General features: G+C 41.1%; 1 protein-coding gene across 1 annotated transcript; it reads left to right on the forward strand.

Moving 5' to 3' along the window:
- Positions 1-4115: 4115 nt before the first annotated feature.
- On the forward strand, positions 4116-75709 carry mtnr1aa (melatonin receptor 1A a). Its single transcript, XM_061718993.1, has 2 exons — positions 4116-4532; positions 73689-75709. Exons 1-2 carry the CDS (start codon positions 4364-4366, stop codon positions 74555-74557), a joined length of 1038 nt encoding a protein of 345 aa, XP_061574977.1. The 5' UTR covers positions 4116-4363; the 3' UTR covers positions 74558-75709.
- Positions 75710-144179: the final 68470 nt, after the last annotated feature.

The following is a 144179-nucleotide window of genomic DNA, read 5'->3' on the forward strand; positions in this document are numbered from 1 at the left end:
CTCGCTTATAAGTTTTACGTGAGCACGTAAAGTTTTAAGCACACGCCTGAAACATCCACTTCAGCTTCCACACCTGTTCCGTCAGGTGGCAGACATGCAGCAGTGGTGGATTTATTCACTTTCCTAGTTGGCCAGATGTTTGTAATTGTTCATGAATGAAAGTAATTATCAGATCATAACTGGCGTAGTTCCTCCGCCGAAACAGGCCATACGCCTTCAGCAGTCGTTTTAAATGTCGTTCGGAGACGATATAATGGTGGCGACTTGCAAGCAAAGTGGTAATTTCCTTATAATGAAGTCCAAGGTTAAAATATAGCTCAGCTAAATCCTGTAATGTAATTTCCATTCATAAACAGAGCAGGGCGCAACTGGATGGTCTCTTGTTTTTACGCGCTCGCGTAAAACTTCTAGTGAGTAAAAGTTTCACGCGCGCACGTATTACCTTTACGTGCTCACGTAGAACAACTTTTAGGCGCTCACTTATAAGTTCTGAGAGAGCACGTGAAACTTTTTAGTGAGTGCATAAACGTTTTACATGCTCACCTAAACAACTTTACGTGCTCACTTAAAGGTTTTACGCGCGCGTAAAGGTTTCATGTGCGGGCGTAAAACTCATTATATATATAAAAAAAATCAGTGTCCTTTTAGGGGCTCCGTATGAAGAAACTTCTTTTTTTGATTAAATGATAAAGACACAAATGTCCTACCCATAATATAGCCCAAACACAAAACAACACTACTTCAATCAAAAAGGTTGCTTCAAACAAAAAAACTCAAAGAAAAACTGTGTTCAAATGCATTTTTTTGAGTCTCAAATATTTTTTTGCATTCAAACACTTTTTTTCTTTGATTAAAATTTTTTTTTTTGATTGAAGTGAAATTTTTATTGAAAATATATTTTTTGATTAAAGCAATCTTTTTTTTGATTGAATAATTAAGACACAAATCTACCTCTATAACTATATACCATTTATCTTGCTCATCTAAAAAAATTATAAACACATTTCAAAGTATTTTATCTCATTTTTCATGTTTTTCTCGTGGTGAGTGGTGGGGCGGCGCCCTAGCGCCCTCTATTGGCCAGCCGCCACTGATTGGTACAAAGATGTAGTGAAATATCAGAGGTGTAGTTTTTTTCCCTCTTCTTTTGGATTACCTGGTACAAACCGTACATCGATATAGTAATGACTGAATGACTAGGAGGGACTTCCAATCAGTAAATTCATAGAAAAGGCAAATCATCTTCACAATTAAGAAAGTTTTGCTTCGTCTTTGTCTCGAATAAATGATATCTGTCGATTGTTAATTGGTAGATTTATGGCCTATTCACAGTGAAAAACCCTTTTTCAGCCAACGTCACATAATGTTGCGCGCGCATCTTGGCAACAGAAGTGGCGTTGTTCTCCAGCAGTTCTGACTGAAAGCAAGCATTTAACTAACTGTTCCCAGCATCAACATGTCTGGTTGTTGCGTATACGGTTGTACGAATCGCTATTCCACCGGCGGACTAAAGGTTTATAGGATTCCGACAGGATCACGACCATTTCAGAGCAACCGGTGCTCCTGCGGCGGCTCGTACCTCCAGGGACATCGTAGTCTCTGGCCCGCAGGAACTTGAGGAGGAAGTGGTCGGAGACCCCTGCGGCCCCGGGACCCCGCACACCCGCTCCGCCCGCTGCCGCAGGCTCTCCAGGGCCGGCCGGAGCCGCTCCGGAACCTCCGGGGGCCGGCCCGGATCCTCCGGGAGACGCTTCGGATCCTCCGGGAGCCGCGCCGGATCCTCCGGGGGCCGCTCCGGGAGCTCGGGGATCTGCTGGCCGCTCATGACACTCTCAGACCCCGTCCACACGTAGCTGGATATCTGCGGATATCTGCTAAACCGGAGATATTTTCCTACGTTTTGACCTGTCATCCACATGAAAACGCAAATAAACGAAGGTTTAAAAAAACTCCGGGCAAGTGAAGATTTTGGAAAACTCTGTTTATGCAGATGCGTGTAGACACACACAACCGGAGTTTTGCGTTTTCGAAGTCACATTATGCGCCAAAACAACAACAAATCTGCTCTGACGTGCGCCTTTTGTTTACTACAGAACTACAGATGATCCAGCATCTGTTCTCCAAGCTATTTATTAAATAAATGGTCTCTGGTCTTGACCACCGCTTACTGTGTTACACCGACACAGAGCCTACGCCGTAGGGTACGCGGCGACGCGCACCGTACGACGGACCTTACGGCGCAGGGTGTGGCGTAGGGCTGCGTTGATAACGCGGCAGCTCCGTGAGACGCGCCTGCCGGGGAATCGGAGCCGCGGAGGTGCAGCTTCCCCGGGAGCCGCAGATTATCTACAGGTTTGAAATAGCTTATGAATGTGGTCGAAAACGCAGATCTTCGGTTACGTGTGGAAGGGTTTTTTTTTTTAAAACGATGTAATGTGGATGCAAATTTTTTTATAAACGGAGGGGGGAAATATTCGGTTTTAAAAATACCCGGCTACGTGTGGACGGGGTCTCAGTCCGGGTTGGAGGCTCCGCAGCTCCGCGGTGACGGGGGAGGGACCCCCCCGGGACGACAACCCATTTGGCCACTTGCTAACGTCTTCAACCCACTCATTAATAGAACACGGATCTGGAAGTCGGACAACATTTGTCAAAGTCAACTTGTTAAGGTAAAATTCGCGATCTTTAGTTGATAATCCCCTTGTATAGCTTGACAAGCATCTCCGCCATACTTCCGTTGCCAAAATGCGCGTGCATACGTTCTACGTCATCATTGTTTACAAACAGAAAAAGGGTCTATAATACCAACAATAGTGGTTGGGTATAGTGACAGTTTGTTTTTACATGCTTTGTTTTTTGTATCATTAAAACAATCTTTTAGATGTCACATTTTTATTGTGGCAGGCTTTCATTTTCTTAGACAGTACATGAACTCATTGCTGAAGCTGCTTGAGTGTGTGTATGGGGGAGGTTGACCCATTTATTTTGAACATCATTAACTAACATAAGCACAGTGACTATTCTTTCTATAGAAACTCCCTGCATTCTCAAATTATAAGGTGCCAGTATTGTGTCACTCAGAGTAAGTTTTTCTAAAGACAAAATTGTGAAGGACTGCTACATGTCATTCACCAGTGAGTAATGGGTGGATTTTTTTAAAGATAAATTATGAATCTTGTCTTCAAGATAATTAGAAAAGGGTGTACAGTACACTGATACAAATATTGTGCTTGATCTACTTAAAAAAAATAAGTCAACTTTTTGCATGAGATTATTATGTAGATCAAGAAAGACTAGTCTTTGTATGAACTACTTCCTTTTTTGTATGCAAATAATACATTTTGCAAGTACAGTTAACTTAATTGTGTAAGGTTGACTTTATTTACCATAATTAAGTTGACTTTACTTGCAAATGAATTTTGTACATACTAAAAATTAAGTAGTTTATACAAAGTCTTTCTTGATCTACATAAAAATCTCATGCTGCCTTAATTTTTTTTTAAAGTAGATCAAGCAAGATATTTTTTACTGTGGTGTTGTTCTTAAACAAATAAAGCATGTTTCATCTAAACGTTGGTCAATCTGCCCAATAGATTAAAATTGTTAAAGGAAAGATAAATACAACAAGATCATTGCTTGTTGTTTGTGTGTAAATGAAAAGATTGCCTGGGATTACATAAATACTGCTTGTTAAGGAAAAAATGTCTTGTTTTTTGATCAAATGCAGATTGAGTTCAAAACTAGATGTATTCATGTAAAGCAACAAACTTCATTTTTAATTGTTAATATCACAGATTTAAATATGTTATATTTACATGCGCTTTGATTTATTTTTTTCAGTGTATAGGCTGCAACTGTCTCTCTGTAAGCTGAGGGCTTTTATTCCTAAAAAGAGGTCTAACGTGAATGATTCTTCAAAATAATAATGAATGGGCTTTTGGTCTCGTGCGAGCCGCGTGAAAGCGCAATGCCATGAATGAGCGCATCCAGGTAGTGGAGGGAAGTAGGACGCTCAGCTTGCTGTTTCAACCTGCGGCCACCAAGCGACAGCATTTCTCCCTGTGAATAAAAGCGCTCGTCTCTGGGCTGTTTTCATCACATGCTGGGCAGGTTTGGAGCGGGGGCTTCCTCATGGCACACATGCGGACCGACAAAAAGTGAATGGCACTCGCACGCATAAGTGACACCGAGGCGAGCAGAGAGAGAAGCCGGGCCGAAGCCCACGAAGAGTGGACAGCATGAACATGAAACCCGCGGGAGGTTGTTATAGTTTCCACCCACCGGCGGCTCCGAAAGCCAGTCTTTAGGACTCACCGCAGGTTGAATTCGCCTCCGTCGGGGAAAGTTCAGCCGTGGCTGTACGATGGTTGAAAATGGGTCTCACCTGAACAGCTCCTCGCAGGACCCGAGCCGCCCGCCCTGGGTCACCACAACTTTGGGCTGCTTCCTCATCTTCACCATTGTCGTCGACATCCTGGGCAACCTGCTGGTCATCTTCTCCGTGTATCGGAACAAGAAGCTGAGGAACGCAGGTGAGCGGAGCAGGTGGTGGAGAGCGCGCGCGAGGGCGCGCGGCGGAGATCAAAACAAACCCCAAACTCTTACACAACAACAAAGTGAACATCACTCAAACACGAACACTTACATCCATTGAAACGCGTGTCTGGGAAGATACATTTTAATACGTAAGCTTTACGTAAGTCTTTATTCATGTCGATTTTAAATGTTGTTTATCTAATTTAGGCTACAAATTTGAAATAATTGATGCGCATTCACACGCGCTGCAGCCACTTAATAATAGGCTATGATTATGTGCATTGTTATCACCATTATTGTTATATAAACCATAGAAACTGATTATATGCGTTATATCAGTGTTATTCTTCCTCATAAATCTGAAGTCTGGCGATTTTATAAATCTATATCAGCGTTCACAATCCAGCTTTCTGAATCTGATGTTTGCTTGACCTACGAATAATCGCCTACATCGCAGTTAAATCAGGCTCAAAGGAGAGCGAAGTGAAGAGCAGTTATCGCGATTATTGCCAGTGTGAAGCCGCGGGGAAATCCCTTAAACTAACGCCTCTCAGGCTGCAGCATCCATGTACTTCCACCAGCTGGGATACTTCATTTAGTAGCCTTAGGATCTAAAATAAATGCCAGACCACACAAGGAACTTTTGCCACTTTTCTTTTTTTTTTTTAATGTACCATTTCATTGTAAACACATTTTTATAACGACATGGGACTGTGGATTATATTTTGAGCCCTCGAATGGTCAAACAGACAGAGGTGGTCAAAACAATGCTCACAAATTCATGATCAGAGAATTGAGAACCCCCTAGAGGATCTTTCCGTGCTCAGGTCTGCTTAGATTAACTGGCAGCAGTGCATATCATGGTTGTCATCATTTGGAGGCTGTAGTAGGGTGATTTACTAAATGCACTCCTGATATTACAGCAGAAATGTGAGGGTCAGAACAGATTTTCATCATGTGGTTGTAGAGAGATAGAGAGCCCCTGCCAGTAATATTAAATGTTATAGGTTACGTAAGAAGACACACTTCTTTTGTGATCATATGCACACATGAAATTGCTGTTTGACATTGATTTAAGCTGCTCACATCTCAGCTGCTTTAGAAAGTGTCTTTGTAAAAGTCAAAATTTAGGTGATCTTTTTAAAGTCATGCTTTAAAAAATGCATTTTAATTTTTGGAACAAAGTACAAGAAAAAAAAAGATAAATATAGAAAAACTCTATCTTTGAAGTTTTCCATTCATTATGGCTAATTACAGTACATGGAAGGAGGCCGTAATGCAGCGGCAGGATTTTAAACACATTTACTTATTTTGTTTTTCCACAGTCAAAACTCCAGTGAAGCATGTGTTTAAACATCGAACGATTATTTTTTTTACTTTGAAATTTCAATCCTGAAATAAAGTCTGAAGTGTTAGGATCACTGTTAGGATTTTGTATTTTGCAAAAGCTGGTGACGCACACCTTCAAGTTCATGGCTTTGGAGCCCGCTGGCTGCTTTGAATTCAAAGTTCGGAAGGCATGCGTGCCTAATTTAAGGCTCTTGCAATTTCTTGTTCAGAGAGCCACTGGCAAATTGTGTGCAGATCGGTAGACATATTGATTGATATAAAAAAATTTCCAGCCATTTATTTTAACAGTTATATTGGGAATGTGGTGCTGAAGATGATTGTTTGAACAGATATTTCACATCCCCAACTGGGAAAATCTCAGGAGTGGATGCCAAGTCTCATATTCCATCTGAAAGAAATTCAATTTCTTTTTGTTAAATACTTTGAGTCTCCTGTAAAGATATACAGGAAGTCTTACATTTTCTTGGCATGAGTTACATGTTTTTAGGAACTGCACAGCAGTCTGACAAAAAGGGGATAAATTAAATAATGAGTAATGAAATATACTCAGTGGAGAACCTGGTGGGCACAGTGGTCACATATTTCTGGCAACAGCAGCGCTGCTTTCTCTCGATGGCCAAACTCTCTGCTGCTGTTTGAAATGGCCAGTGAGTGAGTGAGGATCTGGCCGACAACACATAGGCAGCGCCACGAGCAGCACAGCTGGATACAGAAACAGAATTGTGAGCTCAGCTCAGTGCCAATAAATCATTTTAAATGCACTTCTGTGACAGATGAAGCAATTTTTATTTTCAAGCTGAAGATAATTTAAATCTCTTCATTAGAGCATTGTCTTAGTTGATATTTTGGAGAGCTGTGAAGCTAATGTGAGACATCACATGATGGAATATATTCTGAGATGGTTTCAGGCACCTTTTCTTTTTTTCTTTTTTGAGGAAACACAAATCTGGCTGTTGCGTGTGATCGGTTAGGCACCACCTTACCTGCCTTTTTTTGTCGCATTGCATTTGGGAATGTTGAGATATACGATATTGGGTGGCTGGATTATCTTGTATTTTAAAGGTAACCACAAACTGGACATCCTGTGATAAGGGGTAAATGTTGGAAATTTAAGCATTGTAGCAAAGTGACCCTGTGAAGTTGGCTGTCAGCAGTCTCAGAAAATCCCATTAATGTTTTTTCACACGCGCCACTCACATGTTGGCAGCCTGAGTCAGTGGATGGGAGATTAAGACAGGAGTCAGGGTTTTAGGGATGTGACTGTAAGGAATTTGAAAGGTGTCATTTATAGCCACTTGGTGTGTTACACCTTGACAGAACTGGCTTTGACAGCATTTTTCCTTCACAACGGCCTTAAATAATAAGCCTGGATCCAGTGCAGCTGTGGAGACATGGCTTAAAGTTATTTTGACAAATAGGATCATGCAATTACTGCAGATATGTGGAAAACACCATTATAAAGGGTGTCTCCTGTTATGCCACATCTGAAAGTTGCTCCATTGGCCTGAGCTACGATGTCTCTGCTGGCCATGTACCAAAGAAATTCTTGGCCGACTGCGTGAAACCCTCAAATTATGACTAAAATTTGACTATTGGGCTTTTATTTTTGTTGCTATATATGAAATATTTTTTTATCTAATGATTTGCATTGAAATTAATTACACACAACAGACTGTCAAAATTAATAGGAGGAATATTATTTATATAAAACAATTGTTTTGTCATGTTTTAAAAATTGACCGACACTATCATTTTGCACCGTACACAGTGGCAGTATTTCTTTTCTGGTTCAACTACAGTGGGGCTAACCCATATTTTGGTAGGGCTCAAATAAATGCCAGAATTTCAATGTGAATATATCTTTAATAAAAAACACTCTCCCAACACAGCTAGAAACAGACAGGGGCACAGAGAGAGAGAGAGAGAGAGAGAGAGAGAGAGAGAGAGAGAGAGAGAGAGAGAGAGAGAGAGAGAGAGAGAGAGAGAGAGAGAGAGAGAGAGAGAGAGAGAGAGAGAGAGAGAGAGAGAGAGAGAGAGAGAGAGAGAGAGAGAGAGAGAGAGAGAGACGCTAGTTATGTTAACAGCACACAGGTGGATCGGAGTGAGAGACTTAATAACCAGGGAGGTTTGGGTGTATCTAGGGGATGCCGCCGTTTTTGTGGGCGGGTTTGCCTTCAGTTACAATACAATTATTAGACTAAGACATTGAAATATGTCAATTCTGATATGTTCATATTGTCAGAATGGACGAGGCAAGTTTGCTTACTGTTTTCAGGTGATACGCATGTTTTATGTGGAGCTGTGATTGCATTCAACTTTTTTTTCCATTGTCTATTTTTATGAAATTCTGCCACACTTCAGATGTCTTTGACATGATAGAGTTCAACAAATCACCGGACCTTGTTCTTCTACTTTGCTGTGCTTTGAAAACATCCCCTTTAGAACTTGGTACTTTCATCCTGATGAAATTAAATTAAATTAAATTAAATTAAAGAATCGACCAATCAGAATTTTGATCCAGCCATGCAGCATCGACTAATAAATCGACCAGTCGACTGGGAGATTACAGCCATTAACAGCAGAAACATCAGAAAAGACAAGGTAGATGCACTTTGTTCATGTGGAGACAGCCATGCCCAGAAACAATACTTGGGTTGCCTGGGCTTTTATATTACTATCTATGTGGTCAGTTCATATTTACTGGGTCAGAATGTGCAAAAACAATCAACACCCACAAAAATACATCGTCTACAGCAGCATCGGTTGTTGATACAAAGCAGAACTCATTATGCTTTGATGTTTTTTATGCCAGATTCTGAAACCAACAGCTGAATTTTGCAACAGAAATTGAGACTCATCAAAGCAGGCAGTGTTTTTCTAATCCTCCATCATCTGATACTTGTGAGCCAGTGCCGATTATAACCTCGATTTGCTGCTAGAAGTGGCGCAGGCAGTAGTCTGCTGCTGCTGCTGCTGCTGCAGCCCTGTTTGCCTCAAGGTTTGATGTCCTGCACAGTCTGCATACCTTGGTTGGAATGAGAATTTGACCAGCATTTTTATCTGTGAGGGGAAGTATTCCACTTTCTGACTGGAGTGACTTTTTTTTCAGATATAAAAATTGTAATAAATAAAGAAAATGACCTAAGGTAATCAGAAGAATTGTTTAACAGGAGCCACACTAATGAGGCTGCCAGCTCTGCAGATGTGTCCGCATTCATATTTTGTTTACTGGCCTGTATAGTATCGTCATGGGTCAAAAGTTTCTACCTTTTCTTTCAAAGCAATATTCATTTGTGTTGAAAAATGATAAAAACAAATCATCTGACTGTAGTGGCTCTTAGTATTTGGCAAATAAAACTTCAGACCACAAACAATGTATAACCATTTTCACTCTGCCATTATTTGTCAAGCAAAAATTAAACCAAATATGAGGAATCATGTGGCAATACTAAGGACGTCCAAACGTCTTACATGGGATTTAAGGGGGTAAACTGTCTATATTTAACGATTCAGCGATCCTTTATGAACTGATTATCAGGGGATGTGAAGACCTCTGTTAAAGTTAATGTTTCAGGCAGTTTGCTGGTCTGGAGCATTGTGGAGTTTATTAACAAAATCCCAAGAGGGAAAGACATAAGCAATGGTGTTAGAAGTGTAATTGTTGCCACAAATTGGTCAGGGAAGGGTTATAAAACCATTTCCAAACAAGTTGAATAACGACATTCTACATTGAGAAAGATTATTCACTAATGCAAACCATTCAAGACAGTCACAGATCTTATCAGGAGTGGATTTCCTAGAAAATATACGCTAAGGTCATACCATACAATGCTTCAAAGAAATACAAAACCAAAATAAGAGCTACATTTCAGATCCTAGAGGCCTCATTGAGCATGTAAAAGGTTTAAAGTGCATGATAGACCAAATATAACTGAACAAGAACAGTTTGTTTTGAAGGGGTTTTCTGGAGAAAATCTCTTCATACTAAGAACATGGAAGCATGACTGATGTTTGCAAAATTGGATTTGACTTGTGGAACAAAGCTTTTGGAGTTGTTTGGCCTCATTGCCCATTCCCATGTGTGGTGAAAACCAAACACAGCGTTTAAATAGAAACATCTATACCAATTTTCAAGCGCAGTGTGTTTTGGGGGGGTTGTTTTGCAGCCACAGGATTTGGGCACCTTGCAGTCATTGAGTCAGTGGGCTCTGGGGCTGGGCGATATATAGAGATTTTAATATATATCGATATATTTTCAAACGCGATATGGTATGAGACAATATCGTTTATATCGATTTAAAAAAAAAAAGAAAAGAAAATTAATGATTTTGATATACTGTAGCTTATTCTGTGACAAATTGACTTGAATGTTTTATTTGAGATTTGCACAAATGTTTTGTTATTTGCACAACTGTCAACCTCAGTGGAAAAGTCTGCCTGTTACTGTCTACATTGTATTAATTGCACAGTGTATTTGAATTTAATTGTTATGCAGGAAAGGGATATTTGTTTTATTTTATTCAAGAAGCACTTTTATTCTATATATGCAGTCAGTTCATTTTATTTCATTTGTTTTATACATTTTGATATTGTGCAGACCTCTGTTAATAAAAGGTACCTGTGTGAGGCTTTGTATTAAAACTGACTGTTTTTTTAAGGGTTTGCCTCAGAAAAAAATGAAGCTAACAGAGATGCTATGCTATAATGCTTTGGGGGAAACCCCAATTATGGCACATAAAAAATATCGATATATATAGAGTATCACCATTCAGCTAAAAAATATCGAGATATGACTTTTGGTCCATATCGCCCAGCCCTAGTGGGCTCCTTTTATATAACGAAGCATTTAAGAGAGAAATGTAAGGGCCTCGTTAGACAGCATGTCCATGGTTGAAATTGGGTCATGTGACTGGACAATGATTAAAAAAACAACAGCAAATCAACATCAGAAATAGGGCTGGGTATCGATTCAAATGTCAAGGATCGATTCGATTCCGATTCTTAATATTCAGACACGTTTATCATGATTCGATTCGATCCGATTCGATATTGATTTGGCTTAGTGTTATTTAAAATGTTTTTTGAGCTGTTGCCTGAATTATATGACTGTAAAATAACTAGTGAAATAATAATTTCACAATAATTATTGTGAAATAAATAACTCAAACAGGCCTTTCAATATCCATTTAAAGTGCAAAAAAGAAAGAAATTGCAACAGTTCATGCAGTAAACAAATCATTTTAGCTTATCTAATTTATTCTGTCACCACGCACACATATTGCCATGAAGCACCTGGCATTTTTCAGAAGTGTCATGACAAACTGTGTGTCCGACTACTGGGATTAAAGTTCACCTGGCGAAAATGATTAAAAAAAATAAATAAATTAAAAAAAATCGATCTTTAGACATAAGAATCGATTTTTAGGAATTAATATGAGAATCGATTTAGAATCGGAAAATCGATTTTTTTCAACACAGGCCTAATCAGAAAGGCAAAAAAAATAAAATTTCTTTGGCTTTGGAACCTGTTGATTACCAGAGTCCCCTGTACAGAGGGCACATGCGATTTGAAGGCAGAAGCCTAAGAACAGGCTGGTAAGTAAAAGAATCCCAATCTACAGTATAGTGCCACCCGAGCAAAATACTGACTGCGTTTACATGCAGTCAATAACCCTTTTAAAACCCGAATATTGGCAATAACCCGAATTTGCACGGCCATGTAAACACCAATAACCCCTTTGAATAACCCGAATTTGCTCATATTCGGGTTTTTAAAAACCCAAATATGACCCCTGGGTTACTCTTTTTAAAACCCGAATATTCGGTCATGTAAACGCCTAATGGAATATCCAGATCAAACGGAACACAAATTTGTTTTCTGCGCATGCTCTGTTCGCAAGGAATCCAGGGGCCTCATGTACTAAGAGTGCGTGGATTTCAACGTGAATCCGTGCGTGGAATTAACAAAACCGCAAAAATTCATATGTACAAAGCTGTGCGTTCGCCTAAATCCACGCAGGTTTCTCTGAACATCCCAATCAGCGTGGATTTGAGCGCACATGCGGGAGCACAACACTCTGCCTTGTCTCCTCCCTCAAATATATGTTTGAATATGATATGAAGATAATTATCCATTAAAAACCGCTCATCCTAACAAGAAAATGCTCTGAGCTGGAATAAATAATTCATTTTGGGGCATTTAGGGGTGTCGGACTCCGGTCCTCGAGGGCCGGTGTCCCTGCAGGTTTTAGATGTTTCCCTGCTTCATTGCACCATGATACAAGTGACTGTGTCATCAACAGAACTATCCAGACTTTGATGACAAGTTGGTGACGATGATTAATTAGAATCAGGTGTGTTAAAGCAGGGAAACATCTAAAACATGCAGGACACCGGCCCTTCTGGGATTCAGTTTGACACCTACATTATGGTGTTCTTTGCTTTGCGTTGCGTTCGGTGAAGAGTTGTGGTTTTATTATGATCGTACGGGTTTATGAATGTTTATGGGCAGCTTTAGTGAATCATTACACTCTGCTTTTCTTGTTTGTATTTTAAGAGCCGACACCAGAATTTTTGGTGGATGAAAAACGGCTCCTCGTTCTGCTTTATTGTCATGCATATTATATACTAACGGATTAAGACCAATGTACACGTTTATTGAGTCTTACACATTATGGATGTCCGCGATCACCACTCTCATAAGTATAACAATGTGAACAAAATACATTTAGCCTATATTTAAAACATGAAGCATTACGATCTGATTCCTCTGCTGCAGAAATAAAGACAATTTGTGCCAACGGGATTATCGAGGTGCAAACGTGAGAAATAAAGAGCAAAGTTGCTGTAACTCGGAGTGTTTCATCCTCAGGAGGAGAGACAGGTGTCGTGCCAAAAAGTGATTGAAGGCCAAATACAGTTAATGAAAAGTTGTTTCTGCCTAAATATGACTTGATCTCATTCTTGAGTTTCATAATCTGAAATCTGACGGTTTAGCGCTCTCGCTCAACGGGCTGCTGTGCGCGCTCCCGCGGCCACAAATCAGAAGAAATCAGATTCTGGCAGGCAATCACTTTTTGGCACAACACCGGTTTTTGCTTCAAAATTAATTTTAATGTATTTCTGTCCAGACACAGTTATGGGATGTTTAGGGTCTGGCTTTTATCTCCAGTACTCCTCCCATACGGTCGTCATGGTGACAGACAGATGTCCGACCTGCAGCTCCAGCTGAAGCATCATGTTGGTCTGAACCGGAGCAGCTGGTCCAGTTCAGGGCAGAGATCCAGGAGGATCCTCTTGGTACCTAAACCAGCTGATGGTCCAGTCTTAGTCCTGGACCAGCAGATCAGTTTGGTGCCTGAGGACTCGCTCCTGATCCTGCCATCAGCAGGTTCCTCTAACGGAGCCAAAGCTCCATCAGGGTTTGCAGGTTCCATCGTTGAGCTCCTGCCTCTAGTTGTTTGTTCAGATCATGTGGTTGATTGTGAGATTGTTGCAGCTCCACTCTTGTGTAATTTATCTGGTGATGTGGGGACTGTCATGTCCTTCACGTGGTCGTGAACTTATTGTTGACGTCAAGTTTCCTCATATTCTGCACTTCACTGCATCACCAGTGAGTGTCGCCAACGGACAGAACCTCAGAAAAGTGCGTACAAAAGCCTTAATGTGTGAGTGCCGGACCGCAGCTTTCTACGTTCACGTCATTCTTTGTACATCCGACCGTGAGCGTTGAAAGTGGCGTACGCACGTTTTTTGTGCGCCGCACTCTTAGTACATAAGGCCCCTGGTCTTTTGAGTCCAGGAAGTTCTTATAAACACGGAGAAACGCAAGACCACGCCACACTTTTGGAGTGAGGAGGAGACTAATCACTTCATAAATGTAATGAAGGATGTGAACATTTGTAGACGGTAGAAAGTACGAGGATAGCGAAATTTAAAAGAAGGTGCGCGAAGCAGCATTTGTTTTGAATTTGGATACAGGAAGAAGAAGCGGAAATGACGGTAATTGCGTCGTGATGTTCTCAGCGCGTCGCTGGTTTGATCGAGATATCCCGAATGATTAATCACCATGTATACAGGGATAATCCTGTTTGCTCACGCATGTAAACGGAATATTCCGAATATTTCAGTAACCGGAATATTAGCAATAACCCGAATTTTGACTGCATGTAAACGTAGTCATTGTGGTGGAACTTTAAGAGAGCTGTGGATAAGTGAATGTCAAAAACCTCAATAAACTGCATGAATGATGGAGAGAACCATGGACCAACATTTCTCAGACGGCAAATGATGACGTGTACAAGAAATTTGTACTTTAAGTTATTGCTCCTAAAGATGGATCTCAAAGATCATACATAATGGGGGTATTTAATATTGATTTTTAAGTTGTAGATTGTTTTTGGTCTGAGATTGTATACTCGTTCTCAGATTATTTTTTATGTTTTTACACAATAAAACACGTTATGCCCATGACCATTATCATATGTTTTTGCCATGAAATAATTACTCATATATGACTTTTCTGAATATTTTTTATATATTTTTCTGAATATAACAGATAATTCTCCCAGCTAGTCATACAACCATGGAATCTCAGTCATACTGAGTGTTTATTTCAGTAATTCTAATTTATCTGGTCCTTTTTCAGTGTTTCCAACAAGATATTTTTTGCCAATAACTGCTGTATAACATTTTTTTTTCATTTTCCTGACCATTCCCTGTATTCCACAATATGAACAGTCCCTGAAATATTCAAATAATCTATCTGCTTTATGCTAAGTCTCAGAAATCAGCCCCCTCTAAGAACTCATCCTCTGATTTACGTTCACATGCCTGAACACTTGCCAGTAGGACAGGTGTTTATATTAGTTTGTTGTCAAACTGCTGAATTTTCTTTCGCACTCAAGTTGACAAATTAAACGACACAGACAAGTTCTCTGACTTATTGACCGTACCGCTGACAATCTGAAAAAATATAGAGAAAAGCCTCAGTGTGGTGATACTTTTGTGTGTTGAGCTCAGCTGCAGTAAAATAAACCAAGAGCTCCACGTCATATTGGGACTGTTTGTTTTGGAACGTGAGGAGGTATTTATCCTTCAGCATTGCGTGACTTGGCTGTGATATCTTACCTCGAGTATCAGTTACAGTTATAATCAGCCTCAGTGTAATGAATATTTTGCAGAATTAATGTGGCATTAAGTGATTTCTTGCATGTGTCTCTAATTAAAATGAATGTTTTTGGACTCCATTGGGTTTCATGGGAGATTGTAAACGGAAATTGTCTCAGCATGGTGGAGCTCAATGAAAAGAAGACTATAAAATCCTAATCTGTAGATGTTATGTTGTAGATGTTGATTTTGAAGCCTCCTGTTTTGTTTTCAGAAGTTTGTTGTGTGCGAAAGTGTAAGCCTTTGAGCCAAGCTTTTTCAGGATGTCACGCATCTCTATGAGAATTCCAGTAACAGCTGGTATTCAATTGAGAAACAAGAAGTTTCTTTTGCGTGGAATTTGTTGCTGAAGTTTATTTGGGTGAAAGCTCTTTTTGTCACCTGCATCTGAATTACAGGGCAGTGTCTGACATGTATTTTTATTTTTTGTTTGTTTATTTTCAAAGCATGGCTTTATGGTGAAGTATTTTTCTCAGTTTATGCTTTTTTGAACCACCAGCACCACCGCCTGCTTGAATGGCTGTGTTTACTACTTGGTGTTTCCTCTAAAGCAACAAGCAGTCCCCGCATGGATAAAAAAAAAAACAACCAAAACAATTGAGGGGAGGTGTGTTGAGGTGAACTCTGGTGTCACTGAGAATGTGTGTTTGAAAACGTGTCATGCTCTGTAAAGCTACACTGCTTAATGTATGCTCTGCAAGCAGTGGTGATGTCATGTGCCTGTATCATGTGTTCCTTTCTTTGACAACAGGGAAGTCTCTTTGTGAACCCTGCTGAGCCCCTCTGGCTTGCACGGCTACAGTTTCACCCACAATTACTGAGGGACATTAGCTGTGAATGCATAGCATACAACTGTGGAAACTTGGAAGTTGAGTTGTTCATACATTGATTGATGTAAAAAATAACTTTTTTGCAGTTGCAGCTCAGTTGCAGCTCATATTGTGATCAAAGCCCAAACTGTGATTTGTGAATTGTTATATTGCCTCATTCTTTCTGCAAACACAGCTGGAGGTGTGTAATAGCACTGGAATAATGTTGCTTTTTTTTTTTTTACATTTTAAAATTCTCCACACAGCCCCTGTTGGGGACAGCTGAGAACTGCAGTCTGGCCTGTCAAATATCCTTTTCCTCTTCAATCATGTCATATGTTGTGAATGCAATTATACCTTGTGTTGGCAAATCATTTTTTTTTACATCTCTTGAAAGGCAGCATATGTTTTTTATAAAATGTTATTATACTATTCTGTGTCACTGCTACCTTCACAGAAGTGTTAATGACCTTTACCAAGGGCACTGACACTACCCAGTACCATCATAAACCCTGACATTTGGACTTAAATCCTAATTATTTATTTCATTCATCCATTATTTATACCAGTTTCTTCATACTCAGGGTCACTGGGATCTGTTGGAGCCTGTCCCAGCTGTTTTCAGGCAAAAGACACTGAACAAGTGTCCGGGTACAACCTGGACACTTGTTCCAGTTGGAGTTGTAATGTATCCACAGTCTGCCCATATCCCCCCCCAATCCACAGCACATCTGACTAAAACAGAGAAAAATAAAGTTTAATGCAACATGTGGATTGTGAGTGCTTATGTTGAACATGTGGCACAGGAGGACGTTTACAAACTTCCTCCATCTTTAAAATCACATGTGTGAGAGCACTTCAGCTTCCTTGTCGGTGATGATGTGCATAAACAAATGCATATTTACATTTCTTGGGAAAGTGATTGTCAGGATGCAGCGAAAGCATAAATTACCTTATATGCATTTTATGCATTATTGGGCAGTTGACAAAGCAGTCAAGGTATGTCAGCATTGCCACACAAGTCATACTAACATGATAGAAAACTGAGCACGGTGACACATATGAAACGTCATCCCACTGTTTCCCTGACATTAGAAAAGTCTTAAGAAATTCCCTGAAAATGGTTGAAATATTTTTTTTATGTATGCTGGTTTCTGAGTTATATTTTTTTGGGAAGCCTTGAGTTTTATTAAGTAGGCCTAATAGTTAGCCTTGTCGGTGTCATGCATATTCATTTCAGTCTGTTTTGTTTTATTGCAGGTTTTGTGTAGCCTGATTCTGTTTTTCCAAATGAATGTTTTAAGCTCTTTTTGCTCTTAATTGGGAGGAAATCGTAGTACGTGGAGAAATTCCCCACAAGAAAGTCCCCAAAACAATGGGCCCCAATACAATTTGTTTCATTTCAATTCAATTCGGTTCAATTCAATTCAATTCAGTTCAGTTCAGTTCAGTTCAGTCCAGTTAATCTCCAAAGGGAAATTACACAACAGTCTGGATGGCTCTTTTCATTTGTGAATGTAGCTACACACTCTACAGCTTGACAAAGGTTTCCCGTAGTAATCCCTTCTCCATGTATTTATACTGTATGAGCTCATGGACCATGGATTGATGAGTGATGTTTTTTGATGCTGTGGCGTGGCTGTCCAGTTTAGGCTTGCACCCATGCCCTGTTGGCACAGATTCCTTAAATGGTAATGCCATTTTGAACAACTGAAGTAAAAATATGCAAATCCTTTCCAATCTTTATTTGGGGAAGATTGCTTTTAAACAGTTCAACGATTATTCTCATGCATTTTTGGGGGATGTCGAAATTCACTGCTCACCTTTGGCTCTCAAAGCCTCAACCTGTCATAGAAACTGCTACAGTCGTTGATGGCATTTTATTGCGCCTTCTTATTAGTACTCATTTCCCCATGCCAACATTTGGGAAAAATGTTGGCATGGCAGGTCTGAAATGCAAAAAAGATATCAAAGAAATGAAGCTGGCAAGAGAAAAAATAATTAAATAATTTGGTCCATTCTGTTTTGAGAAATAAAAGGCAAAGTACAGGTAATAATGGATGCACCTTGTTTTTCTTTTTTTCGTTTTTCCTTATAATCAAACTTTTTCCACGATTTGAGGTTGTAAAAATGAAAAGACAGTTATCCTTCTGTATAGTGTGTTTGTTCTGATTATAGAAAACAGCTTCGGTCTCACACTGTTCAAGTTCAAGGAGGGAAGTTGAAGAATCTGAAATGGGCCACCATACAGCACAGGGGACCACTGAATGATGATAACCCTGCTGCAAGGAACAATGTCCGCCTCTTCTTTATTGTCCCCGCTAACGCTGAAATTACATTTCCACCCTTGCTTAGAGGGTCCATTGTTGAAAAAGCCAAAAAAATGAAAACATTACAAGCTAGAAATAACATGTGCATGTCCTAAAATTCATATAAAGATTTTGTTTTTTGTCTTTTACCAATAAAATTTCAGTATATTTGTAATTATATGAACACAATTTCTCATGAGTTACACATTTCATGAAGATCATGATGAAATATTACTTTTGAATTTAATATCCTGAGAAGCCTTTGCTAGAATGTGGGATATTATTTTTTCAATAAAAGTAAACAGTAAGACAAACAATATTCACTCTCTGTATTTGACTGGCAGTTGGCTCACAGTGTCCTTTCATACTTTCAGTTGTAATAGGACACGTACAGAAGTCATTGCTGCTCACTGGGCTTGTCAGTTTCTGTGGTGATGGCTGTGATAAACATCAGAGCGGCGCAGTGTGGCAGAGCAGCTAAGCATTACGAGAACAGCAGTGAAAAAATTCAGCCGGTGAAAAATTACATTGATTAATGACACCCAGCTTCTAGATTCTACAGATTTGTCGACTCTGTGGCTGTCATCAGGATCAAAACCCGAACACTAGATAACATCAAGCATGGAAGTGATTAGTTAGCACGTACATGCGGGCCTACTGGGAATGCTTAGATGGTGATTTTTTTGTTGTCAGCCTTGTCCGTCTTGTTTGCAGCTGCCTTAAGTTCTCAGACAACATGGGAGGAGGTGAGAGGGAAATGCTCACAACAGTGCATGATAGTAGAGATAAATACACAGCCAGCCTGTGTATTTATCAGGCTGCTGTGTCAAATGCAAATCACGTAAAAGAGAAAAAGACTGAGGCTCATTGTTTTTCCATTTAAAGATGTTCAATTACCATTTTTGTCATGTTAGTTTGCTACTATTAGGGTCAGTATTTCTGTTCATAGCTGCAGTCTATGGTAAACCCGCCTTACAAAAAGTCTGCTTTTCTTGACGTGACTTGATTATTGAAGTCTCGGCAGGTGTCGTGCCGTCCTGCTGCGTTTACTCCTCCGCTCTGTGTCATCTGAGGATGAAAAATCAGCAAGCGCTCATTTGACTCAGTGCGCTGTGCATTAGTGTCTGACCAGTTTAGGCTTTTCAGCAGCCAGTGCTGATTAATTAATGAACAGAGAAGCATTTGGTAAAAAGTAAATTAATGTTACTCATAAATGAAATAGTAAATGTATGAGCATTTTGTTTACTTTTATGACTACATTGTCTGTTTCCATGAGGGAACAGATCTTGGAAATTGTACCGGAATTACCTTTTACTTTTCTGCTTGGTTTTACAATATTGATGACCACTAAAATCCTCAATTGACCCTTTGTCAACCCCGTCCTCATTGCTAGGTCGGACAAAACTGTCATCTCTCCCGTCCACTTCCATTATAAAAACAGGGTTTTACATCACTTTATCTCTAATTATTGGACCAAAGAAAATCAACAGCAACTAGATATAAATAAAAAGGAACACTTCACCGTGTAATGAGTTTAAAAAACAGAGGTTTCCAGCGAAAAAGATATCTTTTGAATAGTTTAGCTGATTGCATGGTGGAAGGGTTGAACTGCGAGTGTGGCCGTCCACTTTGTTTTGGAAATACAGATCGGATTTCTGCCAGTTTGGGGATAAAAATACACTGCACCCTCACTACACTGTGTGCAGTGTGCTCCGAAGTGTTCCTTTTACTAATAGGCCTGGAAAGTTTAAAAAAATGTAATCCAATGATTTAAATTTCGATACAAGGCAAGTAAAAACTGCTTTTTCCATTGATGTGAACGAGAGAGACGGCTGTTTTTTCCAATCCGGATATTCTGCCCAGAAGTAGCAACAGAGAATGATTTTTTTCTGATTGTTCAGTCAGGGAGAATGACTTTTCTTATTGGTCAGACAGGGACCAATCAGAAGGCTAACAAAGGGTCAATTGTGTTCCTTATTGAGTGAGAACACTATGACTGGCGACCACTAAACAGCTGCAAAGTAATATCACGAGGCACCATGTTCATGAAAGTAAAAGTACTGTATTTGCAGCAGGGCTGGGGGATATGACCTCAAATCAATATCACGATAAATTGGGCAGTTCCTCGATAACGATAAATGCACATGTTGTGTGTTACAACTTAGGTTAAGTCTGCTACGCATTCATGGAATGTTTGAAGCTGAAACTCAGACCTTACCTGGCAACAAAAGATTCTATTTTCTGATTGGCTGATTTGTCGGTAACTCCAGACAGCTGCTCAGTGCTGAGAGCTCAGCACGCAGTAGCTTACCGTGACTCGTTTGTAAGATGTGCTGTTGGAATTACTGTGTGGCGTGAGAGCATGTGAACTTGTTGAAATGCGTGAGACTTTAAAGCCCTGTTATTTCGTCTACGGCTATATCAGCCACTTCTTCGTGTGAACCATCAGCCATTTTCTTGGGTTCCTTTTCTTGTTCGGACTGGATGGGAGGAGACACGTGATTACACACACGCTGTGTACCGTGTTAAAGGGGAATGAAAATACAGTCAAAAGAAACAAAAGGACACTTATTTTCTTTTTTGTATCAAAACACAGAATTTACAGACATGAGAAAATTGATGTCGGTCATCGCAGTGAATGTCGGTAACGGTAAATTTCCGCTTTATCGCCCAGGCCTAATTTGCAGGCTAAAATTGTCTCAAATGTGTAATCCCTCAAAGTTATTCTGTTATTTGTACAGAGATACATGCTATGGTGTCTACAAAAGGAGAAATCACACCATTTGTAATCAGACCTGACCAAATGAAACCAGGGATCACCAAATTAAACCACGGATCGCCTTTTGAGGAACACAGAGGAACTTCTAGCATTTATTTATGTCCAGATAATTCCTAATTTCCATATTCATAATAATGTATCAATTTTCTACACAATAGATTCCTGTAGCTCTGGTCTTTTTTGTCTTTTTTTGGTACCATCTTTTCTCCATCTACCATCAGATTCTCTGCGGAGCTTTTTCTGTTAAAAACTCAGATTGTCCCCCCCCCACACACACACACACACACACACACACACACACACACACACACACACACACACACACACACACGCACACACATATACAGAGCTTGTTGCACTGAAGGAGACAAAGCTGGACTGTCACAAATGATGTACTGCGTGTCTCACCAAGTTATGGCTGTTTAGTAAAATATTGCCTCTATCACCTCTCTACGCACTTTAGAGACTGTTTGTGCAGACAGAGAGACTGTAGGTAGTGCAGCAAGAGTAAAGGACGAAGTGTTCTAGTGCTTTTTTTAATATGGTGCAAGCTTGAACTTGTGGATGTTAAGGAGCTTCTTTGCATCCTGAGCGTTGCACTGTTGGGCACACAGCTGGGCAGTATATCAGTATATTAATTTATACTGATGTACTTTTGCACACAGTGCAAGATTATATAATGCTTGCCGTGCTTGCAGTTTGATTGGCAGATTTGTTCTTCGTTTTCTATTTTCCTGCTGCTTTTTCTTCTTCATTGGTTTCAAGTCGGACAGAACGATTGTTTACGGCAATGTCTGTAAAAACAACTGATACTTAATATTTACCAGCTCCAACTCATGTAAAGCATACTTTATTCGCTCTATGTCTGAGTTTTATGCAGGAAGTAAACAAAAGGAAATTCAATGCTGCAGAGAAATAATTTACACTGCCACCTTGCAGCTGTTGGTATAATTACGTATCGAGAAGTGTTAACGCCAGAGATGGCATGGTAACTTTGCAAAGCCTCCATACAAAGCTGCTATACGCAGAAGTATAAATCAGGCTTGAAGTCTAATATAACAGCAGACCTCCTGTGAGTATTGTTATTTAAGAAGAGACATCCCTTTTAAAAATGTATCTCTTTTAAAGAGGTACTTTATTTTGTACATATTTTATTTCTTTACATCCTATTGGTTGTTGTTCTTCATGTTTATTTTCCAAATTATTTGTAATTAATATTGCACAGCAGGACACTACTGTTAAGGGAGCTGGTAAGCTATTTATTTATATAATAGTTACTTCTGAATTCACTTATTGTTTTAAAACAAGAAAAACATTTCTCAGTTCTAAATTTGTCACTTCTAAATATTTATCGATAGATATTCTTATCATATCATTTCTGCCTTTGACTTTGAATCAAATTGAATATGGTGCACAGGAAAACATCGGGATATAAAAGGTATCTCGTGACTGAGCCAAAACATACTGGCATATTAATTTTTGTCCATAGAGCCCTAGGCTTGGCTGAAAGTTTAAAGCCAAGCTGTTTACTGAGAGAGTTCATCCGCGTTCCCATTAGATGAGAACCACAGATCCAGGTATTTTGACTCTGAACATTCACCTCGCACCTTTTATGGGTTGAAACAACCTGTTGAATTTGACTGGCAGTAAATACAACTTTTGAGGTGTTTTCTGACATAAAAACCCAACAAAGAAAAGAAAAGCAAACTGGTATTTCTCTTATTATTTATTATTTCATGAGAAAAATGCAGATGAACTTTTAGGCAAGATGCATTTTTTTTAGATTAGATGGATTTAAAAAAAATACAAAAAAAATGTTTTTCCCATCTTGGTGCTTAGTTTTGCATCATTTATTTTTACTCAAACAGAAGTGTGGTCAGGATAGGGACATGACATATTACTGTTTCTTTCCTATGCTGCATGGTATATCATCAGCTCAGCTGTTGCCAATTTACAAACAGAACACCCCTATGAATTTATGGTGGTCCCTGGAGATTTCAAATATGCCTCTCTGTCTGCTACACTTCCCACTTTTCAGCAGCATGTTGACAGTTTTGCACTTCTTTTAATTTATTGTAATTTATACAGCAAGATTGATGAAGTATGATTCATTTAATGTTATTGATTTTGCAATTTGTTGCAACAGTTTGGAAGAGATTGTTTTTTGGCATGAGACACCACTGGAGGTCCTTTCCCTCACGTTCTCACAGCCTTGCATTTACAGTCCACCAGTTATACTTATCTATTTTTTTGGTAGTTTGTTTTTGGAGGCTGATGTGAAATATCTCAGTAGTCAATACCAGTTATCTCAAAATACTAAGCATTTGAATGGGCAGGCCAATAAATTATCAAATCATGAGTCGAATGAGAGTTTTATTGATGCCTCGGTTATTTGAATACCTAACATTGCTATCTTTTTCCCCAAATGTTCTATGCTAACCCCAAAGATGGTTTTGAGTGAAAAGAAGAAAACATTTCTAAAAACTGTCAAACTAGTTTAACTTGTACCAACAGCCAACAACCAACATCTTCAGTCACTTTAATCACCTTTTTCCACCAAGTAGTTAAGACCTGGTCATTGTATATGAGCTTAATTTGCTGTAGAGAAACTATGCTGTTTAACAAGACTGTTTTCTGAAGAACCATTTATGTATTTATTTAGTGCAAATAATACCCTCCCTTCATATTGTGCAACTTGTATAAGTCTCCAATCTTTGTTCCACCCTTCCTCCCTAGAGATACTCTAGCTCATATGGGCCCACTTATTTTTTTTGTCTTTTTCTTTTTACTTAAATTTGACCTTCCAGGCTTCATATTCCATGACACCCTGTCTGTTTGCATCACTTTGATCCAACTCCCCCACTTTTCTCTAAGGACGTTATGTCATGTCATGTCAGACTGCATACCTTCTGCCAATAGCGTTCTACATCAAGCCAGTCAGGCAATATGATGGTTTTCACACAAACCCTGCGGATTTCACATTACATAATGGTCGAGTGAACAAAGTGAATTAGCACTCTATAAATGGGAAATGATGACCAATACGGGCTGAGTCTAACACGAACAAGAACAGGTGTTAAGAATTTTGTCTATGTTTCAGGTCCCACAGTGTAACACACTCATGGAGAATAGTGTGTTCAAAAGAATTAAACAATGAGTCACTTAATACAACAAAAGATCATGTTTGCAGTCATTTACAAGTCCTCCCTAACCAGCACCACACTAGATAAACACCCCCACCCTTCATGTTTCCCTGTGCTATTTTTAATCATTTACAATATAGTACAGTGAAAATTTCTTTCTGCTCAATGGGAGCTTGAAATGACGCACGTGGAGAGCTTAGGGCAGTGAGATCAACTAAAGCTGAATGCTCATCCAAGAGGAAATAGGCATAACACATATGTACTGTAGAGTTCTTGGAGTTTTAACTAGCAATATTTGACGGAAGGAAAAAAAACAACATGCAGCACCTTGGAGGTTAGAGATGCTAGCTGGTAATGGGAAGGGAACCAGACTGAATACAATTTGAGAGAATCTGCTTTCAAGGTGCCCTTGAATGAAGCACTTGCTCCATCAGTGCCGGTCCATGGTTGGACCAGGCTGTGGTTGGACTCAGCAGCTTCCAGCTGTGAATGTGTCAGACTTTATGAGCGTTAAAATAGGGCAGGAGCAAAAACATATTTAAAAAAAAATACAGGCTTTTCTTCGGATAACATTTAAAAAGATGAAAAGGCTGACATTGTAATTCAATAACATGTCTCTTTCCTTTCTTACTGTACTTTTTTTCATCTTATCAATGATCCTTATGTATGATTACAGTTCTGAACTAACAAGCAAACAGCTCAATCAGAAACCCCCAGTATTTTCCTTGAGCTAATGAAGTTATTTCCTTGAATGGCATGTAATGATGATTATCATGGGAGACATATGAATGCCATTTGATGTAGCCTTGTGAATGCAGCATCACGCAATCTTATCCGACTTCTTCTCTCTGGGTTCAGGACTATACACACTCCAGATGAGTGCACCATTAAAAAATTACTATTTTACAAAGTGCACAGCTAAGACATCAGCCCATTACATTTTACAGCACTAGAGAAAGCATGCTGTCCATCTAAATCAGTTTGACAGTTCGGAAAAAGCCATGCCGCCTATAGAAGTTTTTGAGTTGCATTCTGTCACCTAATTTTCAAACAGAAGTATCACTATTAAACGACACTAAAGGTTCTGTCAAGACTTGAGTCATTCAGAGGACGGTTCAAGAAAAAATGTGTTTTTAAAAGACAGAAAATCAAGATATTCTGGCCAATATTGTATTCTGCCAAAAATATTCATATGCATTTGTTCCCTTCTTCTGCATAACACATGATTCATTCTGGTTGTTCTCAGGACCCTGCTTGAACTCTCCATCAGCTGATCTATTTTCAGGATAGAATAGAACTTATTCCAGCTATCATTGCTCAAATGTGGAGGTAGACCGAGGACCCATCACCAGTCAAACACAGGGCTACTCTACACACATATAAGACACATACACTTGCACCTACCAATTTAGAATAATCAATCAAATTAAAATGCATGTAGCCGGGGTACCTGGAGACGATCCACACAGGCAGGGGGAAGAAATGCAAACATGGTGTTGAAAGAGCCCAATCTAGATTCACACTGCGGGCCTTCTTGCTGTGAGGCAACAGTGGTAACAATCACACCACAGTGCTGCATGCATGCTATAACTAGTTACAAAAGTGTTTTCCATGCACAGAAACACTGTGAAACTAATTTAAAAATAGTTAACGCTGTTGCTTAAAGGAATTTGTTTTCATTCCACTAAGAGAAAAAAACAAGATGCCTCTCATTTTGAAGTCAGCTGACGCTCAAGCAATCGTCACTAAAATACTGGATACAGCAAGTGAAAATCTGAATGAAAGAACTGTGAAAATTAATGAAAATTGGACTCGTCATTTGTTACATGATCAAATACACAACAATTTGGAAATGCATCTGGAAAATTGTATCTGAAAGTTCTTTTCCATTGTTCTTGTCTCTTTTTATTCTCTTCCATGCTCACATTCTGACCAAAACAATGGAACAAGTTGTGATGTTAAGACAAACGGCAATAGCAAGACTGTAAGACGGCGTGCGCTGAAAACTAGTCGATGATGACAAAGACATTAGATTTGCCATTTTCTGATCCCAATGAAGCAGCGTAAAGCCAGAAGCAGCGTCTGTACAATTGTGAGGTTGTCCATAGCTTTTGCTTCAATTTTTGCGCCAATGCAAATGCTGCGACAAAACTGATGTTTGCAGCGATGTACTGATATTTACAGTAATGACGTGGCTCCCCTTATCACCACGAGCTATGGAAAAGCAAACCGGTTCTCAGCTGGTTCGTAAGTTGAACGAGTTATGAACCAGCAGCAACACTGTCTCCGAACCAGCCCTGGAACCGGTTTGGTGGAAAAGGGGTATTAGTGACTCAATACTGCCCCAATGGCTTCCAGTGGTATTACTCCCTTTTGTCAATATTTGTAACCACCTAGACAACGTGCAAAAGAAGGTAATGCAGAGAAAAGACAGATGGCTTGATCTGTCTCTGCATAAATACTAAAAGTAACAGTGTTTGTCTTTGATCAGTCCCAAACCAACACCAGTATGGCACTGGTTGTATACTCCTGAAACTCTGTCCCTATGAAGGACAGATTTCATCCTCTTTATGGAGTTTGCAACCATTCTTAGGCACCTCTTATGCGTTTCCACAATCCCATTTCACAGAACTCATTTTGACCATATTATGTCCGTGTTACTACCTCTCAGAGTGGTATAGAGGTGCTGAAAGTAGGTATGAAGGTATGAAAAACACATTTTTTCTTGCTTTAACATATATGAAGTGTTCTCCCCTCAGCCTGCCAACTCAGAGAAGGAGGAAAGCAACCAAATTCTGCAGTGTCTGTACAGCCGCCCGGATGAGCCATCCAGTGTCATGTGGCTTCTACGAGCCGTTCAGATTCTGCTCCCGTTGTTATGTAACGAAAATGTGATTTACATAGGTTGGCCTCCGATGCCCACACGCCCACGCCCACAACTTCGCCGGCCGGAGCTTCCGCCATTTTTTCGTAGCGGTGTATCGCGTCATTCAGGCAGCCAATCAGCACAGTGCCTCATTATCATAGCCTCCCCGTCCACTCAGAATCCTGCATAGATAATGAGGTTAGAGACTGGGAAGCTGCAGACATGCCTCAGAGGCTGAATTTCTAATTTATTTAGCAAAAACAATCAAAAGCTTGTTTTTAAGACATTCAAGGCCTGTTTAAAATAGATATTAGATGCCATAATAGGTCCCCTTTAACCTTTATAACAGACTGTATTATGCTAGGCTTTCCCCCCATGGCATTCACACAGTACAGCAAGGTGGAATAAAAGCGCTACAGAGGCACATTGAATTAGAGCCTCTGAAACAGCAGAAACAGCTGTTTGATTTGATATGTATTTTTGCCTGGTTCGGACATTCTCTGCTGAAGATATGAATAGTAAATACTACATTGTGACTCTTGAAACCCACGCAAGGAAGCACAATATGTTGAAAGTAAGCTGTGGAAATCCATTGTGGAAGAGTCTCATTTAGGAGGATTTTCATGTTAGGGGGAGATTCTTATCAGGAGCCAGTACGCTGGCTTGGTGCTAGCACGTATGCCTCACAGCAAGAAGGTCACTGGTTTGAATCCTAGCAGAGGACTTTCTGTGTGGTGCTCCAGCTTCCTCCTGCAGTTTAAAAACACCGATGTCATGTTAATTGGAGACTAAATTGTATATGTGTATATGTGCCCCTGTGATGTGACTAGCTGTGACTGTGACTAGCTACATGTAAAAAACTGCCTTTTGTCTGATGCGAGCTAAAATACATTCTTGTAGATCCCTGTGACCCTGTTGAGAAATAAGTGGGTATAGATGGTGGATAGATTCCTAACAGCATGCATCCTTGTTTGTTGTTGTTGACAGATCTGACTGTGCATGTCAGTTGCTCCTGCACTTTACCTACAGACTTATGTGAAATCTCTTATCTGTAAACAACCATTTTTTGATAAGTCATATTTAGCAGTGCAGAGGTGTTTCTAATTTTCAAGTGGGAGATTATGACACATTTTTTGTGTCCTGTCAACTATCTGAGTCTACCACTTTCCTCTAATGAGCAAGAGCTTAGTGAGTAAGATTTTTTCAGCACAGCATGCTTCCCTTTAATGACCCAAAACCTGGTGATAATTGTCTAAATTAGCGTGTTTTGTCACACTTTAAGACATAGTCACACATAGCGTGGGTTCATTCCAGCACATTCTGGGTGTCGTCCAAAAGCAATCAGGAATTTGGCAGTTGGAAGGTGGACGCTCAGGTCTAAGTCTCTCTCTGTCTGAGAATATAAAAAACTAACTCATGTGACATGCAGTATCATGAAAACTAATCGGAAAACACTTAATGGAAAATATTACACTGTGCTAACATTAATGAGTAGATGCATACGATATCATTGTTTTGGAATGTTTATTTAATTGTCTTAGCTGACTTATTGTAATTGTTATGGTCAATTACAGACTTTTTGTCCAGTTTTTGTTGCTCTTTACTGACTACAGCATAAACATACAGGCAGGTTGAGGAGGCATGGTTAAGTAGTCTCACAAACAACATTCAGTTGCTATAAATCACAGGTATTAAGCACAGCAGTGTGACAGTTTTTCTTTCTTGTTTTTACCGTAGGTGATAATAAGGAATGACATTTGGACAGTAGTGGAGATTAACCTGTTACTCTGGCATAAAACCCCACAGACAGGATCATGCAGTATTTCTGGCATTAGCATTAATGAGAGGATGTTTTTTGCGGGGGGTTTTGGCTGATAGCAGTAAGCATACTGATGATAAGGTCATTAAGGACGTGACTTAAGAATTAGATTCCATTTAGAGCTGGCTCTTAAATTGTCTTGTTCCAGGGATTTGTTAAGTTTCACCCAATCAGACCACTTTTTAACACTTGTTCATCGTAGAAAATTGTTATTTTTTGTATCATTACTTTGAATAGACACAGGCCACGTTCAAGGAGAGATCACAGTATAGGGACGCACAGGAAATCACCTCCTTTATTCCTCTTTCACTCTCCGGCTATTCATTCAGAGTGATCCCATCAAGGCACAATATTTGGTCCCTAGCTTGTGCTTTCACCAAGCCCTGCAGCCTTCCACAGTTTGGAGATGGTCCCTTCTTTTACCTCACAGTCCAGCAACAAGTCAGCAACAGGTCTCTAATATCTCTGGTCCCTGGCTGCTTCATTCAATTGCTAATGAATAAAATATGGTGCTGAATAAACGGCAAGAAAAATAGTAACCTTCTGACTGGTTGTTCCCTTGGGTAACAGATAGTAGGCATGGCCTCAGGTTCCCATCACTGGCAGCGTTTGGGGCGCTACTGTGATTGCAAGAAGGGAACGTCAGGTCGCTCCAGGAGAAGGAATACGGTGACTTGGCTTCAGCTGATGGATGATGCTCTTCCAGGTTACGAAGCACAGCAGTAGGGTTTCTCTGGTAGTTAGTGTCCCAAACCGAGTGACAAAGTTTGTTCTGCTTCTCCTTGTGCCTCTGACCACTGTGGTTGAAATCTTGGTGATATTCTTTTTTTTCCACCGCACCTTTAGCTTGCTGGCTAATTGGCTGGGTAGCTAGCCTGAACGCTTCTGTCAGACGGCCCACTTGGCTATCACTGATCGTCTTAGTGATGGATGGATTTCATCCTCTAATTGGAGTTTGTAGCCATCTCTGTGTCCCTAATACGCAATGCCATTTCACACAGAACTAATTTTGATCTCATTATCCCTCAGTTACTATCTCCCAAGGCGGTACAGAGGTGCAACAGCTACGTAACAAAATATTAACACCATTCCACCCCTGTGCTATTCACACAACACCACAGAGCAGAACAAAGATACCACAGAGGACAAATATGCACTGGCTGTGTGAATTGGGGCCTCTAAAATAGCAGAAGCAGTAGATGGTGGCACATTTATGTGAAATAATTATCCAGGCAAGTAATTCCCTGCACAGAGATCTACCATCAGCAAAGCAACATGTCTTGTCTCTTGCTTCTCAATGTCCATATGTCTTTTTTGCCTGGTTTGGAGATCCACTGCTGAAGATATGAATAATAAATAATCTCAAGTGGCTCCTGAAAACACACACGAGGAAGTACAATATGCTAAAAGTAAGCTGTTCAAATCACAGTGTGGAAAAGTCTCATTGAGGATTCTTTTTATGTTGGTATCAAAACCACAATATGAAAAGTGACTAGGTCTCAACGGGTTGAATATGAGAAAGGGATTCCTAACAGCATACATACTTGCTGTTGTTGGAAGATCTGACTGTTCGTGTCAGTGACTCTTGCACCTTACCTGCAGAGTCTGATCTGTAAACAACCATTTTTTGATGATATGTCATATTTAGCAGTGCAGAGGTGTTCCTAATTTTCAAGAGGGAGATTATGACACATTTTTGTGTCCTGTCAACTATATGAGTCTACCACTTTCCTCTAATGAGCAAGAGCTTAGTGAGTGAGATTTCTTCAGCACAGCTTGCTTCCCTATAATGACCTAAAACCTGGTGATAATTGTCTAAATTAGCGTGTTTTGTCACACTTTGAGACACAGTCACACGTAGCGTGGGTTCATTCCAGCACATTCTGGGTGTCGTCCAAAAGCAATCAGGAATTTGGCAGTTAGAAGGTGGACGCTCAGGTCTAAGTCTCTCTCTCTCTGAGAATATAAAAAACTGATTCATGTGACATGCAGTATCATGAAGACTAATCGGAAAACACTTAATGGAAAATATTGCACTGTGCTAACTGTGATGAGTTGAGATGTATAAGATATCCTTGTTTTGTAATGTTTATTAAAGTATCTTTGCTTACTTATAATAATTGTTTTTTGTCCACTTTTTGTTCAGTTGTTGTTGCTCTTTACTGACTACAGCATAAACATACAGGCAGGTTGAGGAGGCATGGTTAAGTAGTCACAAAAACAACATTCAGTTGCTATAAATCACAGGTATTAAGCACAGCAGTGTGACAGTTTTTCTTCCTTGTTTTTACCGTAGGTGATAACAAGAAAGGACATTTGGACACTAGTGGAGATTAACCTGTTACTCTGGCATGAAACCCCGCAGACAGGATCATGCAGTATTTCTGGAATTAGCATTAATGAGAAGATGGTGTTTTTTGCTGATAGCAGTAAGCATGTTAATGATAAGGTCATTAAGGACGTGACTTAAGAATTTGTTTCCGTTTAGAGCTGGCTATAAATTGTCTCGTTTTGGGGATTTTTTAAATTTGACCCATTCAAGACCTGATAATTGTATAAAATGAGTAGTTTTGGATGATTACTTTGTAGAGATGCGACCCCCTTGTATGTATGTATGTATATTTGTTTCCTGTTAATTCTCCAAAGATTAACCTTCCATATTTACATGTTTGCTGACCTGGGGCCTCATGTACGAAACGTGTGGTGCACAAAAAACATGCGTACGCTACTTTCTACGCTCACGGCCGTATGTTCGAAAAGTGATTTGAACGTAGAAAGTTGCGGTCCTCCACGCACAAATCATGTCTTGCGTACTCACTTTTCTGAGGTTTTGTCCGTTGGCGACACTCACTGGTGATGCAGTGAAGTGCAAAATATGAGGAAACGTGACGTCAACAATAAGTTCACGGCCACAGGTGAAGGACAGGACAGTCCCAACATCACCAGATAAGTTACACAAGAGTGGAACTGCAACAATCTCACAATCAACCACATGATCTGAACATACAACTAAAGGCAGGAGCTCAACGATGGAACCCACAAACCCGATGGCAGCCTTGGCTCCGTTAGAGGAACCTGCTGATGCAGGATCAGTACCGAGTCTTCAGGCACCACACCGATCTGCTGGTCCAGGACTAAGACTGGACCATCACCTGGTTTAGGTACCTAGAGGATCCTTCTGGATCTCTGCCCTGAACTGGACCAGCTGCTCCGGTTCAGACCAACATGATGCTTTCAGCTGGAGCTGCTGACAGGTCCGACATCACTCAGTCACAACGGTATGGGACGAGTACTGGAGATAAAAGCCAGATCCTAAAACATTCCATAACTGTGTCTGGACAGAAAAACATTAAACATTACATTATGCAGCGAAAAAACGGTTCTTTAAAGTTATCTTTTAAAATAAAACTAAGATGTCACGGAATGGTTGGTTGGTATGAACTGATGTGACTCAGCAATGAATGAATGAAGTTGAATGAATACAGTTTTTATTGAAAGTTTAGGCAACTTTCAGAGTCTGATATCGAGTCGGCTGCAGGACTCCAGAAAGTGTTTCTCAAGTGATGGAGTCCGGGGCCGAGACCTGTCTCTCCTCTTGCGGATGCAACACTGCGAGTTACAGCAACTTTGCTTTTTATTTCTCACGTTTGCACCTCGATAATCCCGTTGGCACAAGTTGTCTTTATGCAGCGGAAGAATTAGATCGTGATGCTTCATGTTTTAAATATAAGTTAATGTTATTCACATTGTAGAGGTGATCGCGGACATCCACAATGTGTAGGACTCAATACACATGTACATTGGTCTTAATCCATCCATCCATCCATCCATCCATCGTCTGCCGCTTATCCGTTCCCGGGTCGCGGGGGCAGCAGCCTCAGCAGGGATGCCCAGACTTCCTTCACCCCAGACACTTCCTCCAGCTCTTCCGAGGGGAGTCCGAGGCGTTCCCAGGCCAGCCGAGAGACATAGTCTCTCCAGTGGGTCCTGGGTCTTCCCCAGGGTCTCCTCCCGGAGGGACATGCCTGGAACACCTCCCTAGGGAGGCGTCCAGGAGGCATCCGGTACAGATGCCCAAGCCACCTCAGCTGACTCCTCTCGATGTGAAGGAGCAGCGGCTCGACTCCGAGCTCCTCCCGGGTGACTGAACTCCTCCCCCTATCTCTAAGGGAGCGTCCAGCCACCCTGCGGAGGAAACTCATCTTGGCCGCTTGTATCCACGATCTCGTCCTTTCGGTCACTACCCAAAGTTTATGACCATAGGTGAGGGTAGGTGCGTAGATTGACCGGTAAATCGAGAGCTTCGCCTTTCGACTCAGGTGATGGATGAGCACGCCCCAGAGTCCTCACCCTCTGCTTCCTCAGTGGAAGGCATGTCAGTCGGGTTGAGGAGATCCTCGAAGTATTCCTTCCACCGTCCGACGATGTCCCCAGTCGAGGTCACCAGCTCCCCACCCACACCATAAACGGTGCCGGCAGAGTACTGCTTCCCCCTTCTGAGGCGCCGAACGGTCCGCCAGAATTTCCTCGAAGCCGACCGAAGGTCTTCTTCCATGGCCTCACCGAACTCCTCCCAGACCCGGGTTTTTGCCTCCAGGACCGCACGAGCCACGGCTCGCTTGGCCTGCCGGTACCCATCGACTGCGTCAGGAGTCCCACAGGCTAACATAGCCCGGTAGGACTCCTTCTTCAGTCTGACGACATCCTGTACTTCCGGTGTCCACCACCGGGTTCTAGGATTGCCGCGACGACAGGCACCCTGACCTTGCGACCACAACTTCGAGCCGCCGCGTTGACAATGGAGGCAGAGAACATGGTCCACTCGGACTCGATGTCCCCCGCCTTCCCCGGGATCTGAGAGAAGCTCTCTTGGAGGTGAGATTTGAAGATGTCCCTGACAGAGGGCTCAGCCAGACGTTCCCAACAGACCCTCATAATCCGTTTGGGTCTGCCCGGTCTGTCCAGCCTCCTCCCCTGCCAGTGCCTCCAACTCACCACCAGTCAGTGGCGCCGGAAGTGGGGGGGCCAGGGGGCCATTGGCCCCCCACTTTTCCCTCCTCTCACATTCTTTTTAAAGCCTGAATTATGGTTCTGCGTTAAATCAACGGCGTACCCTACGGCGTAGGTAACGCGGAACCATAAATCAGCCTTAAGTCGTGAATCACTCCTCAAATACCCCTATATTGCAACACTTACGGTAAAAGGACATTTAAATCATTCCCACCTATTAGGTAAAACAAATAAGGCAAACATACAACAGGAAGAATGTTTACATTTTAATCCAATCAAAGAGCACAAAATCAAATGCATACAGTGTACGTCATAAACAATACAATTGCTTCAATTCTGTGACGTGTGTTGCTGTACTTTGTTTACAGTAAGTCTATTTGAACCGTTAAGCTAGCTTAATAACCTTGACTACCAGTAGGCTATTGCAAATAGACTGCATGCTTCTGCAAACATGTCAAAAGAGCCAGTGCATAAGAGAGGAAAATACAGTCAAACAAAACTGAACTTCAGCGTAACATCCCTGACGTCCACTCGGATCCCGGCCCTTCAGCCCCAGAACCAGCGCAGCGGGAGCCAGAAGAACCCCACAGTAGCAGCTCTGTGCCCCCTGAGACTGTGGAAACCGCCGGTGAACAGAAACAGCCTAGTGCTGGCTCCGACTGCGGGGAAGATTGTTGTCTGAACTTAGAGACGGGTAAAGCTACACCGCCACACACACACAGGCGCGCACGCACACACACGCGCATGCATGCAACGCACGCACACACTTACACACTTTTTGGCCCCCGCACTTCTGAAATGAATCCGGCACCCCTGCCACCAGGTGGTGATCAGTTGACAGCTCAGCCGCTCTCTTCACCCGAGTGTCCAAGACATGCGGCCGAAGGTCAGATGAAATGACAACAAAGTCGATCATTGACCTCTGGCCTAGGGTCTTAATCCGTCAGTATATAATACGCGTGACAATAAAGCAGAATGAGGAGCCGTTTTTCATCCCACCAACTTAAGTTCTAGTGTCGGTTTTTAAAATACAAACAAGAAAAGGAGAGTGTAATGACGCACTAACGCTGCCCATAAACATTCACAAATCCTTACAATCATAATAAAACCACAACTCTTCACAGAACGCAACACAAAGCAAAGAACAACAATACCCATAATGCAATGCAGCTTAAATCATAAGAAATGCCCCCAAATAAATTATTTTTCCAGCCTCAATTTCTGACAGGACTGTCTCCAGCTCACAGCCGATGTTTTTTTAATTTGTCTTACTTGTTTTTGCAAGTTCCTTGTTCCTTGTTTGTTGAGCGGTTTTTAATAAATAATTATCCTCATTATCATATTCAAATATATCTACTTGAGGGAGGAGACAGGGCGGAGTGTTGTGCTCCTGCATGTGCGCTCAAATCCATGTTGATTGTGATGTTCAAAGAAACGTGCGTGGATTTGGGCTTACGCACAGTTTTGAGAATCTGAATTTTTCTTTGCGTACGCAAGAATTCCACATACGGATTCATGTTGAAATCCACGCACACTTTGTACATGAGGCCCCTGGTCATTCTCTGGACTCCCCATAAGGCATCTGGTTAGATAATATCTGAAAGCAGTCCAGAGTCAATTTCTTTCTCACGTGCAGCTCCACTGGAACATGTTTTGTAAAAATTCAGGGCTGCAGTGACTATGTAAAGGCAACTTGAGAGTTTAAGAAAGGCTGCATTTTGGCATTTTGACAAAAACAATAAATTATTCTTAGTTTTTGGGTCAAGGTTATGTAAAATTAGATTTAACCAAAGTGGAGCTTTTTGTTGCGTGAAGTGGTTATGTCAGCTCTAAATTTGGACGAAAAAGTTACGTGACGCGATACGTTGGGGTGCTTAGGTGGTAATACAACCACCAGGGGAGGGTGATGATGTTGCCAAAGATGGAACGCTCCTTTCATGCTGGCGATGAAAATGTTTAGAGAGCTGCTCTTCAAATTGCAGTAAAAGTGGAGTATGGCAATCTGCTCCACTTTTTTACTTCAATTGAATTCAGTTCTGCTTCAGAGAGTGCTGCAACAGTCAGTCTGTGCCTGTAATTAAATTCAGTAATGCCAGGATAAAAAATGAAAAATGTATCGTCCATTCATCACCTGTGTCCATTAATTCCAAATAACTAAATCATCCTGTCAAGAGTCCTAATTACTGCCCTGTGCTGTAATTTCAGACAAGATAAGTGTGTGTGAGAGTGTGTGTGTATCTGTCCAATTTGAGAATCAGAATAAAGACATTTATGCAAAGTGGGTAATTTTGACCATTCCCCCATCCTTTGCAATTTAAGTGTAATAAGATGAAGCGGTGGATGTAGTACAGTATACACTTTTAAATAAACTGTTTCACTGAAGACCTGCTGAGGTTCAATAGTAAGAATGACTAAAGAACCAAGTTAGGTTTGGGTGCATATTTGTCTATTCTACCAAAGGAACGATGCGCAAGAACCAGTAACCTATGAGGATAAGGACCAATGAATGAAAGAAGTTCTTTAGAAATAATTTTATTCCCCCAAATGTCCCAACTGGGAAGCTGGTACCAACTGATTGACCAAGTCCACCACAAAATAATAGTCAACCTCTACCCCGCAGCATTTATTCCTATAAAATAATGAAAGTTATCTTTTTTTTTTTCACTGGCATCCAAGTTACTTCCCATCTAGCACAATTCTGTCCTGATCACTGGTCAGTCTCGCACTCATGTATTACTCATTTGCGTCACGCTCTTCTTGGATATGTGTGCGATACTTTGTGTCACACAAGTGGAGCTCTCTTGCAGGCGTGGGCACCCTAAGGGACTTCATTGCTGTTGCTAGTATGACTAGTATGACTAGGAACACAACAAGGTGATTCAAAGTGCTTTACAGTGACATGAAAACATCACATAGTAGAAATAAAACGGATGATTTAAAATTTGGACAAAATAGAAATAAGTAAGAACAATAGATGAAATCAGTAGTTAAAACCATTGTGTCTGTGTCTCTCCTCTCTCTGTTCTTCATTGTCTCTTTCCTATTTCCCTTTTCCTGCTCTGCCCAGCTAACCTTCAGCAGGAGGGCCCCCCCTTATGAGCCAGGTCCTGCTCAAGGTTTCTTCCCTCCTGAAGGGGAGTTTTTCCTTGCCTCCATATGGCTTAAGGTTGTTTTTTTTTTCTCCCACTAGGGGAGTTTTTCCCTGCCATTGTTTATGTAATAATTGCTCAGGGGTCATGTTCCGGGTATGCCCGAGAGAATACATGTGTTATAATTGATGCTATATAAATAATGGCGCTTTTATACTAGTACCTACTCAGCGCGACTCGACTCGTCACGCCTCGTCTCGCCTCCACTCGCCTCCACTCGCCTTGTCCTCGTTTGTTTTTAGACACCCAGATGAGAAGTGGGCGGGTTGGCGCGAAGCTGCTGTGACGTATTTGATTGTGTGATCTAAACAGAAAAGACAAGAACACTAAAGATGTAGAACCTGGAGGAGATGATATTTGTGCTGCTGGGTCTGTGACTTGTGTTCGATATCAAGTTAAAAAATGAGAGTGAAAGAAGCTTCAAGCGGCTTCGCTTTTTTTTTTTGTTTTTGTTTGTGTCGGCGCTGCTGAAAAGTCAGCTGGATCAAGAAACAGACGTTTGCGCTGCCATTGCCTGTTAAATAAAATGAGGAAGTCGCGAGTCGCTCTTGCGCTGATTCCCGCTTCCAGACTTAAAGGTCTGACGGCCCGACCCCCGACCAATCGGTGGCTGTTGTATGATGACGTCAGATCCAGGGCCGACTCAGCCCGCTTGGAACCTCGGCAGAATAGATACAAAAAATGTATCTACTCGGCACGCCTCCACCCACCTCGACCCGTAGTGTAAAAGCGCAAAACGGGGGCGTGGCGAGTAGAGTCGCGCTAAGTAGGTACTAGTGTAAAAGTGCCATAAAACTGAATTGAGCTGAATGGAATTCAAATGCAACTGAAAATAGGTGTGTTAACACAATCTTAATAAATGAATAATACTACTACTACTTCTACTAGGAATAATAAAAACAACAACCCAAACAACAATAGTGACAGAAAAGACAGCAACAACAACCATAAGGCTATTAATAACAATATTAACAATCCTAGTATCATTATTGCTAGTATTACAATTAGTAGTAGTACAACAAATAGTAACAAGGGTAGTTATTATCATCATCACTGCCAACACCGCCATCTTCCTCCCCCGGGGCACATGATCACCGGCCGGGAGACCAGCCAAGAGGCAGTCTATGGCCCTGGGAAAGTCATTCCCAACAAGGGAATCGCAGCCCCAACCGGCAGGGGCCCGGGACTAGACTCAGAGGGCCTAGAGCCACGACCAGGGAGTCTGTCCTGGGCCTTCCCAGACCGCCAGGCCCCCAGTCCATGGCACTGGGAGCAACTGACCCAATAAACCACTGTCCCCCGGCTGCAGTAACACCACTTCCGCCACCAGCCAAACACCAGCAGATGAAAGGAGAAGATCCCCATGTTAAAATCTCCAACTTCACCATGTATTTATTTTGTTCCACATGAAGGTGCTTCCTGTCAACCAATCAATCAAACTTTATTTGTTATAGCACTTTTCATACAACTTGTGTGACACAAAGTGCTCGTCTTCCTGTGTTTTTATCAGCTCATTATTGACCTATTTGTCCATCTACAAAGACGTTTGGACTTCACAAAGTCCCGAAGAAAATACTGCTCTTGTTTTCCCAGGTTTTTCTGTGTTAATTGCTATTTACTTTGTCTGTTTACTGGTATTTGTCAGGAAGGGGGACGCAGCTGCTGTGGTTGCCTCTAAGGATCGTTAGCTCTGTGAATGTGTGGGTATTAGAGTGAAAAAGAACCGAAAAACTCTAAAGACTCTTTGTAGACTTATAATTATAACTTATTCCTTTCACTGTGCAGTATAGCAATACCGATTAATCATTAAGTTGTTTAGTAGACATCCCATATCCTCAAATATAAGGTTTTTTCCCTGTTTTGTATGCTTTAAATGATCATGAATGGTTGTTGACATGACTTCACAAAAAATCTCCCTCTAAAAGGCATATCTTTCTTTTTCCTAACACTGTATATAACAGTGATAGTATATTATCATATCATACGTTGTAATAAAAAAAAGATAAGTTATAATTAAATTATTGATTTCCCATACTGTTTATTTGCTATATTTTATTTGCTTGTTTATACTAAAAGAAATGTTTTAAACAAAAAACAAGCATGCCGAAAAAGGTGTCAGTGTTGTGGTGCATTTTTTTCAGAGGGTGAACCAGACTACATTGACGTCTCTCTCGCAGCGGTGATGTTTGTGTGTGTGTGTGTGTGTGTGTGTGTGTGTGTGTGTGTGTGTGTGTGTGTGTGTGTGTGTGTGTGTGTGTGTGTGTGTGTGTGTGTGTGTGTGTGTGTGTGTGTGTGTGTGTGTGTAAACTATCAGTTTATGACATCACAAACAGCATTTGAGAAATTCTCGTTTATGTCAGAAATATAATGGCAATGGCTGCACAGAAGAACGACCCATAAGAGATCCATAAGTGTGGAAAAATCTATGATAAAAAAGATGTTTGCTTTTTTTTAAATATCAGGATTAGAGTGAATATGATGTGCTGGCTGCTCTTTAAGGGATTTCAAAGCAAAGCTCTCAGAGCCAATAGATATGAATTTAGATTCCGTGTCCATCTTATTCACTTAGAATGAAATAAAGAAAACAAATGTTAACCATAGCAATAACATGGGTCTCATGTTTTCAAAATCACGAGATTGGTGGTGTGTAAGTGTAAAAACATGGCTAAAAGATGACATAAATGAAGAAAGAATCCCAACTTTAAATTTAAGGGGATTATATTGAGTTCATACAAGTCAATTGGGGTCAGATATAAATGACTATAGACACTAATCTTTGTAATTGAGCCCAGAGGCTGCTGAAGTTACAGTCTAACCCTATTTTGCCATGGAAAAAACAAAAATACATCAAGTAATACGGAGAACTCCTAGTTTTGTGATTTTTAAATTATGAGATTTATAGCACTCATATTCTTGATAAAGAAGTGTTTGTGTGAATGGAATAATGTAAAAACACCATGGAGTGTGGACCATTTACTGTACTTTTAATTACCAGTCTCTCACCCAAAACTGTCATTTATGACTCCGGCATGTCACACTGGTCAACAGCACAACAGTAGATCTTTGTTGTATTATGTACCATGATTTTCAGTTTAAAAACACTGTAATTTCTTGGGACAGCCAATGGGTGGAGGGGCTCTGGTTTGAAGGCCTCATGATTCTGTCTGTGATTTGTAAGGATGATGTGATCCTGCTGGCTTCATCAAGCCATGGTCTTTGGCAATTTGCAGGGGAGTGTGAAGCAGTGAATGAGAATCAACACCTCCATATCTGAGACCGTGGTTCTCAGTCTCAGAGAAATGCCCTCTTTGGGATGTTTGAGATACGGTGTTGCCTGAAATGGAGGAGTTGAGGTATTTCTGGGTCTTGTTCAGGAGTGAAGGAAGAATAGAGCAGGAGATCAACAGAGGGATCAGTGTGGCGTCTCTAGTAATGCAGACTCTGTACCGTTTTGATGTGGTGAAGAGAAACCTGAGCCAAATAGCTGATCCTCCACATTAAAAGAAGTCAGTTAAGGTGGTTTGGGCATTAAGGATGTCCCCTGAAGGTTTCACTAGGGAGATGTTTTTTGAGAGGTGTCCAACCAGGCCAAGGGGCTGGGGGCAGGCTCACCGCATGCTGGAGAGATTACATCCTTCAGCTGCCTTGGGAACATTTCAGTATTGTCCTGAAAGAGCTGGAGAAGTAGGTCTGGGCCTCTTTGTTCCTAACCCCCCACAATCTGAACTTGATAAGCAGAAATAAATGTATAGATGGATTGTTTCACTGTAAACACGATCAACGCTTTAGTGCATGTCAACAGTACAGCGTAGAGGTTACTGAAACTGAGATGCCATGAAAAGCTTAACATTGTATTTTCCACTTTTATGCAAAACAGAAGGCAAACTGTCCACTAAGAAAGTGTCAGTCAAAATATTGCAGACACAGGACCTGTTTTGCTCTTTACCAATTCTTGAGAATATTCACGTTGAACCAAATGTCCATTTAGTTTTTTATTTTATTTTGTCTGCACACATATTAATGGTTAATACCATGCTGGTAAGAACCTAAGGCATATATATGTGCATTTTTTATATAAAATACATATGATATATATTTTTTTTAATATACACATACATACGCATACACATACATATATATACATATACATACACATACAAACCCATTTTAATTTATTTTTTTTGGGGGGGGTAGTGGGGTGACATCCGCTGCTAATCCAGGATGCGAGACCACACATGGAGGCGCACATCGAGCACTGGGAATCTGCAAGAAGGAAAAAAAGCAAAAAAAAAAAAACCCAAAAAACAGACTTGTCCATTTAGTTGCGATATGTGCTGTGTTTACTGGTGAATATCAGTGGCAGTAAAGAGCCAGCAGAGGAGACGGGTTCTTTGTAGATATTTATGAAAACACTGGTATCTTTGATACCAAGCTCTGAATGTTTCTTATGAAATGAGATGAACCCCAAAGTTGTATAACATCATACTGAGAAAGTGGAGAAAACTTTACTCACTGTACACTCACAGATAGACACCCAGCGTCAGCTGTGCGGGATGATAAGCTCACTTCCACTGTGTATGAACTGCCTCCACAACCACAGCAAAGTACATTGATAAGACATACTGTATGGCAACTTCAAGTTAGGGAGTAAATATTTTCCGTATACCAATTTCACTCTTGCTATTTCACTTCCTGTTTTTGTTTAAGACATCAGATTTTACAGATTACTTAAATGTATTTATTCTGTATTTCATGGAAACTGTGGTTTTTGTTGTATAATCACCCCAATAACCTCAGCATGATAAGTGTGCTCATTTAATAATGAGAAGCAGGAACTCCTCATTAACTACTAACTTTCTAGGGACATAAATGACATAAATGACATCAATCCAATCTTCTGATGGGATCAAGCTGCTTCATAATTGCAAATGGGAATCCAAGCCCCCCAGTAATTGGCTGCTGTTAGTCTGCATCTGTGTGTGACTAGCTGATAAGTGATCAGAAGAGATTTTAAAGGCAGTGTGAAGTCTGGAAGAATAGTCCCTATTCAATGTTTGTTTTTTATTGATTTTTTTTTTTTCTAATAGAGGTTACAAGTGTTGTCATTCATTTTTAATTTTTTTTATTTGGAAAGATTGTAAAGGTTGTGATGGATTGTTGTAAATGTCGATCAAACTAAAAACTGCATTTTTTTATATTCATGAATTTACCAGTTTTGCTGTAATATACTGTTATTTAAATGTTAAACCAATCAAGAGGACAAAAAAATCAAGCACATGGTCTGTGTATTGTTATCTTAATGCAGCACAAAGGGGTTGTTCATGATAAAACATCGGTTTTATTTTCATTTGAATAATATTTGTTTACATTAAAACACATTATTGTCTAGTGTCAAATCCCTACCATCAGTAACTTTAGACCCTCGTAAGTTGTCTCTTGCGGCAACTGCTCTCACTTTAAGCACAACGATGAACCTGTCTCCCAAAGGTACAATAGACATCATAGCGGAGTAGACTATGTCTACATTCATACTGCAGGGTTCAGGTGACCCATTTTGAGCAATTTTGTTTAGTTTGTGTGGCACAAATTGGAAACAAGGGGACATCTAAGTGGTAAATAAATGCATTGGTGTGAATATTGTCATATCAGTTTCAGGCCTCATTCCTATGTGGAAATAAATCCGATTTGAATCAGGTAGGTGCTTCCACGCCTAAAAAACAGATAGATGTAATATTCCCTGTAAATGAGACTCAGGTATCTTTAAAATTGAGGCAGTGGAGAGTGAAATGAACACTGGTGGACAGACACTCTTTTTATCTGCTTTAAAATATGCCTATCCTTTGCTAACTTCCAAGAATGATTCGTAAAACAAAGACTTGTCTTTCACAATAAGTACAATAAGGCAGACTGGAAGCTTCTGTTGTAGCCATTAACTTTTACTGAACCAATTGACAGCAGTATACTTACCCATATTATGAAAAACTGAGGATGTGTATAACTTTTCTGATGGAAATGGGTCCATCAACTAGATCTTTCATTATATCTGAATTTATTTCACCTGCTGGTGTTTGTTCTCTCTTGGAAACTTACTTTTTCCAGGTCTTTTCTAGCCAAGGACTTCAATCTTATATGTTGATTCCCCAACTGGTAACCATCACGAAAGCATGTAACCGATATGGATCACTTTAAAAAGAGCATGTAAGCAGCTCATTTAAAAAAAAAGTAAATAAGAAAAAAAAATCAGATATTGGCATTAAATCCAAATTGGCTGTTAGGACCTAGAATGTAAATAGGAGAATGAAGACGGTAGTAAAGAGAGTAGTAAAGAGTAAATCTTGGAGAAATTACTTTGAAATAAAATTGCTGAAAATTATTTTGGGTCAGTTAAAGTGAACTGTCACAGACAAAGAAGCTGAGTTATGTAGTGTTGGTAATGCTGCGTTGATAAAGTTATCCTTTTTTCCGGGGGTGGAACAATAACTCCGTTGCTCGATTAATCAGGCAACTGTTGCCGTTTTTGGCCAAAATGTTAGAATCTCTGTCTAATTAACAGTCAGAAACATCGACAAACACTGGAGGCTGCCCTTTGTTTTGTTAACTAATTATTTTGTTTAGCAATTGGAAAAAAAAAAAAAAATTAAATCATTTATCAGTTGTTTAAGTAAATGTTTGTATAATTTATCTCTCATTTTATAGTAAGGAGAAGATAAAAAGCATACAATGCATCCGTCAAAGAAAGTGGGCATCATAAATCATCCCTTCCTTATTTACTGAAATTTGGTATTGACCACAGAAAAGCCTGCATAGGTCATCTCTGCTTTGAGATAAGATGAGGACCTGATAAGCTGTTGCACCATGTCTTTCCTCCATCCCCTTTTCTGCAGCTTTACCCCGTGTTTTTAGGCCGTTATCTGGAACCCTCATGATTTATAGTTTACATCATCCATTGTATCTAGAAGCTCTGTCATGCTGGCTATAAAGTTAATTAAGCAAGAAATTTGTAAAACTATAGCAATAAAAGTGACTGCACAACAACAATGAGCAACAGTGTTACCACTGGTTATGTGTTTATAGCACAGTAGTCACCGTTGCATACAGTAAATAACTAAATATAAAGGTGATTTATGGTAGGTTTCTCAGGAATTTAGGGTTGTTTAACTCTAAATAAATTATGCCATTATCCAACAGTGGACTTTTTGGTGCTAAGTTCAAACCGCTTGCTACAGGCAATGAAAGAAATGATTTTTTCTGACCTGCACAAACACTGTCATGAGCACTGTACAGTGACTGTAATCAGCCAACACAAAGCATGCTTTGATTGCAACAAGTCAGCTACAGATGGTCCACAATGTCATTCTACTAGAAATACATTTGAATAAACAGTGTTCTTTTATAACCACATGCTTGTTTTTTTTATTTGTTTTGACTGTTTAACTGTGTTTGTGTAAAATGCAGATAACTGATAAGGTTATCCTTTGATACTGTTGGAAAGAAACAAAGGAGTTGTTTTGACTGCAGACTGATTTTTAAAGGCTCAAATTGCATGAAAAATGAAGCAAACCTATGACAAAGTGAAAGTTGATATTTTGAATGTCCAGCGGAGGACAACTCTTCGGGTAACCTCAAAAATATGTCAGATTATAGTTAATGTCAAAATAACGAATTATTTTCCCTTCCAAAAACATATTAGCTATAAAGTTATACCATTTGAAACAGTTTCTGGAAACTATGCTACTATTGAGAGTAAAACAGAAGACACATTATTGTATGTGCAGCTGCTGCATGATTTTCTTGTTGCTACTGTATGAGTATAACCAGTTTCTGCTGGTGGTCTAAGATTAAAACTAAGATGGCAACATGCTTAGTCCAGAAGTTCACAAATTAATGGGTGAAATAGCTGCCACCATTTCCACTTTTTTCATCTATTCTGTGGTTCGAAGAAAGTTTCACCTATGAGTTACAACAACACGTGAATGTCTTGTTGCAGCTGCAGTACTTCATGCTTCTCTTTTGCGCTGGTATTCTCTGTAAACATTGAGCTGGTGCAGACAAGTTAAGTGTTACAATAAATTGGTACCTTTGTGTCTTATTAACCCACAGGGGAAGACTATCGTGTTAGCTTCTGTGTGTGAGGCTGTATTTGTATTCTCATTCATAGCGCTCGTTTCTATGTCTCACTATTGGATACGCCCCCTTGAATATTCCTCAGAACCATTTATCTGGCGTTCACAGCTGGACTTCCTCCACCCATGGAAGACGTGCTGGATTTGGATTATGAGGACGACAACAAGGAAACCTCTGAGCTCCTCGCACCGAAAGACGATGAGGATGAATACAAAGTCTCCGTGTATACTGTAACAGTGACATCTGGGTCTCATTATGAGGGGAAGAAATTGCCACAGGCTGCAAGGATGGTAAAACAGCTTCTCCCTGTTTTTCCCAAGCTACTGGAAGACATTTCAGTCTCATGGAAAAACCTTCTGTTTAGCTTTAAAAGTCAGATACAGGGGGCCTCCTCTCTGGACTTGGAGGACATGGAGAAGCAGGGTATGCCCTACATGCCACTCATAGAACCGCTGTTAGCTGCCCACCTGCACCTGCGCCTCTCAGCTTCGCCTTCCACGAGCCCCACACTGTCATCTAAAGCTGATCACTTCCAGCCAGCTTTGACAGAGAGAACCTACAAAGCAGCGACTTTGGCTGGCAGGGCACTGACCGTGTCGTTCATGCTCTCTGTTTACCAAAAAGAACCGTGCGAGGACATGACTCCACAGCCCCTAACTGGCAGTGTGGGAAGATATTACTGTGATTATGGACATCTGCCTCCATGTGCAATGCTGCGCTGCCCAAGCCACAGGTAAATCTATGGGGGTGATTGTGTTGCAGGAGTGAGCATAATGGCTCAACCTAGCTAACCTGTCAGAAAGACGCCCTGGACATGCCAATTGTTCCTGATGGCATTTTTGGCATGGCTCCGGCTTCAACACAGCAGCGATGTGGAGCAAAGAAGGAGGATGATGCTTACCAACTATACCTCCCCCAGAGAACAGACCCTCCACCGGGCCCAAGTTACACCTTTGCTCATAGTGCCTCACAAGCCCCTCCCAAAGGTCTGTGGGTGTGTCGCTTCATGGTACGACCAGTTCCCCTCACAGAGTTCACTCAGCCAAGGGTGTTGCAAATGTGGAAACACTTGGAACTTGCTTATGTGCAGTGGTGGGCAGTTGCAAATGCTCGGCCGGGCCATTAAAGGGTCCCAAAACACAAGCCCTTGTGTCAGAGGGCATAAAACCCAAAGCTGTTACCTCATTGTCCCTGTGGAAAGAGAGGTGGGCTGCACTCACAATTTCAGGCTCACACTGGATTGTTGGATCCATACCCTTGGCCTACAGGAGTCAGGGTGTGCTGGCACCTGCAGGTTTGCGCAACAACTCTACTTGGGGCATGGCTGAGTCCTAGGCTCTGTAATGGCGCTTCTTTCCAGGACATTTGTGCAGCTGCAAGTTGGTCTTCACCGCTCAGCTTTGTTTGAAATGCTACTCCTTGAATGCTGGTGGTTGCTCAAGATAAGCTGTCTGGTAATACGAGGGTCTCCATATCCCATAGTAAGACATCGAAACAAGTACTATAAATGAGAACTTGGTACTAGGTTACTCACGTAACCCTGGTTCTCAGACTACCATGAGAGAGATGTCTCACTGGCCAGCCCTTCTTAACAGTGCAAAGCGAAAAGAGGTACTACTTTTGAATTACGTTGCATCGTAACACAGGCTACTTATGGGATAGTCTCACGTCATTGTGATCACCCGCCAATCTGGATTGGAGTAATGCAATAAATAAATGCTTCTGAGGGATAGGCAAAAGTGCGCATCCCATAGTGAGACATGTCACTCATGCTACTCTAAGGACTGCGGTTACATGAATAAAGAAAATCTACCAGATTCAGAACTGTCTTAATTTGTCCAAAATATCGCAAATTGGAATCAGTCAAGTCTATGTATCAAAACCATGCAAAGTTATTGTAATTTTTCTTTAAATTGAACATTCAATTGCCATACTAATGTAGATCTACTGTATTTTCCTCAGTCATGCAGATTATGATAATCCTGCTTAGGTCCATCAAGTCTTCTTTTTTTCAATCTTGAAATTGTTTCTTTTGCTTTTTGTTGCTTTTGATCTGGTTTTGGTCCAATAAATTCCCACTTACACTTCCTATTATTCATAAGGGTTGTTGTCTTCAACACAGCTCATTTTATGTTTGGGTGTTTGCCCCTTGGGGTTATCCAGTTGTCATTGAAGGGTGTTGTTACGTTTATGTCTGGGGAAAATCCTCTGAAGTTTTTCAGACAAGGTGTTTGGGCTGTGTTTTTGTGTGAGGAGTCACAGAAAAATGCTGCAGCGAGCAGTGCCCAGACCTACATACAGGGAAGGATAAACAACAACTCCAGACATAACATGACACGACACAGGAGAGCAATCTCGACAGGTCTGGGCTCAGCAGTCCATCTGCCTCTCATAGACAGTAATGTCCACATTCTGGACAAAGAAAAAACACAGATGGTCTGAGACAGAAGTGAAAAAAGCAATGGGTTCTTTCACATTGACGACACAACTCTGATTTTAAGTTGACTGAAACAATACACTGGATAAGAAATATGTAAAGGATGACCTTGATTCGAAAACAGTCACTTAAATTAAACAAGTATCAATTGATGGTGAGTATTACATCTGCATTGTGTTTATTAGAATGTTTAGCACTTTAGATAATAAGCTGTGCTTATTTTTCAAAATCTTGAACATAGCGTGTTATGGTGTGATAACACAAGCTCTTGTTTAGTGTTGATACATTCATTCTCCAAGGCAAATAGATGTAAGGGGTAGTCCATTAATGAAACCATTCTCTTTAACTTGTAAAAACCTAATGCAATGAATAACCTAAAATTAAAAAAAAAAGTTCATTCAAACAAACTAAAAATTGCCTGTTTAATAAGAGGGTCAGTATTTACATTATATTAGTCCAGGTAAAAATAATCAGCATTAAAAGCTTCCTAACAACCAACCCTGTTACCAGTGGTAGATGACAGAAGCCCTATTCACACAGCCACCTCTCGCTAGTAGAGCCTTTATAATGCCCCGCTGTGCTGTGTGAAAAACACAGAGAGGCAGAACAGCGTAACACTTTGTTCCACCACTGTTATGACCCTGTGGTAGTAACAGTGGCATAATGTGGGCAAATCAGTGCTGTGTGATCGGGCAATTTGGAAAGGCAAGGGTGGCTTTAAACTTGTAGAGGATGAAACTGGTCCAGTGAAATCTTGTGGCTAGAGATCGTTTAAGCCATTTTTAAACAACATTCTGATAAACTGGTAAAGTGTAACTCCCTCCTCTCTGAACTTTTTTCTCAAATCCATCAACATACTTCAACTAGTCCTAAACTCAGCTGACTACATCATCACCAGAATACCATTAATCATTCATATCACTCCTGTTTATCTGCAGCTTCTCTGGCTTCAGATCAAATTGCGCATTCATGCTTAATACAGTATTGACACATTTATTTGATAAAATAAGCTATATTTTTTCAGTACGTGAAAAAACCTCAGATACACCTAAATGTGCCAAAATAGCCAATGAGGAAATTCCATATGACATTTGTCTTCAAAAATATGTCTTGAAATATTAAATGGTGAAATGTTATAGAATTAACTTCTAGAGGGTTTAGGTTTTCACTGGATAAAATTTAAAGAGATACACACTCTAAAAGTAAAAGTAAAAGTTGCTGTTACACTTATGCTGCATCTCACGTCTTGCATTTATTAATGACTCTAATGCCGGTAGTTACTGTGGTATATTAAATTAGGAATGTCATTTTGGAGCAGGAACCTCAAAAAATGGCTGTTTTAGGAGGGGATTAAAAAGGGAAAGCAACATTAAACAGAGGAGGTGGCCTCAAGTTTCATTCACCCAACACCTCCAAATCCATCCTTGACACTCCTCTCCAGGCAGCTTCACAGCCATTCCCACCTTGATTCATGTGACCAAAATCATCTCACGTTTTGATCAGGTTGTGGTTGACAAAGACCCACAGTTGGTTCAGTGATTCACATGTCTTCAATGATTTATTTCAGGGGGACATTCAACAACAGCCTGACACTCCCCACCCACTAAGATAGAACTAAAGAAGTGTTTTCAAAGAGGGCCAAAATGTCTGCAATCAAGAAAAAAAAATTCTATCACCTTTTAGGTCATCACTTGGGATGAAACTAAAAAAACGTGGGTCATATGTCACCATTTTCTCCAAACTGCAGTTATGGTGTCATATCCCTGTGTCACTGGAACCCTCCCCGCCCAAAAAGTCCTAATGGCTCCAGGATGGACATTTTCATTCCACAGCAAAGCAATTACGGGCTGTCACTACGGGCTGCCAGGTCTGCTAGTCTATCCTCAGTCCTCGTACTGCTTGACCTGTCTGCTACCTTTGACACGGTCAACCACCACATCCTCCTCTCCACAATCTCAAAGCTTGGCATTTCAGGATCTGTCCTCTTGTGGTTCATGTCTTACCTCACAGGAAGATCCTTCAGAGTATCATGGCAAGGACGAGTGTCTAGATTGCATGAGTTGGCAACAGGGGTGCCACAGGGATCGGTGCGTGGCCCTCTTCTCTTTTCATTATACACCACTTCATCAGCTTTCATGGCTTCTCCTACCACTGCTATGCCGATGACACCCAGCTCTTCCTTTCCTTCCCAACGGGCGACACTGCCATCTCAATGCGAATATTGGCCTGTCTTTCTGATATCTCTGCGTGGATGAAGGACTGTCACCTTTAGCTAAATCTGTCCAAGACTGAGCTTATTGTCTGTCCAGCCAGTCAATCCTTACCTCCTCAGCTAAGTCTGCAGCTGGATTCCACCACGCTTGTGTCCAACTTCTGCTAGGAATCTTGGTGTCATATTAGACAGCCAGCCGACCTTTAAGGACTATGTTGCCTCGGTTTCTCGGTCTTGCTTATTCGCTCTTTACAACATCAGGAAAATCAGACCCTATCTGAACATACAACACAGCTCTTGGTTCAGGCTCTGGTCCTGTCACACATTGACTACTGTAATTCCTTGTTGGTCAGCCTTCCTGCGTGCTCAGTTAAACCTCTGCAGATGATCCAGAATGCAGCAACACGTCTGGTCTTCAACCAACCCAAGAGAGCTCATGTCACTCTGCTGCTAATCTCTCTGCACTGGCTTCCAGTTGCAGCACGCATCATGTTCAAAGCTCTGCTTTTGGCTTACAAAACAATTACCCAAACGGCTCCTGCCTACCTTCACTCCTTCATCCAGAGCTACACTCCCTCTCGACAGCTCCGCTCAGCCAGTGTAAGCCGCCTGGTGCTTCTACCACAACGTGGTGTGAAATCAGTAACTAGACTCTTCTCCTCCATTGTTCCCAGATGGTGGAACGACCTACAAACTCTGTCCAATCTGCAGGGTCTTTATCTACTTTTAAGAGCAAGCTAAAGATTCAGCTCTTTAAGTACCACTTCTGCATTTAGTAAACTTCTCTGATCATCAGAATTAGTTAGGAGATTTGTCCAGCTCTTTGCAGGACTCAGCACTGAGTAAGCTGCATGCATTTATGACAAGATGATCGTATGATGGTGTCTTTTTAGACTTGCTTCTTGTATGTTGTATGTTGGGTTGGGTGGGAAAAAAAAATAGCATTAGCATGGCAGCACCTGTGGCCAACTGGACTCACAGCAGTCTGACCAGCACTTATCCATGCTTTACCCTCTTATGTGATTTTTTGCTTGTGTTCTCTCAGATTTAAGTCGCTTTAGATAAAGGCATCTGCTAAATGACAGTAGAAGTAGTAGTAATTAGTGTATTACCATCCATGCATTGGAAAGTCCTCAGCCCTTTCTCTTTTTTTTTAACTAATTTTAAAATCTAAAAGTTCATTTGAGAAAAAGAGATTTTTCTTTCATAAACCCTTGAGCATAATGTAAAGTGCATTTGTTGTACTTTATTCAAAAGAAAACAGGAGCACCAGGTTTTGAAAATGGAGCATTCAGACTAAACATGGACATCGAGCTGACATCAGACGTCCAAATGTCTGCTGGAATGCTGACTGCTGCACCTTGACTGGCTTTCAGCAGCTTATGTGCGTGAAATGGTACAATATTAAAACATTATTCTCTGTCAGCCATATGCATTGCATAGTTTTGTGTATTTTGTACTCAGATATATTAAATTTCTTAAACGTCTTTGCTCAACTGCAGAAACTATCGTGTCACTCAGACCCAAGAATTCCATGAATTTCCTCATAATAGTTTTGCTTTTCTTCATTGCTGATCCCAGTGAAAGTTAGATGGGGCTGCTGGCTGTATTATTCCATTTGAACAAGTTCATCATGCTGATGCTGTTTTTAGTCTTGGATTCAATTTATTGTCTCAAGCATTTTGGTTTGTGTTTCTTGACTGCTTATTTTTACCTTTTATAGTTATAACATAGTTCCCTCCAAGTACTCGGGCTTCCAACCGCTGTTCAAAAACATGCATGCTAGGTTGATTAATCATTCTAAATTGCCTGTAGGTGTGAGTGCGAGCAATAGTTGGATGGATGGATGGATGGATGGATGGATGGATGGATGGATGGATGGATGGATGGATGGATGGATGGATGGATGGATGGATGGATGGATGGATGGATGGATGGATGGATGGATGGATGACATCTGGGTAACTCTGTGCTTGCTCTGTTATCAGTGAAAAGTCTCAGCAAAGACGTATTTAAGAGAGGTTGTGTGTTACCGCATTATTATTGTCTCTGTCCAATTATCTATTCACTGACTGAAGAGAAGAGTAATTTCAGGACTTATTGCTATACATATGATGCAAATGGATTTTTTTTATGCTTTCGTAATCTGAAAACCTCCCCAGGCCTTATCATCCAACCCCCACTTTGTCTCCTGCTCCAATATCATTAGCCAATATTATGTCAGTGTCATCATTTACCTCCAGGGAGTCCTGTTCACCATGAGCTTATAAGGTTGCGCTTTTTAAGTTCTGGCCGGGGATTTTTGTTTTTCCTGTAGACAAAGTTTACTTTTGTTAAATTCACATTCGCGTATGTATGAGCCCAGAGATTCTCAGATTATGGAACAGCACTCCTTTTCATACCTGGAGCAGTGAAAACTGAGAGGCTGAAATGGGGAAACAGCAGTCTTTGTGTGGAACAAACACATCAGCTGCAGTGTGGTTGAGTACTTGCATGCTATGCGCAGATATGAAGTACATCTGTGGTTATTTATGGGTAAGTATATATTCCTCCTTTGTACTGATCATCGTTACTCTCGATGTTGGTGGAAGATGTCAGGTTCCACGAGCACAAACCCTGAGACTGTTAACAGAAGTGGCTTCATGTACTTTGAGCTTTGAGATTTTTAATAATCTAGCCTGCTGTAGTTTAGGCACAACTAGGAGTTTCAACCGTATGTCTAAACGCAAACAATAGCTCTGTTGAACTGTCCTGTAGTCCTTTTGTCTAGAAAGCTGGATGTAGCACACTCTCTCATAAATTACATCACTTTAGATGTTCACCTTGTCTTAAGGAAATGAAGAAATATTCACAATTGGTTTAGATTTCTGGTTGAGTTGCTGATTACACTTTTTGAACTTGAAGCTGGATAAAACACATGTTTGCCCTGTTGCTAGAAAACATTTCATAAAACTGGAAAAGCACTAAAATGAATGCTTTTTTTGTTTGGAAAGGAGCTCTTAACTGATTTTGACTCTGTAAATTGGGTTGGTATGAAGACGGACAGACACAGAACAGCAGCGTTTACCAATATATTGTATTGTTGAGCAATCCTGTGTGTTCTGGCTGAACTTGAAGTCAGTTTTGCTCTATCTGGGTCAACCCATTAGCCCCCTGCTACGCTTTGCACTGGTCTGCCGTTCAGACAGATCCTTCACCAGAGTAGTATCACCTTTGGAATACATAATTGACGTCATAGTGACAGAGATTAAAGTTTTTATTTTCTTTTGTAGAGTTACAGGGGTAAGGACCAGTTTTAAAAATCAATTTTCAGCAGGTAATTTGTTTGTCATTGCGTGTGTTCTTTGTGTATTTGAATAGATTTTCACCCATGAAAAAAAGTAATTTAAGCAAAACTGCTAGACATTATTGCGATGATTGTGATGATGTTTGTCTGTTGGTGTTTGTTTTTAGATGTAAAGGCTATTTTGTTACCGTTTTCTTGTAATTGAAATAATTAGGAAATGTACTTTAAATAAAAAAAATAAAAAAAAAACATTGCCATTATCAGGGATATTTCCATCCATTCAGAAAGCATCCCAATTTTTATGTCACGCTTATCTTTTGAGCAAAATCAAACACTCCCTTTTATACCTGCAAACAGAAAATTTGCAGAGTACTACTATTAAACTGAGCACTCAGTAGAGTACGACTGTTAGAAATAACCTCTTGCACATTTTCACCGTATGCAGGTAATGATAAATTACATATTTTTCATACACCTCTTAAAATTAAAGCCAAAAGTATATACTTGTATCACATCAGTCGTGGCTGTATATTAATGCAAAATCACTACATCTCTGTCATTTTCCAAACACTTGTGGACCTGTCTGTATCTACGACAATAAGAGTATATAAGAACTATAGTCACACGCGTTACTTCTATCCTACTTTATGTTATTCTTTGAATATGTCATGGTAAAAATGATGACAGAGGATGTCACTTTGCAGCTCTCTGGGAGCAGCTGGGTTACTGTAAATCTTCGCAGCACCAGCAGCTGGGAGAGTTGCAGCCACATGGTCCACCCAGCCCACAGTTCCTCAGGGGGTCTGGAGTACAGTATCCTGCACTCAGCGGCCTGATGTTCATCGCGATCGGAATGATGAAAATTTAAATGCTCGGACATCTACGGCCATCGATGACAGTTTGTTGTTTGATGTGGCTATTATTTGCAATAAACAAATAAATAGATTATCTCTCATCTTGTGCTAAAACACAGGTTAATCTTCATATCGTGTCTTGCCACTAGTTCGTGACACATGAAAAGTGTGTAATCAGATTGACAACATGACATTGGACAAGTTGTCCACAGGATTTTATCTGGAAGACGTGATTGGAGCTGTCAGGCTGTGTCATGCCACCAGCTGTGGGGGCCACGCTGACATCCAGTGTGACACCACCCGTGGTGTTTTGTCATCTCTGCTCTCTGAACACAGAAAGAGAGTGTGGCGGACAGGTATTTTCACAAAACATGAGCCTCAAAATTGCAGTGGATGCTTTCGACAAAGAGACCCGGCAATTTGAGATTGACACAGCGTAGCTAGGCATTTGAGTTTTTACAGTGGTTGGTCAGTTCATTGGTAAACCTCACTGAAAGCAAGAGGGGTTATTTAATAGAAACGCAGCAGCAAGAAGCTATTTGTTTTATGAAGACATAGTGGTGATGAGCTTACCAAAGTGTGCAGCCTGTCTCTTTCTGTTATGGAGCTGCACAGGCCAGCAGGTTTTGGCTCTGTTGGCTTTAGTGCGAGCTGCTTGTGCTCAAGCACCTTGCTTATATATATATATATATATATATATATATATATATATATATATATATATATATATATTACATATATTACTCCTTTAAGTCTTTCTTCCTACAGAAATTATAGTAAAAGCAAAACATGTGCGACAGCTCTGAAATACTGTAGGTAGCTGTAGGAAATTTACTCTGTAAATGTTCCATTGTGAAGAATTTTACTAGATTTTGAGCTAACTTGAGAGCATCTCGAAGGAATCTCCAACCCAGTGGGAAATCGCTCTTGGCCTGATAGGATAATTGTGCAGAAGAACATGAGTCTGGAAATAACCTTGGATTAAAACTGTGTTGTCATGGTCATTCGCAGGATTTTTCTGATTGTGTGTCATGTTAACTGTGATGACTGACATTTTATTTTAACATTTACAATCATGTTCTGGATACTTTAGTCAGACTGCTGTATTAATCAGAAATAAGGTTGGCAATGCATAATGCTGCTTTCTGCTGCCCTGTCACTGGCTGCCAGTTTTCTAGAGGCTACCTCAGGTCATTTTGTAAATCCACTTCCTCCTTTTAGCCACATCAGGGTAGAAATAAACCTAACCAAGTGCTTTCTGGTTTGTTATTCAGGACACATCTGAAAACAAATCCTGTATATGGTAAAGGAGATGTATATTGGCAGATTATGTTTTACATGTATTATTATCCATGTACCATGTGTTGTGTATTTTGCATCCATCCTGCAGTCTTTAAATAGCTCCTGAAAGAGTCATGAGTAGATTATACGTGCCGAGAGTCATCATCCACGGCTGTCACTGCCTTCATTCATAAACACAATACCAGCAAATCCAAAAGTGACCCGGGAAAATAATCACTCTTCTGTGGAAGGCAGGCTTCATCACTCTCACTCTCACTCTGTTTCTCTCTCTCTCTCTCTCTCTCTCTCTCTCTCTCTCTCCCTCTCTCTCTCTCTCCCCCTCTCTCTCTCTCTCCCTCTCTCTCTCTCTCCCCATTTCTTTTTGGGTTATTTTTGATTATTTATTTAAGCTAATATCATAGATAAGTTGATTTGTGTGCCAACATAGTTCCACCAGGTACAAAAATGAACTCTTGTAATAGATTTCTATTTATAATTACAACTATTGTGGGGCAAAATAAACACATTCCACAAGACCTTTGCAAATGCCCCCCAGTACACAATCACATCAAGCAATGCAGCGACAGCAATATATGATTTATTTACACATATAAACAACGGTTTACTCAACATCTTCAAAAGAATTAAAGTTCTTCGTCAACCCAGATTTCCTTCAGCTCGCCTCCATAAAGGCCATATTTGAGATCAATACAGAGCCGATGAGTGATTATATTATTATTACTTCATGTCACATTTGTGCATCCAGCTGCCACTCTGGCGCTTCGGGTTAGCCAAAAGTAAAATGAACTTTGCACTGAAAAACTGTTTCATTACTTATAAGCCATAGATAAAATGGAAATGTCGTGCTAAGGCTATCAGCTTTTCTTTTTTTAATATATTTGAAAAGAATAATGTAAAATCAACAGGAAAATCAATAGAAGAGCTTTTTGGCCTGCAGTATTTAAATAGAGTGCAAGTTGAAACCTCTCTAAAATATGATAGCTGCATTGGAAAATTGTGACAATGGTGGTTGGGCATTGTGGTACAAATATATATATATATAATATTGCTCAGCAGGAGAAGAGTAAATTCCCAATATCCCTTTTGTCATCTATTTTCACCTTGTTTTACATTAAAGCCTGTAGAAAGTGAACCCAAAAAGGGCTCTATGAAAGGTTAAATGGATGTTTTTTTCACTCTAATCCCTGTTTTCATACTACCCCAACTCAGATAATCTAGATAAATTGAAAAGCAGATATTTCGGATTATTAATTCAACATCACAGGTACTTTCAGAATAACTGTAGGTTCTTACAGCAGATGTTTTTCCTGACTTGGGACTGACAGAAGGCGTGTTTCCATTACCTATAGATTTGCGCAAAACCAAATATCAAAAAAGAATCCTGTAATGTAAATAGAAATAATTCAAAATAAAAATCCCAAATATTGAATTAACTTTTTTATGCTTCCAGGAGGTGGTTTTCAGGTGATTCAATAATCCACTTACTCGCAAAAGTGTAATGGAAACGCTTTTTTGTGAATTTCCACGTCTCTGGATGTGATGTAGCCAGTCAGTCTAATGTAATCAAAATCTAATTTCCAGCTGTTTTTAGCCTCATTAATGTCATGTAGCTGTGCTAAAACACTACTTAATCATCATACATTACTGTATTACAAGGGCTCTGCCTCTGAAGAATACCATTCAATGGAAACAGCGACACCCCTGCAGCACTACCTTATTCCCAAATTCAGAGATTAGATTTTCTTTTGAGCAAAAGTGTAATGGAAATTCAGAACACTTGCTTGTGACCTCATAGCGTGGGGTTTTTGCACTCTGGGGGGTAATAGGGGTTCAGTGTCACTGTGAAACATGACAGGCCTAGTGCTTCATCTGCCAACCTTCCAGCTGGAGGACAACCAATTCTGGATATTTCATGATTTAAAAAAAAAAACTTTATTTAGGTTACTAATATATATCAATTATTTTCATTTCAGGCCTGCAAAACACACTTACACATACAATTTGTAGTGCAGTTTTTCAGATTTTCTTAGTTTGAATTCTGACTTTAGGGGCTGTTCCAGTTAAAACTTCCAAATAGGCTTCTGGAATTATGCCTGCCAAGTACAAATGGTATGTATCATCGACCCAAGTAAGAAGGGAAATGGCCAAAAATGATGTTTTTTCGAACAGGTCAACAGGTGAATATAATGGAGATTTGGTATCAACACGAAACAGAGATGAGAAGGACAAACAAATGCATGAGAAAAACATGAAACATTTTGATGTGTTCCTCAAAGATAGATTGGAATGGGGTGGTATATTTCTCCTTCTACAGTGAATAATCTTTTTAAAGCATCTTGAGGTGATGACAAAAAAACGCCCAATAAACATGAAATATCTCCTTTTCAGCAGCAAGACCACAAAAGCAACTAAAGTCAAAGTAAATCTAAGAACTGCATTTTCATTAGTTTTATTTACATTTTCATATTGTGTTTTTTTCTAATTTGGGGTTGTCTTTGTTGTCATAGTTACCGATCACTGAATCATGTATGAACAAAAAATAGCTCAATAGTAAAATATGAAAACAAAAAAGTAGATAAAAGAAATACAGGTCCCACAGGCTAAATAAACGTGTTCTCAGCTAATTGGTGATTCTAAATTGCTTCTGGGAATAAGTGTGAGTATGTCATTTATGAGCATGACCATACCCTGATGAAGCAGTGACTTGTCTGGGGTGTACCATTCCCTTTCGACTGAAGAGAGCTGCGAAACGCTCCAGCATGGCCTGTGTGGCCCATGTGCCAAAGCACATGCTCAGCCAGGTGAGTTGCAGAGGTCCTCCACAATGGAGGTCCTGACTAATATTGACGAAACATAGAATTTTTAACCACTAGTAATTTTTCCCTGACACTTTTGCTCAAAAGAAAATCAAATCTCTGAATTTGACTGTTTATGGTTGTGTGGTTTGTGGTTGTGATTGATAAAAACAAACAAACACAAACATGTTTTTTTTTTTCCTTTAATTCCTTTTATTGCTTTTGTAATTTATTCATTTTTCTATGAAGTGACCTTGGGTGAAGAAAGGTACCAATAAGTAAAATGTATCATTATTGTTTTTAATTAAACAATATAACAAGTAATACAACAGATACAACAATAATGAAAACGAAATTAGTTTATGTTTGTGATGATGTCTGTGCTGCCGCGCACAAACATCAACTGAGTGAGTAATAAAGAACTGCCCCACTGTTAATAACTATGTATGACCTGTTTTGTCTGTGAGAATTTGACATGAGATTACACTGGAGAGCAGTTTTTTTTGAATATTTTAAATACAGCACCTCTTGCTGGCTCGTGTGCATGGAACAACCATACATTTATTATGCTTTTTCTCGGTTGATCAGTACATCTTTTCGTAGAGCTTTAACTTAACTTCTCCCTGGCATGAAACTCGATGCTTGTAATTGAAATTCAGTGTATGAGATATTTAACCGTAGACATACTGACATTCTAATCCAATGTGACATCCTTGAGTTGAAATGTATTCTTATTCCTCCAGTGCTTTTTCATGCATTAACATACATTAAAATAATCTGCTGTATGTTCTGCCACAGGTGGTCAATTTAAAGGGTTATTTCTGCATATACATACGGGCTGACCTCAGTACCTTGGTTTCACAAGGACTGCCATTAGATTCAACCTTAGACCTTGAATAATAACGTGCCCAGTTCATTAGTTCATTTGAGGTGCAAGGGCACACAGTGTCCACAGCAACTTATTCAGGCTGGCTCCACCTGCTGATGTCCTTCCGCACTTGCACATCATTTTCCAAGTCTCAGAATTCTGTTGGCTTAAGGGTGTATCGGAAGAACATGTGCTTTGCTGATAAATGTGAAATGAAACATAATAGTAACATTGTACTGTTAGTGCAAATTCTCAGGAGCTTTTTAAAGCATGACCAATGTTACAGTCGGGAACAGTGTTGCAAGGTGCCTTAAAGTGAAATGAGGAATGTTTTAAAGGGGAAAACATGATAACAGCTGGTCAAATGTTCTGTTTGTTCTTTTTATTAATCGACTGAAACCAATACATCAGTCACATCACTCACTGAGGGAATGAAGGCAGCGATGGATGCAGTAGAAAATACTGCACAATCAGTGTGACCACTGCTTTAATTCTAAGAAGGATTAGTCCATTTCTTAGAAAAGGCCTTGCTGTCCTTTATTTAGATTAGCACATAAAAAAACCTTCTTAGTTTGTATAACTTTGGTAGTGCTTTACAGCGGTTTGTCATTCATGAGCGCTCATGGCTCTCACCAACAACATTTATTTAATTTTATTAGATTTATCTTGTATGTTAGGTAGGAAGTTTTTTTTAACTATTATTTTTTTAAACTCAACAAAAAAGTTAATTCATGCATTGGAAGTTTGCCTTACTTGACAATGCCCATTCAGGAATAGAATAACAATAAGTCCCACGGTACAGCTAGGCTGCAGCAATGATACCATGGTGCAAAAATGTCTTGCTGGAACTTATCTCATTTGACACATTGAGCCAAGAAGAATGTCTTCACAATAATATATGTCTATTCTGCCATATTGCACCACACAAATATTCACAAGAACATCTCAGTTTATTTCTTCAGGGTGAGGTGAGACTGAGGTATGAGTTTGATGAGGAGATAGAATAAAGGTGGAACAATAGGTGGTTGAAGGAAGTACAGTAGAGGAAATAGTATAGCATGAGTAAAGGGATGACACAAAACTTCTTAAAGTGACTAACCTGGATATGTGTAAACAAAATAAAATTAAAATTAAAGCTGCAAGCAGCGATGAACGGGCCCTCGCACCCTTGTGCATGTTCAGTCATGCTGCAGTGGAAGCGCTCGTATGACTTGAATGTAGATGTCTTCAGGCCTGGACATTTAGCGGATGACACCAAGGAAATTGGAATAAATTGCGGCAAAATTACACGATTAATTCAAAATGGCCGACTTCCTGTGCGGTTTCGGCCATGGCGCCAAGAGACTTTTCTTTAAATTGCGACATGATACAGGTGTGTACCGATTTTCGTGCATGTACGTCAAACCGTATTGTGGGGCTTGAGGCACAAAGTCTTCTAGGGGGCGCTGTTGAGCCATTAGGCCACGCCCATTAATGCAAACCATTAAATATGAAATTTTTTGCCAGGCCTGGCTTGCGTGCAAAATCTGGTGACTTTTGGGGCACATTTAGGGGGGCAAAAAGGCCCTCATTTCATCGGAAAAATAAAAACGAGGGAAAAAAAAATAAAAAAATTCCTACAGATACAATAGGGCTTTCGTACTGTTAGTGCTCGGGCCATAATAATGATAATAATAACAATGTTTCTGTGGAGGTTTTTTAGTTTTTCTCCCAAAGCTGTTGAAGTATAACTCATGGATTTAAAGATATATTAATGTATAAAATCCAAATACCTCCCATCAGTCAAACGCTCTACCTGTAATTGAAAAAAACAACATTGGTACCATAGAGGGCAAAGCTCTAAGATAAAAACTGTTTTGCTAATTTTCTCCAAATTTGAATTGTATTATGAAAGACAGGATTATGGCCTTAGTTTTTTCAAGCGTCTTTCCAACAGCTCTGAGAGCGAGTGCTGAACGTTCCCTAACTAACTTTCCGAAGTCCATCACAGCAGCTTCAAAGCAATGAACTAGCCTGTGTCATGTTACTAACCAAAGCAGAAATACATACTTTGTAATAGCTGATTTTATTAGACAACACCGCATTTTTAAAACCTGTCCCCGCTGGTGAACGTGTTGTATCAATCGGATGTTTTTTACGTAGAATTTCTAACTCATTTTGCTTTAAAGAATTAGTTTCCCTTTGGGGGTTAATTTAGTTTTTTTTTAATTGAATTGAAAATAATTTATAGAAGTCAAATGCAGAAGAGATCTAATCAGATGTGTACTAGTATGGATGTGGAATACAAAAAGTATAAAAGTTACCACATGTCATCCATATTCAAAGCTTCTGTTTGATATCCATCCATCCATCCATCCATTATCTATACCCGCTATATCCTTTGCAGGGTCACGGGGGTCTGCTGGAGCCTATCCCAGCTAATTTTCAGGCGAGAGGCCGGGGTTCACCCTGGACAGTTTGCCAGTCCATAGCAGAGCCACACATATACACACAACCAGACACACTCACACCTACGGGCAATTTAGAATAATCAATTAACCTACTACGCATGTTTTTTGGACTGTGGGAGGAAGCACCCGGAGGGAACCCCCGCAAGCACGGGGAGAACATGCAAACTCCATACAGAAAGACCCCCGTGGGGCCTGGGAGTCAAACTGGGAACGGTTTTGCTGTGAGGCAACAGTGCTAACCACCAAGCCATCGTGCTGCCTGTTTGATATTTATACATCAATTATATATACATACATATAAATGTATACATTTTATTTTATTATTCAGAGAAACAAAGAAACTTGCCATTAATATATATTTATAAAAGCATTCATATCTTATTTCTCCGAAAGTTTTTTATCAAATTCTATCAATTTTTTATCAAATTTCACACTACTCCATTAATTTTTCATACTCATACTAAGTTGAACAGCTAAACAATAAAAGCTTCAGTCAGAGAGATGACAAACACCTACAGTTTGACAAGGCAGCACATTTTAGATGGCAGTCAGTGACAGAGCCTGTGACTGGAAAATCAAACAAACATACAAAAAAAAATTGCATAACTTCCAAAGCGCTACTATTTAATTTTTTTTTTTTTTACTTTAGTTTTAATACAGAGAAGTATGGAGAAAAAATAGGATTAAAGTCTAATCATGTTGGAGAAAAAAAAAATGCAGTTAAATGTGAGAGCCAGTCCTGTCTAATGAGACTGTGACTATAAATTTAAATTTCACCCCTGATTAATCATGGATCAGTTATTAGCTCATTAATTTAGGGCCAATGCCTCATTAAAGATAACTTGGCCATTCTTTGTATTGCTGTTTGTTTTTCAGAGCTTATCATTGTGAAACGGGTGACAAAAGGTTCAAGAGGCCAGTCAAGGCTAAGAATATTGACACTAATTAGAACATGGAGATAATGAATGGAAAGCTCAAAGCTTTTCACTGGTTAATGTGAACTGAAAGAAAAAGAAACAGACAAACAGGTCCTCCATAGTACAGCTGAACATAGTCAGTGAACAAATACAAAATAAAAAATGTATTTTTTTCTGACTGCACCTATGCTGAACCCCATATTAAATCCCTACCCTCTTGTAAGACTGCATTGGCTTCAGGAAAAGAAGGTGGCAAACCTTTTATGAAGCAGTAAAAGCCACGTCTTGAATCCCTCTGGTTAGGAACTGATCGTTGCTGCTCACGGACACTTCACATTCAGCTTGACTGAACTGACTATCTGGAAAATCCTTATTCCACTGTTCCATAATAAATGTGTCATTACTGCCAAAAGCTGTAACATGAAAGGTTAAAAAAGTCAATTCTATTCCCATAATTAATTTCCAATATCTATAATAATCAGTTCAAAAACTAATCCCCCATAGGGGGATTAAAATCAGTATCAAATTTTAGATCACGCTGTCATAAGATATAAAATATGGATATAAAGTCAGAACTGACATTTAATGAATTGTATATCTTTGGATCATGGGGTTGTCTCAATTCATTGCGAGCTGCAGAGGCAAAAAAATTCAGATGGGTTTCAGCTGTTCCCAAGTCCTGACATCGGTTAAAAGTGTGGGATTGCAGAAATGGAAAAAGGGACACAGTACCGAGCCATATCTGTCCCCAAGCCAAATAAAAGCTTGGAATGATGCGTCACTCACAGGACTAGTCGAAGTGACAGAGACTGTGAGTGAAAGAGTCCAACAGCCTAAAGAGCCAGCTGCACATAGCCATTTCACCTTGTCAAGGTCAGCACTGTTAATACTGTGTGAGAGTTTCAAAGCCTCTAACAGTGTGGCTATACTACAAAACAGGCGAGGAAAGGAGGGGGAGCTCTCTCTGAATCTGGGAATGTGTTTTTATTTTTGCAGTGCGTACAAAGCTTCACTTACTTCCCTCTCTTTCACTGCACACACACAGTATTTGACAGTCACAGTCATTCCTTGGATATCTAGTCTAAAACTGTTTACCAATAATCACAACTTTAATTTTACTTTAGCTGCAAATCTAGCTGCAAATTGATAATTAATCAATAATGATGGTGGAGCATTCCATAGTGGAGCTACTGTAAAGCACCAGGGGCCTCATGTACAAAGGGTGCGTACGCACAAAAACATTGCGTACGCCCTTTTCCACGCAAACGTTCAGATGTATCAAGAGTGAAATGACCGTGGAAATGTGCGGTGCCCGACGCCAACTTCATGGCTGGCGTACGCACGTTTCCACAGCTATTGGTCCGTTGGCGACACTTAGAGGTGATGCTGGGAAACTGTTAATAATGTGAAAACAATTACCTCTCAGAGTGATGTGCACATCAGAGACACACTGATGAACAATTAACACATTCACCTGTCTGCAATTACACGAGTGGATATAAAAGCATGCGCAAAGATATCGCAAATGGCGCAGTAAGAAGAGAAAGAATATGTAGAGAGCGAGAGGATTTACTTGCAAACGATGACGACTGAAGGCCAAATACAGTTAATGAAAGGTTGTTTCTACCTAAATATGATTTGATCTCATTCTCGAGCTTCATAATATAAACACTAGAGCTCACAGGATTGCTTTTAATTCTTTTAAAGGACCATTACAACACAAAATAGGCATTTTTACCTGCCAAAAATGGATTGAAAGCCAAATACAGTTAATGAAAAGTTGTTTCTGCCTAAATATGACTTGATCTCATTCTTGAGCTTCATAATCTGAAAATCTGACGTTTTAGCGCTGTCGCTAAATCGCAGAAATCAGAAGAAATCAGATTCTGGCAGGCAATCACTTTTTGGCACAACACCGGTACCCATACAGGTGCTGACCACACTGGGGCTCCTAGCAACAGTGACATTCGAGGAGCTGGCCGACCGATCGAGACTGTGCCAGTCGACCCTGAGCCGAGCCATGCCAGCTGTGTGGGACAGAATTATCCGCAATTTGCAGCGAGAGCCGGTTTTCCTAATGTTATCGGAGCTATCGACTGCACACACATTGCATGAATATGTGTACGTTAACAGGAAGCATTTTCATTCCATTAATGTACAGATTATATGATTCATTTATGTTATTTGTGAAGTTATTTCTTGGAAAAAGGGGCAGATCAGATAAGATTCTTCTTCTTTCTGCTTGCTTTTCATTCACAAGTTAAGAACATTTGTATTTGTATTGAATTATTTTACTTTTTTGAATGAAATAAAGAATATAAAAAAAATAAATAAAAAATATGTCACAGGTGTCAAACTGAATCCCAGAAGGGCCGGTGTCCTGCATGTTTTAGATGTTTCACTGGTTTAACACACCTGATTCTAATTATCATCACCAGCTTGTCATCAAAGTCTGGATAGTTCTGTTGATGACACAGCTCCTTGTATCATGGTGCAATTAAACAGGGAAACATCTAAAACCTGCAGGGACACCCGCCCTCGAGGGCCTATTTAAATAAATGTGCATATTTAAATGGTGGCGTGGACAGGGATGAGTCTGGTACTCCTATATGTGCGCTCAATTGCACGTTGATTGGGATGTACAAAGGAATTGTGCTTGGATTCATGCCTACGCACAGTTTCATACATCTGGATATTTTGTGCGTAGGACGTTTTCTGGATTTAAGCGTACGCCATGTTTCAGTAGGAAATCCACGCAAGTCTTTGTACATGAGGCCCCAGATATTTGGCACTTAAGTAATTAGACCAGTTCAACTGCTCATTGACAAAAATAACCTAACTGCGAATCACATGGCTCAGCATATTTCGTCTAGGCATGTAGGCATGGTCAAGACAACCTGCTGAAGTTCAAAGCAAGCATCACAATCAGGAACAAAAGGGATTTTGACCAGCCTGCCTGGAAGCAACAACTATATCGCATTCAGAGTATTCCAGGAACTGCTGATCTTCTGGGATTTTCACACACAATCGTTTCAAGGGTTTACAGGAAATTATTTGAAAAAAGAAAAAAAATATCAAGTGAGTGGCAGTTTGTTGATGCCTGAGGTCAGATGAGAATGCCCAAACTAGTTTAAAATGATAGAAAGGCAGCAGTAGCTCAAAAGACCAACACACGCACGACGGATCAAACCCTGAATTAGATGGACCAAATCATGCCAGTTGCCACTCCTATTAGAAAAGAACAGGAAACTCAGGGTTCAATTGCGCCAGCTCATCAAAATGAGACGATAGAAGATTTGAAAGAAATTGCCTGTTCTGATGAGACTCAAATTATGCAGTGACTTTAAGATGGCAGGGTCAAAATTTAGTGTAAACAACATGAAAGCATAGTTCCACCCTGCCTTTCATCAGCAGTTCAAGTTGTTTGAGGTGTAATGGTCTTGAGGATATTTTTAGCCCCTCAGTACCATTTGAGAGCATTGCTAAAATCCCAGAGCTGACCTGAGTGATGCTGCTGACAAACTTTATCCCTTTATGACCACAATATACCCATCTTCTGATGGATATTTTCAGCAGGACAACATCACAAAGATCAAATAATCTAGAACCAGTTTCTTGAGCAGGGCAGCGAGATCACTTTATTCAAATGGCCTAAGTGGACTTCTGTGTCCTAGAGAAGAACATGCTTTGATGTGATACATGCAAATGATTCACGAACCACAATTTTAAAGATGGTGGAATGAAAGCAGGAACGGAGTAAACGTTAAAGTTTGGCTGGCGATGGGTCTTTTGGCGATGAGAAGTTAAGTGAACAGTGGCCTCAAGCATACGTCCAGTTTAGTCGCAAAGTAGCTTAAGGGCAGCAAGGTGAAGATGTGGAAGTGGCCATCACCAACCTTAGAATATTCTCCATCTGTACAAAATGTGTGCGCAGCTCTGAAAAGATGAAAAAACACACAAAAGTTGACTCAGCTCCACCAGTTCTGTGAGGAATGATCCAAAATTCCAACAAAATATTTGCAATAGACTTTTGGAGGTGCCACCCAAAAATATTTCAGCTGTGTTAAACAGTATAACTATGGCTTTGTATTTCAATCAAAACACATTAAATACAATTTCTGTAAAACCTTCTTGAAGGAGGAGTTTATAATGGGATTGTTTCTTATTCTGCAGTATTTTCAATGAAGCATCAGATACAGTTCAGCTGGCTCCTGACTAGTGGTTTCCCTGACTTGCACTCTTTATTTATTTATTTATTTATTTATTTATTTATTTATTTATTTATTTATTTATTTATTTATTTATTTATAACCATATCATTTATCATCATTTGCAAATCTTCTACTAGTGTGGTGGAACATTGCAAGTGTTAAACTAAGGTTTGGTGATAAAAATATAACCCTCAGTCTTTAGAGACAAGATGACTATATATTATATATTTGACAATCAGTGCCAAAATTAAATGGCCTCTTTCACTACAGCGATTGTAGCGATTCAGGATGCGCCCATTTCCTATCCGACATGCAGTGAATGCATCTTATCATCTGTGACAGGCTGTTATCACATGCACAAAACAGGATCCACGCTTGTCATTAGGCCTCATAATGCCATGCTCTTTTCTATACCCATTCCAATGATATGCAAGTGACATCTGAAAATGCTGCATGGCTCGATATCGCAATTAACCAACATCGCTATGACAGGCCACTCAGCCACCAGATATTCGCTTATTTGTCTCATGCAGATGCACATGATGCATTTTTTAAGGAGGTTAATGCTGTCTGGCACCTCTTTGCAAAACTGTTATTCAACAAGCTATGTGCAGTCATTCCATTGGTTTAAGGACCCAAAAAAGGGGGTGGGGGGGCTTGATTTCTACAGAGCCTGCAGATTAAGCTTGCCAAGTATGTGTTGCGTGTTGTTGTTGACAATTATAAACATGCAGTATTTATTAACAGGGACCTCACCACTGTTCATTATTCGCCAACATCAAAGGGAGAGTGTTGAAGTTAACACTCCACAAATCATCGTGGGAATACATTTGTGCTTTATGCTTTGACGCAAGCACTAAAATGCACACATGTGCACACAAACAGAAAATCTGTAGATCATCCAGCCTTGTGGTCCACTCCATGTGGCTAATGCAACACTGTACTAATTGAAACGGAGGGATGACTCTGAGGGATTGAAGATATGTATCTGCACATTAGCATATTTGTATACATATATACTATATATATATATATATATATATATATATATATATATATATATATATATATATATAGATATATATATATATATATATATATATACATATATATATATATATACACATTAGGGATGCAACGGTTCTCGGTATAAAACCGAACCGTTCGGTTCACCCTCCAGGGTTCAATATGCCCTTGTGTGCCGCGGATTTTCGGTTTTGCCATAATTTTGTATTAATGCTTTACAATCTGCGTGTTTGTGCCGTGCCTGCTGCAGAACAGCACTCCGCGAGTCACTGTGTCCGGTGTGGCTTCATTCTGGTTTGACTGTTGATTACAACGACGATGGAGTGAAAATAGTTACAGAGCTTTTACTCCCTCCCTCTGCCACCACGGCTCCCTTCATGACATCACGTGCATTCCGGTGACAGGCAGAGAGATGAGAGAATACAGGCTGATCTCCCCACTTTGTAACTCTCCCATATCAGGGTCGCTACAATATTTTGTAATATTGTAATAATTATAATTATAATAATTATAATAATTTACAATATTTTCGCGGAGGGAAACGATCCTCCGCTTCGCGTCGGACGGTTCACGCTGCCGCGTCGTCCATATATTTATGATAATGTACACCTCGTCGAGCATTATCCCTTATGTATTTAGTAGTGTATAATTAAGTTATTGTACTGAGTTGTCAATATTAAGAGGCTGTTGACTATAAAGAATTATAGTAATTTACATTTTGAAAAGTGACAAGCGAAATGAACAGATAATTTTGAAAAAAGGCTGATTTATGGTTCCGCGTTACACCAACGAAGAGCATACAGCGTAGGGGTACGCGTCGACGTGCACCCCTACGCCGTATGCTCTGCGTCGATTTAATGCAGAACCATAATTCAGGTTTAACTCAAACTGAAACCGAACTGAAACCGTGGCACAAAAACCGAAACCGAAACTGAACCGTGGGCTACCTGAACCGTTGCACCCCTAATATACATAATATATATATATATATATATATATATATATATATATATATATATATATATATATATATATATATATATATATATATATATATATATATATATATACTGTATATACACATATATACTGTATGTGTGTGTGTGTGTGTGTGTGTGTGTGTGTGTGTGTGTGTGTGTGTGTGAACCTTTAGTGTTTTGTGCATCAACAATTGCACCCACAATTATGATCAATAGTTGTTCTAAAAGCAATATTTAGAAAGGTTTGAGTCTTTGAGAGGCAAAGATGGGGAGAATTTTCACTTTATTAGAAATATGCAAGTTTTACCAACTAAAGTGTATACAATTGAAAATTTCAAGGAATATAAAGGAATTTAAGCACTTAAAAGACAAGCTTAAACTTGGACAGCCTGGGTCCCTCAGACACTGCATTCAAAACTGTCATTCATCAGTAACTAGCATAGGCACATAAGCAAATGTACATAAAACAAGGTGCATATTTGCAGTTGATCTTCTTCTTCAGTTTGCATCAAAATACAAAACACATCGAATAGGACGAAGGACAGAGACAAATTCGAGTCTCATTGCTTCGGTATGATCACCATTGGCGCTTTTCCACTAGTACCTACTCAGCCTGTCTCGACTCGCCTTGCCTCGGTTTGGCGCTTTCCCACTAGGGGTCTAACCGTGCCGAGTAGATACCTTTTCTGTAACTACTCTGCCGAGGTTCTAAGCGGCTGAGTCAGGTGCATCTGACGTCATCACACTACATGCCACTGATTGGTCAGGCGGTTGGCTCGTCAGACATCTGAGTCAGGATGTGGACATCAGCGAAAGAGTGACTCTGACGACGGCTTCTTGTTCATTTTATTCGACAGGCAATGGCAGCACAAAAGTCTGTTTTGTGATGGAACTCTGAGTTGGAGATGTTCCTAAACCTGGTGGCTGAGGATAGAATTAAAAAGGAATGTAGACGGGCGATAAGGAACGACAAGATCTACTAGGAGCTCTGTCACTGCTCGTGGCTACCAACTGACTTTTCAGCACTTCTTGGACTTCTTGGACTTCTCTCACCCTCATTTTTTAACTTGATATCAAACACAAGCCACAGACCCAGCAGCACATCTACCATCTCCTCCAGGTTCTACATCTTTAGTGTTGTTGTCTTCTTTGTTTTGATCACACAATCAAATACGTCACAGCAGCTTTGCTTCAACCCCGCCCACTTCTGCTCCAGGTGCTAAATTGTTATGGAAAAGAAACCAGGCCGAGTTGAGTTGAGCCGAGCTGAGATGAGTAGAGCCCGGCTAGTACTAGTGGAAAAGTGCCATATGACAAATATTACTCCAACTAAGGGCCCGATTTACTAAGATCTAAATAAGACCTAAATAAAGAGTACTAAATTGCGTGTGCACTGAAAAAGTTTGCGCGTGCTGTTACTGCACAACACCGGGGTATGACTGCAGAACAAGTATAGGCGCACAATGAGAAACACTTTTTTCTTCATGAAAACACGTGATTTATTTATTATCACAATTAAAAAAATGAATGTGCCTCCTGTGGGAACCTTTTGCTGAATAATACTTTGCTGAATGTTGAATTTAACATTCAAATAAAATATTTCTCCTTTTGCATGTGGAGATTAGCACCTTCCTTTCGAACGTATTAAATACAGACGCAATCACAATCCACGCAAAAACTTTCAGGCTTGGTAAATCTCATTGCGCGTGGTAAATGGACCAATTTGCATCTTTCCCTCTTTCCCTTTCCCCATTTAGCGATTTCTGGTGGGTACGCCCCATATTGATTATTCATCAGGGCAAAAGTACTAAATGGATTGCGTGTGCTATTTTGCGCATTTGAGAGGCGCAGTCCTCTTTGCACGCTGTTAGTAGATCAGCTGGCACTTTGGTTTGCGGGTGCTGTCAAGTTTGCACACGTTTTTACACACGCAAACCTTTAGTAAATCGGGCCCTAAGAGGTGTATTAATGTGCTAAATGAGGAGGAAAAGGCAAATGAGCTTAAAGCTTAAGAAGAAAACAGCTATGGATGGTGGACCTGAATCAGGCCCTGGAGTATTTACTATTGACCAGCATGCCGTGGAGAGACTTTTTTCAGACATCTGTCCTAAAAAGGACTCCAGATGGCATCTCTGGGCGCCTATTGAAGTCCTGTAGCAAAGAACTACAGTCATGTTGTCCCCTCTACTTGGAAAAGTAAAGGGGACAACATGACTCGGTTTGCTTATAAGTGCAACAGAAGTACTGAGGTTTGCCATTTTAGCTGTGACCCATGTCATCAACAAACACTCTAGCTCATGTGCACGTCTTTTATTTGTGTATTTTAGTTCAGCTTTTAATAAGTTGCAGACATATGTTTTAATTTGCAGATTAATTGATTTTAATGTCATCCTTTTATTATTCAACAGTACTCGTTGTTTCAAAAAATGATCTTGAACTAATTATTCATGCTTTTGTCATCTCGTTTGGGCTACTGCAACAGTTTGTTTTCTTGCCTAAACAGGAAAGAACTGTGTCATCGGCAGCTGGTCCAAAATTCTGCAGCAAAGCTGATTACTTGCTCTCAATGAAGGGCTCACATCACCCCAATTTTAAAAACTCTTCACTGGCTCCCCGTCCCTTCTCGTTTTAACTTTAAAATCTTGATGCTGACATTTATGGCTCTTTTCGACTAGTACCTACTCCGACTGGTCACACAACACCGACGCCCTGTACAAGAAGGGCCAGAGTCGACTCCACCTGCTGAGGAGACTGAGGTCCTTCGGTGTGTGCAGGGAGCTCCTAAGGACTTTTTACGACTCTGTGGTAGCGTCTGCCATATTCTATGCAGTGGTCTGCTGGAGCTGCGGGAGCTCGGAGAGAGACAGGAGGGCTGGCTCGGTTCTTGGTTGTGCTCTGGACTCTGCCGAGGAGGTGGGTGAGAGGAGGATGCTGGTCAAGCTGAACTCCATCATGGACAACCCCTCTCACCCCCTACATGACACTGTGGGAGCATCAGCAGCTCCTTCAGCCAAAGACTGCTCCACCCGCTGTAAGAAGGAACGCTACCGCAGGTCCTTCATCCCCACAGCCATCAGACTCTATAATAACCAACTGTAAACCTGTCTCTTTATAAGTGCAATAACCAGTAAATACCTCAAATACCTCAAGTATTTTTGAAAATATTTATACATTTTTTGTAAATATTATCAATTTTTTTTTGGTGTTTACTATTTTTTTCTCTCTTGTACATACTCTTTTTCTACTTTTTATATTGCTCTTTTTATTATCTAACCACTTATTGGTTATTTCTATTTTAAATTTTTTGTATAAAGTGTGTGTGTGTTTTGGCTGCTGCACGACGAATAAAGTCTTCTATTCTATTCTATTTTATTCTAAAAGTCTGTTTCGTGATCCAACTCTGAGGTGCAGATGTTCATAAACCTGGTGGTTGAGGAGAGAATTAAAAAGGGATCTAGACGGGCGATAAGGAACGACCAGATCTACCAGGAGCTCTGTCACTTCTCAGCCGCTCGCGGCTCTCAGCTGAAGGCTGATTTATAGTTCCGCGTTACACAAACGCAGAGATTACGGCGTACGGTACGCGGCGACGCCACCCTACGCCGTAGGCTACGCCGTTGATTTAACGCGGAACCATAATTCAGGCTTTATTTCTCATCAGCGCCGACGAAAAAAAAATTAAAAATGACGCCGCTTGAAGCTTCTTTCACTCTCATTTTTTAACTTGATATCGAACACAAGCCACAGACCCAGCAGCACATATGTCATCTCCTCCAGGTTCTACATCTTTAGTGTTTTTGTCTTCTCTGTTTAGATCACACAATCTAATACGTCACAGCAGCTTCGCTCCAACCTGCCCACTTCTCACCTGTGTGTCGAAAAACAAACGAGGACAAAGCGGGTGGAGGCGGTACGAGGCGTGACAAGCTGAGTAGGTACTAGTCGAAAAGGGCCATTAGAGCTCTACATGGTCAGGCCCCCTCCTATATGAAGGACCTACTATGCCCCTACACTCAATCTCGGAAGCTGCGATCATTTGGCCAGAGCTTTCTCATGGTCCCTCGTACCCGCTTTAAGATGCGAGGAGGTCGCTCCTTCCAGGCCGTCGCAACGAGGCTCTGGAATGATCTCCTGCTGTCTCTATGTCCGCTGGACTCCATCGACACAGAGCAAAATTAAAACCCACCTGTTTCTCCAAGCTTTTAAACATCAGTAATGAGAGGGTTGTTTTATGACCATCATGTGGATTTTATGTAATTTTATTCTAGGAGCTTTTATCTTGTTTTTATTGTATTTTTACATTTATTGTATTGTTTTTATTCTTTGTGAAGCACCTTGTGAAATTCCCCTGTCTGTGAAAGGTTCTATCTAAATAAACTTTACTTACTGACTTACCACAGGGGTGAATGATCTCACCGGCTCTGTTCACCCTGTATACAGATGCATGTAGAAGTTTATATACAAATAATCACATGGTTAAGTTCTCAGACGACTATTTTTTGGAAATTCAGAGCTCTGTTACATGGTGTGAAGGTAACTACCTTATCTTGAATGTGAATAAGACTAAGGAAATAGTGTTCGATCCTCAAGGAGTGGGTGACCATAGGCCCGTGACCAGCTACATCCAAGCCATTGCTCAGGTGCAGTCATACAAATATCTAGGTGTCTTTATTGAAAACACACATACCTGGAGCACACGCAGACTACAGCAACAGTTGCATTTTCTACAAGCTGTAAACAAGCTGTTACATCTAATTAATGTGGCTGGAATATTCATCAGTATTAAAATGCACTTCTCCGTTCAGAATATTTATGAACAGCCCACTTTGCAATAAGCAAATACGATGATCAGCGATCCATCGCATATCATGCACAGCAAGTATGAGATGTTACCGTCGTGCAGAAGGTAGTTCCACACTGCAGACCGAACAGATTAAAAAAACTTCTTTGTGCCTGTGTCAATTAAGCTGATTGATGGGGTCAGGTAGGACCAGGGCTCAGCTTTGGTTGTAGGATACAGGTTAGTATTTATTTAATGTGTGTTTAATGTGTTGTGTTGTAAGGTTGTTCTGTGTTGTGGCTGCAGCATGGGCAGAATGGCCCAGAACGATTTCTTTTTTGGGAGACAATAAAGTTAATCTTGAATCTTGAATTACAATGACATCCCACTATGGCAGGATATAAATGGTACTTTTAAAAACAAACTGCTGATGTTCTCATCCCTATGTATTCTGTCTCTGACCCGGGTCCTCCCATGTCTCTTCTGTGGATGTTTGTCATATTTGTAGGTAACATCTTTGTGGTGAGCCTGGCAGTGGCAGACCTTGTGGTGGCGATCTACCCGTATCCTCTGGTCCTCACCTCCATTTTCCACAATGGCTGGAACCTGGGTTACGTCCATTGCCAGATCAGCGGCTTCCTCATGGGCGTCAGCGTTATCGGCTCCATCTTCAACATCACCGGCATCGCCATCAACCGTTACTGCTACATCTGTCACAGCCTCAAATATGACAAGCTGTACAGCGACAAAAACTCTGTCTGCTATGTGTTGCTAATATGGGCGCTGACTGTTGTGGCCATTGTGCCCAACCTGTTCGTGGGTTCGCTTCAGTATGACCCACGAGTTTACTCCTGCACCTTTGAGCAGTCAGCCAGCTCAGCGTACACAATCGCAGTGGTTTTTTTTCACTTCATTTTACCTATCATGATTGTCACCTACTGCTACCTGCGTATTTGGATATTGGTCATACAGGTGAGGAGGAGGGTCAAACCAGACAATCGACCCAAGCTGACGCCACATGATGTTCGAAACTTTGTGACAATGTTCGTTGTTTTTGTGCTCTTTGCCGTCTGCTGGGCACCTCTCAACTTCATTGGACTGGCTGTAGCAATCAAACCAGAGGTGGTGGTTCCCCTTATCCCTGAGTGGTTATTTGTGGCCAGCTACTTCATGGCCTACTTCAACAGCTGCCTTAATGCCATCGTGTACGGTGTGCTGAACCAGAACTTCCGACGGGAGTACAAGCGAATTATAGTGTCGGTGTGTACAGCTCGCATCTTCTTCCAGGACAGCTCCAATGATGCAGGAGAGAGGCTGAAGAGTAAACCATCCCCACTCATGACCAACAATAATCAGGTCAAAGTAGAGTCCGTCTGAACCACAGCTCAAAATGGATCTCTTTAAAAAAGCTGAGTGACAAAAATACCAAATATAAATATCAAACAGTTTCTATCTTTGAGCTGTCCAGACTCATAATGTACGGTGCTATTTGACCTTTGAACAATCACAGTAAGAACAAGGGTGCATATTATTTGTCTTTTATGAAGCACTTTGACCCTGCAGTACCTGTAGTACAGTGAATATATGATTTCTGTTTTGTTTTCTTGTTTACAGTGATAATCTATATGTATCATGCATTATATAAGTATTTATTTTGTATGAAATGTTATGTAGATATATAGTCAGATATATGAGGTTACAGTTGAATTAAAAAAGAAAAAGAAAAGAGGATAATAGGACATTGCTACAAAACCTGTTGAAAATATAACCAGAAGTTTATAAATAAAGTTAAGCAACTTTTAATTTGTGACACCGTAATACTAATGGAGTACAAGCAATATGGGTTGCTGCTATCTTATAATTTCCTGGCCAGCCATGCTAATTCTTTTCTTCTTAGATGCCAAGACTAAGTCTGGCTCCTCTGGGCTTAGCCTTCAATTCCAGGGGATGTGTCAACAGACGCAGAAGAAATGGCCTATGGACGCCATTGGATAAGCATACTACCAATCAGAGAAACAAAACATGTGGCACAGGCAGAGCGATAACCAGACTAGTATCAATGAAAGAAATCCAAAATGGCATGCAGTGGTGAATGTTGGTTTGACAGTTAGCTGCCGCCATCTTGTTTGTTTTTTAAACAGTGGATATCTTGGACACTCAGTGCATAAAGACCACCCTGCCCTGTTGCTATCTGTTTAATAGGTTATGTACCGGTGGAAATAACCCATTTCACGAGAGAGAATTTTTGAGAAGTGAATAGGTATGGCTGGCCAGGGTAGTCTTATACCTTTCAGTACTATTATTAGGTGGAACATTACATTTAGTAAGGAAGCTCTTTCTGTCCACCTTGTGAGCTCATTTAATGTATGCATGGATATCGAGAATTGTCTATTTTCAAATAAAAATCAAATATTGATGATAAACGATAAGTGGGATGTAGGGTTTGCTTTAGCGTAGTGGTTTTTTTTAAATTCACAAATAAAGGCCAGTTCTGTAACTGGTTTTGATAATTCTTATTTATTTTGACTTTTTTATTGTTTTGGCCTTTGTCCTTATCTATTTTAAATGACCATACATTGCAATTAGTCTCTCTTTAAAGTGGTTAAATAGTAAGTCGGAAACCAAATGTGTCCGGTTTTGTTTCGGGTTCAGTGTTCTGGACACTTTTCAATATACAGTGTGAAAAACATCTCATTTCATCAGACCAAAACATACTGAGGTAGCCTCTCCCAGGCCAGCTGCCTTTCCAAACCATTTCCCAATCCTAACCAAGAAATGTTCTTACCTAATCTTAAAGAAATATTAAAGAAAGAAAGCTCTCATTTGGGAGTCTCTCGCTGTTCTGCTAGAAAAACCTGCATCCTGACATTAATATCAATATTATTTTTGACATTTGCAGATCAATGTCACTTCCTAACATGGCAACATCATTTTCCTAACCCCTAACAGCAAGGCAGCAGTGGGCGTCTTAACACTTTTGTTTCAGAAACTACACAACAAAGAGTCTTAAGTGTTAATTTGGTTTCTAAACTCTCCAGATATCAATCAGATGAGAAGCAATTGAATTTGTGATAAGCAGTCCCAATCCTCAGAGACCCACCTACAATCCACAGAGCCCAAAAAGTCTATTGTCAACATCCTCATACCAGCCATGACTTCAGCGCCCACACCCTGGGTGGGGTTGGCGAAAGGGCCTCTCTGTGTGGAGTTTGCATGTTCTCCCGGTGTTCCCTTGGGTAGCTAATGTGAGCTACCCCCACAAAACATGCAACAGTCCAGGGCTATACATGCCCCCTCTGGCCAGCCGAGGCGCCAAATGGGGTGGCGAGGATCTGGCTGGAATAACATGATCCTTCCACGCGCTACGTCCAACCGGAGAAGCCCCACTTTGTCTGGTGAAAAAAAGCGGCCTGCTCACTCCTCAGGTTAAGGAGGAGACCTGAGCTCAGTGCAGCGCCCTCCCGGGGCTGGTAGAGGGGAGCAATGCCCAGGACTGTCACTTAGGTAGGAGCACTGGGTGATAAAAATGGAGGGAAAAAAATCAGGATAAAAAATATACTAAAAAAAAAAAAACATCCTCATACCACACATTCCAAGACACCCTCAGGTGTTCTTTGTCCAGTCGCTGAATGATCAGAGCTCTTTTAGGAGCATGGGGAGGACCTCCTTGGTATTACGTCGGTGTTCATAATTTTATGGCTCTGTATGGTGTTCATAAATAACAGTTCCTAAACTTTGCTAACCAATTATTGTGTATCACAGATACAGTATATCTATACAGTTAAGGCTAAAATTATTAGTCAAATTCATGACATTAAAAAAGACATGGAATATATCTATAATAACCAAATGTGTTTAGAGTTTATTTGATTAAAAAGAAATGAAGACACATTTCAGTTATGTTAAATTATTATATTTTATGTATATGTTAAATTAAAACAGGAGAGGAAAAAAAACCTGCCAACAACAAAATGATTAGTCCTCTGACATTTGATAATCAATACTGTAGCATTTGTGACTTACATATAACAGCAATCTTTTATAATGGTTCAAACTAAGAGGCACATGTCTCTTGGGGGATTTTGGCCCTTTCATGTAATCTAATGGCGCTTTTCTACTAGTACCTACTCAGCGCGACTCGACTCGCCAAGCCTCATCTCGCCTCCACTCGCCTTGTCCTCGTTTGTTTTTAGACATCCAGATTGTGTGATTAAAATGCAAAAAGACAACAACACTAAAGATGTAGAACCTGGAGGGGATGATATATATGTGCTGCTGGGTCTGTGACTTGTGTTCCATATCAAGTTAAAAAATGAGAGTGAAAGAAGCTTCAAGCGGCAACCCTTTTTTTTTTTTTTGTTTGTCTCGGCGCTGCTGAAATGTCAGCTGGGAGCCACGAGCAGCTGAGAAGTGAGCGAGCGCCTGGTAGGTCTGGTCGTTCCTTATCACCCGTCTGGATCCATTTTTAATCCTCTCCTCAGCCACCAGGTTTATGAACATCTGCACCTCAGAGTGTGATCACCAAACAGACGTCTGCGCTGCCATTGCCTGTTGAATAAAATGAACAAGAAGCCGCGAGTCGCTCATTCGCTGATACCCGCTTCCTGATGTTGAAGAATATTATCAAAATCAGTTCAGAAGTCCGCTGTGGTGTAGTGAGTTTTATTCAGTAAGCCGGCGGTGAGCAGACCTACGCAGCGCATGTCTGGGTTGGTGTGCTGACCCAGAGTGGTTGGAATCATGACTTTTTATACAGTAAGTTCAAGTACAAAAGGCAGGAATAAACAAGCCAAGTGAGAGACAAAAACAATTTAGAGTCAGATGTGATCTGTGGCCAAATGTCATTATCGGGCATTTGGCATGACTGTCACTAAGTTGTAAATTACCCCATAGGGTGTTCTCGTGATTCAAGTCTGTGGCCAAATGAGTTGTTATTATCAGTCAGTCAGGAACTTCATCATATGGCATTCACATGGTTCAAGTCTTTATTGAAGCTAGTTCCAACTTGTGGCGCTTTTGCATTAGTAGCGCCTTAGCCCGTCGCGGCTCGTCGCGGCTCGTCGCGGCTCTTCCCGTTTGTCCCCGTGTGTTTTTCCACAGCCAGGTGAGAAGTGGGCGGGTTGGGGTGAAGCTGCTGTGACGTACTCAATTGCGCAACCGCTTTGTTCATGTCGGCGCTGATCAGAAATCAGCTGGAGCCGCGAGCGGCTGAGGAAAAAAACAGCCCGTCTACATCCCTTTTTTAATTCTCTCGTCAGCCCCCAGGTTTATGAACATCTGCACCTCAGAGTTGAATCACCAAACAGACGTTTGCGCTTTATAATAAAATCGCTGCGAGCCGCGAGTCGCTCTCGCTCTGACTCCCGCTTCCTGATTCAAACGTTTGACGGCCCCGCCCCCCGACCAATCAGTGGCGCGGAGGGTGGTGATGTCAGAAATAGTCCCTGCTCAGCCCTGATTAGAACCTCGCTGAAATGGTTACAGAAATAGTATCGGCTTGGAGCGGCTCTGCCCGCCTCAGCCCCTAGTGCAAAAGCGCAAAACGGGGCCATGGCGGGTAGAACCGAGTTAAGGCGGTACTAATGCAAAAGCGCCATTGGTGTCGCTCCTGCAGGGGGTAGGAACCTGGAGTTTCACGTCAGCCACGGTGTCACAATGCCTCATCACTGACTCAAACGTCTGACGGCCAATCGGTGGCGTGTAGTGTGCGTCAGATGCAGGCCGACTCAGCACGGTTAGAACCTCGGCAGAATAGATACCGAAAAAGTATAAACTCAGCATGCCTCCGCCCGCTTCGACCCGTAGTGGAGAAGCGCAAAACCAGGGAGTAGAGTCGCGCTGGGTAGGTACTAGTGTAAAAGCCCATAAATTTGAATGATTTTTGAGCATGGACATTAACCTTGAGCTTCCTCCATAGATTCTCCATAGGATTCATACATGCAATCAAAGAATGCTACTCCTGGATCTTAATTTTGGTGTTCCTCCAAAAGTGTTGGACCGAATTGGGGCCTTATTATTGAAGAATGCTTACCTGTACAAAGCTCTTCAAATATTTAGGGGAACTGTTCCATAGCTCCCTGGGGAATGATCATTTGGACCTTCAACAAACTGATGGCTGTTCTTGGCTGTGTTTTGCTTCTCCTCTGTCTGACTCATACACAGAGATGGCTGAGGAGACAGTGAACCCAACTGTGGTAGTTAATGTACCAGTAACAAGATAGGTACTTGCTATTACATTGATACCTGATCAAAAGAATCCTGTATCACAAACCTTAAAACATATAGAAAATACTGTCAACCAGAGTCAATATTTTACACAACTACGATGTTTTTTAGGACGATAAGAAAAATCATGGCAACATAACATGTACTGAAAAAATAATTCAACTGACTTCAGGATTGAGATAAACCTCATTAGAAGTACTGGTCCAACGTATGTTGATACTATGGATCCGGATGGATCTAGATCTGACTGAGTTTTGTTTTGTTAACAGAATGATTCAGAATTAATTCGCTAGTAGGAATATTTCTCATTACCTTTGACTAAATCATTTGATTTTAAGAGGCAGGAGGAACCTTTTTTTTTACTATAGTGGGAGAACTGGTACAAAGCCAGCAGAATGATGAGATCTAATTGAAACCAAAACAGTCATCATTGTTTTAGAAATGCAAAGCAAAACATATTATATGGTGATATACTTTGTGTGCATTTCTTTCCACATTGTTATGTAATACATAAAATCATGTTTGCAGGTTCACTTTATGTAAAGTGTTGGCAGACAGCAGAGTTCACATTGTGAAGGGCTCTTTAATACATAGGAGGCAGGGACTGTATAGGATAGGCTACTGTACATAAGGGCTTAGATGTGTGTCACATAGCGTGCGTGGGCAACCCAGTTAGTGGAATAGAGACAAAAACATCATGCAACTCAGAGGAGAATGGCTCAACGATGCATCAAAATCCACTCGGCTTACATAATGCCCGCTGACCATCATCCTCCAAGCAAGAGCTAAAAGAGACAGCTCCCAATGAACTCCCCACCCCCTTCTCTATCAATTTAATCCCAAGAGCAGTGTTTGCTAGGGGGGGAAAGATAAAAAAAATTAAAGGCTTGATGAGAAGCAAATGTAAAAATCCCAGGGATTTACACTGCCTGTAAACAGAGTTATACAGTCATCTGTGCCCAGTGATTTGCAGGATGGCCAGGATTTACATTAAATGTAAGAGAAGATTCAAGTGTCACATGGAAAAAGCAAAGTGTAAAAATTGTTTGATTATTGTGATAATGCCATAGAGTAAAGTCTCAATGAAGCATAAACTAAAACAAAACAAAATTCTCCACCAAAGTGAGAACTGAGGGTGGATATATGTGGCGTCCATTTGTTGACTATATACTGTTAATAAGGGATGAGAAAAGCCCTTTTCATTTTGCCCACAGGTTTGTGAACTGCAGTTTTGAAATGTTCTGTTTGGAATGCAATCATTGATCATGTTAGTATTTTTCTAGAGCATAAAATCACCATAACTGGACAAGAAGAAAGATGGATAGTGGTGTTTGAATGATGATTGGACAAAAGGGCATATTTTAGAGGGGGAGTATAATGATGAAAGGAGCAAATTATATAATAATGCCGTGTTAGAGTATTTCTTGATGAGAAGTTGAAGTTGAGTCTACTGAAGCCAGATGACTGGAGCCTTCACACAGCAGCAGCTGGCACTGGCATTGCATCTAACATCAAAAGGTTTTGTTGATTTCTGCTACAGTCTTTTCAGTCTGTTACCCCATTCATACAAAGAGCAAAACTCATTTAGTGCTAAGTGCCTAAAGTGTCCAAAGTGCTTAAGTGGGCACGGCTTACAACCACGAAACACTGTTCTGCAACTCTGGTCCTCCGGGCCCACTGCCCTGCATCTTGTTGCTCAGCTCCAACACACCCCTGATATGTGATTTTTGAACAAATTGTTAAAAACTCCTCGTCTCTATTAACTCATTCACTGATTTGTCCCTGCTACTGGTCACTCCCTATTACTACTACTGTCATTAAGCAGACACTTTTATCCAAAGTGACTTACATCTGAGAGAACAACAGAAGCAAGAAATCACATGGGAGGGTAGCTGGATAAGTGCTGGTCAGACTGCTGAGAGTCCAGTTGAACACAGGTCTGCCATGCTAATCCTAGGGTTATTTTTGGGTTTCTTTTTTTGTGTTCCCTTCCAACCAAACACAACAGTCCTTTTTATATGGATAAACAAGGTCTTAATAAAATACCATCATAAGATCATCGTGGCATAAGTGCATGCAGCTTACTCAGTGCTGAGTCATGCAAAGAGCTGGACAAATCTCCAAACTCATTCTGATGAGCAGAGATGTTAGCTAAATGCAGAAATGCTCCTTAAAGAGCTGGGGCCTCATTTATAAAGCTTGCTTGCGCACAAAACAGGGCTTGAAAGATGCGCAAGCCACCTTCTACGCAAAGGTTGGGATTTAAAAAGAAAAACTAGCCGAAAAATGTGCGTATCTCTACGCCAACCCTGACCCTCCCGTAGGAACATACTTAAGATATGGGGAACTGGCGACGCAGGTGGTGAGGTGGTGAAATGAAGCCAGATTCATGTCATACTCCTAATGTCATCACATATCAGACTTATAATATAATAGCGCTGATCGTGTCCCTCTGTGTTTGAAGCTCAGCGTCAGTCAGGACTCTCTGGTGCTGCTGCTGCTGCAGCCGCGGTGCAGGACACGCCGTGCCGGGAACCTCCTCTTCACCCACCACGACAACCGTAGAGTGACTGAGGACAGAACAAATGAGGGGCTCCGTAGATCGTTTAAGGGCTCTACGGAGCCCCTAAAGGGACACAGATTTTTTTTAAATATATATAATGAGTTTTACGCGCGCGTGAAACCTTTACGCGCAGGCGTAAGCCTAAATTATGGTTCTGCGCTAAAACGACGCAGAGCCTACGCCGTAGGGTACGCGGCGACGCGCACCTACGCTGTAGGCTCTGCGTTGGTGTGACGCGGAACCATAAATCAGCCTTGAGCAGCTCTGAGGGGAGACGGGAGAGGAGGAGGGGGGTGAAGCGGGGCTGCGGGGCCGTTCTCCCATCGCCTTCGCACAGGGTGTCCTGATGATTTGCAATTACAGGCTGAGCCTACCATTATTTTTTAAACTGTAAAAAGTGGGGGGGACAAAAACATGATTTTGAAAAGTGGGGGGACATGTCCCCCTTGTCACCAGTGGAAATTGCGCCGTGGCACTCACAGTGTTTAGTGCAGCAACGGCGTGCTGCCACTCACTCGCTTTATTTTATAATATTTATATACTTTTTCTACTTTTACTCTGACCACCAAATAATGTAGCTTTACTGTCCTCCACCTCATCCACAACATCTCGATCTCAGTCTCCTTGAAATTTAGTGGCACGGTGGCTCGACACGTCTCATTCATCCTGACGCCCAAACAGGCTGCAGAAAGCCACTGCACATGCTCAGCAGGCTCATTCATATGCAAATACTACTTTGCATTGCCCATTTATGGTATGGAGTGGGTGTGTAGAGGGCGGGATATGAGGCGAATTCACCTGCGCAACCTTCCAGCTGGACTGTGATTTATAAAGCGAACATTGCGTGCAAGTGTGCGTGCACAACGTTTTATAAATCCAGATTTTTTTTTGCGCCCGCCATTTTCAGCTTTTGGGGTTACGTGCACTTTTAGTATGAATCCTACGCACTCTTTTATAAATGAGGCCCCTGGGTCTTCAGTTTCTTCTTTTAGTTTGTACCTACTTTTAACAGCAAGCTAGACAACACATCACTATTGTGTGACTGTTACTCCAACTGTATTTTTTTTTTATATATGAAATTAAGCTATGTATTTACTCTGTGGGAAAAGCTACAGCCCTGTTTTCTTGTTTCAAATCAGTCCCTGCTATAAGTGAATCATATCATAACTGAACGAATCCCTCAGTTGCTGACTTCCTGCCCAATCAAAGTTTACACAAGTCTTTCAGTGGTCCACTGATTTGAGCCAGGTATGTTAGAGCAGAGGAACATCTAAAACATGCAGGACACCACCCTTACAGGTTGGGTCTGAATCACAGCATTGTTTGTTCTGTCTGGATGGTGTCAAAGAATTCATCAGGAACACAAAACTGGAATGACAATTAAATCAAAGAACTATTGGCTGCTCCATGGGTCTGCTCCATTGGTCTTGTTTTTGGTGATATTTTAATTTTGAATGAATTGGGCCCTCCAATTAATTGGGGTCATAATTTATTTCAAATATATTGATAACATCAACTGAGAGAATGAACTTTATGTCACAGTCCTCCCAACATATTGGACATTCTGGGAACCCCTTCTTAGAGGCGCAAAATGGTTTAGTCCGCCTGACAGCAACCTGCGAAAGGTGAAATGCTGCATACATGTGAGTTGTTTACTTTAAGTTTAAAGTAAGTTTGCCTTTTGATTCAGAGTGTGTACTGTTGTCTACTAACACAACAGAGCTGAATGTGAAACTCTGTCCTGAGACAACCCCTTGAGCCTGAGAGGCCCCTAATTGGGTGACGATGGTGATCAAAGCAACTGTCTGTCTGTAAGCTTGAAACAATAAAGGTATGCGGCACATCAAATTAACCAGCAGCACCCGTGCTACAATGCTATATAAGTCATATTTACATGCTCCAAACACAACTCAAAAGCCTCAGAAAATAGGTTTGTTTTTTAAAGGGGTAATAAATGATACATCTAGGCATATTTCTGCTCCACATATCAACATGTAAATAGCCTACCAATATCACTGTAGATGCACATTAGTAATATGGTAATTGAGCAATAAAGCAACTTGTTATTTTTATCTCGTAAAAAGCTTTAGCAGTGGAGTGCTCTGCTTAAAAGCTAATGTCAATGCTCAATAAATGCATGATGTTACCAAAGCCAATTAATAATCATGTTAAATAATTGATCTTAACATCCATCCAAAATAATTGTGATTATGATTTTTTTCAGGGCAGCACGATGGCTTAGTGGTTAGCACTGTTGCCTCACAGCAAGAAGGTCCCCAGTTCAACTCCCAGGCCCGGTCTTTCTGTGTGGAGCTTGCATGTTCTCCCCGTGCTTGCGTGGGTTCCCTCCGGGTACTCTGGCTTCCTCCAACAGTCCAAAAACATGCATATTAGGTTAATTGGTGATTCTAAATTGCCCGTAGGTGTGAGTTTGAGTGTGCGTGGTTGTGTGTATATGTGTCCCTGTGATGGACTGGTGACCTGTCCAGGGTGTAACCCCTGCCTCTCACCTGAAATGAGCTGGGATAGGCTCCAGCAGACCCTGCAAAGGATAAAGCAGGTATAGATAATGGATGGATGGATGGATGGATGGATGGATGGATGGATGGATGGATGGATGATTTTTGCAAAAGATCTGATTGTATCTTAAAACCCTATTTATGTGTTTTGTAAAAAAGATAAATACCCCCCTTTTTTTCCTTTCTTTTCTTTATTTTTTTTGCTCAAGTGACTCGTGCACTGGCCTGGATAGGGGCCCAGTCACATTGAGAGTGTTCAGGGCCCAGAATTTGTGCTACTTCCCTGGGCTGATCATTCAGAGGAAGAAATGTCTCTGCAGATAAGAAAATGCTAATGCAGTTATTTACTCTAAACCTTTTGCTACGCTCCATGGGAGGTATCTATGGAAGCAAATCCTAGATTAAAATCAATTTGAGAAAAATACAAAAAAAATCATGACAGCAGTGATGACAATTGTTTAAGCGGCAGTGAGCAAGAGTTTCATATGGGACAACAGCTGTCAGGAAGTTCCACAGTGGAAAGATCTGCTGACCCACGGGATCGGCGCTGAGGGATTGGCACCCTCAGTCAAGACTGCTTCCATGTGTTTTTCGCGTTTTAGACTAGCAGCGGATGTCACCCCTCACCCCCATCTGCCACCCCGACCCCCCCTCCCCTTCACATTTAATTTGAAAAAAAAGACCTTGAGTCTGGAATAAAGCATATCTATCTATCTATCTATCTATCTATCTATCTATCTATCTATCTATCTATGAAAGGAAAAAAAATAAAAATAATAAATATAAAATGTTATATATATATATATATATATATATATATATATATATATATATATATATATATATATATATATATATATATATATATATATATATATATATATATATATATATATATATCCATGCATCCATCCATCCATCCATCCATCCATCTTCTTCCACTTATCCGGAACCGGGTCGCGGGGGCAGCAGTCTCAACAGAGATGTCCAGACTTCCTTCACCCCAGACACTTCCTCCAGCTCTTCCGAGGGGAGTCCAAGACGTTCCCAGGCCAGCCAAGAGACATAGTTTCTCCAGCGTGTCCTGGGTCTTCCCCGGAGTCTCCTCACGGTGGGACATGCCTGGAACACCTCCCTAGGGAGGCGTCCAGGAGGCGCGCATACATACATATATATATATATATATATATATATATATATATATATATATATATATATATATATATATATATGCCTTAGGTTTTTACCAACATGGTATTAGCCATTAATATATATGCAGACAAAGTAAAAAGAAGAAAAAAAGAAAAAAAAAAACAAGCAAACAAAAAAACATTACTCTGGGAAGGTAGGGACATTCTGAGTGTTCCATCTACCATATTAGCTACAGTCAGTCACTATACAAAATGTAGCCATGATAATGTTCCAGATTAAGTCATATTTGCCAGGGGAGTGTCAAGGGGGAGCTGTATAGACATCTGACATTTAGGAGCTGGTATTCGCTGTGTTAGAATACCAGAGTGTGTGTTGTAAACATGCCATGAGATAAAGAGCTCTCTAAGGGCTTTCTGAAAAAGGTTGCACAAACCCACGAGTCTTAAAGAAATTTCTAAAGACCTTCAAACTATTCTGAATAAATGATTCTACCATGAAGTAAATCACCTTTAAGTGGTGTAGATCTTACATTTTTTTTTAAATATATCTAGATAAATCAAAGATAAAATAATTTGGTCACAGAAACAGTGAACATGTTTGATGGAAAAAACATATTTTCTGTGAAGAATATCATACCAACTGTAAACATGGTGGTGGAAAAGCTATGGTTTGGTGCTATTTTTGCTGCCTGTTCCGCTTGAGGTTATTAAAGAATTAGTGACTTCTTAATTTGATGAAAGATGGCTTTAAAAATTATGTTAGTTATTTATGTGGAAGTCTAAGTGGAACTACAGGTTGGTATTTTGAAAAGTTAATAGTTCTTTTCATACCAACAAGCCAGATGGACTGTTGAATGTCCAAGCATACCTGTTGACACGGTATCAAAAGAAGATGAAATATTTGCTCGGATGAGTAGGTTAAAAAAAATAAATCTGCAATTTTCATGTCGTATTTACTCCTGACTTGACCTCAGAGCATGAAGTTAGAAGGTTACATCCCGTTTTTTTTTTTAAAATGACAACCAATGTTGCATACATTGATCACTTTGTGATAATAGTGTTCCATTTGCTCAAATGTTTTCCTGCCTCTTTTCAGTAAGCCACCCCCCCCCCTTTTTTTTTACTCTGTTTGTTACTTGTATAAGTGATACAATCTTGTTTGCATGCATGAACATTATTTCCATTTTGTATAATCGGTGTAATTAAATAACAGACCTTGCAGAATCTTTTCAGGCTTTTTATTGACAGTGCTGTTATCAGGCTGTTTTGTCTGCAAACATTTTACTGAAGCCATGGTGATGAAAAGTTCCAAGCCCATCCGGACTGTGGAGGCAACAGCAGAAATAACATTAAAAAGCCCATTAAATCAAGACAATGAGCTGATAAAATGCTGAAAAGTCTACAGAGAAACTACAGAAGCAAACAGAAGAGTCAGTAACAGTTTTATCTGACATTCACATAACACATTCATTCATTAAATCAGAGCTGATCTATTGTTAATACAAAGGAAAGACATTGTATTGAGGGATCAAAAAAATAAAGTAAAGTGGGAAAGAAGTCTTCCTTAAACAAGGGAAAGACTATTAGCAGCATTGTGGTGCACCTGCTATGATGACATAATATAAGGGGTATAAGTGGGTATAAACAATCCTCTAAATTTGCACAAAAAATGTGCAACAATATGACAGCGTTTGTTAGATATATGTTTGCCTTGAAAAATGACAAGACACCATTTTCACTTCATATTCTGCTCCACTGCTTGCTCCATCTGCTCATTTTCTGCCAGAATCTTTTTCTCAAGCTTTCACCCAGTAATGGAAGTTGTTTTCACGTACCTTTTAACACATCTCCCAGAAGGGCATGTCAGGTCCGGTTTCTGCCTGACCACACAGCAATGATATGGAGCTCTTCAAAGCATAGGGAGAAACAGCAAAAACATTAGAAAATGCTCTGAGAGGAAGTAACAGCTAGTGATTTTTCAACAAGAAAACTCAAATGACATCTGTATGGTCAATGAAGACATTGCTTAGGAAATACCCTAAATAATGTCCACTTGGCAAAACTAAGTGTGCGTCTGTGAGTGTGCGTGTAAACTAAATGAAAAGGTCCCCAGATTACCAATCATCAGTTAACCTTGCTAATTACTTAATCTGTGAAATATTCCATGTCTGAAACTCCTCGACTGGTTCATGATTTTCATGCTGACTCAGATATGCTGGTGCATACCTGCGGTGTGGTCTCGGTGCACCAGATTACATTCTATCATTTTTTTCAAATAGTTGATTTGTGTTCATGGGTGGTTTTTTTTCACTCTCCGCCACACTAAAAGCAATGTGACAGTAGTCGGTACTGTCATTGGCCAATATGAGGCTTCTGGGAGCATTATGTTTCCATGACAACTTGCCAACAGCAAAGCACTGAAAAGAATGGCAACACAACTAACATTTTGACCCGGAGTGGACCATTTTTTTAACCTTGATTGTTTGTACCACTCAAAGCAAACTATCATACAGTACATCCTGCAAATAAGGCATGACTGCAACTGAAAGTAGTTTTTGACTGCTTTAATCCTTTGCCATGTTTATTGCAAACAGACCCCATCACAGTTAACTGGTAGGTGACACAAACAACAGCAGAATAATAATAATAATGTCCACGACCTCTCACCACTATTTTCCGTGGCACCAGCACGGAAAGTGGTAAAATTACATGTGAGCACCACGGATATTGTACCTATGCGAAGCCAATTGGGATCCATTGTCGTGATATATACACGGATTATTACATTATTATTATTTATATATTATTCTTTATTATAGTGGCTAAGTTATGAGTTTTTGACGCGCAAGTTACTGTTTGTTACTGTCAGTTTGTAAAAGCATTTTTAACACTGTTTTAACAGTGTTTTATTGACCCTTAAACAGGCAGGAGTGGAAAATGAGTTGTAAAAAATTATTTAATGTCACTACTTATCTCATTTGCCCCTAAGTAAAACATTTCCACAATTAAAACATTTTTTTTTTGTATATTTTAGAATTTATGAGTGTTATCTCCCAAGATACATGGCCTGTTAAGGTATAAACGGAGTCAAAATGGTAAACATTTCAATGTTTAATTTGATGAACAGATATTATACATTGTTGTTTTCCCTGGTCATTTACATCATACATACTAATTTTAAAATTGATTTCATTCAGTTTTACCAATGCAACATTAGATCAAGAGCTTTCCATAACAGTTGGTTTCATGTCTATAGTCCCTTTTATTGCAGAATTATAAGCCTTTAAAAATGCATCAGGGTCAAGGTTCAATAGTCATTATTTCAAAGCAGGAGGCATGTATGAGCTTCATGTATGAGATCAGGTTGGCTTGATGCATGGTTTCCAATCGCTTCTAGAACTCATGTGAAACATCTATTCTTGCCTATAGGAACCTCCATAATCCCTAACATAGTTGCTAATCTCCTTGTTATTGTGTTTTTCAGAGTTTTATTTGCGTCACGTGCATCGAAAAATCTCGTGGTGGATTTCACAAAGAACGTTTACGCTATGCTAGCACGCAGTGATAGCTAGCACAGCGCAAATAATTAGAATTTTTTTTAAAAACAAACTTCTCTCACTTGTTTGATAATGTAATGGAATTATACAGGTTATACTTGTAGGTTGTTAGCTATAAACTAGAGAATACGTTTCTCACCCATGACAGCAACAAGTTAGCATTAGCGATGTTAGCATTGTTAGCATTACCAATGAGCTGACCCATTTGTAAAGAACTGCATTTCCTTGGCCTGAGCACAGAGAGGCATGTTCCCATGTTCTCATGTTTTCAGGACAAGTGGACATGAGATGTTGATCTGTGACCTGTATAGCATGCTTCAATTGGTGTATGGCGTTTGTAATTTTTGCTGAAATGGTGTGCCAGGTGATGTATTGTTTTTGTCACTGTAGCTTTCAAGGCATTTTTGGCTCAGTTGTCGATTCCAAGACAAATTTCCCCAAGTGGGACAATAAAGTATATTTAATTGATCATATTCGCTATGGTGACATGAGCGCATTCTCAACTTTAATGGAAGATAATTCCAACCTGGGCAACTCAGCAGTAATTTAGAACAAATTTTAAAAAGCTATTAAAAGAGTGTTCTGGTAAGGTGACAATGTTTTCAGATGGGTAATCAACTGATCTCTTCTCAGGGGTAGTAAAAGCAAAAGGCTTATTCTCTGTTTGTCTTTGTGTTCCAAACACATTTTCATTTTGTGTGTGTCCCTCAGTATTTATTGGATTTGGTGACTCCACAGAGATGAATACACATGTTGAAACAAACAGGGGTTAATCATGCATACATTTCTGATTGGTTTATGGGAGCTGTTTTATGAGGTTATTTAAATGTGTGTGGAAGTTTTAACACGAAAGACAGAAGGAGAGAGAAACTGTGCATCATGTCGCATTATGAAAGTTAGAAGTTGATCTCAACTTTTGGGGAAAGATTGGAATATCGAAATTCAATAGATATGTCTCCGAGACTGTATAGATATTAGCTCCTTGTAGCTCAGAGGAAGAGACAGCTTAAATAAGTAAGGAAAAATCATATTCGAGGCCCGTTTCACTAAGATGGATTATTAATGCATCTGATCAATTGAAAAGCTGGAGGGCTGTCTGAAACATGACTGTTGTGTGCTGTTAAATGATCTTATTTTATTTAGATAAATCTTCCCTCAACAATTTCTTACCATTCCTACCAATTTAGAGTTGTGAAGATATTACACTTTAAAAATTGAATATTGCTTTGGAGTCAAATAGTAATTAGTCTAGAAATCCATTCTATAACAACATCTCACAATTTATTGTTAGTGTTTTCCCTTTTTTGTAACAGTTTTTAGAGAGACTTTTGAAGATACATACTTTGACTTTTTTGGAGTGGTTATCGTTATGCCGTTGCAATCTCTGAGGTCTTAGCTTTTGACCAATAACAGATTAGTGTTAGTAGCACGTAGCACCTGGTTACTTCCAGAAGTCTGGGTTACGCAACATTGTAATCTTTTGTCAATATGATCACTTGGCCAGTTCATGGAATTGCATTTTGTTTAGGTGGAAATGGTGTCTATAAGCGTAAAACTGAGCTTTTCCCATTTGTGTGGTTTGCTGCGTGAGTATATTATATCATGCTTTGTGTGATTACAAATGGCTTGAATGATCTATGTGTCATCTCCATCCTTTGTTAGGAAGAAGTTAATTTGGTATTATATAAATCAGTTATCAGGTACTCCTGTCTCTCGCTTTAAAATTAGCTGGGATAGGCTCCAGCAGACCCCCGTGAAAAAAGTAAGAGAAGGAATCTTTATCCTCACAATAGATAGAGATAAGGCCTTTAGTGCAACCACTAAATCCAAACTGAACAGTGACATGCAGAAATGTGCTTGTAAGGAACAGAGTAACAAAACAACAGAGAAAAAATATTTCAAAACAGAAAAACTGACTGGTCAAAAAAGTTCCAATAAAAAACTATTCAGAATACCTGTAGCCTAGAGTTTTCCTTTTCTATGTAATATTGTATGTACCGTCAATTGTGACATTAGTGGTACAAAGGACAACATCAAGTCTGAGGCCAGTATCAGAAGTTGCAAAAGTAATACATCTCTCAAGTGCCCAGGAGCTAAGGCTGTATATGGGATGGAAACACTCATGATGAAAGAAATACATCAATAGTTAGCCCACCAACACATGTTATCAATATGTCGTTGACTCCAGAGTTTCCAGAATCATGGAGACTTGCTCTGCCACTATGAGGACTATTTTGTTAGTCGATTAGTCAACAACTACTGAAACTATTAGTCGACTATTCGGATTATGAATCTCATAATTATTAAATTATCACCATTATTAATAATTATCAAGTATTATCATAAAGCTCTCAGCTTTAACATTTTCCATGAAGTTGTTTAAATTGAATTGATTACGGGAAATTCTTTCAACGCTTCAGTGAACCAATTACAAGATTAAAGATAAAATATTAAATATAACAACAGTCACAAACTAAAATGACAAAATGACCAAAATTTGCAAATCCCCAGCCCCCAACAATGTACAAGTTAAAATATAAGCATGAAATAAAGTAATGATTTCCTGTGACTCTCTGTGATTCAGCGTGGTCTTCAACTGAAGGTGCTTCTTTGTCTGGCCAGCACATTATGAAGAGGATTTGAGGAGTTGTCCAGTATGGATCTTATTCTGGACAACATTCTACTCTCTGAAACTACCACCAGCTCCTCTCCCACAATGTGGATGGCTTTGCGGATGAGCTTGTTAACACTATTGGCATCGTTCATCCTCAGTCTGCTGCCCTAGCACACAACAGCATATAGGATGGCACTGGCCACCACAGACTCATAAAACATCGGCAGCATGGCACGGCAGATGTTGAAAGACCTCAGCTGCCTCAGAAAATACAGACGGCTCTGGCCCTTCCTGTCGAGGGCGTCAGTATTTTTAGTCCAGTCCAGTTTAATATCCAAGCATACCCCTAGGTACTTATATTCCTCCACAAGGTGCATATTGGCCCCATAGATAGAGACAGGGGTCACTGGAGCCCTGATCCTCCCCAGGTCCAGCACCAGTTCTTTTGTCTTTGTCACATTGATCTGCAGACTGTTCACACCAAGTGATAAAATTGTCCACTACAACCCTGTACCCTGTCTCCTCACCCTTGCTGATACATCCCACTGCTGCGGAGTCATTAGAAAGCTTCTGAGGAAGGCAGCTCTCTGTGCAGTAGCTGACGTCCAATGAATATAGGGTAAAGACGAAGGGAGGGAACGGTCTCCTCCGGTGCCCGAGTGTGGATGATTATGCTGTATGACCGACAGTGGTGCAGGCACACATACTAGTTAGGTGATCCATAACCCAGGAAAGAAGGAGGGGCTGCATCACTGTCAGTTTCTCACCCAGTAGAGTCAGCCTGATGGTGTTGAATGCACTGGATAATTAAAAAAAACATGACTCTCACAGTGCTCATCAGCTTGTCCAGGTGAGCACAGACACAATTGAGCAAGTAGATGATGGGATTCTCAACTAGACGGGGATGGTAGAAGAACTGGAGGGGGTGTAGTAGTGGTTGAACCAAGGGTCGGAGCTGATGAAGGATGACTCTCTCAAGAGTATTCATAATGTGTGACGTAAGTGCCACAGGTCTGTAGTCCTTGGATCCACTGAGGATCTGTCATCTTCGGCACAGAAACGATGCATGGCACGTGGACCTTTTGAAGACTCATGCTCAGTTTAAACATGTCGTGTAAAGCCTGGGATATACTTGCAGTTCAGACCACGTACGCGTACGCATCATGGCCGCCACGCATATCCTGCGTTCATTTGACGCATCAACGTGCACGTTCTCAAAAAGACACTGAACGTGTACACGACCTGCAGTTCTCGATCTGGCCGCGAGTGGCGCTGGCCTCGGTCAGATACCAGCTGGCCACAAGTGACGACGCGGAGGTCGCTGGCGCCATTTCCTTTGCCGAGATTGCAATCAGAGCAATGTTATAATCTCCTACATCATCCAATGGTGTCATGTAAACTTTCATTCAAACGTTCATTGTTCTAATCTGCTACTGCTACTACCGCTGCTACTACCGCTACTACTAAATATTTAATCACTTTTCCAACTGTTGCTCTGCTTACTGCCCCCTATCGGTTACCGCTAGTAGGACGCGCTCTCCTCGCATACTACACGGGCGTTGTTGCAGTTGGTGGTGCATGCGAATGGACGCGAACGGACACGAGCGGACGCGAACGGACGTGAACGCAAGCAAACGCAAGCACCAACAGCAAGTATATCCCAGGCTTAACACTCCACATAACTGGAGGGGGCACGCCATCAGGCCCTGCATATTTATCTCAGTGGAGTCTTGCTAGCTGCCTCCTGAGCTGATCAGCGGTGATGTGGAGTGTGGAGGAGACCAGTGGTTTATCAGCCTGGGAGCCATGAGAGGAGGTGTGCGGGGGCCATTACTGGAGGATGAGTGGCTGTAGGAAGGGGAAGGGAGAGAGAGTGGAGTGGGTGTTAACTGCAGGCATGCAGCAGAGGAGTCCATGGGGGCGGGGCGAACCGTGTTAAATCTGAGAAAAAACTGATTTGTCTCATTTACCCAGTCCATGCTGCCCCCAACTGCTCTTTTGCTGCCTGGTCTAAAGCCAGTGATGGTCCTCATTCCAATTCAGACCTCATGTTGTTCTGCTGGAGTTTCCACTCCAGCTTCCTCCTTGATCTTCACCTTCATCTCCTTCTGGATTGTTCACACTTCTTCCCTGTTGCCAGCCACGAGGCCCTATTGTTATTGTTGAGGATAATTTTGATTTCCTTTGTTATCCACAGCTTGTTATTTGGGTAACAAAGGACAGTCTCTGGTGGGACAATGGTGTCAACACAGAAGTTGATATAGTCCCTAAAGCCTGAATTATGGTTCTGCGTCAAATCGACGCTGTGCCTACGCCGTCACCGTGACGCCGTCACCGTGCGGTGCAGTACCCCCCGCGAACGCTAGTTTGCGATCTTTTCCTGAATGGTTTATCCGACTTTTCCGGTCACAGTGAATCAAAGAGATAAAGACAACTATTGTGCAAAAAACCAAAACAAAAAAAACTCACACATACACGAAGAAAAGAGCGCTGAAAGTTCACGACTGCTTCAAACCGGAAACCGGAAATGCGTTGCTACCAAGCGAACCAATCACAGCCCTCTCGGTCTGCGTCGCCTCGACGCGTAGTTACAATTTTTGGGAGGTACGCGTCAACATACCACACGCCGTAGGCACGGCGTCGTTTTGACGCAGAACCATAACTCAGCCTTTACACACTCTTTGAGCCTCCATACGGCTCACAGAGTCTGTCACCTCAAAGCATCCCTGCAGTATCTCATAGGCCACTTCAGAACATCCCCTCACGCAGTACGTTTACATCCACTACCAGAAAGTCAAATTGTTGCCTTAATCCGACCTATATCGAATTTTTAAAAGCCATGTATGCACCTTAGCCGAGCTGTAGTCGAACCGAACGGAAGCTCTTGACATCGAGTTTTTAGTACCAGATAATGCGGTCCTAATCTGAGTTATTTCGGCATGTATACGCAACCCACGCTTATCCAAGCTACTGACTGCCCCGGGACTCCCCCTTCCGGAATTGACAAGCCACGGGAGCGAGAATAATAACAATCACGGCATCACAACAACACAGTAACAGAAGAAGAAGAGGGAGACTTTGCATGCATCTAACCTGGAACGTGATCAGGCTTAGTATGTAGGAAATTTACAGAGCTGTGCATCGGTACAGTCAATTTTTTCACATGTTGTTGTCGTCCTTCATGCTTGTTTACTAATTGTACTGGAAGAATACCAATGCGAAAGTTCATGTGGCGCCACCTAGCATCGTGGAGTCGAACGCACCTCACTCAATAGTTTGATTGTCTGCGAGGCTGACGTTATCGTCGGGAATATCCTCATGCTGCCATGTCTCTGTAAAACATATGCCACATTCCCGATACTGCTAGCGCTGTCAGCTTGTCCATCTTGTTGCCAGGGGACCTAACGTTCCCCATAATCAGAGAGGGGAGACACTTCTTAAATCTCCGCTTTTCTAACTTCCTCTGTCTCAACCCGTCATTTGTTCCCATGCTTCAACCCTCCTCTGCATCCCGGATGTGTTTTCCTCCGTAGCACTGCTGGGACCCCTGCCGGTCTGTACGCCAGGTCGATCAGCTGTTATCTGGAGTAAACAATCTGAGCGGCATGGACTCAGAAAATAAAACTAATGTGCTTATTAAAAATAAAAGACAAAAAAGATGGACACTTCATTAATAGAAATTTTAATGAATGTCTCTGCCAGTCGCCGTGGTGTTGTAATGACCGCCACCATGTTTTTTATCTGGCGCTGTAAATTATTGTGCATGTGCAACTCTCAGCAGAGACAGAAAGGAAGGAGATGCCTCACTGTGTTTATTTATTTCTTTTTGCCGACAATAGTCAACAAACTATTTTTTGTATAGAGTTTTGTCAACGACGTCAACTAATCGTTGCGCCCCTACTTGCCACTGTTATTCCCATATTCAAAGGGTGGTGACCCTCTGCTTACCTTCAACTACCAATATGTTACCCACTGTATCAAAGGCATATGAAAAACTTATCAACTCAATTGCCAGTCACCTTAATAACAGTTTCCTTTCATTGCATCCAATGCAATTCAAACATGCATACATACAGATGGTAATAAATGAACATGGCTGTTTCACTTGCGGGATACCAGATTCACGCATTCCTCTGAACTGCACTTTTCAGTCTCAGCCACTAGGTGGAGGCAGAAACTACGACTTCACATGAAATCTATTTTTACAGAGGGGGGGGGAGTCGGGCGGCACCTAACGTCATCACCCTCCACCACTGATTGGTCGGGAGATGCTGGGGGGCGGGGCCTGCTGGCAGACGGCTGAGTCAGGAGGAGGAAATAAGGGACTCGCTTCTTGTTTTATTGTTTTCTTCATTTTATTATAGTGGCTGAGGCCTCCTCGGTGCATTTTGTAATATTGTCAAAATGTAATAACTTTTTCATTTCATTTTGTAATAAAGCCACATTTTGTAATAAACTGCCCCATTTTGTAATAGATTTAGCCACATTATGTAATAAGTTATTGCATTTTGAGAAGATTATACACACACATAATAATAATAATAATAAACTAGAACATTTCAGGAAATTTTGATATGGGCATGCCCTACTGCCCATTTGTCCCCTCTTGCTGCTTTGGCTTGTGGCTGTAGTGGTTGTGTTCGGGGTGGTTCTATATAAGTTTGAGGTGTTACAAGAGGTTGTATTGCATTCATTTCTGTGCTCCCCATAGTTATAAATGGGGCGCGCTTTTTGGCGTCTAGCGTCGCCACTGTAACGCTTTTGACTGAGAAAAGTAATGCCCATCGGGGCACGATGGAGACGCATCCAACGATGTATGCCATGCATGGGTGCACGTTCCGGTTCAGGCTACGTTAACGGGTAGGGTTTTTTTTCACCGTGGTAAAAAACCACATCCAAATGAATGGGGCCATTTGGCATGGATTTTGACATAAAATTTTCTTAAATCACAGCTTCATGAAATTTGAATATGTTGAAGGCCACAGCGTGCCGAGTCTGGAAACATTTGTACGATGTCTCTACGATAACCTGTTGCCTAGAAACAAGCGTCCAAAGTCAAATGGAAAAAAAAAAAAATGAAAGGTAAATATCCCAAAAACTGTAATAATTGGCATAATGAGGTTCTATGGTCGGTTAGTGCCAATCGGGCCGAGTGTTTGAAAGTTTGAACGATGTCTCTACGATAAAGTTCGGCCGAGCAAAAAGCGTCCAAATTTTCGCCTTTTTCTTTGCTTTTTGGCATCTAGCGTTGCCACGGTAACACTTTTGACTGAGAAAAATTATACCCATCGAGGCACGATGGAGACGCATCCAACGATGTATGCCATGCATGGGTGCACATTGCGGTTCAGGCCATATTAACGGACGAAAAAAGAGTGCGGAATAATAAGAAAGGGGAAACCTTTTCTGTATACTAATATATCACCTTCATTTTTCAGGTTTTTCCGGCTGTGTTTTATTTTTTGGGGATTTTTTTATTTTTTTTTTTCCACATCTGAGCGGGGTCATGCTGTACACCCGCTGGTGCGCAGTGGGAATTTTGCGAATTTAGCTTGTTAGCAAAATGCTAGCAACATTGCCCTTTGGGCCATTCTGGACGATTGTAATATGGTCATGCCACTACTTGGCATGCCCATAATAAGAAAAGGGAACCTTTTCTGTATACTAATATATCGCCTTCATTTTTCAGGTTTTTCCGTCCGTGTTTTATTTTTTGCGGAATTGTTTTTTACACATCAGAGTGTGGTAATGCTGTACATCCGCTGGTGCGCAGTGGGACTTTTGCAACTTTAGCTTGTTAGCAAAATGCTAGCAACATTGCCCTTTGGGCCATTCTGGACGATTGCAATATGGTCATGCCATTACTTGGCATGCCCATAATAAGAAAAGGGAAACCTTTTCTGTATACCATTATATCGCCTTCATTTTCATGTTTTTCCTCATTTTTTCAGGCGTGTTTTATTTTTTGGGGATTTTTTTTTCCCACATCAGAGCGGGGTCATGCTGTACACCCGCTGGTGTGACGTGGGACTTTTGCAACTTTAGCTTGTTAGCAAAATGCTAGCAACATTGCCCTTTGGGCCATTCTGGACGATTGCAATATGGTCATGCCATTACTTGGCATGCCCATTTATAATAAAAAGCCGGCATCATTTCCGAGGGGCCGTATGGCCAGAGAGCTGCGGGCTCTGCCCGTCGCAGCTGATCAATTCTCCCGGTCTCATTGATCAGGCTCGGATGAATGCAGAAATGGAGGATGGAGATTTCGATGGGTTTGATTAATGTAATAACTTAAATAAAGCACAATCAAACTAAGTTTTGCTCCCGCTCTATTTTTAAATACCACACTTGGTATGCTTGTGTGTGTGTGTGTGTGTGTGTGTGTGTGTGTGTGTGTGTGTGTGTGTGTGTGTGTGTGTGTGTGTGTGTGTGTGTGTGTGTGTGTGGTTGTAAGGCGGCGCTCCGTGTGTGTAGGCGGCGCCTTTTTGTTCAAGCGCCATGTGTGTGTTTTAAATCCAGAAATGACACACAGAACTGAGGGTTTCCACACGGCGTGCCGAATGGTCACGAAAATACGGTTTAGCTATTAATTATTGCTATGTTTGTGTGTGTGTTTTGTTTAGTGAATTATCTTTATTGTCAGTTGCATTTATAGTAAAATAGGCATGAAATTGAAAATGTCCTCCCGTTTGTCGCGCCCCACCTGACATGTCTCCGTTCCCCCACCAGTGGGGCGCACCCCACACTTTGAGAAGCACTGGTGTAGAGTAACTGACTGTAGCAAGAATATACAGTATCTCTATGTACATGCTACTTCCTGGAAAAAATGAATAAATCAATGCATTAATGGACAAAGGAGGGATAGTGGTGATTTTATTCCTTGTTGAAGACAATTACTCAGTTCTAGATAGACTTCTGAACTTCAACTTCTCAACCTTATCAAATCTTATCTCTCATCTCATTTTCAGTGTTTGTCAGGGCTCAGTACTGGGTCCTATTCTCTTCAGTATGTACATAAACTATCTGATATCTGTGAGAAAATGTGGCATCTTAATGTAAGCTAATGACACCTTTAGAGAAAGCGCTTACAGGTTGCTACAGACTACACATTGATTCAAATCTCAGCCTCAAACTCACATTAATAAATTCAGTAACAAGTTCTGTTTATTTAAAGTTCAGATTCATCAGCGATGTCCTCTCAAGTGAAGCAAGCAAAAGCTATTTCTTCTCTCTCACATCACGTACTGTCTGATAAGTTGGTTCAATGCACTCACAACAATAAAACCAACAGAATCATACAAACAAAGACTCAAAATTAGACATTAGACAGGAAACATTCTGGAAATCAATACCACCATATTTTCAAGCATATATATATATATATATATATATATATATTTATATATTTATTTTATTTGTTTATATTTTAAATTACTTTTTATTGGATTATTTTTCAGTTATTTTATTTTTTTTATATATGATGCGCTGACTGGAGAGCACTTTTAATTTCGTTGTACATAAGTTATATTGACAATAAATAACTATCTATCTATCTTGTATTCGAACAGTATGAAAAATCATAAATTCCCTACATAATTATTACAAATTACCACAGGTCCCCAGATAATTTTAACCCAGTGTGAATCACATAAAACACACAAAGCTAGTCAGTCACAACACAGGAAGATTGAAACTTCGTCTGAGAGTTTAGCTTCACACAGAAGACAGAAAACTGTGGTGGACCGTGTCTGTTTGTTTTTTCTCTTGCAGATTTCCAGTGCTCCTTGTGCGCTTCCATGTGTTTTTCGCATCTTGGACTAGCAGCGGATGTCATTACCCGAATTTCATGACCATAGGTGAGGGTGGGACCGTAGATTGACCGGTTAATCAAGAGCTTCACCTTTCGACTCAGCTCTTTCTTCACCAGGAAGGTCCGGTACACTGACCGCATAACTGCTGATGCTGCACTAATCCATCTGTCAATCTCACCCTCCAGCTTTCCCTCGCTTGTGAACAACACCCCGAGATACTTGAAGTCCTCCACCTGAGGCAGGACTTCTCCACCCACCTGGAGAAGGCACGCCGCCCTTTCCCGGTGGAGAACTAAGGGCCTCGGTTTTAGAGGACCTGATTCTCATCCCCGCCGCGTTGCACCCGGTTTCCGGCTTCACCAACCCAGCACATGCTGAAGGTCTTGGCCTGATGAAGCCAACAGGACAACATCATCCACAAAAAGCAGCGATGAAATCCTGTGGTTCCCAAGCCGGATCCCCTCCGGCCCCTGGCTATGCCTAGAAATCTTGTCCATAAATATTATGAACAGGACCGGTGACAAAGGGCAGCCCTGCCGAAGTCCAACATGCACTGAGAACAAGTCTGACTTACTACCGGCAATGCAAACCAAAATCCTGCTCCGATCATTCAGAGACTGACAGCCCTTAACAGAGCGCCCCGGACCCCCGGACTGGAAGCATATGTGGACTGGTTGGGCAAATTCCCGTGAACCCTCAAGCACCCTGCAGAGGGTATAGAGCTGGTCCAGGGTTCCACGACCACATTGTTCCTCTTGAATCCGAGGTTCGACTATCAGCCGTATTCTCCTCTCCAGTATCCTGGCGTAGACTTTCCCAGGGAGGGTGAGAAGTGTGATCCCCCTATAGTTGGAACACATTCTCCGGTCCCCCTTTTTAAAAAGAGGGACCACAGCCCCTGTTTGTCACTCTAGCAGCACTGTCCCCTTCTTCCATGCAATGTCACAGAGGCATGTCAACCAAGACAGCCCTATGACATCGAGAGACTTGAGGTACTCAGGGCAAATCTCATCCACCCCCGGTGCCCTGCCACTGAGGAGCTTACGAAATACCTCAGTGACCTCAGCTTGGGTGATGGACGAGTACATCCCTGATTCCACACTCTCTGCTTCCTCAATGGAAGGCATGTCAGTTGGATTGAGGAGATCCTCGAAGTATTCCTTCCACCGTCCAACGATGTCCCCAGTCGAGGTCAACAGTTCCTCACCTACCCCGTAAACGGTGTTGGCAGAGTACTGCTTCCCCTTTCTGAGACGCCGAATGGTTCGCCAGAATTTCTTCGGGGCTGACCGAAAGTCTTCCTCCATGGCCTTACCAAACTTCTCCCAGACCTGAGTTTTTGCCTCCAGGACTGCCCGAGCAGCGGCTTGCTTGGACTGCCGGTACCTATCTACTGCGTCAGGAGTCTCACAGGCCAACATGGCCTGCTAGGACTCCTTCAGCCTGAAGGCATCCCTCACTGTCCACCACCGGGTTCTGGGGTTGCTGCCACGAGAGGCACCAGAGACTTTGCATCCATAATTTTGAGCTGCCGCATCGACAATGCCAGTGTATCCAACTCACCACTAGGTGGTGATCAGTTGACAGCTCAGCCCCTCTCTTTACCCGAGTGTCCAAGACATACGGCCGAAGATCAGATGAAACGACAACAAAGTCGATCATTGACTTCCGGCCTAGGATGTCCTGGTGCCACGTGCACTGATCAGAATCAGAATCAGCTTTATTGGCCAGGTTCGAACATTGTCCAACAAGGAATTTGACTCCGGTAATTTCGCTCTTTGGTATAAAAAATAAACAAATAAAACAATAAACAAATGTGGTATTTCTATGTACAGTATAAACATTTTAAAGGTGCAGCAGTTTGAGGTAGTGAGAAGGACAGTTCTGAATAAAAATAAGAATAATTATAACCTATTTACAATTTTAACAGACAAATACAAAAAATACAAGAAAATAAATTATACAAAAGAAATACAAAGTGAGAGGTGCAGCAGAGTGAGGCAGACATGATTATTAAAGAGGGTGCTAGATGATTTATTTATTTTTTTGCACGTGTTTGGTTACTCTGAGACTGTTATTTGTGAGAGTTCATCAGAGCAACCGCTTGCGGGAAGAAACTGTCCCTATGTCTGGAAGTTCTGGCGCACAGAGCTCTGTAGCGCCGTCCAAAGGGGAGGAGTTGGAACAGACTGTGTCCCGGGTGTGAGGGGTCAGCAGAGATTTGACCTGCCCGTTTCCTGGTCCTGGACCGGTACAGGTCGTCAATTGATGGGAGGTTAGTCCCAACTATCCTCTCTGCAGACCTGATTGTCCGTTGCAGTCTGTGCCTGTCCAGTTTGGTGGCTGATCCAAACCAGACAGTGATGGAAGAGCAAGTATTACAACCTCTGCTGCGCCTTCTTTCTGACGGAGTTGATGTGGGTGGTCCACTTCAGGTCCCTGGAGATTGTGGATCCCAGGAACCTGAAGGAGTCTGAGGTGGAGACAGTGCTGTTGAGGATGGTGAGGGGGGGGAGTGGCGGTGGGTTTTTTTATGAAGTCCACTGTCATCTCCACAGTCTTGAGCGGGTTCAGCTCCAGGTGGTTCTGACTGCACCAGTGGACCAGCTGTTCCACCTTCCGTCTGTACGCGGACTCGTCACCTTCCCGGATCAGGCCGATGACGGTGGTGTCGTCCGCGTACTTCAGGAGCTTCACAGACGAGTCCCCTGAGGTACAGTCGTTGGAGTAGAGGGAGAACATTATGCTTGAACATGGTGTTTGTTATGGACAAACTGTGAGTGGCACAGTGGCACTGTGAGTGCTCCAACAACAGAGCACCACTCGGGTTCAGATCGAGGAGGCCGTTCCTCCCAATCACGCCTCTTCAGGTATCACTGTCATGGCCCACTTGAGCATTGAAGTCCCCTACTGGAACATTGGAGTCCCCAGTTGGAGCACTATAATGTACCCCTCCCAGGGACTCCAAGAAGGCCGGGCACTCCGTACTGCTGTTTGGCCCATAGGCACAACCAACAGTGAGAGACCTTTTCCAGGGAAGCGACCCTCTCGTTCACCGGGGTAAACTCCAACACATTGCAGCTGAGCTGGGGGGCTATAAACAAGCCCACACCAGCTTGCCGCCTCTCACCCTGGGCAACTCCAGAGTAGTGGAGGGTCCGGCCCCTTTTCAAGGAGCTGAGTTCCGAGCCCAAGCTATGTTTGGAGGTGAGCCCGACTATCTCTAGCTGGTATCTCTCAACCTCCTCCCCCCCCAGTGAGCTGACATTCCATGTCCCTAATGCAAAGGGTTTTGGTCCAGGGATTGGGTCGTCGAGGCAACCCTCTACATTGCACCAGCCTGTCATGGTCCTTCCTGCGGGTGGTGAGCCTACAGGAAAGCAGGCCCACATCGCCTTTTCGGGCTGTGTCACGGCTCAGACAGGACAGAGAACCCAAATGCACAACACCAGGCAGGATCAGAGTCCAAGAGGCTTTAATCTTTGTCAAAAGGCAGGCAGGGGTCAAACCGGGTAGTCAGGCAGATCAGGCAAACAAAACCAAAACGGGCAGGCAAAAATCCATAAACCAAGAATCATGCAGGGTTGCAGGGTTACAGGCAGGCAGGCAGGCAGGAACAGGACAGAAATCAGGAAGGCTGGAAAGCGAGGCAAAAGCACACGACAATCTGGCAAACTAGAAGGTGGAAATGGGCCGGTATAAGAGGGGAACTGCTGATGAGGGAAACCAGGTGTGGAGCGGAGCTGGGGAAGCAAAGGTGAAGGGAATGAGTGGATTACTGGCTGATTAGGGTGGCAGGATCTGGAAAGACAGGGGAGTGAGTTAAAATAAAAAACTACACTGGGAAACCATGACAGAACCCCCCCCCTCAAGGGACAGATTCCAGATGTCCCAAAACCCCCCACCCAGGGCGGGAGGAGGGGGCCCGGAGGAGGGCCCCGGCCAACAAACGGCCAAAGCTCCGGGGGCCGTCCTCGGTGCCGGGCAGACCGGTGAGGCAGTTCGGGGGGGTCGCCCTTGGGGCGTAACAGGCGGATCCAGGGGTCGGTCAGGGGGCTTGGTAGGCTGGTCAGGGGGTCGGTCTGGGGGCTTGGCAGGCTGGTCAGGGGGTCGGTCTGGGGGCTTGGCAGGCTCGTCAGGGGGTCGGTCTGGGGGCTTGGCAGGCTGGTCAGGGGGTCGGTCTGGGGGCTTGGCAGGCTGGTCAGAGGGTCGGTCTGGGACTGCGGCAGGCTGGTCAGGGGGTCGGTCTGGGACTGCGGTAGGCTGGTCAGGGGGTCGGTCTGGGGGCTTGGCAGGCTGGTCAGGGCGTCGGTCTGGGGGCTTGGCAGGCTGGTCAGGGGGTCGGTCTGGGGGCTTGGCAGGCTGGTCAGGGGGTCGGTCTGGGGACTTGGCAGGCTCGTCAGGGGGTCGGTCTGGGGGCTTGGCAGGCTCATCAGGGGGTCGGTCTGGGGGCTTGGCAGGCGGGTCAGGGGGTCGGTCTGGGGACTTGGCAGGCTCGTCAGGGGGTCGGTCTGGGGACTTGGCAGGCTGGTCAAGGGGTCGGTCTGGGGACTTGGCAGGCTCGTCAGGGGGTCGGTCTGGGGACTTGGCAGGCTGGTCAAGGGGTCGGTCTGGGGACTTGGCAGGCGGGTCAGGGGGTCGGTCTGGGGGCTTGGCAGGCGGGTCAGGGGGTCGGTCTGGGGGCTTGGCAGGCGGGTCAGGGGGTCGGTCTGGGGGCTTGGCAGGCTGGTCAAGGGGTCGGTCTGGGGACTTGGCTGGCTCGTCAGGGGGTCGGTCTGGGGACTTGGCCGGCTGGTCAGGGGGTCGGTCTGGGGGCTTGGCAGGCTCGTCAGGGGGTCGGTCTGGGGGCTTGGCAGGCTCGTCAGGGGGTCGGTCTGGGACTGCGGCAGGCTGGTCAGGGGGTCGGTCTGGGACTGCGGCAGATCCATCCAGGATCGCCTCAGGAAGGGGAACAGAGACCACCTCCAGAACAGAGACCGGCGGGGCCGCCTCAGGAACGGAGACTGGCTGCGGGACCGCCTCAGGAACCGAGGGCTGCGGGACCGCCTCAGGAACAAGAGTCGGGGCTGACAGGACGCGGGGAGCCGGAGTCGGGGCAGACAGGATGCGGGGAGCCGGAACCGGGGCAGACAGGATGCGGGGCGCCGGAACAGGGGCAGACAGGATGCGGGGCGCTGGAACAGGGGCAGACAGGATGCGGGGCGCCGGAACAGGGGCAGACAGGATGCGGGGCGCTGGAACAGGGGCAGACAGGATGCGGGGCACCGGAACAGGGGCAGACAGGATGCGGGGAGCCGGAACAGGGGCAGACAGGATGCGGGGAGCAGGAGCTGGAGCTGGAGCAGGAACAGGAGCCGGAACAGGAGCCGGAGCTGGAACAGGAGCCGGAGCAGGAGCTGGAACAGGAGCCGGAGCAGGAGCTGGAGCTGGAGCAAGCTGGGGCTGGGGCTGACGCCTTCGTCGTTGCCTCCCCTGAGCCTGCAGGCTCCTGGGCCCACCCAGAGCCAGGCGTGTTCCCCAGAAAGGGGGAAGGGACTGGGGTGGGTCTGGGACCACCTCGGGAACAGCAACAGGCCGGAACTGGGGGCATGTCCCCGTCCCCTTCACCGTACGGTGGTAGAACGCCACTTGGTCCCCATAAAAAAAATCCCACAAATCCTCTTCCTTACGTGGTAGGTCCATGTTGGCTGGGTTCAGTCTTTGGCCAGATTGTACTGTCACGGCTCAGACAGGACAGAGAACCCAAATGCACAACACCAGGCAGGATCAGAGTCCAAGAGGCTTTAATCTTTGTCAAAAGGCAGGCAGGGGTCAAACCGGGTAGTCAGGCAGATCAGGCAAACAAAACCAAAACGGGCAGGCAAAAATCCATAAACCAAGAATCATGCAGGGTTGCAGGGTTACAGGCAGGCAGGCAGGAACAGGACAGAAATCAGGAAGGCTGGAAAGCGAGGCAAAAGCACACGACAATCTGGCAAACTAGAAGGTGGAAATGGGCCGGTATAAGAGGGGAACTGCTGATGAGGGAAACCAGGTGTGGAGCTGAGCTGGGGAAGCACAGGTAAAGGGAATGAGTGGATTACTGGCTGATTAGGGTGGCAGGATCTGGAAAGACAGGGGAGTGAGTTAAAATAAAAAACTACACTGGGAAACCATGACAGGCTGAGCCCGACCGGATCCCAGGCGCTCGCCTTCGAGCCCCAACCCCAGGCCTGGCTCCAGGGAGGGACCCCGGTGACGCCAATCCGGGCGACGTAACGGTCCTTGATTTTTTTCTTTTTCATGATTATGTTTTGAACGGCTCTTAGTCTGGCCCATGACCTAGGACCTGCTTGCCATGGGAGACTCTACCAGGGGCGTAATGCCCTCGACAACATAGCTCCTAGGATCATTCTGGCAACACAAACCACTCCACCCCAATAAGATGGCGGTTCAAGGAGGGGTATCTCAAATACTGCACTGCTTTTTCAACACCACGTTTGACTTGTTTCTCTCTGAAGTGTCATTTTGTGTCCTCATGTTGGTTTTCAGTGGCACCCAGCTGGAAAAGCAACAGCTGATCATCTCATGAAAATGACAAAGAATAGAGAGCACAGAGCAAAGAGAATCCTAAATATTTTGTAAATCATAAATCATTTTGAAAATAATGGGTGCCGAGGGGATATGGTAATTACAATAAAAATGGTCTTAGCTACTTTATTCTCATTGTCTGATAAAAAAATCAAAGAACATATTTTGAGATTAGCTTTCCTTTTTTTCCCTTTAGAAAAGAAAATGGAATCACACTAACAAGATGAAAATAGATCACAGCCTGCAGCTGTTATTGCACAAACAGCACGATAGGCTACATGCCCAAGTCTTTAACCATTCATTGCATTATTTACATTGAAGTGCAGTCATATTTCATTTAATGTTGGCATCTATGTTTAGAAAGCTGAAAAAAAGTTTAGGCACGAAAGGTTATTTAGGTCAGACTAATCTGATCCTAGTCTGCATGTGCATGTGTGTTTGATCCTATCTGTGTGGTGGGGAGAGTAAAATTAGTAGACACTTTCAACTGCAAACAGTTTCTTAGTGTCGATGCACAATGGCTAAGAATATCCACACACACACACACACACACACACACACACACACGCACGCACGCACGCACGCACGCACGCACGCACGCACGCACGCACGCACGCACGCACGCACGCACGCACGCACACACACACACACACACAACTCTATTAGTTGTCAAAATTAATTATTCAATGTAAATAATGTTTAACAACACTGTTCTTTTGAATGCAAGATTAGTTTACACACGTTTTGGTAAATGTGAACCTCGACCCAACTTGTAGTTTGGAGAAACAGAAAGAAATGCAGCTGTAATAGACTTTAAAATACAAAGCACAAAGAATCAGTCACATGAACTACTGGTTTCTTGAAGAGCAGTTAAGAAGCACCGTTTCCCATAGACTGTAAAATACAAAAAAAATATAAACAACATAAAAACCTTATTCCTCTACAGTGTTGCTCTGGAAGCCAATGGGAACACGTTCACCATATGTTAATCAAAGTTAGCTGTGGTTACCAGCTCCTTCAGCTGACTCACTTTGAAGGAGCTTCTGAGCAAAATAAACCAAAAAAAAACCCTCTGTTGCAAGATCAAACTGCACATGTATGTGGCTTTCAGGGTTTTGCCGAATTCTGTATTTTTACCATTAATATGGAGACAACTGAGGGAAAAAAAAGCAGAATATCCCATTTCAGATATTGTTTTGGTGGCAAAATCCCAAATTACAGCTGTATTTAGCCCATGCTGGGTTAATATAAACAACTACTGTTCGGGGTATATATGTCAACAAAAGCTATTGATGATGTTACGGAGGGTTTTTTTCAGTTGTTTTTCATATGGTCTGTGGTTATTTATAAAAAAATGCAGGCTCTCTGTTGGATCTGTCCAACGTTTAAGATCAAGAGGGTGGGCAGGCCTCTGTGCCTGGGTGGCTTTTATTGGTTGAGTGCATCATCCTGTTTCTGTGATGGCTGATTGGAGATGACACCATCTTACCACTGAGCAAGTCTCCATGAATGAAATAGTACAGTTGCACTGATTTAACAGGTCAGTGATCATCAACTAAAATGCTCACTGGATCAAAGAAGGGCTGAGGACAGTCAAGAAATGGTTAAATAAGAACCGTCAGAGATAGAAAAAGCCATTCTTGGATTATACGTCAGATATCTCACAATGAAAAGCCGCATTATCCATAAACCTGAAGCATCTTACAATAAAACATCAAATAACCATGACCTGATACCTTCATATAGCCTAGAATATGTAATTTACTTGATATTTAAAGCAGAAGTTGGAAACCTTTTTTTGCTCAAATCCTCTCAGCTTGTATTATCAAAAATGCTGATTTTAGACTCTTGGCCACACCTAAACCCATATATACCAAAAAAATCTCCAATGAGTTTATTGGCACCGCTTTCCAGAACCATCCGTCACATTTCCTTCCTAATAAATGACAAATAAAAAAAAAAAAAAATCCACATTGAACTTGAAAAAGCATACTTCTTGTCAAGATATATTCATATTCAATGCTTGTATCATGAGTTTTTATTGTTGCAGAAGGGTGCAGAAGGCAGGTACATAGGGTTGGACAGAAGAATAATGTGCTTGGGCAATGTCTGTGTGAGAGCACGTCCTCTTATAATCTTTAAATTGTATATGTCTTTAACATTGAATCAGCTTGAAGGTGAGACAGCTCATCATCACAGCCAAGGTGTTCAACATTCTCCACAGCGTTGATGACGATTTCCAACAATCATGAGTCCTTTGATGAGAATCATTGGAAAAACAAGAATAGATGTCCTCCCTAGGCATGCTCATGGTTTTCCAACTATGTGCTCCAGTTTGAATTTGGCATGAAGACTGCCTGTCAAGTTAAAACTAGAAAATCATTAAAAAAAAAAAAATTATTATAAAAAAAAAAGTAAATTCATGATCTGTAGTAATACTGAGATTCTGTTATGAAGAATAATCTGTATTAAAAAGGAAGTTTAAAAACAGCAGAAATCCATTTTGTTCAAAGGCCTGATATTCCACAGTCATTTTGGTGAATTAATTCTTTGTTTGACCCCAAATGGTTAAAAGTGAATCAATAATAGTGGTATAAGTGCTCTGCAACAAACTTTAATCTGCTAGTCTGATATCATTGCTTTAATATATGCACACTCACTCTTAGGGAATTGCTGGATTTCCCCACAATAATTACTTTTTCTCACCATCATCTCATCATTTGCGTGATTTTCTCCCTAGATTTTTCAGGACACTGTTAAAACTGTCATAGAGGGCACGTGGTGCATTTAGAGTAAGTTATATTGGAAGTTTTAGAAATAAAGTAAAATGTGTGTTTAGACCAAGTGGTTTTGACAATTCTTCCAACTCACAGTCACACAATTGTAAATGTATTTGCTGAATCATTTATATACAGAACCAGTCAAAAGTTTTACAATGCCCCAATTATTCCAGTTTGTTATTAAAATGTATGCATAGTCCCATTGTACTCTAAAATAAAAGCATAGAGCATCAACAGTTGCTATTAAAGAAGAAAAGAAATCATGGAGGTAATTTATGAACCCAAAAGTATTTCAAACTTTTTGTCTCCACAAAGTTCTTCCAAAATCTGTGGCAGAAGTTCCAGTAAATGTGTGACACTTGTTTTCTTTCGCTCTTCTGTGCATCCCAAACAGGCTCAATAAGGTTTGAGTCTGGAGACTGAGCTGGCCACTTCATGTTTTCAATACTACCTTGCTCTTTTCTCCTAAGCTAGATCTAAGCTTGCTCTTATCTTGCTGTAGGATAAACCCCTGACCAACAAGGCACTCTTCCTACCGAGTGGGGGGGCATGGAGCGGGGGGTGCATAGGGGCAGCCCCTAGTACTGTACTTTTTGTATCTGTGTGTTTTGCACTACTGTACTTTTGTACGATGATTTACAACTTGGATTTTGATTGTTGATCTTTTGATAGTACTTGGATTTTTACAATGATGAACTGTGAACTGCCGAAATGCTGTTGTTGATTGTTTGTCTCATGTTTTAAAAAGACGCTGTATGCACTTTGGCACCTTTGCCCAAAACAAATTTCCCCTCTGGGACAATAAAGTATATCTCATCTCATCTCATCTCATCTCATATACCAGAGGGTAATGCATGGTGCTGCAGAATGCCATGGTAGCCGTTTTGGTTCTCACTTTGTACAAGTCTGACCCTGGATCCAGCAAAAAAGTCCCACATCTTTACTCCCTGGTTGGCAGTTGATGTCAGAATGTCACACACTGATGTAGAATCGTGAAACGTACATTATTTATTTATTTTTTTTCACCTCTGGAAGTTCAGCACTTAACTTCACCATTTGAAGCTATTCACTGGACTTGGAGCAGACTGAATTTCAATTAAAGATTAAATGGGGTATATGCACCATTAGTGTATATACATTTCTAGGTCTCAATAAGGTTACAATAAATGTTCAGTGTTTTTAACTATGTTATTTTGTTGGTTTTTTTCCTGCTCATTAGTTGGATGCCATTCTATAATTTTGTTAATAAATGAACAAAAAGACTAAAAATAAAGGAGTGATCAATCACCAAGAGGTGGTGACTGGCTGGCGCATTGCCCCTTACCCAGATGCTTTTTTTAAACAGTGTACTCATAAAATGGGCAGCAAGCACATGGTGAGGCGATATTCACTCAGTGTGACAGAGTGTTCAAGGAAAGCAAGTATAATCGCTTTCCCCTATTGCTTTGTTGAGCTGACCAGGTCAGTTGAAAGGACAGAAAGGTAAACAGGCACTGCTCCAGAATATCACATAATTAGAATGTCCCCGGTTTGATCAGTGACACTTAAAATCTTTGTAAAAATGGAGTGAAGTTTGAATAAAAAATGTTTCGTAGTGGTGATATAATGAGAAAGATAAGTTTAGTTGTGTAACTTGGGTATATAAATAAATCCATGGTATAAAAACTACATTTAGTAAAAGTATGTTGGTTATAGAAAAAGTTATAAAAATAATTTATTTTATTTTATGTTCTCATTCATTCATTCATCCATTCATTCATTCATTCATTCATTCATTCATTCATTCATTCAAACAGTTTATCTAAAGGTTTAAAAACATATTTACAAAAGTAAAAAAATAGTAATATGTACTTTATTTACAATATGGTACTCGATGTTTCCCTGTCCAACTGTCTGTGAAGGTAACGTGAGTTCTAGGTGAACGTGAGAAGCTAGATGCGAAAAGAGCTAGTTTTGGGATACATGGAAAACAGTCGAGCAAGAGAACAGCGGCGACGCGCAGGGTACGGTGCGTGTCGCCGCGTAGCCTACGCCGTAGGTCCTGCGTTGGTGTAACGCGGAACCATAAATCAGCCTTAACGCTTTGGAGTCGAGCTGCAACCTGGTGCTCCGAGCTGCTCTGTTGGAAGAGAACAGGACGATACAGAACCGGACCGGACCACACTTAACTGGTGGGGTTGACAAGTTTGCACAAGGTACCTTGTTTTGTTTTATTTTCTGCTCACTGAGTGAACGGACCTGGAGTTCTTGGTTATTAAGCACGGTATTCATTTATGATACACTGTGAGAAGTGATCTGCGGCTGATGTGTTGTGTGGTCGATTGACATTTCTGTTGGTTTCTTCTATTAAAAGGAACGTTTTGTCCATACTTTACCTGGTTAGTTTTCACATTTGAGTATTCATTTTCTAAATATACCGTACTGTGATTCAAATTATTAGAAATAGATTTAATTACAAGTTTTTAGTACACTGTAAAAGAACCCAGATCCCACCCAAGTAATTTAGGAGTAAACAAGGGCTACAGTTGTGTAGCACATTTCATATGCAAGACAATTCAAAGTTCTATTCATAAAAGCAATAAAAAGTGTATTAAAAAGCAAAAGAGTTTATAAGTGGACTAAAACATTAAGAACAGACAGAAGTAAGTTAAACAATAAAACACCAAAGCACCAAATGTTCCACATCCTCCTCCTTGCATGTGTGTGTGTGTGCGTGTGCGTGTGCGTGTGCGTGTGTGTGTGTGTGTCTTATGATGTGGGTGGATTGGACTCTTTTGTCAAAAGCCATCTGTTTAAAGAGCTATAAAGTAATCACACACAAAAGGTGAGGAGAGCTTTCCTTTTTTGCTCCATTATAAATATTAGTGAGGCTTAGGACCAGTGCCAATGAGCCTCAAACTCATTGGCACTGGTCCCGAGGTAAAAGAAAAAAAGTTGTTGAAATTGTAGGACCTCTTCAACTTACTGTTTGTGTGCGCTTGCATGGATTTTTATTCTTGCATAAGGCTGCAACTAAATGTGCAGTTTAATGTTCAGCAGCTACACGTTTCTGTTTCACAAGAACCATTGTATATGGCCTCATCTCCTAAAAAGGGGCTAAATAGTTAAATAACATTCCCTGTGTGGGTTATTATTGCAATGAATCAGGTTCTATAATAAATAAAATACTTAGGACCAGAAAATGTACCCGTGCCTTGGGACTGCCATCCAGAAAATCATTCATGCATCAATCCATCATCTGATGCTCATCTGGGACCAGGTCACATGGGCAACAACCTGTCCACAGATCTCAAGACTTCCCATTTCCAGCCACTTCCTTAAAGGGGACCTATTATGAAAAACAAGTTTTTTCTTGTTTTAACATATATAAAGTGGTCTCCCCTCAGCCTGCCAACTCAGAGAAGGAGGAAAGCAACCAAATTCTGCAGTGTCTGTACAGCCGCCCGGATGAGCCACCCAGTGTGATGTGGCTTCTACGAGCCGTTCAGATTCTGCTCCCGTCGTTACGTAACGACGGGAGCGATGCGTGAAACCACGCCCACAACTAACTCTGGCCGGAACAACAACAACAACTTTGCTGGCAGGAGCTTCCGCCATTTTTTCGTAGCGGTTATCGCGTCATCGCGTCAGGCAGCCAATCAGCACAGTGCCTCATTATCCTAGCCGCCCGCCCACTCAGAATCCCACATAGAGAAGGAGAAGATAAAGACATGGCTCAGAGGCTGAATTTCTGATTTATTTAGCAAAAACAATCAAAAGCTTGTTCTTAAGACATTCAAGGCATGTTTAAAATAGGTATTAGATGCCATAATAGGTCCCCTTTAAGAGACAGGGGCTTTCCCAAGCTAACTGGAAATTATAATAACTCCAGCAGTCTAGAGGCCTTCCAATGGGACACCTCTTCTTGAAGGGGATTATTCAGGACTACACTAATTTTAAAAGAAGACTTAATATTGATTATAGAGCTAAAAGGAAATTAACCAAACCCATTTATGTGATTACTGTGAAGTTGCTGTATCCTTGTTATTCCTTGCTGGAGTTTTACAATCTAATGAGGAATCCATTGTATCCCCTGTTGGAAGCTGATTCTGGCTGACCAATGTGTTGTGCAACAATTTCCTGGACTGCCCACTTTGATATGAGAACACAGACCAGCTTGGCATGAGGAAAAATAAGCTAGGGGAAGCCAGATGGAAGAGCCCCTGACAAGAATCAAGATATAAGAGTTGTTCTGGATATGTCACAGGGACTCAGTGGACACAACATCACGTCAGATAGCTTTTTACTTCAAACAAGTCAGGACAGGTGCCCCTAAAGAGTAAGCCGTTGAACATAGAAATGATATGGAAAAACAAGCCAGAGCGCCCACATCAGCTGTACAAAAAGCACTTCCACCAACTCTTTCACGTTTGTGCTAACAACCCACATGGCATTCAGAGCCCTAGTGACTTACATGCCAAAGAAAGCCGAAAATATTTGAATCAGGAACAAGTGCTTAGGGATTGAAGAATTTCTGGTCAGAATCGTCAAAAGCAAGAAATCCTCATAAGGTATAATGCAATGAAAGAAGTGGACGACATAGATGAGCTTGTGACTTGCAAAAAATAAGTGGAAAAATACATTTATTTTTATTCAAGATAAACATGTATTTCGGCCATCCTGTCTTAATATATGAATGTTTTTTTTTTCCATTAAAAAACATTACATAATGAAAAATAAACTTTCCATTCTAAGTATGTACTAAGAAAACATTACAAATATTAGGGACAAGGACAAGCGTATACAGTTATTAGTCATGTAAAAGTAAAGGATAAAATACACATTTGTTATAGTTATATTGATTAAAAAACGTAATGGCCCTCCACACCTTCAAACATTGGCTAAGTAACTACAGAAATGATTAAACTAACTACAGTTTTTGTGTTTTCCTCATCACATTAGGAATTGAGAAAAGAACCTTTCAGCAAAAGTACATCTATCCGAATGTCCACTGACTTCTCCCTCTTATAAGAATAAAGATCATGTGTGTGTGCAGTATACAGATATAAAAAACAACAACTAAAGAATAGGATAAATGACTGTAATAAAAATAAATGCATGATTATTCTTAGCTCTTCGCTGGCACATTCAGACCACCTAATCCATCCACCCGACAGATGGGTGATGGCTTCTGAATGGGGAATTACTGTCTGCCTCAACTTTTTTTTTTAACTTTTAATGGGTGAGCTAATTAAGAAGGAAAGTGATGATGGATGAGCTCACAGACAAAGGAGGGGAAATATAGAATGACAGGGACATGCGAAGGCAGCAGCTGAAGGCTGTGGTCAACTCTGTTTCAGTTCACTGTAGGGGTCCCTTTTAGCGAAGGTCCAGACAGTTTTACTTTCTTATAATGAGCAGCTCTAAAACATGCAGTGAAGCCATTAAGAGTGTTCACTTGGTGTGGTGGAGGAAAATGTATCCTCCACGACTAAGTAGGTTTCTCTGCACACACAAGCACACACATCTTATCTATATACCTATAAGCTCTGCTTTATTTTTAATCATATGTCTGAAAATAAGATGAACAGATGTGTTGTATCACCCTGAAAATGTCAAAGATCATTTTGGGAAAATGATCATTGGATAGAGGCTGCCACACAGCAGAATTGCAATATGGTGAATATAATGAATTAATTTCCCTTCAGGGATTAATAAATTATACTTGAATTGACTTTTTTTTTCAATTGAATAGCAGATGAATAATGGATATTCACAAAAGGTTGTTCGTTGTCAGTTCATAGGTTACTCTACACAATAATGTAGTTATCAGTTTAAGTGACAGTGTAGGAGTCACAAAATGTAAATTATATTCAGAATAAAATATGTACCCTTAATTGTCTGGATAAGCATATCAACTGTTCTTAAAAATATCATCTAACTATTCATTCATTTTCTATAAAAATGTCATCCTGTCCAGTGTCATGTTGAGCGAGGGGATGATGGGGGACGGATTACAGACGGCTGCCAACACTACTGTTGGCACCTGGCATGTGTGTGCATTTTTAGTGGAATCGTTCTATACAGGGACCATTAAAAAAAAGTTAGAAGTTGAATTTTACGTCCACAGTTTTGTACTTAAATTATGGGTGCATCTTCATTTTGAAAATTATAAAAAATTGCTGTGATGATTCCAATATGAATTCTGTCTGGACAGATGCGCATTAGCTTCAACCCCAAGGCAATTAGCTGCAGCCCCCATAAAGTGCAGATATTCCAGTATGGCTACTTTTGAATGGCTACACATGTAAATCCGTACTATAAGCTGAGTCCTGTGGGTGGTATCTGGTAGACATAGATATACACTTCCATTCAAAGTCTTCTATGCCCTGTATGTCACTTTTAAACATGAAAGATGGCCGTGGATACTGTAAGTGCTGCCCTCAAGGTTTCATATCTATTATATAAATAAATAGCCAAAAATAAAAATAAAATGTAAAGTCAGAAAGTTAGGTTAAACTAAACCCTAATTTTTGTTTGCCAAGACAAAAACACAAAACATTTGATGTACACCATCTCGTCCACAGTTTTAAAATAAAATATTTCGTATTCAAAGGAATATTGAAGCCATCAATTTATTGTATTATGCTATGAAATTTACAAATCACAATTTTAACTTTCACCACGGTTTGTGAAAGCATTGGGTTTGCAATCACCTTTGTTCATCTTTAACGAATGGCTTATATTGGTGTGGTAGTGTTCCAGAAATATTATGCATTATCAATTTGAACATGTCGTCGTGATCCAAATGATTACACAACGACATGTTATGAATAAGTGTACCATACTGAGCATGTGATCGAAATAAATAAAATAAATAAATTTAAAACATCTACTTTATACTGCAGATTTTGAATGATTTAATCTGCAGCAAAGTACATTTATAAAAATCTGTCAGAGACCCTGCCAGATTCGGTTTTGTTTTATTTTAAACTCACTGGACTCACTCAATGGATACTACATGGTACCTGAACATCTTTCACAATTGATTACGGGTCAATTAAGGAAGCATACACAGCCAAAGCAGACAAAAACAGATGACCGTACATCTGTTCATAAAAAAGAAAAAGAAAAAAGAAAAAAAGTCAAAGATGTGATTAGGAGTGTTGTCACGCTGCCAGACTCAAAGTACACCCGCAAACAGGAGTCATTTTCCTCAGGGGGAGAGCTGCCAAATCCGAAGTCACCTTGTTTCAACTTAGCTGAAGCTGAGGTGATACACTATTTTGTGACATGGATTCTTTGGACACCTTGAGTGACATGTTGGTGTTGTCATGTTCACTTTTCAAGCTGCTCTCCAATTATCTGTCATGCTCAACCAGAAGATTCATTCATTTTCTGCACCAAATTCAGCCAGTAGCGTTATAGCTAGTTCCTGTTCTAGTGTCGATTCCCAGTCATTTGGGTCACTGTGACCCTGAAAAGGTTGAACTGAATCATGTGGACTTCTTTTCCTAGTTGTTGAAGTTGTGCCACCTCTCATACCGCTTTTCCACCAAACCGGTTCCGGGGCTGGTTCTGGGCCAGTGCTGAGTTTGGAACCGGGCTTTCTGTTCCTACGGACAAAGAACTGGCTCCGGGCCAGAAAAACTGGTTTCCAAGGTAGCACCAACTCTTTTTTTCATAGGGCTGGGCTAGAGGAAAGAACTGTTTACATAAGCGCAGGGGTCGGAGTTATTTAGACCAATGGCAATAGCAGGACTGCGTGACGGGGACATTTTCAAATAAATAATAACAATAATATGGATGCAGCAAAGCAGCAGGGTCTGAGGAGGAGACAACCGTTCTTTTAGCGATATGATCCACGGGGGGTGCTATTGGAACAAATACGTTGTTGTTGCTTCAACTCTTGCGCCAATGCAAATGCAGCGACGTAACTGACGTTTGCAGTGACGTAATGACGTGGCTTCCATTAGCACCCAAGCTATGAAGAAACAAACCCGTTCTCAGCTGGTTCGCAAGTTGAACGAGTTGTGAACCAGCACCAGCACTGGCCCAGAACCAGCCCTGGAACCGGTTTGGTGGAAAAGGGGTATCATCATGAAAAGGCTTGTTCAGTTGCCTAAGCAGTGAAGCCCAGACTTCCTTTCCTGCTCTTTCCAGCTGGCCTTCAGCAGGAGGGCCCCCCCTTATAAGCCTGGTCCTGTTCAAGGTTTCTTCCCACCTAAAGGGGATTTTTTCCTTGCTACTGTTTGGCTTAAGGTTTTTCTCCCACTAGGGGAGTTTTTACCTGTCATTGTTAACAATTGCCGTGGTCATGTTCTGGGTCTCTGGAAAGCACCTAGAGACAACATGTATTGCAATACGCGCTATATAAATAAAATTGAAAATTGAAACCTCACCAATGTCAAGGAGGTATCTTAACCAGATGGCCGTGTCACTTCATCTGGCTCCTCCCGTTGCGGAGAAGCAGTGGTTCCGCAGTGGCTTCTCCCTTAACTCATTTTGGCTCCTTATGTTCACAATTTAGTTCTTTTGCTCACTACCCACAGTTTATGACCATAGGTGACAGTGGGAACATAGACTGACTGGTAAATTGAGAGCTTAACCTTTCAGCTCCTTCTTCACCATGACATACAGCGCCTGCATTACTGCTGACGCTACATTGATCCACCTGTCAATCTTAGCCACCTCAGTGACCTCAGCCCCAGAGAAAGGAAAGTTCATCTCCAAGTCTACAGGCTCCGCTTCTTTGAAGGAAGGTGCGTTGGTGGGATTGAGTAGGTCTTTGAAGTACTCCGTCCACAGACTCTCAATGTACCAAGCTGAGGTCAGCACCACCCCATGCCCACAATAAAGACTGTTGGTAGTGCTATGCTTCCCTTTCCTGAGCCACTGAATAGCGGATCACAATCTCCCAGAAGCTGTCTCTATGGCCTCTCCAAACTCCTCCTGCACCAGAGATTTTGGGTTGGTGGGGAAATGTTTATGCCCACTCTTGTGCAAAGACATCTCTGTCTAAGTGTGCCTTTTTTAAATGTTTCCTCCGGCCTATTCATTTTCTGGGGCTCTTAGTTTTGTCTTTAATAGAGGTGTAAATATTGAACATATAAACACATATCACATTAAAATTTACCATTTATGCATTCCAAACATTGTCTGGAAAGTATCTGCAACAACAGCTACAAGTACAGACTATAGCCTCAAATCAGGATTGTACACTAAATTTAGTCACATGTTCATACAATATGGTTAACTTAATAAATAAGACTAATTGAAATTACATTAAAACAACAGCAGCAGTTAGAATGAACTTTTGGATGAAAATATCTCAACTAGGGCTGGGCGATTATACGATCTCGATCAGTGATCGCGATCAAATTAAGTTCGATCACGGTGATCAGCTGTGGGTCTACTTTCTCGATCACGTGCAAAACATGCTGCAGCAAAGTGCATGACAACCAATCACAACCCGCTTTCCTGGCACCGCGCTGTCTGCGTTAATTGATCATGTGCATGAGATGCCGCGGCAGTCGGTAAGGATCCAGACGGGAGACGTACGTAGCTCTGTGTTTTACGTTTATTCACCATTCCATGCATAATTCTGGTCCGTTCCTTAAAGCAGGGCTTTCCACAAGCGCCGGCCATATAGCCGACTACTCGATTAGGTCCAGCCGGCTACTTTAATGACGCTTATTTTTTTAGCCTATAAATATTATTTTTCGATTTTAATAAAATTAAATGTTTTTCTCATAGACTGACAATAATGTCAAACTGAACCGCACTCATTAAAGTTGTGATTCGCTCTGCTTGTACCACAAATTACTGATCACCTGGAGAAACTCCGCGGCCCCGACATGGGTGTGTGCGTGTGTGCATGTGTGTGTGCGCGCTCAGCGGAGTGAATGTGTCGGAGGCAACAAGCAGAGCTCAGCAGATGATTCTTTTGTCACCATAAAAACGGTACGTCCTTATTACTCAGGCTATCCACTACAGAATTTAATCAGTTTGTATTAAAAAGAAAGCCTAACTGCGTTGCGACGCGCGCCGTACGGTGTGCGTCGCCGCGTACCCTACGCCGTAGGCTCTGCGTTGGTGCAACGATGGACCATAAATCAGCCTTAAGTCCCTTTTAGGCTAATACTGTGAGAAATAACCTCTCATAATAGCGGTGTACAGTTAATAAGTTTAATAAATGCTCCTACTGCAGTCCCCTAAGTGGCGAGTGAGTTTTAACTCCTTAATTACTAACCAGCGTCAGAGTCACGCACAGTACACAAACTGTGATGTTAAAGAGCCACCTTTTGGTCAATTTAAGCAACCGCATCGCCAGCTGCTTGACAGTGGCTCAACTCATGAGTTTACTGTTTTTGTTGTTAATAATGTCATTGCAATTTTATCTATGCAATTGTGGAAAAAAAGGCAAAATAAATGAAAAACTGTGAACAACCGCATTTTTTGGTTGGTTTACATTTTAAATGATCATGAAAATTTTTTTTTGTCTGCTAAAACTACTTGAAACCTTTTTAAACTGCTTAAAACTACCTGTTTGTTGTGCCATTTTCTATATGGCTCTTGTTAAAACATGCTATTTGCTTTATTTGTTAATAGAAAAAAAAACAATCTCTGGTTTCTTTCTATTTTATTCCAGAAGGGAGGGGGGATCTTCTGATTTAAAAAATCGTGATTAAAAATCGAGATCGTTCAATATGGGAAAAAAAATCGTGATCACTTTTTTTGCCATATCGCCCAGCCCTAATCTCAACTTAGATCAGGACAGAGTATAAAATAGAATACTGTGATTAAGTGGACATATATTTAAGAAATGCTGTTTGAAAACATACTTTTCACTGGCTGTCACTGTGCCACCATAAAAATGTTTAAACAATTAAAAAAGTGAATTAGATTTAACCAGCTTGCTTATTTGGCACTGACATGACTTTAAACGTGCACACTACTAGTATGGTGGTGAGTTCTGCCAAGTGTAGCATATGGGGTTAATGAACTGTGCAGTGCAGATCATATGTCTCATCCTTGGTATAGACTGGATCTTTTTTCCCCCCACTGACTGGTTCGAAAGTGATGCTAGATCACTGTAAATGGGGACATTCCAAATATCAGTGTGCTGTACCCTTGTGTGTTCCTGTTTTTTTTTGTGTTTTTTAATAATGTGATTGATAATTAGGAAAGGTTGTTTTGCTCAACTGCTATTTCTTAGACTCAAAACATGCCTTTTGTGCTCCCCGACAGTAATTTTAATCTTTTCATTAAATACTCACTGGAAAACCTCTAATAGTCTCACAATAAAACGAGGCCGCTCTCATGCTCGTCTTGACACTGAAAGCGCGTGAACAAGTGAGCAGGTGGGCATGTGCTGCACTTGTGAAGATCACTGAGAGCAGCTGAGCCACATTTGTTCAGTCACGTGTTTGTGGAGCTCCCCTGTTCATTGTTGTGCACTCTTTCACTGCGTCATACATATCCCACTATACAATCATTCATAAAACTAACAAAATATTATTTTTATTCATTATATTTTCCTATCTTGTTCCTTCATAAATGCAAGCTTGCTGTCAAAAGGACAAAGAATTAAATGTCAGTATTTTTATCCAAAAATCATTCCGTTGAACTTAAAAACTGGAAAATACTTGAAGAAAAGATAAATTTACACACGAAATGATGGCAATGTACAGTCAGAATATTCAGGCAGAGAAGGTTGTTTATTTACAAATTAAGATAAAGCAAGTCAAGATTATAGTGTGGGAAAGATGGGACTCCTAGGTGTGCAAGAGTGCTTGCATGTGTGCAGTTGACTTGCTGCATGCTCGGCATATTCTCAGTTGGATGAGAGGACATTTATGTGGTGTCAGCACACATTAACCTCTCTGAAAATACATCGGAAACAAACATGGACGCATGTGCCCAGTTTCCACCAGCTTTAGTAACACTGCTGTGGATGGAAAGGCTATGCTGGACAACTCGGAACAGGTCCAAAAATAGAAGTGGAAGGATGAAAGTAGAGGGCTTCTTAGTTGAAGAGGAAACACGGCTCTCTGTAAAGCTAGACAAATGCTGGATCCCATCATGAATACTTAAGTGAGGTCGAAGTTAATTGAGGCAGATGATCTTGTGGGAAAATAATTTAGAATATACACACGCAACACACTATACCGTAAATGCCAAATCCCATTGGCTAATTGATCTATGGAGCCATTGTCTCCTGATTTTAGACATGAACCAATACGTACAAATTAAACATGCTACTGCTAAGGTCCAGTACAGTGTTAATTATGTTTCCCTGTGGAAATAAGTGAAGCTTAAATGATTCCAAATGCTTGTTAAAAGTACACATGGTTTCCTGTAATGACATCTGTCAATCACAGTCCAGGTGGATACCTGTGTAAGTCTGATCAAGCTTAAAATGTCAAAATAACCATTCATGTGACTGGTTTCACATAAGCTCTGCATTATGGCTCAATTCTTCAACAAGCATGATGATTTTGTGTGGTTGTTCATTTGAAATGTTTACAAGGGACATTGAATGATTCCGAATGTTTTTATTCTGCTGTGATATATATACATAAAATTAAATTAAAAAGGGGATTACTTTATTTTTCCCAAGACTGCATATATAATGTCTGAAAATTCCTGATGCAATAGTAGTTAAAAGTAACACCAGAGATAGCAAGTAACAACGTACAAATAGTCTGTACTTAAGTAGAATTTTTGGGTACTTTTAGAAGTGATTATTTCTCTGACAACTTTTTACTTTTACTCAGTACATTTTCAACATAAATATCTTCCCAAAAAGCTTTACGTTTTATTTAGATATTAATTTGGTCCCACAACACCAATGTGCGTGTTTTGGGTTTTGAAAGCTGCGTCTCCACCACTCCGCCCACACCTGTCACACCACTAATGCTAGGCCACTGCAGGTTCAAATAAAAATGGAAAACGGTGAGGATCCTATTCCTGAGGAAGACTCTGGGACACAGTCAGAGGAGCACCCCACCGACGAGCAGCATCCATGGCCTTATTTAAAAGAGCTTTTTGAGTTTGTTGGTGCTAAAAACAACTCTTGGCGAATGCATTGCATCTTGTGCAAACCAAAACTTTAGGTTATTTACATAACCCCGGTTCTCTGAGTAATATGAGTGAGATCTCTCACTATGGGATCCACACCCTCAGTGGCAGACCTCAGTGGCATTAATCTCATTATGCCAATCCTGATTGGCTGGTGAAACGTTTCCGTCCGCCACAGGTAGTACCACCTACCCTAAATATGCGGACGACACCATGTCATTCAAGATAACCACCTCTTCTCTAAGAGAGAAGAGGTGAGGGAAGAAAATAAAATCGGTTGGCCGTCGTATACACGGACCTGTAAGTAGTATCAGTTGCAGAGGGGGCCGGACCTCATACATCTGTACCTTTCAGCACCATAAATAAAGACCAGAAGATCCTGAACTTTCTTTCATTGTGCTTATACAAAAATAAATCAATAAAATAAATAGTAAAACAATGTGCCTGGGGTAATTGTGATACTTATTCCAGGCATTCTTGAAGGTTTATTTCATTTAATTTCTAAAAGCCAGACAGACTTATCCATAGGTCAATTCTTCAGTGCTGTTTTAAAAGCTGCTCTCCCTATGTCTGCTCTATTTATCGTCATAGTAATTAATGTCGGTAACTGATGATGTGATACTTATGTGATAATTAGAAAGTTAGCCTTGTTAAATGATTATCATGACCTCTTGCATGATAACCAGATGTCTAATTTTTGTAGCGATGTTGCTTGTCCTCATTTAGTAGCAAATTTATTTCTAAAAGGGCATATGCTTGAAAGTCAATTTGTGAGCTTCAGTGACTGACAGTGTTTAGATGAGGTTAGTTTCATATTCAGGAATCAACTCTGCTCTTCTTTAATTTTTGCTGCTGCTGAGCTGAACTGTTTGGCAGAATGCCCTGCTTTTGATTCTTTTTCTACAGTAATAACACTGTTAAGCCACTGCATCTCTTCTACTCTCGCTCTAAAACTTCTTACCAGAGGCAGAGAGGGCTGCTCGGGCCCTTTGGGCTTTGTCAATCAGCTTCTGGCTCCCACATTACAGACAGTCTTGTGTTTTCTTACTTCTGCCCTGTGGACAGAGATGCTAATTTGAAGTGTTCCTGGATGAGACAGCTCAGTGAGAATTTAAGTCAGAGTCCTCAGAGAAGGACTTACAATGCCTGCATGCTTTAATTCTCCTCCATGACAAACATAAACTTGAGAGCTGTTTTTAGAAAACGAAATTACCCTTGCAGCATGTGCTACCCAGGGAACGGTTGCTTTTGTGGGCTCTGACTCCCAAAATAGTGTCACTAGGAATTGACTCTAAATTTTTTATGCTCCTGTAGTCTTTTTTGGGACGCTGAATAAACATGTACCACAATAGATATGAAATGCTAAAATTAGACAAACTGCATTACCTGAGAGTCACAGATCCAGTGAACTGGAAAGACCTCTGTCTTCTAGCGTGTTGATAAAAGATTAGCTGATTAACTAATCCTGCTATTACCTGTACATTCCTTTCAAAGTTATGGAGGTTATATATGAATATTTGTCATGTTTACTATTTATTTGGGGTATATTTGACAGTGACAGGAAAAGCAATGACATGGAAAAGTATGCCAGTCGATATGTAGCTCATGAGACGATATTTCAAAATCTGATTTCATTTTAATTTGTCTTCGGGGTATGGAAATAGAATATAGAAATATTTTTTTTAAAGAATTAGATGGGTTTTTTTTATCAAAACCTGGTGCTGAAAAACTGGTCTTGATCCCTGTCCCCCTCTGCAGTTTGCAGGACTTCACTAATTTGTCTCCTACTACACCTATTGATTTTATTTATTTATTTATTCTTTATTTCATTCATTGAATAAAATAAAAGAACAATTTAATATTGACACTCAATTTACAAAGAATGTAAATTAAAAAAAAACCAAAATAAAATCAAATAGCTGCCAGCCAACACAGAAAGTTACAATTCAGTTAATACCATTCAAACAACAACAAACAATGTTTATACCTTTCATGACAATGGGTATGTCAATCAAACGTAACTAACATTTGTTTATTTATTCAGCTGCTTCTTTCCCCTTTCCTTTTTCCCCTTACCTTTTTTTCTTCAGTATTGGTCTTTTTAATTTCAATGCAAGCTCCATTCTAATTTAAATGAAATTAAACTAAACTGTATGCAAATCTCTGAAACAAGGTGTGGGAACATACAGTAAGTTGTAATTGGCCATTCAAACAATTTGCTGAGTGAAGGTACCTGGAAGTTCTTTGAAAAGTTTAATCTTTTCTTCTCCTCTTACTTTTTATAAATGATTTTTTTCCTTTTAGACTACCAGCTATATCCTCCTCCACCTACTTTGAAGCTCATGTTCAGAGCGTCACAAGTTATACTTCATCATTCCTTTTTGTTTCTCTTCATCTCATCTTTTCAGCAAGGAAGCACAAGTGCTCCACATGAACATTTGTGCCTTTTGCTGAATGCTTTGAGAAGTCTTGTTTTAAGAGCTTTGACATCCTTATTAAAAAAAAATGTCTTGAAGGCTGAGCAGAGTGCATCTCAGTAAATCTACAGCTGAGAATGAGCCAGGTGGAATGCATTGTCGGTCACGGGTCCACTGAACACTGTTTTGCTTTGTTCCTTCAAAGCAAGAAGGTCGTTCTAAAATTGCTGATAAATTGGGGTTAGCGATCTATGTGAAAATTGAACATTAACCATATGCCTGCATATGTATTCTCTTGGTTTCTATTCTTGAAAGGTCAAAAGAACAACATACATGACGTTGAGCTAAGTGGAGATTCTAAATTGAGGCAGACGGGAAGGGCAGTAACTGAAAACAGCAATAGGTGTAAAAATCAAAACAAGAAAACCAAGATCAAGAAAACATGACCCTTGAAATGTGAGGTAAACGCAGAAAAACATAAATTAATGGGTACAAGAAAGCCATCTGTATTCAAGATTGTGTCAGCCAGCCCACAGCACAAACAAAGCAGTTAAGGTACAACTTCTACCACTACTGTCATTTAACAGTCGCTAAGGATATATACTTTTATTCTCGACATCTGAGAGAATAAGAGGATAATGGTTCAAAATTATAAAATTAAACCACCAACTGGACTTTCAAATCTTTATGCATATGTTCATTACTCTTTTTTTTTTTTTTTTTTTTTTTTTTACCATAATGGGTGACTTTAGTAACCACTGACATAAAAAAATAAGTTAGAATGGACCTTTTTCAATACACTCCACTGAATTGAAAATTATAACATGCAACGTTTTGCATTATACATGTTAACCATCAATACATTTTCAAAACAGCAAACGTGTTACATGCGTTTGCTTTTCATTTTATAACATCGACATGTTAGGTAAAACTGCCACAAAAATTGGGATGGTGTCGCAAATTTAACCCTATAATACTATATGAATCGTATTTGATACATGGATTTCTAAGACCACCGTACCACCCTGATACTGAAAAAACAAAATATTAAAAAAAAAACAAATGAATAATAAAAAAAAACTTACCAAATCAAATCAATCTTTATTTGTATAGCGCTTTTCATGCAAAGATGAAACATTACTGAAACCTCCTCCATGTTTCACCGTAGGGACAGTGTTCTTTTCTTCGTATGCTTGGTTTTTGAGTCTATGAACATAGAGTTGATGTGCCATAAAAAAGCGAGACTGGAATTTGCAAAAATGCATTTTGACAAGCCACAAAGCTTCTGGGAGAATGTCCTTTGGACAGATGAGACCAAACTGGAGCTTTTTGGTAAGGCACATCAACTCTATGTTCATAGACTCAAAAACCAAACAAACCAAACAAATACAGAAATCGTTTAATTGCATTGATTGCCTCAAAAGGTTGTGCAACAAAATATTAAGTTATGGGTACCATCATTTTTGTCCAGCCCTATTTCATTAGTTTGTTTTTTTTTAATAATTATGTTAATCAACAATTCAAAAGTAATGGCTGATTTTGATTATTTAATTTTCAATACATTTTTATTTATTGTTACTTTTGTAAGTTTCAAGTGATTTCAGTGAGAATTGTGGGTTTTTCCTTCTTTAACTGAGGGGTACCAACAATTTTGTCCACGTGTGTGTGTGTGTGTGTGTGTGTGTGTGTGTGTGTGTGTGTGTGTGTGTGTGTATATATATATATATATATATATATATATATATATATATATTTATTGTCATCCAAATACAAGTGGAACAAAATCTCGTTCCACTTGTCACTGGCTCAAAGCAAGCAATAAAAACAATTAAAACAGTAAAAACTCTAAACACTAAAAGAAAAGGACACTAGGCTAAAAACTAAAACGCTGCGTGCAGTACTGTAGACAGTCGCTGTCGAGGGTAGACAGGAAACGGGTACTGTTTATTTAAAAGTCTTATGGAGTGGGGGAAAAATCTGTCATGGAGCCTGGCTGTTCTGCACCTGTCGCTCAGAAACCTTCTGCCTGAGGGCAGGAGGGTGAACTTTCCATGGTCAGGATGGGTGGGATCCGCCAGGATTTTGTTTGCCCTTGATAGGCAACGACTGTGTGCGATGTCCTCAATGGATGTGAGGGAAGTGCTGGTAACTTTGGCTGCAGCATCCACCACTCTCTGCAGGGCTTTTCTATCGGCTGCCGTACAGCTTTCATGCCAGATGGAGATGCAGTTGGTCAGTATGCTTTCGATCGTGCCCCTATAGAAGGTGGTATATATGCACTTTTATATGCACACTATTATCATTTGTTCCTGAGTCTTTTAGGTCTGTACCAGATATACTGAATACTTTCCGAAACATGTACACAGAAAAAGAACTCACGCTTCCCTTTTGAACGCTCTTTGCCTGGGATTAAAAGCTGTTAAATATTCTTTTATCATTCATAACACATATATACTCTATGAGAACAAGAAATTTTCATGACATTCAAAAAAAAGGGAGGACATTAAACTTCAGTGGAGTAACCAAGTGAGTAGGGACAGAAAATCTGGAGAAATTAAATATGCTTCATGCTAAATTCAGTTGCTTGATGCCTTGATACTCGACTTGATGTCTCTGCTTTCAGGTATACCATATTTTCCGCACTATAAGGCGCACTTATATCCTTACGTTTTCTCAAAAATCTAATTTTGTTGTGCTTACTGACCTTGGACCAATTTTATGTGGTACACTGCGCTCAAAAATCTGTCAAAATGTTTTAGTGTGACTTTGGTAAGCGACAAAGCCGCTCCGCTTGATTGATTGTGGACCATTCAGCAGATTAAAGTCGGTCCTTGGTTGAATACGGGATAAAACATCGGATTACTAATTATGTATGGCAAGCAATCATCATCCAATATCTAATCAGTGTTACCATACTGTAATTAGACGTCAAGCCAACGTTAGGTTTTTAGCATGAACACAATTTTCAAATCTGTATCACAATCCAATAATAATCAAATGTTGGAATGCAACGTTGTTCCAACCTCACACTAACTTCAGGTGTCCAATGTTGCTGGTAATAATGAGCCAATCAGAGAACAGGACGTAGTACTATGCTTACCTCCGTTTATTGATATTACGCCTTATAATGCGGTGTGCCTAATGCCACATCTCAGTCCAGAAAAAACAGCCATCATTAAGCCACTTTTAAAAAAGAACAGTCTAGACAGGTCACTCATGAAGAGCTATAGGCTAGGGCTGGGCGATATGGCCTTTTATTAATATCTCAATATTTTTAGGCCATGTCACGATACACGATATATATCTCAATATTTTGCCTTAGCCTTGAATAAACACTTTGATGCATACAATCACACCACTATGATGATTTTATATGTCTACATTAAAACATTCTTGTTCATACTGCATTAATATGCTAATTTTAAACTTTCATGCAAAAAGCGGGAATAAGTCAAATTTACCAAAACTGTATTTATTAAACAGTTACTAAGCAGTGAGTGGCACAAACATAAAAAGTGTCATTTTAAAACAGAAAGTGCACGTTGCATCTCTCTGACTCCCCGTCTGAAGAACATCTGCTAAGAACATCTTCTGGTCCCGGTTTTATCTGGGATGACCTGCTCTCGAGCAGGAGGGGCCCCTTAGAGCACCTTTATATGAAGACTAATTGTAGGTGTAGGGACTGCAATGTTTCATCCTCTCCTCCTTTAATTTGCATCACTTTCACTTACTTTTAGAAATATGACATCATCATCATATATTTGTTTTGATGATAGTGGTTGATTTCATCTGGCCACATTTAAGCAACACTAGTTGACGTTTCTCAGCTCTGGAAGAGAAAGGCTCCGGCGGTGCACTGCGTGCGGACGCGTGTCGCACTGAGCGGATAGTTGGAGCTGCATCAGTGCGTCGTGCGAGGATAAAACATACCCTCCCGTCTTTACTAAACCGTCCCAGTTTGCTTTGAAAAGAGTCCGTCGCGCGTAGCAATCGCGCGGATGAACTCACGACGCAAACAGGCCGAGTTTGGGAAAGTTAGGTGGAACTCACCGGCAGTCCCGGACAGCAGCGCCGACACCAGCTGCCGCTACCTTTCTGCAGGGCGTATGATGATGCATGCACATGACTGACATATGTAACTAGGTGCGCTTGTTTTAACTCTCTGAGAAGGAGAGACGAGACAAGAGAGTGAGAAAACCCTGTAATTTAATGCCTGCAGCTAAAAGCAAATGCGTGACAATGTATACTCAAATATTCACGATATAGTCATTTTGTACACGCACAGAGTAGAAGCCGAGATACATCGAGTATACTTGATATATCCCCTACTATAGGCCCACATCCAACCTCCCTTTTCTTTTTCAGAAACAAAGGTTGTTTTACAACAGCTGTATAACCTCCTTGGCACTCAATTACTGTTTTGATGTCTTACAGTCAGGTTTCCGACCACATCACAGCACTGAGAAAGCTGTAGCAAAGGTCATGATTGACATCCGCTTTAATACGGATAGTGGCAACATTTCAGTCTTGGTCTTACTGGATCTGAGTGCTGAATTCGACACAATTGACCCTTACGTCTTGATAAACCGCTTCAAGAACCAGGTAGGACTTTCTGGCACAGCTCTTGCTTAATATTTGGAATTCCTCAAGGTTCAGTTCTGCTCATGAACAGCACCAATGGCATGGTCTGAAGCATCTGTCAGATGGCAACTGGATTGTCAGGTGAGGGTTGGGCTAGCATGGTGGCATTCGCTAGAGCTGCTTTAGTGTCAGTGAAAACTGCTACTCTCTCAGCAGTCCAATGTACCACATGTTTGGCAGTCTTACTCTTGGTCCAAAATTTCCACTCATGATTATATGTTGTAAATATTTTATTCCTTGGTCTCTCCACTGAGTGAAGTTTACCGTCTTTTTATCATTTTTCAGAATGTCTGGGTTGTTCCAGTATGCGCATGGAAAAAGTGAGACTTTGGATATTTTAAGGAAGTCCCACCAGGCTGTCAGAGAGGAGCTAATAATAATACTTTTAAAGCATTTATGATGCTTGATGTTTTGACTGATAAATGGCAAATCTGAGATTTCCAAATCATTGCAAAACACTTGTTCTGAACCCAGTGATTGGCTATCTAGTGAGAGATCTTTTCACCATTTTAAGATATACTGTAACTTATTAACTAAGAAGTAGTACTGGAAGTTGGGTAAGTCTAAACCTCCACAGTCTCTGTTTTTTGTAATGTTTTTAAGCTAATACGTGGCGTTTTATTTTTCCATAGAAATTTTGATACGTATGAGTCCAGTGACTTAAACCAAGAGGAAGAGGGCTTGAAGGGTATCATTGAAAAAAGATAATTTCTTTTTGGTAAAACCATAATTTTGATGGTGTCAATTCTCCCCATGAGTGAAATGGGAAGAGAATTCCATCAGGTAAGATCATCTTCTATTTTTTTTAAGAGCTGGACATAATTTTGTTTTGTTAGCTTGGGACAGCCTAGGAGAGATGTTTATGCCTAAATATCTGATGTTTCCTGATTGTAATTTAGTAGTGGCTGTATTCTAGAAATTGCAGTTGATGCACAAAACTGTGGATTTGGACCAGTTGATGGAATAGTCAGATAGAGATGAAAATCCATCTATGAGTGCAATTGTCTGTGACAGTAAGGTTCGTGAGTTCTGGAGGAAGAGTAGTACATCATCAGCATAAAGACTTATTTTGTGATCTAAAGTTTATATAAATATTTTGGTTTTGCCTATTAGCAGCTGCTAAAGGTTCAATAAATATTGCATATAGTGAAGGAGAAAGAGGACTACTGTCTAGTACCTCTGTGCAAGTTGAAGCTTGTTGAAATTTGATCGTTTGTCCTTACACATAAACTTTTACTTTCCTTAACGTTTAAGATCATTTTATGAAATGTTGGTGCTAATATGATCCAAAATTCTTTACAGAATTCGGCTGGAAAGCCATCTGGGCCCGGAGCTTTATTATTGGGCATATGCTGAAGAGCTTCATGGAGTTCTCCCATTGAGAGTGGTGAATCTAAATTGCTAACCTGCTCATGACTTTGGCAGGTTGATATTTCCAAGAAACTGATCAATGAATTGGTCTGGTAGATCAATTTGTGATGAGTATAATTTACAGTGAAAATCTGTGAAGACTTGAGTTTATTGAACAGGGATCATGGGTGATATTCCCCGATTGATCCTTAATGGATGTTATAGCTGTTTTTTCCTTGTTTACTTTTAATTGGTTGGCTAGATATCTCCCTGATCTATTGGCATGTTTAAAGTTCTCTAGACGAAGCCTTTGTACCAGAAACTGTGTTTTTGTATCAATTATTTTATTTAATTCCATTTTAGTTTTCCTTATTCTGTTAAAGTTGTATTCATCTGCAGAGGCCCAGTAGGCATCCTCCAATGCTTTAATTTCACATTCTAATTCCCTTATTTTTAAATTTTCTTATTTGAAGAGAAGGAAATTATTTTGCCTCGCATGACTGCTTTTCCTGCTTCCCACAGAACACTTGCTGACGTTTCAGGTTGGTCGTTGTTTTGCAAATATATGTCCCATTCTTTTTTTGAAAAAAAAAAAAAATTAACAAAGTCGGGATCTTTAAGTAATGATCTATTAAATCTCCAATTTCTGGAAGGCGGTATGATTCCCTTCTTCACCAGAGTGAAAGAAACTGGTGCATGATCGCAGATAGTAATAGGATTGGATTTTGAGATATCTCTCATATTATAAATCTACCCTCTGGGTCTACATGTGTGTCCTTTACAATAAAATTCACATTCTTGTTAATGAGAATAGCCACCCCTCTTTGTCTGGAGTTTAACAGGCTAAGAACACATGAGGAAACGGTGCTGTGATGTGTGTATGTACTGTTGTTTTGGCTAGATGGGTCTCCTGTAGTAAGACAATGTCTGCCTGCAGGGTTTTTATTTGATTAAATAGTTTTAGTTTCTTCTCTCTGGAACCAGCTCAATGCACATTTCAAGTAACAAACCTTAATGTGCTCATAATCAGATTGTTGGAGTGGGTATTATATGTAAATCAGAATCAGAATCAGCTTTATTGGCCAAGTTTGAGCATGCCAGACAGGGAATTTGACTCTGGTTGTTTTGCTCACGGTACCCATATTTAAATAGTAGCAAACAGTAAATAAACAAATGTGGCTCTTATTAACATATATACAATGAAAAAAAAGTCAAAAGTGCAGCAGTATGAGGTAGACGTGGTTATTGAAAGGTGCATCGTTACAGCATATGATTGTGGTTATTATTATTATTATTATTCGTGCTCTGTGGCGCCGTCCAGAGGGGGAGGAGTTCAAACAGACTGTGCCCGGGGTGCGAGGGTCTGCAGAGATGTTACCTGCCTGTTTCCTGGTACTGGGCAGGTACAAGTCATGGATAGATGGGAGGTTAGTCCCAATTATCCTTTCCGTAGACCTAATTGTCTGTTGCAGTCTGTGCCTGTCTAGTTTGGTGGCCGATCCAAACCAGGCAGTGATGGAAGTGCAGAGAACAGACTGTATGATGGCAGTGTAGAAGGTGGTCAGCAGCTCCTGTGGCAGGTTAAATAGATGTGCTGCATGAGCCCATGTACTACTAGTGTGTAGTGCATGTGTGCGTGCCAAGTAATTTTATATAAGTACCATTTTGTTCACACAGATATACTAAGATAAACAGAAAATGCAGCAGGATGGGACATAAGGAAGGAAAAAAAGAAAAGAGAGGACAAAAAGGGAGGGTGAAAACGGGGGAAAAAAGGGTAAGGTGGGGGGGTGGGAAACAATCCTCACCATAAAAAAAACACCAGTGTGTGCTGTGTGATATTGAGACGAGCAGTGTAGTCATTATTAATGATTAATAGGAGCATTCATTATTTATGTAGCTATATTAATTACCAAAGGTGAAGAAATACTTTATAATTATCAGCAGTTCAGAAGAGCCCGGGAGTGGTGTTCTGGTCGCGGTACAGCTGTCCATTGACATAGAGCTTGTCAACCTAGATGACCGCCCGTGTGCTGCCCTCCATTAGCCGAATCCAGATCGGAAACAGGACCCTGCGACGGTCCAGGATCTCCCGGGGGAACTGGTCATTCACGCTGAAGGCCAGCCCACGTAGCTGTGCTCCGCGGCTCCTCACCTACTCCTTCTGCTTGAAGTGTTCAAATTTGGCCACGATTGGTCTTGGTCTCTGGCCATCTGCTCTTCTCCCTCCCAGGCGAGGGACTCGATGAAACGTGATGTTTTCTACAACACCCTCCGGGAGTTTCAGATGTGTTTTAATAAAGTTTTTAACCGGATTTTCTGGGTCTTCCTCCGCCTGCTCCCGGATTCCTGAAAATACCAAGTTATCTCTCATACTCCGGGCCTGCAGGTCGATGACAGTCTCCTTTATGGATTTATGGTCATTTTGGAGACGGTTCATTCGGTAGCGAGTCCAAAGTTTAACTTTGATCCAGAATGTTTATGTTTGTAAAGCTTAATGTTTAGATATGTTCTATTAATTTAATGTTGGTTGTTTTAAATCAAGCGTTACTGAAGACAACTGAAGACAAGGAAAAGGAATTCTGCCGTAGATCTCGTGAATTCTCGCGGTGCTACAGCATCACTTCCTCTCGAGCCTTGCAGTAAATATTGAAGTTTACCTTATGTCCAGGGGTTTTCAAGTCTGTTGACATGCGCACAAACCTGTAATAATGTTTTCCATAGACTTAAAAAAAAAAAAAAAGTCTATGGAATCTAATATTGAATCCCTAAAATGGCCCTCCAGAATCCCTGAATAAATGCCTCTGTTGACTATGGTGTGAAACAAACTATAGAAAAACTAAAACTAAATTCTAAAATACAGGGCCTAACATAAATAAAGTGAAAAACAAATATAGCTCAACTCTGTTTCCAATCCACATATTGTATGACTGCAAAATAAGATCATTATTTCAACTGAATGTGCAACTGCAATCCTGATGTTTAACACAGCTCCTGCTGAAACCTGCTCATAGCATTTTGATTTTTAATTCTGAGTGGATGAATTTAGAACTGCACTGGAGATTGACTTTCAAGGTATATCTTTCAACAGATATTACGTCTGAGATAACAGCCTGATGCTGGTAATCAATATCACCACAATCATGTCAGCATTAACACAAAAGGAAAAAGAAAAGCTAAAAAGGAAAGTAGGTGTTAATGTTTCTCCTCATGAACATAAAACCATTAAGTAGTCAAAGTGCGATGAGACTCCCTCCCACAAAAGGATCAAACAAGAAATAAACATACATTGTCCAATAAGGGTAAAGGTATCAACATGACCAATAGTGTCACGTCACATTCACATTGTGAACACATTCACTCATTGTATTAGAAGATTTGAGTGATTGTATTTTTGTATTTAGGGATTTATGTTGAGGTGACAGAAGTAGCCTTTGGATGAAGTCAAAGGTTTACTTTTGAAGTTACTCCAAATTCAGAGTGTAAGTAAGTCCAAGCAGAAAACACATGGCATGTGGAAAATTTCCAAAGTCATCCATGACAATTCTTCTTTCCAAAATGATGACAGATGACATAAAGAGTCTTGGGTGGTGTCATCGGACTTGATTTTGAGTCCTTGAACATAATTGGTGCAAATTAGCCCCGTCCCTTCTTCTGATTGGTAGATATTTGATAGTCCCTATTTTCTGCTATAACTTTTGAATGGCTTGACATAGAGAGTCGTCGGTGGTGTCATCGGACTCAGTATTGAGTACTTGACCTTCATTGGCCTGATTTAGCTCCGCCCCTTCTTCTGATTGGTCATTATTTGATAGTCCCTACTTTCTGACATAACTTTTGAATGGTTTGACATAAAGAGTCGTGAGTGGTGTCATCGGACTCGGTATTGAGTATTTGACCTTCATTGGCCTGAAATAGCCCCGCCACTTCTTCTGATTGGTCAATAATAATAATAATAATAATAATAATAATAATAAGCTTTATTAAGGACACAGGGTCCATAGCACAACAGACAACAGACAAAGGGTACAAAAAATAAGGATAAAATCCACAGTTATCACATCATATTTACATAAAGGCTGATACGTCAATGATTCCAGATTCTGGAAAACTGGGACTATCAATATTTGATAGTCCCTATTTTCTGCTATAACTTTTGAATGGTTTGACATAGAGAGTCCTGGGTGGTGTCATCTGACTCGGTTTTTACTCCTTGAACATAATTGGTGCATATTAGCCCCGCCCCTTCTTCTGATTGATCGATATCTGATAGTTCCTACTTTCTGCCATAACTTTTGAATGGTTTGATATAAAGACTCGCGGGTGGTGTCATCGGACATGGTTTTGAGTCCTTGAACATAATTGGTGCAAATTAGCCCCGCCCCTTCATCTGATTGGTCGATATCTGATAGTTCCTACACTCTGCCATAACTTTTTGATATAGAGAGTCGTGGGTGGTGTCACCTGCTAAATGTCCAGGCCTGAAGACATCTACATGCAAGTCATACAAGCGCTTCCACTGCAGCACATTTTCTGGCATAACTTTTGAATGGTTTGACTTAAGAGTTGTGGGTGGTGTCATCGGACTCGGTATTGAGTACTTGACCTTCATTGGCATGAATTAGCCCTGCCCCTTCTTCTGATTGGTCGATATGTGATAGGTCCTTTTTTCTGCAATGACATTTGAATGCTTTGACATAAAGACTCGTGGGTGGTGTCATTGGACATGGTTTTGAGTCCTTGAACATAATTGCTGCAAATTAGCCCCGCCCCTTCATCTGATTGGTCGATATCTGATAGTTCCTACTTTCTGCCATAACTTTTGAATGGTTTGATATAGAGAGTCGTAGCTGGTGTCATCCGCTAAATGTCCAGGCCTGAATACATCTACATGCAAGTCATACAAGCGCTTCCACTGCAGCACGCCTGAACGTGCACAAGGGTGCGAGGGCCCGTTCATCGCTGCTTGCAGCTTTAATTTAAAATTTTTTTATTCATTTATTTTTTGTTTTTTTATGTTTGCATCACAGAACTCCCGGGAGGGTGGGCGTGTCCACGGGTCGGGGTAGATTACACACACCTGTGGCTAATGAACCACCTACCATAAAACACCAGATCCTTGCATTGATTATTCTCCAGATTGCCCCTCCCAAATACAGTAAGTGTGAGAGTACTATTGCTTCAGCTGTGTGACTTTTTTTCTACTCGACCACTCAACCACTGTAAGCACTTGGTCACGACCAGCTCAATTCATCTGCCGACCCACTTTCTGATTTCCGCATCCACTGTCCAACTCCTACCCTGTGGCTCTCACATCAGTTGGATTACCAGCCCAGAATCTAGCCTCTCTCGTCAGAATCTGTATAGACTTTAATTATATGCGTTACCAGTAAAATATAAATATGTCCTTATAAAAACGACCTTTGCATTGGAGTCCCTCTGAGCGTTTCCCCGTCGGTCATAACAACTCTGTGTTTGTTTTGCATTTGTTCTTGTTATGGTCAGTGATGTTTTTCTGTCCACCTGTCAACTGATTATCGTGTGACAGCAGTAGCGCTGCCCAAAACTTACTGTACGATTTTCCTATGGACCTACAACTGAAGGGGGCCCAGAAATGGTGTGGTTTGGTTCAGTTGTATGGGACGCTTTTATAATTGAAACCCACAAAATATCACCGGCCTGGACTGAAGTGCTCAGTGGAAACAGGGCTTTTTATATGCTGAGTAAATACGATGTAGAAGTCCCATTTGTGTCCCATTATGTTCTTACTGGAAAGGACAATTCGGGGATTAGACATTTTATTGATTGTAAATTGCAAACCAAATGAACACAATTTTCCCTGCCATGTGTCGTTCGCTCCCCTACTTTATGAGAGTTAAAGCTAAACTACCGTAGATGACCATTTAGTAGCCCGGGCGTTTAATATGCTAAATCCACTTGGACCCCAGGCGTTTATAAGAACCAGGCGGGTATTTGCACCAGGCTACAATTTATTTTTGCAATAAGCAGCACCAGACCATTACTTACAAAGAACATATGAGATCACCATAGTACCACTGGAACTAAAATTGTACACACTGTACACAACACAACACCTCACGACGAGCTCCCGATCACGAATCGTGAGCTTGCAAGAAAATCAAGCGTGTTTGAAATCCTGGTCGCTCCTCGTGAAGGAATCACAGTTGAAGCAGCTGCGACCCGATTTGCCTCATCCTTTCACAGAGAGCATGCACAATCTCTGATGTTACGTCAAAAACTATTATTTGTAGTTTAAGTTTTGCAAATTCACATTACAAATCATGTTTTAATAGCAAAAAAAAAAAGCGCATTTCCAAGTATGGTGCGGGTCGCCGCGTCCCCTACGCCGTAGGCTCTGCGTTGTTGTAATGCGGAACCATAAATCAGCCTTACGGCGGACCCTGCACCGTAGGCTCTGCGTTGGTGTGACGCGGAACCATAAATCAGCCTTCAGTGTGTGCGCTGTCTGCTGAACTCTTTTTTCTCTTCTCATTTTGCTGGACGCCGGGTTCCTCCACCGAGACACAACTTTTGCGGTACGCGTTCTTTGTTGTGTCTAAAAATGATTCGCAGTGCACACACCCAATCAGAAACGGTACAGATATTTTGGGATTTTAATATATAAAAAAATTAAATTAAAAATAATAAAGAATCCCCTCGCCGCTTCACTCCGCTCACATGCTCTGATATACAAAGACAGTTTGTCTGTGTAACGGCGACACACGGAGCTGATCAGAGCAGTATGAACGATACTGTACACAATACAATGCAAATACAGTGTTATTACCAGGTTATTACCGGTAGTCGCCCGGGCGTTTAATTGAACCGGCGTTTATTATGCCAAATGGGCTCGGACCCCCGGCGGCTATTAGAGCACAGGCGCGTATTTGCGCGCGGGCGACTATTTGGTCATCTACGGTATCTTCGGCGCTGAAGATAGACACCGGCCCTCATTTCAACCATTAAACTAGTGTCCTACCATTTCAGCAATTTGACAGGATGTGAAAATTGCTGAAATTGAGGATGTGAAATTTCCAATTTTACAGAGTCACTTTTCAAACCACTTTTCACACACCGCCTGGATACTTGAAGGGTACTGCACAATGGCAGATTTGCTGGTCTGAACACCCAAAAAAATCTTCAAATGGGAAATTTGGATTATAACCAAAGTCAAACGTTTCTCTCACCTCTTACAACTCAATCCTCTGATTGTAGAACATTAAAGAACTGCATAACTAGTTTATTCTATACACTTTTTACCTCTTGTTTTTCTGTCTTTTTTTGTTAATAAGCATGTTGGTAACATTTTAGATTTGCTTAAATATTCTAAATACGAGTTAGTTGGTAATTGAATTCACAATGATTTCCTCTGCGCTTCTGTCTTTTTAAATAGAGATTTTTTTTTACATTTATTTTTAAATTGTGAAATGTGTTTTTAAAATTAAGATTTGTGTCTTTTGTAATAAAGGGGGGTGCTTCTTGGCTTGCAGAAAGCTTTAGTTTTGTATTTCCTTTTGAGGTTACAAATCAACCATCTCCAAGGAGAGTTACATTACCAGTAATGCAAAAACTGAAAGAGATTAAAGTAACATTGATTTTTCTCTTCTAATCTTTAGGGAGGAAAGAAAGCATGAAAGCATAGAATCAGGATACATTTAGGAGCAAACTAATGGCCTCATGTAATTACTCCATTGCCAACATTTTCTGACTATAAACCGAGATTGGATTTTTCATTTCTTGGAAAAAAGCAGCACTCTGAGTGAACTAGAGCAAGGAGGACTTGCACTACTCACCCAGTGTCTGAAGAGCTGTCAAGAGTCACTTGTGGAGTACATGTGCAGAAAAACACGGAACACCACAGATGACACAGTTTCTGTGAAACATCAAGGCTGTAATGATTACACGTTCTACTTAACTTCAAAAGGCTTTCTATCTTTGATTATTTGATATGTTTTATGACTGGTAAACACTAAGATCTGATAATGCACTGGGGATGTATCTTGGAGCCATTATGACATGTACCTTTTTTTTTTTTTCAAGTTTTTTTTTATTGAATTTTTGGCACAACAAACATTAACAGTATAAATGCACTTATGAATTATGATGCATAAGGTAAAGGACATTAACAAAGATAGTCCTGAAACAAAGAAACGCACACAAAAAACAACAACACATCAACAGTACGCCTTGACTAAGTTACATACAGATCGACCAGATAATACAGTGAAATCCTTATAACCAGATTATTCGCCATATAAACGCACCTCATGTTTCTAACTAGACTGTGTCTTATCTTCACATCCATCCAGCAGGGTGAAAACAAGTAAAACACACATACATACACAAACATATATACATATGTATAAAAATATAAATACAACTAAGAGAAATAACATTACTCTGGAACCGCCGGGAAATCAAGCCTCTTAATATATATATATATATATATATATATGTATATATATATATATATATATATATATATATATATATATATATATATATATATATATATATATATATATTTTTTTTTTTTTTCCAACTTTATACAGTTTACAATAGATTTGATCCAAGAGACATGAGTAGGAAATTAATCATCTTGCTAATAAAGTAACAAAGGCAATTACATCTTTACTTGCTTTGGAGACTTGTGGTGTGGCTGAAAGTACCCCAAACAATGCAATGATGGGGTCTGGTTCAATGTGCATATTACTTATTTCTGACAGTGTGTTAAAAATGTATTTCAAAAACCAGTCAAAGATGGGCAACTCCAAAACATATGTAGGTGATTTGCATCTTTGTACATTTTTAAACAGTCTCATCCTGGTCCAATGGGCCCTATGAATAAGTTTGCATTGGATGAGACCATGCGTAGCACAGATGGAGGTGTGCATTTTTTTTTTATACCACCAAAACAACACAATACGGAAAGATTCAGCAGATCGAATTCATTTTCTTACTGATTTAAAAAAATATATATATTTATTTTATTTCCTTTTTTCCATTTATATTTAATTTTCATGATGTGAAAATGTATCATAGTTGTCCAACACAATGAGGCTGTTGTTTTTCCACTAGGCCTAGAAATACAGTTTGGTGCTTTCATATTTGCCTGTTCCCATAGAAAACCAAGTGGTCCCAACAAAAGTTTCACCTTGAAAGTGCTGCATGTAATGAGTGAGACGCAAGAAACATCGTGGACAGACTTGGCTGCATTGCATGCTCCTTTTGTGGTAAAACTCTTCATATTGCCTGTGTGTTGTCCTAACTTGGTCTTTTTAAATCATACCTTTCATGTTCACATAAATCTATTAGTATTTAAACGTGGTGCCATCATGCATACATTCAGTGTTTTGTTCATGTGCTTGGTTAATGTATAAGATTGGCTGACTCCAGTATAGTCAAAGCTTTTTCATTCAACGCAGCAATATATAGTGAGCATCAGAGCTTCATCAGCATTAGGCTCTTTATTTCAACTGGAAGACAGACACAGAATGTGTGAGAATACACAGTTGGGAGGAGGTTAAGGGAGGGAGACTCAGAGCGTCTTATTGTGAAGCTGGAGACAGCTGTATGGGTGAGGAAGTATGACTGAAGAGGAGAAATATAGCAGACATCGAGTTAAAGTGGAAAAATTGCAGGTGAAAGTGAAGTGTTCATGAGAGTATTGCAATATTAATATACTTACACAGTCAAGGCAAGGCCAGTTTATTTGTATAGCACATTTCAGCAACAAGGCAATTCAAGGTGGAATAATAAAATATGAAAACATTAAAAGTAAAGAGAAGGGGGGGGGCGTTATGAGTTACACTGCAGTGCATTAACAAGTTAAGACTTAAGCTAGAGTAACAGTGTAGCCCTGAAATTAACATTGTTTACATTTAAATCCATCCATTATCTACACCCCCTTTATCCTTTGCAGGGTCACGGGGGTCTGCTGGAGCCTATCCCAGCTAATTTTCAGGCGAGAGGCAGGTGTTACACCCTGGACAGGTCGCCAGTCCATCGCAGGGCCACATATAAACACAAAAACCATGCACACTCACGCTCACACCTATGGGCAATTTAGAACCACCAGTTAACCTACTATGCATGTTTTTTGGACTGTGGAAGGAAGCCAGAGTACCCGGAGGGAACCCACGCAAGTGTAGCCGGTCTGCGTTGTGTTTGTGTAAAGTAGACAGGAGGGTCGGGAGGTGGCTTTAGCCTAAGCAGTGGCGTGTTTAATTCTCCTCACTCCTCACTGAACATAAATAAAATAAAGCACAATGGCAGCAGCATCAGTACACACTGGTCACAGTATACTGTCTCCTCACTGGTTGGATCAGAAGTGCGTACATACAGTACACATTCACATTCATAAAATAATAATACTTCACATACACATTACAACACTGAATACAATACAAAACACTGAAATACACCGCTGGCTAAAGTCTTATTTTTATATAGAAATGCAAATTGATATAAACTGTACAAAACACAAAAATAAAGGGGGCAACAGTGACATACCTGAACATAAATAAAATAAAGCACAATGGCAGCAGCATCAGTACACACTGGTCACAGCTTACTGTCTGTAGTGGAGGGAGAACAGAATCAACATAACTGCACCCACTGTGTGAGTCCGACTGCTGCTAAACAGCCAACTAACATAAAGTGCCTCAAAAATGGTAAAATACTGGCAGAACATCCACACAGTAACACATAAAGTCATACAAAACTCGTTTTTAGCACTTAGGAAGTGTTACATGCTCTTAAAACAACTTTATAATCTCAAACTGCACAGAGCATAACCAACACGATCTCACCTCCTCACTGGTTGGATCAGAAGTGAGGGGGGAGGGGCAGTAAACGCGGGAATGTCACGTTGGGAGAACAAAGGAAGACTTCAAAATAAAAGCTCTCAAAAAGACAATCAAAATAAAAGTGCAAAGACATAATACTGGGATAACAAAATAAAACGTGAGGGATTCTTGGTGGAATGCATTAACACTGTATATCTTATATACCTGCTACATTCACCCCTCCTGAATTACACCAAAATCCCGAACAGTCCACTGGACATAACACTCCTCAAACACAGTGTTAAAACTGACACGGGCCTACATGAATATCTAATACCCACATTCAGCTATAAGCTACCTGATAAACAGGTTCAGAGAAAACAAAAGGGTGATCAAACCTTAGCCCCTCTAAGAATTGCTCGGTGCCGTGTACACCAAACTACCCGGCCCACTCAAGTCCCATACCATATTCATATGCGCATTTACGGTAAGTATACCATCCAGGCATCCACAGTGCAAAGAAATAAAATAGGGAATGAAAGAAATAAAACAATACTCCAATAAAACAAAAACAGAGGGGAAACCAAAACAACCCCTTCAGAACGGAGTAGGAAGAGACTTGGAGTTAGCGGACACCCGTGCACTGAATGGCTGCTGAGCCATTGTCTCCACCAGACGGTTGACTTTCTTCACAACCCTGCCAGCACGAGTCCGGACTACACCCTCCGCGCCCTCTTGCATGGGGGGCTGGCCATCTCGGCCCTGTTCTTCAGCAACCGCCGTCACTGCGTCAGGGACAATGGACGGAAGACGACCCGCGTCCAGTGTGGCGACAGCTGGCACCGCGACTGGTGGAGATGACTGGACACTGCTAGCGTCGATCACAGATGCCGCATCTGGTGCAACTGACTGGTCTTCATCCACATCAGCGTCGTCACAAGATTGGTGACTGGCAGCGTCTTCCGCTCCACTCAGCACCCATGCACTTGTCCTATCCTCCGACTCCTCCTCCACATGAGAATCATCGAGGTCCTCCATCTGAGACACCTCCTCCGAATCATCAAAACTGTCCTCAGTCTCGGTTACGTCTCCGTGAGCAGGCTCTATGGGCAGGAAGCTGACATCCAGGATAAGGTTGCGATGCACCACCTTAGTCTTCCCCTCGTTATCTTCCAACTCGTAGACATGAGTCCGTGGGTTTCTGTCCATGACAGTGTAGACCGTTGGTTCCCACTTGTCCGCAAGTTTCTTCTTTCCCCTCTCGCCTTTGTTGGCGAGGAGTACTCTGTCTCCCACGTTGAGGTAAGTCCCCTTGACCCTGCGATTGTAACCTCGAGCTTGCTTGTCCTGCTCTCTGATAGCATGCCGTTGGGCAATGTCCGCCGCCTCGTGGAGATGGGACATAAGCGTTGAGACATAGCTGTCGTAGTCAACAACCACCGGATCGTGTAGGACCTGTCTGAACATCACATCAACGGGAAGCCTTGGAACCCGACCAAACATGAGGTGGAAAGGTGCATATCCAGTAGTCTCATGCAATGTGGCGTTGTATGCAAATGTCAGGGTCTGGATCTGCTGGGGCCACTTGGCTTTCTCCCTAAGCGGCAGTGAACGGAGCATGTTCCCAAGGGTCCGGTTAAATCTCTCAGTTCCTCCGTTCCCCATAGGGTGGTACGCCGTAGTGTGTGACTTGGAGACTCCTGATAGCCGTAACAGTTCTGCGATGAGCTCACTCTCAAAGCTGGCTCCCTGATCTGTGTGGATACGTTCTGGAAAACCATACACACAGAAGACGTTATCCCATAGTTTCTTAGCCACCTGCTTTGCCTGTGGGTTCGGGCAGGGAAAGGCATGAGCCAACTTCGTGAAGTGATCCGTAAGGACGAGAACATCCACCGAACGCTGTTTGCTATCTTCTGCACTCCAGAAATCCAGACACACCAGTTCCATAGGAGCGGAGGTCCTGATACTTTCAAGTGGAGCTCTGGCAGAAGGATCAGGTGTCTTGGCTAGGATGCACCTCTGACAGCACTTCACATAGTCCTTAATATGATGTTCCATCCTTGGCCAGAAGAAACGTTGTCTCGCCAGGTGAATCGTCCTCGCCTGCCCTTGGTGTCCAGCTAAGTCGTGCACACCACGCAAGGCTTTCTCCATCAGAGCCTGAGGCAAGACAAACTGGTGTCGTCTCTGCTTGCTAATGGGATCCTTGGTGACTCTATAGAGCACTCCATCCACGACCTTAAGTCTCTCCCACTGCTTGATAAGCACTGTGGCTCCCGCATCGAGACTGTCTCTTTCCCGTCTCGAGGGTCTCCTCTGTCGGTTCAGAAATGACATGACCTCAGAGATGCCTGGGTCAAGCTCTTGGCTTCGACGGAGCTCTTCCAAGGAGAGGGCAGGCAGTGGATCCTGCCCTGGTGGAGCAAGGTGTTGGACGGACTGGATCAATTCAATAGCCCTGGACTCTGCGGCTGTATCCCAGTGGTCATGAGAGTCAAGGACAGCTCTCACAATGTTGTTAGACAGGGGCGGGGAACAATGAGACTGAGCTGCAGAACCTTTCCTTGGCTTCTTCGTCTGTTGACACTGGACTCTCAAACGGAAGACTTCCTGGATCCCACTCTCTCCAACTCCATCAGATTCAGCAAGTAGCATGTTGTAGGGCTCCGAGACAAGTCGATGCCCAACTGTCTTGGCAAACGGGTCACGACTGAGAGCATCAGCTACTACGTTCTTGGTTCCTGCAATGTGCTTCAGACTGAACATATAAGGAGCGAGCTTTGCGACCCATCGCTGTTCGCAGGCGTCGAGTTTGGGCTTAGTCATTATGTACGTGAGCGGATTGTTGTCTGTCCATACTGTGAAGGAATTGCCCTTCAGCCAGTGGCTGAATTTGTCACACACACTCCACTTCAGCGCCAAAAACTC

The sequence above is a fragment of the Cololabis saira genome, chromosome 1 (assembly GCF_033807715.1).
Source record: "Cololabis saira isolate AMF1-May2022 chromosome 1, fColSai1.1, whole genome shotgun sequence".
Lineage (NCBI taxonomy): Eukaryota > Metazoa > Chordata > Actinopteri > Beloniformes > Belonidae > Cololabis > Cololabis saira.

Bases quoted from the DNA above. Each gene is read 5' to 3' on its own strand.
- mtnr1aa (XM_061718993.1), top strand. From the start codon at position 4,364: ATGGTTGAAAATGGGTCTCACCTGAACAGCTCCTCGCAGGACCCGAGC. The intron at 4,533-73,688 runs GTGAGCGGAGCA...TCATATTTGTAG, and splicing joins CAAGAAGCTGAGGAACGCAG to GTAACATCTTTGTGGTGAGC.